General features: G+C 39.1%; 4 protein-coding genes across 11 annotated transcripts; 3 read left to right on the forward strand and 1 right to left on the reverse strand.

The window, feature by feature from the left end:
• Positions 1 to 11,263: 11,263 nt before the first annotated feature.
• LOC129767723 (chromatin assembly factor 1 subunit B) lies at positions 11,264 to 13,950 on the forward strand. The gene is made up of 4 exons (XM_055768880.1): positions 11,264 to 11,540; positions 11,598 to 11,790; positions 11,849 to 12,359; positions 12,418 to 13,950. The coding sequence occupies exons 1-4, from the start codon at positions 11,406 to 11,408 to the stop codon at positions 13,898 to 13,900; spliced, it is 2,322 nt and encodes a 773-aa protein (XP_055624855.1). The 5' UTR covers positions 11,264 to 11,405; the 3' UTR covers positions 13,901 to 13,950.
• A 17,324-nt stretch (positions 13,951 to 31,274) lies between these two features.
• Positions 31,275 to 98,648, forward strand: LOC129765334 (neurexin-4). Of its 5 annotated transcripts, none has more exons than XM_055765510.1 (11): positions 31,275 to 31,640; positions 55,731 to 55,850; positions 71,853 to 72,049; positions 81,980 to 82,121; positions 82,185 to 82,555; positions 82,620 to 83,137; positions 89,370 to 89,405; positions 89,590 to 91,139; positions 91,205 to 91,729; positions 91,789 to 91,923; positions 97,657 to 98,648. In XM_055765510.1, the coding sequence occupies exons 1-11, from the start codon at positions 31,574 to 31,576 to the stop codon at positions 97,845 to 97,847; spliced, it is 3,852 nt and encodes a 1,283-aa protein (XP_055621485.1). In that variant the 5' UTR covers positions 31,275 to 31,573; the 3' UTR covers positions 97,848 to 98,648. The 5 variants fall into 5 exon arrangements, with proteins under 5 accessions (XP_055621485.1, XP_055621486.1, XP_055621487.1 ...); XM_055765511.1 differs by lacking the exon at positions 71,853 to 72,049 and adding an exon at positions 72,634 to 72,830; XM_055765512.1 differs by lacking the exon at positions 89,370 to 89,405.
• Positions 55,727 to 63,476, forward strand: LOC129765335 (L-aminoadipate-semialdehyde dehydrogenase-phosphopantetheinyl transferase). Its single transcript, XM_055765516.1, has 2 exons — positions 55,727 to 55,850; positions 62,391 to 63,476. The coding sequence occupies exon 2, from the start codon at positions 62,571 to 62,573 to the stop codon at positions 63,453 to 63,455; it is 885 nt and encodes a 294-aa protein (XP_055621491.1). The 5' UTR covers positions 55,727 to 55,850; positions 62,391 to 62,570; the 3' UTR covers positions 63,456 to 63,476.
• Positions 98,649 to 106,752: 8,104 nt separating the features above from the next.
• Positions 106,753 to 138,577, reverse strand: LOC129769961 (uncharacterized). Of its 4 annotated transcripts, none has more exons than XM_055772505.1 (6): positions 138,483 to 138,577; positions 137,618 to 138,134; positions 108,588 to 108,776; positions 108,242 to 108,516; positions 108,007 to 108,177; positions 106,753 to 107,948 (listed from the first exon to the last, which is right to left on the reverse strand). In XM_055772505.1, the coding sequence occupies exons 3-6, from the start codon at positions 108,751 to 108,753 to the stop codon at positions 107,760 to 107,762; spliced, it is 801 nt and encodes a 266-aa protein (XP_055628480.1). In that variant the 5' UTR covers positions 108,754 to 108,776; positions 137,618 to 138,134; positions 138,483 to 138,577; the 3' UTR covers positions 106,753 to 107,759. The 4 variants fall into 4 exon arrangements, with proteins under 4 accessions (XP_055628480.1, XP_055628477.1, XP_055628478.1 ...); XM_055772502.1 differs by having other exon boundaries at positions 138,337 to 138,568; XM_055772503.1 differs by having other exon boundaries at positions 138,300 to 138,568.
• Positions 138,578 to 144,179: the final 5,602 nt, after the last annotated feature.

Below are 144,179 nucleotides of genomic sequence, written 5' to 3' on the forward strand. Positions count from 1 at the left end.
AACTGGTAGAATGGTTATTTCAAAATTTTTGTGGCGTTATAAAATAATATCCGCAGTTATAAACAAGGGACTTGAATTAAACCACAGCGTAGTGCTACGTCAACAAAATGCGATCGTGTCTTGAACACAACCTCCTATAATTTTTTTTATATTTTTTCTTGAAACGTTATATTTTCTTGATATGTGATGTAAAAAATCTTCAGCTTTCAAGAAAAAATATAAAAAAATATAGCGCCCTTTGTCCTGAGGCCATGAAAACTATAAAAAACAAACACAATCAATAATGAAAAAATCAAGACCTAAAATTTTTGCAAGCATTATATTCTCCCAAGAAAGACTAACTAATTAGCTTTAATTTGATATGTCGACCATCTAAATCGGTTCAGTAGTTCACAAGTTCGGGTCTAATATTTTGCGAAAAGGAACAAAACTACCACTTTTCAAGAAAATCTGAGAACCACTATATCGGTTTGGCACGGAATGGATATTTGTGATGGTGGCCATTTTGGATTTGCATTCCTCATGTATAATTGTGTTCTAATGGTCAAGCCCTTTCATTTGATATCCATATTGATGAGAGTTTCAAAAAAAAATCTGTACATTTGCCAACACTGGATGGTTCGACGGTACAAAGAACATCGGGCCCTATTATAGAAATCGAGGCGATAAGAATTTTGCTCGTTAGCTCTATTTTACTATTATAGAAATCGAGCAATTCGATAGCACCGAGCGAGTGATAGCTATCGATGCAAGTGTCAGAAATTTTCGAGTTGTTTGGTTCGCTTTTTGCATATCTTCAGAAAATTATTTTGTTTTGGTTTGCATCCCTTTGGGAAACATTTCAAAAACACTTAAATATATGCAATTTTCAACACGTTTCGTTTGTTTTGATCAGTATTTGTTTTACGGTGCTGCCAGAATAGTCTATACAAGGTAAGTGTTCAATCCATCATTATTTATATTAATCATGTTGTAAATTACAATGCAGAATTTACTTCCAGCGCATATTTCAGTGGCTGAAAATGAGTGGACAGACAAATCACCACCAGTACGACTCGTTGAACCAATGAAAGCGAATGTAAACATTGCTCGAGTTTTTTTTGGAGGCAGTTCAAATAGAATCCCTGTTAAGGAAAAGTGGGAGTAATTCAGTGAGGAGATTGATGCACTGAGACCATCAATGTGTCTTGGTTCAGAATGGCAGAAAGTAAGTATTTCTTCTACGATACTTATAACTTCATAAGTAAATTTTATCATATTCTTTTAATTACTATCAACCGTATTTCCTACCTAAAAATTGCTTATTCCTGCTAGCGTACATTAGTACGTGTTACTTTTCTCAGTAATTTTCTTTTTTGTTGCTATACATCATCCAAACTTTCTATACCATATGCTAAAGCTGAAATGTCTTGCAAAACAATAATGTTTTTTTTAAATTACAGATTTGGATTGACATGAGGTGAAAAGTAAATAAACACTAGCACACAACAAGCGAGAATTGAGGGCCAAAGGTGGTGGCCCAATACAATAAAGCTATTGACGCCGCTACAACAAGAAATCGAAGCTAAAAGAGAATTACATAAAAAAAATGTTTTCTTTAAAAAGTGGAATTTATGTGTGACTACTTACGGAATTCCATAGATTGCAGTTGTGAAAATAAATGAAAAGATTCATTTTCTAATAATTATATTTTGAGGGAATTGAGGGAATATCAGTTTTCTCCAAAACATAAACATATTAACACTTTTGGAAATACATTTTCATAGCAGATGCCTCAAAAAAAGATTTGGCATCCTTTCTATAGTGCTTCGTGAAACATTTCAAGCTTGTTTCAAAATATTTCACCACAACCGCTGACATTCGAGCTTGCTAACGAATCGAGCAGTTTTCCTCGATTTCTATAATTCCAGATTTTACTCGGTGTGATAGTGATAGTGATTGTATCGAATCCTCGATTCGATTTCTATAATAGGGCCCATCAAATTCAATTTCATGGTAGAATCTCCATTCGCGTTGACGACATTGATCTTCGTATGTTCGATTTGTGAAGCGAGAATGATAATAGATAATAAAATTATGGAAATATCAGGAAATTTGCATAAAAACAGCTGATGAAGGTTCAGTACGATGTGTTTTCAACAAATAAAATAACATGAATAGCCTCCCTAAATGGTTATCGCCCAATTGTTCTAGTTGCCTGTGGTGTAGCTGCACCAAGTTAATCGAGCACGTTTTTTAGAGTTCCTACTATTGTTTATGAGCAGCTGATTAGGGCATTCACCCTCTCATGATGTGCATTTTGAGGGTGATTTTGGGGATGGGTCATAAACAAGATTGCATATGGAAAATCGTGAAACCACAGCTGCTGCGGCAACCACAAGCCTGCCCAAATTTGGGACCCTTGGAGAGTACATACGACCCATTTCAGAATACGTTCGCAAACCTTTTCCGTAATTTGCAGAGCACAATTTTTCATCTTAGGCGCATATGGTTCTACAACGGTTCCCACAACGACGGCAATGTAAATTTGCAATGGTAAATGAACATGAAAAATTTACTCGACAAAAAACTTGGCCGTCATCAAAAGTATTACAAAAACTTTTGTGCAGTTACTGTGTGTGATTTATTCCACACGCTCTGTTGCCACATATTTTTTCAACAGTCTCAGGAACACGGATAGATAAAAGTGTACAATTTTATGAACCAATAATTATAACATTTCGTAACAAGCTTTGGGAACTACTTATTTATATGTAATATGTGTTTACTTCCTGTAATTGAAATCTTGAAATTTGCAAAAAATCACTCTAGAGTGTTTTTTATTTCACCATTGCAGTAATTATCTTTTCGATTAAAATTACATCATACTTTTCCTTCAAACACTATCTCATTGCTCCTTCGCAGGTCCTTGTTCAGCAACACGACATTCTTCGAGAACGTACTCCTGGGGCAGGGCAGCTTCTCGAGCGTATTTCGCATTAATGCACGGCTATTAATACGCAGATCCTGGGCGAAGAATGACCGAATCCGATATGCCAATAGCCGGGTGATTTCGTTCTGACAGAGCCGATGCTTCATCGTCCGGGAGGGGAACATCTTGATCACCGAGCACAGATCGGACAGATCGGGTTTGAGTTTCTCGAGCCGAGTCGCGGCCACCTTATCGTCGATCGTGTTCCGGGTCAGGTCGAACTATATGGAATACTAAATGAGAATACTAGATGAGAGAACTATTTTGGTGTGTTCAAATTAACAAAAACTCACAACACTGAAACACTGCATGACGACCTCGTGCGCCTGTGATCATTGCATCGCTTTGAGCAGAAACTTTCATCACTGAACTTGTTCCACTGCAGCTAAATAAAGGGCCCTATTATAGAAATCGAATCGAGGATTCGATACAATCACTATCACTATCACATCGAGTAAAATCTGGAATTATAGAAATCGAGGAAAACTGCCCGATTCGTTAGCAAGCTCGAATGTCAGCGGTTGTGATGAAATATTTTGAAACAAGCTTGAAATGTTTCACGAAGCACTATAGAAAGGATGCCGAATCTTTTTTTGAGGCATCTGCTATGAAAATGTATTTCCAAAAGTTTTATTATAGTTATGTTTTGGAGAAAACTGATATTCCCTCTACGAATGAAGCTTAATAGGCGTAATGCATGCATGGATGTGTAATAAAAACGATATCATGGAACAATTTGCTTTACAAAAAATATAATTATTAGAAAATGAATCTTTTCATTTATTTTCACAACTGCAATCTATGGAATTCCGTAAGGAGTCACACATAAATTCCACTTTTTTAAGGAAAACATTTTTTTTTATGTAATTCTCTTTTAACGTCGATTTCTTGTTGTAGCTGTGTCAATAGCTTTATTGTTTGGGCCACCACCTTTGGCCCTGAATTCTCGCTTGTTGTGTGCTAGTGTTTTCTTTACCTTTCACCTTAAGTCAATCCAAATCTGTAATTTAAAAAAAAATCACTATTGTTTTGCAAGACATTTCAGCTTTAGCATATGGTATAGAAAGTTTGGTATAGTATAGCAATAAAAATGAAAATTGCTGACAAAAGTAACACGTACTAACATACGCTAGCAGGAATAAGACATTTTTAGGTAGGAAATTCGGTTGATAGTAATTCAAACAATATGATAAAATTTACTTATGAAGTTATATGTATCATAGAAGAAACACTTACTTTCTGGCATTCTGAACCAAGACGCATTGATGGTCTCAGCGCATTAAGCTCCTCACTGAATTCCTCCCAGGTTTCCTTAACCGGGATTCTATTTGAACTGCCTCCACAAATACCTCGAGCAATGTTTACATTCGCTTTCATTGGTTCAACGAGTCGTTCAAACAGATGGTGATTTGTCTGTCCACTCGTTCTCAGCCACTGAAATATGCACTGGAAGTAAGTTCTGCATTGTAAATTATAACATGATTAATATGAATAATGTTGGATTGAACACTTACCTTGAATAGACTATTCTGGCAGCACCGTAAAACAAATACTGATCAAAACAAACGAACGTGTGTTGAAAATTGAATATATTCAAGCGTTTCTGAAATGTTTCCTGAAGGAAAATATCAGGGACGCAAACCAAAACAAAATAATTCTCTGAAGATATGCAACAAGTGAACCAAACAACTCGAAAAGTTCTGACACTTGCATCGATAGCTACCCAGCAAACATTAAATCGTATAACTTTGCACAAGATAAGTCACATATAATTTCGTATCAAATCACAATCGCATAAAATATCAATCAAAATATCGATCATATATATCTAAAATCGCATAAAATGCAAAAACACGATTTTCCATGTCATCGATGGATTGAGTGGTAACGTTGTCGTATCAAATCGCATATCAGTCCAAAAAGCATCGCATATCGTTATATACGGCTTTATATGCGTACAAAATGTGGCATATACGTATATCGCCTCCACTTTTGTGTGTATATGCTAGTTATCTGCATCATATATCATACAAATGTGTCTTGGTTGTATGTATATCGCCTCCAATTATAGCTATTCATACGACTTAATGTTTGCTGGGTATCACTCGCTCGGTGCTATCGAATTGCTCGATTTCTATAATAGTAAAATAGGTCTAACGAGCAAAATTCTTATCGCCTCGATTTCTATAATAGGGCCCAAAGAAACGAAATAAAAATTTCAGTGTCCATATCACTTGCAAATTTTGATTGATTTCAAAATCAATAAACAAACGTCAAACGGCACACACATACTAATATATGGGGCGAAAAATTGTCTGAATTGTACTAATACTAACAGACATGAAAAACAACTGCCAATTCGCGTGGAGCTTCGTGCTCCGCTTTTAGGAAATGATAGTGGTAATTGATTTTCGAGCGCAGTTAACACATATTTAAAAATAAAAATTATGAATGAAAATTAACATTTTCTTATAAAATATGTTCTCAATGCAATAGAGTTACACGTTCTTTTGCAAGTGAGAAAAAACCCCTTGAACAAGAATTGTGTTTGATAATGATTTTATGTGAGGGGCTTAGAATGAAAGGGGTGTAAGTGATTTGATCGATTTCTCTACATCGACTTTCTCTTTTGGTCATAACCAGGGCGCCTAGAAGTATATCCTAAGGTGGACCAACTTGCTAAAACCACTCTTCAGCCATCTTGGAAGTCTACTGTGTTTTGTTAGTAAACAAAACACAATACGCTAGTGCCGAAGCTCGCTCGTGATCAGTCTGTCTCTTTCACGCTACAGGCAAATAATTTCCCTTCTGCTTTCTTCCGTACTGTTTTCATATACCGCTCCCCTAACCAACTTAGTGACGAAACGGCCTCACCTTAGGATATACTTCTATGCGCCTTGGTCATAACTTAGCTGCAAACAAGGCGCCTAGAAGTATATCCTACGGTGGGCCAACTTGCTAAAACCACTCTTCAGCCATATTGGAAGTCTACTGTGTTTTGTTTGTAAACAAAACACAATACGCTAGTGCCGAAGCTCGCTCGTGATCAGTCTGTCTCTTTCGCGCTACAAGCAAATAATTCCCCTTCTGCTTTCTTCTGTACTGTTTTCATATACCGCTCCCCTAACCAATTTAGTGACGAAACGGCCTCATCTAGTACCATAGACCCGTCTTGGCTGCAAATACATTCCCAGCTGTATTTGACAATACGGAAGATAGGTCAGAACCTCATCTATTGGCGATCTAACGCAAAAATTACAGACAGGCGGCGCTGCGGTGAAAGTGATGCAGGTTTACGTTTTGTAGTGTCAAACTGGTAGTAAATTTGTGAATGTAAGTAGTTCTTTCCATAAATTACAAAGTTTGAATCATTGAAAGTTAGCGTGGTTATGATTAGATTGTAAGAAATTTTATTCTGAACATTTTTATATATAACATATTACTGTTTTTTCCCTTTCAATTGTGTAAAAGATGTCAGTGTTAAGAATGACTGATCCAATGAAGCAAGTTCGGAAGCATATTCGAGAGAAAGCTACAAAATGCATAGTTCCTGCATGCAAAAACTACACTGGAATGTCCGAAAATAAGATTCTTCCGTGTTCCACCCACTAATTGTACGGTGTATCATAAATGGACCCGTTTTGTACACCTATCGGGAAATCGAACAGAAAGGATTTGCAGCGATCATTTCTGCGATGCGGATTTTATTAAATGTAAGTAATTGATTCGATTTGGATTAAAACATGCACCGCAAGAAATTTGTATTCAACAGATACCCGACTGAAACTGAAGAATCATGTAGTTCCTTCTGTGAAGCTTACGTCTTGTAATCACGAAGTGAAACTTGGGAGAGTATGTTGTGTAGCCGGTTGTTATACTAAAAGACGAAGGTGTTTGGAAACATTTCCAGTTGATAAGGTATTGTTAAAACGTTGGAACGCGCACTTGGGATAAAAGTCTCTTCAAGTATGGTGGGCTGGATGATTTGCCACCATCACTTTATGAAAACAAACTCGAATTGGAACGTTTTTGCAGTTGAGTTATTAACTGAAGAAAAAGTTGATGAAGAGAAATCGATCAAGTCACTTACACCCCTTGCATTCTAAGCCCCTCATATTACAATGATGAGTTTTAGTGACAATATCAAGAAAATTATACAAAAATGGTTAAGTAAGAATCAGTATTACGAGTTTTAAGTGATCAAATAACATAAAGTAAAAATTTTCATTAGAAATTTCAACAATTTAACTGTCTTAAGGTCTGATATTTTTATAGAGATTGATTTACTTTCCCAAACCGGTGTGTGTACCAGACATCGACACAATACTACTGTCATCGCGTATAATGCTTGTCCGGTCACCGGACATTGCAGTCGCAGTGGACGGCTGCATCACGGCGCCGTGAAGAGGTTGGTATGAAGTAAAAATTTTTATTCAAACTTTTATATTTTTACACTACACTTGGCCCTTCTGATCTGATAAAGAAAACCTCCCAAGCACTAATATCGCCACCAGACGTCGACAATGCACATTTGTCATTGCAAATATAAACAAATCAGACTATATAACGCACACCAACAAACTGCCGCATTCGTAACCTGAAAACGTTTTTTTTATTACAGAGTCAGTTTGGCACTAACTCAGTTTTAAAAACGAATTAGCTATAAATATGGCATGCTGTTGACGTTCAAGTATACTGACTAACTAGCGGTCAATTACTGCTCAACGTATAAATCAGCCTTAGGCCACGGTGATACTGCCTGCAACTTCTTACGGAAATAAGGCTGCACGAAATGCATACAATCGTGAGAAGTAAACAACTACATAGAATTGTATTGGTATGGTTACATTGCTTCTCACTTGCTTCGTTCGCATTCGCCAGCACGGCTTACAGAGACAAGGCTAGTTCTTTAGCGAGTAAACATTTTTTTTTGATGACGTCATCCGAGTCGTCAGTGTAAACAGTCGCCAGTTGTATTTTGTTTTCCGACTTAAGCGTAAATGTTCCTGAAATGAAAAATCGAAAATGGTTCAATGCGCTGTGAGCGGGTAAATTATGAAAATGACATTATCGGGCCAAAAAAGAGATTCTTTCGCTTTCCGAAAAACCGAGAATTATGTTCTTTGTGGATAAATGTTTTATCAAATTATTCATGGTGTTAAATATAATCAACTATATTATCAACGCACAAACTTACAAAGCACAAAAAATTAAAAATAAGAACACATTGTTTACTTCAACGACTCAGATGACGTCACTAAAAAATGACTGATCCGGAGTAGCTAGCCTTGTCTTTGTAAGCCGTGTTCGCCAGCATCTGTCGAACAAAATTGTTTGTTTCTCTTTGTCAGTTATCGCACAATCAAGTTTTCGTGCGTACTCCGATCCAGTGTCATCACGGCCTTAAGTAGAGATTCATATATCAGAAACGTCCGTAAACCTAGTGTTAAAAAAACGCCGTTAGCGCAGAGAACTGAACCGAGCCACAAAGAAACAGGGGTATGACTAAAACGTCAAATCCCTCATATTGCCAGTGTACCCAATATTGCTGCGGTTCACTGACATTTTGGTTCTACCAATTACTGTTGTTTACAACTCGGTCCGGTTATATAGTCGAATAGTGGCTAACTTTAAACTCCATGTTAAATGTGAACACCTCCATGTGAAACCGAAATATGAAAATCGCTCATGCAGTTAGAAATAAAGCAGCGCATTTTTCTTTATTTTTACTATCTCCGTGATTTCAACGATTTCAATCCTCGCAAATGATAAGTTTGTTAAACAAATGACGCCATATTGATTTTGATTTTGGGTAGCCTATATTCAATTGATGTCTAACCCCTGCAAAGAGAAGAGATACCATATCTCTGCATTCTGCAACTGAAACTATAGATCTGCCGAGATGAAGAATAGAAGATGGGAAGATTCACGGGTTTTGGTTGCGTCGAACTTTGATTGTGTTAGTAGCCAGGATAATAGGAAGTTCACATACCAGGCATACCAGTCAGTTACTCAAATTGTACAAAATTTAATGTGTCAACGAATAATGTTGAAAGAGAATATACAGAAGCTAATTACTGATTTCCAAATCATATTTTTCGCATTATGAAAAAAAGACAGAACATATCACGAACTAAAATGTTTGATTTTTTCTTTGATTTCAGAAATAGTATTCTAATGTTTACTATGTTTGGATTCTAGAGCAACTTCATGGAAGTTTGACTTTTATCAGCAATTGTAATTACTTTTTTCACAATTAACGTGCTGAGAAATTCAGTCGTCTAAAACTAAGAAGCAAGCGGAAAACTTTTCGTCTCAATCTAAGTCATACGGAGTCAATTAAATTTATTTTTCAAGTTCATTTTACATGAAAAAAACTTGCAACCTTTTTTCCCATGCACTGTCAAATGTTTATCCGTCAAAGGAACAAAAGATTGTGTGACTCTGACTTTGTTCGTTTACGTTTTTGGTCGACGTAACGAGAAGTAAAATTGAATTGAAATTAAGTTTAGAACACTTCAAAAATACTGACATTTAAGTTTCTGTTAAAATGTCGGGCCCTAATGATTTTGAACGCTAGCGTTGATTTAGGAAAAAAACTAGTTCGTTCATTTCATTTGCTTATTTTTACTTTTAATAACAACACTTTTCCTATGTAGTGGACTATTATACGAAAAGTAACATACAAAAACAAAATCTGTTAAGTCACAGATTTCAAAAAATCTTCCCACCTCTCATTTTCTTTCTCGTAGATCTGCAACAGAATAAAGTTTGCGACAAAAATTAAATATCAGCAAGACTGTCAAAATCAGGGGTTAGACATCAATTGAATATAGGCTACCCAAAATCAAAATAAATATGGCGTCATTTGTTTACCAACATATCATTTACGATTATTGAAATCGAAAAATGCGCTGCTTTATTCTAACTGCATGAGCGATTTTTATATTTCGGTTTCACATGGAGGTGTTCACATTTAACATGGAGTTTAAAGTTAGCCACTAGTCGACTATATAATCGGACCGAGTTGTAAACAACAGTAATTGGTAGAACCAAAATGTCAGTGAACCGCAGCAATATTGGGTACACTGGCAATATGAGTGATTTGACGTTTTAGTCGTACCCCTGGTTAACATAAGAGCCCCCGCATACTACAGACTTTCTGTCAACCAACAGTTTGGTCGGGTCGGCCTTCTGGTGCAAAAACCGACCCAACTGAATCGGCGTAATGTGCGCATATGCATACCTCTCCGTACTGATTAAGAAGCCGACCAAACTATCGGCCCACAAATCAGTCTGCAGTCTGCAGGGGCTGTAAATATCGGCTTGAATACGATCGGCTTCCGAAACAAGGGTGAACAAATACTTTTTGAAGAAGAATAACATTTCTTTGGTAACCGAGTCAAGAAAACATTTGTTTCTTTGAGCAAAAAAAACATTTACATGGGGAAAAAGTTGCAAGACTTTTTTTTCACGTGAAATCTCGCGTAACTTTTGAAAAGGTCCAATGTAACATTTTCGTCAACTCGAGAAAAACGAAGTTGAAGACCCAAACATTATTCCGCGAATTGTCTTAAAAGCTTTCGATCTTTATCGCTACTTTCACCACTAGCAGTCAAGAATAACTCTTAAAAACCAATCGTAACTGTTGTTCCGTGATTTGAGATTAAAGTTGAAGACTAGGATCGAAAAATGTTACATTGGACGTTTTGACTACCCGCATTTGCACATTGGACATATTACGTTGCACGATAAGAATTTGAAACTAACTACTAAACAACAATCCAAATAACAGCATTTCATTCTAAAGGCAGATTATTATTGTTATCACTCGTTGAATTGCACTGAAATCGGTAACAACACCTGTAAGAAACAAAAACTCGAAACGACCGAAGTACGACTTCGTATTGTTTTGACTGCTTTGTTACTTCGGACGTTTCGGGCGTCGGAGGAAGGAAGCGTCCGAAGTAACAACCGGGCGCTTAAAATCCGAATCTGTACATTGGATATTTTTTGTATCGGCGATAAAATGGTGAAGAAGATAGATACGTGAACGATTGTTTTTGTAATACATTCAATGATTGAAAACTAATAGCGTGCATTCATTAACTCGATTTGTTTACATTTGTTACATAGGACCTTTTCAAAAGTTACGCGAGAAATGCACTTGAAAAATTAATTTGATTGGCTTAACATGACCTAGATTTTCAACAGTTTCCATACTTCGTTTCGATGCAATGAAATTAGTGACGACACCATTTCGCTCACTGCGTACCACCTTGATTCGTATATCCATTGGTTGCAGTGTATATTTTATTCAAACTTCAAAATTACGCGCCTAAAATAATCATTACGCGCGTGAACATTATCTTGCGACATTCGGGCAAAATAATTTACACAATTAAACTGCATCGATATCCGTAGCGAGTGAAACATGAAATGCCAAATTCCGGAGATTTCCTGGCACAATCGTGATCCGGTGCTCAGTGTCGACATACAGCTGAAACAATCCACCGAGAAGGGTGACTTCTATCGGTTAGCTTCTGGCGGAACTGATTCCCATGTTTTGGTAAGTTCTTCAATGAATAATGAGTCTGGGAAAACATACCGTTTTTTTGTGTTTTAGATTTGGCACATCAGCCAAAAGGCCGAATGTGGTACGATCTCACTAGAGTTGGCAGCCGATCTAACCCGACATCAGCGAGCAGTAAATGCGGTGCGTTGGTCTCCGAGCGGAGAATTGCTTGCTTCTGGTGACGATGAAAGTATAATCTTTCTTTGGAAACAAAGTCGCGAAGGCGACTTGTTGGTATTAGATGGTGAGGATTGGGCACAGTTCACAAAAAGAATTTTTGTATACTGTTGTTTCTTTTTTAGAAACATCTGACAAAGACATCGAGACGTGGATAATTTGGAAAATTCTCCGCGGACATATGGAGGATGTTTACGATTTGAGTTGGTCGCCGAATTCGATGTACCTCATCAGTGGGTCGGTCGATAATACCGCAATCGTTTGGGATGTTAACAAGGGGAAATCGCAGCACATTATGTCCGATCACAAAGGGTTCGTCCAAGGAGTGGCGTGGGATCCCAAAAACCAATTTCTTGCTACACTTAGTTCTGATCGGTATTTTCGAGTGTTTGATCTGCAGTCAAAGAAGGTTCTAACGAGAAACAACAAATGCGTTTTGTCGGTTCCGAAAGAGTCGCTTTTGCACGGAAAAACAGTTCGCTTGTTTCACGATGATACGCTGCAGACATTCTTCCGGAGGTTAAGCTTCAGTCCCGATGGTAACCTGATCGTCACTCCCTCTGGTGTAGCGGAGGTTGAAGGTATCTCGAAGCCTCTCCACACAACATATATCTACACGAGAAATTCTTTGAAACAGTAAGTTTGTTAAATTTATCTGCTTACGTTATTCTTACGGACATTAGTATCTTTTTAGACCAGCAATCACACTACCTTCACCCGATCAGTACACAGTGGCCGTTCGTTTCTGCCCGCTGTATTTCAAGCTGAGGACTCATCCGGCGGACAAACCGCCTGTTATTCCGCTTCCATATCGAATGATTTTTGCAGTTGCAACAAAAAGTTCCGTTTATTTGTACGATACTCAGCAAAGGAGCCCCTTTGGTTTGATTTCAAACATACACTACACAAGGCTAACGGATATTTCGTGGTCCGGTGATGGGAAAATTTTGATTGTGTCCTCTACCGACGGATTTTGTTCGCTGATTTCGTTTACCGAAGGTGAGCTGGGCGAGATTGTTGAAATCGAAGAAAACGGTGCGGTTGTGGAAGGAAAAACTCCAACCAAAAAAACTGCTGCAAATCGGAAGACCAAGAAAGGGAAAGATGACCAGAGTGAGAAGGAAGTGCAAAAGGAGAAGGATGCAAATGTGACGCAGGTTGAAGAAAACAGTGGGGTTGTGGAGGAAAGAACTCCAACCAAAACAATTCAAAATTCTGTGAACCAGAATGAGAAGGAAGAAAAGCGGGACGAACGTAAGGCTGTATCTACTGAATCGACCAGAAAAACGTCGAAAGTTGAGGCTCAACCGATTGCTATTCGTAGAAAACCGAAGGAAGGAGAGGTAAAATCATCGGGACAAGTAGAGGTGAAGGCCAACCCGATTGAAATTAGACGTAAACCAAGGGAGCAAGAGGAACCGCCACAACCAATCGCAATCAAACGGAAGCCGCAGGGAGACAAGCCAACAGCTGAACCAACGAAAGAGGAGGAATCACGCAAGAGACCACGCTCCAACAGCACAGAGAAGGATGATCTCTCCGGACATGCAAACCCGGTTACAGTTCGTCGTGTTACCCTGGAAACCGGTGATCCGAAGACTGGAATCATCGTGAAAGAGATTCCACCCGCCGCCACAACAGTGTCCGAGAAGATTGTGCAACCGGCGAAAGAAATCATCATCGAAACACAGAAAATCATTAGTAGCGATGAGAAGTTCGAGAGTCCTTGCAAGGCTAGTCGTCCTGCAACGCCCATTGCGATCCGTCGTCATCCGAGGACGCCCGAGCCTGTCGCAGGTTCTAATGCTCCCGATAAGGAAAGCACCGCCGCAACACCGAAGAACGGCAAATCTGCGACGCCAATCGCGACTAAAAGACAGCCTCGTTGTTTGGAGTCTAATCCTGGCCCGTCGAGGGTTTCTGACGGAGAGGATGCCGTCGATACTTGGCCAATTGATGAGCCCAAACCGACGTCAAAGATCGTTATGAACAGCTCGCCGGGCGAGTGTGATCAGACGGAGGATATAAAGCTGGTCATATCAGATGATGAAGATGATCTACCAGCTCCTAAAGAAGACGATTCCGGCGATCAAAGGGTTGCCACGACTCCTAAGACTCCACGGCGAGTTGAGTTTCGTACTTTGTCAACGCCGAAATCGAAGAAGAAGCTTCTTTGAGTGGATTAGTGATTATTATTATGTGTAAGTGGTTGTTATGCTGTAAGATATCGTACATTTGGTCTTATAAAAAATCGTATTATTTTTTTTGTTTATCCGAAAGCAGAGTCTGAATAATTTTGGAGTAATTGATGCCAGTGCTTGTTCATTCTGAGGAAATTACGTATTTCAGACGTTAATTTTTATCGATTGCGCATTGGATGAAATAATTTCGTAGCCCTACGTCATACATTCATACATTTTAGCTTTCAGTTGTATGTCCATTCTTTGTAAGTATTTCTTGGCAGTTTTTGATCAACATAACATTTTTCCCAAGTTCACGATAAGATTGTCGATCGACCGTCCGTTTCGGTTCTCAATTTCGATCGAATTTTGATTTCTCACGACGTGCAACTTAATGTTAGCTTTTTGTTACTTTGCTACTGTGTCTATTGTGCGCGCTCCTTGGCTTGAGCTTGGGTAGACTGTACACTACGTAGTCGTCTCGGTGATTGACTTGAACCAGGGAAATTACACAAAGAACACACTGAATTACGCATGAGAGTAGCGAACCATTCTCATTGTTTCGGTGATTCGAGCTTTAAAAGTCAACAACGACGTCACCAGGGGAAGGGGAGGAATGTTAGTATGATATTCGCGACCATATGAGTCGCATCTATAGCGTGCTTCCCTTGCGGTTATAATGGAAGGGATAGTTTTTAGTGGGGAAAGGTAAAAATCAGAATTCACTGAGCTGAGTGATGTGATTATGTAAACGCGACCTATCGAACGCTCGACGAAACGAAATTCCGAAAATTTTATATTTCACAACACGCGGCCGAATTTAGTAATCAGAAAAGGGACATCGGTAGAATAAATTGCACATGCTATCTCAATACATATAAAAATGTTCTGTTCGTTTGTGTACGCGTCAAAAACTAAAAAAGTACGGAACCAATTGAACTTAAAAAGTTGGACACAGTATACAATCCACTTCAAGGAGTGTTGTTACGGCATAAAAAATTGAAAAATCGGAAGAAAAATGATATTTTATATGGCCATAGTGAACTTCTGGAATTAAGCGTCTAATGAAAATCGACCATTCCGTATTAAATATGAGTTCAATGTGATGAAAACATCTTTTTTTCGAAATGTTTGACAATATCGTGAATTGGAATTGTAATTCGGAATGATTTAGAGTTTCTCGAATTTCTCATCTATCTGATATAATCTCTCTCTCTCTCTCTCTCTCTCTCTCTCTCTCTCTCTCTCTCTCTCTCTCTCTATAAAAATTAAATTTTAAAAAACACATCACCGAAACGGTAAGCAAAGTCAAGCAGAAAACAAATATCTTAAAAATGATATGTAAAAAAACAGGAGAGGCTCACCCAAAAACTGCACTACAGGTAGAAAAAGCTTTAGTTAGATCGACAATAGACTTTCTATATATATATATATATATATATATATATATATATATATATATATATATATATATATATATATATATATATATATATATATATATATATATATATATATATATATATATATATATATATATATATATATATATATATATATATGTTCTGTTCGTTTGTGTGCGCGTCAAAAACTAAAAAAGTACGGAACCAGTTGAGCTCATACTATGATACAATATACAAAACTACCAAACACATCTAGGATTGTTGTTACAACATAAAAAATTTAAAAATTCTACTTAACCATGCAACAACAATGTGCCACAGCGAAGCGTGAACTCCCCCAAAACCACTCGGTCCAGCGATATATTCCGTTATTCAATGTGCGTTATATCGGGTTATATGGCGACGACGGACGGATTGATCTTTGGGAAACATATGAAGGTAACCGCAATAACTCTTTTATATATATTTTTTGAGATAACACCAGATCTCGACGTTTTATGCATTTTTAAGACATTTGGCATTGAAAACAAAATTTCGATTTTTCAAATTTCCTTTTTTTTATCCTTGAAAATCATCCAAAGACAAAAGGATAAAAAAATCAAAACTTAGAGCCATCCAAAAATGACTTTGTTAAAATTCATAACATGTGAACTATTGAACCAAAGGGGTTAGGAGTTAGGGGTTACGAAAATGTCCTCGCTTGTCCACGGTGAGGAGGGGAGGGGATACAGATTACATCCAAGTGGACACTAATAAATACTTTGAAAAAATACATATCTGTATTCAACAATACATGAAAAATATTCTACATTACCAGTAAATTTATCCGTATTAATGAATAAAAAGCTGTCTGATTGTACTAGGCCGTGGGAATTCTATATTTCTTCATATCGTTGAAATTCTTTGTTTTGATTTGTATTCTGAGAGTATCGTACATGAGCTGAAGGCGATCGATTTATTTTCATTGATTTTGAAGAATCATGCATTATCATTATCGATCAGAAGCTTTTTAAATTAAACGGTTTCATTGTGATTAAACATAATAATGTACTAAAAGCTACAAAATAGTTAGACAAGTAGCAGTTAGCAGTTATCACACCTCTTCTTCATTAGGCTAGGTCAGGGTTTCTCAAAGGGGTCGATTTTGGTTTCCCAGGGGTCGACAGAAACGAAAATTAATTTTGGGGGTCGACGGGGTCTGAATACCGACCCCTATAAAATAACACAAGTTCTTATTTGAAATATTTAAGATGCTCCATAAGTTGTGCTACGTGAACCACCCTGTATTTCTAGCAAAAAAAAATCAATATAAAAAAACTAACGGAAAAATGGAAAGAATTTTGAATTTATTGTTTTGTGATTTGCTTAAGTCGTATCAATACAACAAAATAAATCATAAAAAAAGTTTTCTCATAATAAATTGTATGACGTTTATACATGGTTTTGTTGAATGGTTTTATTGTGTTGTTGGTTTTTCTCAATTTTTTCCGTCAATTTCATCCTTGACGCTTCTTGAGCCGATACATAGTTTTTTGTTTTCAAAATGGTGTTCATCATTGTGGAAGCCAACCAATTTCAGAACTTTGTTTTGTTGCCATTGTAAAGCGAGAATATTCACTCAACACACGCTGATGAATATGGAATTAGCAAAAAGAGTCCCAAAAACCTTAGCAGGAATGGAGAAGTGAGGTGACATTTTATATGGATCCACATTTTTATAAATCAAGGTACATATCGGGGGTCTCCGTAGCCACATTGGTTGCGCGTTCGCTTATAGCGAATTCGTTTTTGTTCAGTTTCAACCTCAGTGCCGCACTAACTGCTGTCAAAACGTTTTTTTATTCAGTCAGTTTCGCACTCAGTGTCGCACTGGTTCGCCCCGAAAGCTGTTAGTTTCGCACTGAGATGTTTCACGGGTTGGCACTCGGGTTCACCAATACAACTATACCGAACTGTCAAGTTCCGAGTATATTTTGGAAAATCTAAAAATAAAAACTATGAAGATGAAAAACCTGCTGCTTTTGCTTTTGTATTATTGGAATCGTAATCCAATTCGGATTCTGATTTTGAAAGTATATTCGAGCAGACGGCATTAAGCTACGTGTGCTTTCATTGGGAGGCGAAAATAATTATGGATATTCAGGTGGAATAAACCTGCTTTCAAAATCAAAATTATGAATGAAAATTTACTTTAACGTATCGAATATTTATTTCATGTGATGAAATAAGAGGTTTTTTTCGATATCACAGAAACATATTGAACAAAAACTGTGGCTAATGATGATTTTATATTATAATAGTAATTATTTGTGGAAAAACCAGGAAATGCATCGACAAATGGTTAAGTAAGTGTCAGAACTACATGTTTTAAGTAATAAAACAATATGAAGTGAAAACATTTATTCAAACTTTTATATTTTTACACTGCACTTGGCCCTGCTGATCTGATAGAGAATAATTTACCTCCCAAGCATTAATATCGCCATTAGACGTCGACACTGTACATTTATCGTCGCGAATATAAACAAATCAGACTATATAACGCACACCAACAAAACACCGCATTCGTGAAACTGAAAACGTTTTTTTATTACAGAGTCAGTTTGGCACTGACTCAGTTTTAAAAACGAATTCGCTATTAGTAAGCGATCGATCGTGAGTTCAAAACTCAGGGCCCTCATTGATCTTTGTGTTGTTACAGAATAACTACATCGACGCAACAATCATCAGCGATGGAGAGATCGATCCACGGTCGAAATAGGGTCGATTAATCCATACAACTGCTCTGCTCTGCAAGTCCCATCGGGCTGCTATTCTATAAATAACTCAACAATGATCGATCAACTGTCTCCACTGTCCGGTCTAAAGGTAGGTTTAGAGTTCCCGTGAACGTGAACGCGGACAAACTCTTTTTTGTTAGTAATTGTTCAGTCTATACATAAAACGCGAGGAAAACATCTTGAAACGAGAGGAAGAAACATTTTCTAGTTGAAAAACATGTTTAAACACAATTCATATTGATAAAAATGAGATAATTCAATATTTCACAACAATTCTGGATTTCCACCGTGGAATCGAGATGTTGGTGAACTCACCATAGTTCACCGACTTCGGTGAACGTGAACGTGAAAACAGTGGTGAATACAGACGTCAAAATATTTCCACGTTCATGTTCACGTTCGAATGTCCCAAGGCATTCTGAAAATCATTTCACCGTGAACTGTAAAAGGATATGTTTAGCAATTCTCAACTTTTCAATGAAAATTTTGATATGGATGCAATTTCAATCAATCGGATCTCTGCGCGGGTTGAAAAACTTCGTTGGTTTGGGTTGATTCGTGAACAACTGTATATTTTATCCGAATAATTTTATTGAAGATCGATGTTTATTTACTTCACGTTCACTGTCGAACTTTTTATATGAACGTGAACGTGAACGAAATCATTTTATTCACCACGATTTTTTGAGCTGTTTGTTCGCAATGTAATTCACCGTGAAATGACCGTCCTATTCCACCACCTGTTCAAGTTCACGTTCACGGGAACTCTAAACCGGCCTTAACTGGATAATGGAAGAACAGAAGGACGCCTAAATCTCTTACGCCTTACGCCCTACTCTTACGCCTAAATGGCTACTGTGTAAATGTGTACCATATGCAATGGTATAGAAGGGAATACTCTAACGCCGAAAAAAAAGGCAACTGTGTATTGTGCTAATTATAGATATGATAAACATGTGACATGTACACGATTAAAATTTGGCTCTGTTACAGCTAAAATGCTAATGAGCCTAAAATAAACAAAAGGGATAAAAAAAAATAAAAAAAAGGTGCATATCTTCATGACTCAACGATAAAGAAACAAAGTTTATTAGTAAGAAGGTAGACAGAGAAAATGAACTGCAATTATTGTACCATTTAAATTTGAATTTGAAAAAATATCTTTAAACTCTGTATCTTTGCATAAAATCTGTAATTCTGTATATACAGATTCGGTATCCGAAATTTGGCGAAACATCTTTAAAATACAGAATATTCTGTATATGTGGCAACCCTGAGAATGACTGATACCTTAGTTGAAAATATTATTGCTGTACATTTTCAAAACTCAACAAGACAATGAGTGTGCACAAGACGAAAATTTAAAAAAATACAAAAAGTATAAGATGAAAAATTCGGCAAGTTAAAAAACCTAAACAGGTTCGTGCAAGATAATGTGTTATCTACATGTTTAACATTTCTCTGTATTTTAAACATATACGCGATTTAACACAAGGAAGTCATCAACAAATTCATGTCCAAACATGCTCCTGATATTTCACTGTATAACAAGCTTGCCCTTAGGATGCAAGTTCATCTGCGTTCTGAAATACGTTGGAGCTTGAATGATAATGTACTCAACTTCCAATTTATTTCAAGACATTACAAGGTATTTACATAGCTAAATAAAGTGGACTAGAATAAAGTGAATTTACAAAATGCTTGATCACCTATATGCATGGCGTAAAAATTTTTTTTTTTAAATTATTTCAGGAAACTTGAGATGTTTCATGAAGAGGGAAACAAATTATTCAATTTATTATAGACCAACAGATTTTCTCTCCAGCTGAAAGAGTCTACATTACCCAGCAATGAAGCTCTGTTGTTAGGGTATGTTCGATATATTAAAGATGAAAATATGGGCCAAGCAATGATTTTTACTACATATATGAAGGTTGATACCCGAGGAGAATCGATCGGTTTTTTTTTACCGAAAAAGCTATTCCATGGAAGAACATTGAGATTGATGGTGCATCAATGGTTGGTCGTCATCGTGGTTTTGCAAGCTCACTCAAAGTTACAACTGCGTAAGGTACTGGTCATTCACTGCGTGATTCACAGACAGCATTTAGTAGCAAAAAATCTGAGCCTTAGATCGCATCAGTCTTTACTATATGTTATGAGTGCTATCAAAAATCTTCGAAGCAGTTCTTTGAACACTCGATTATTTGCTCAACTGTGTGAGAAAAACGACGAAATCTTTACTCGGTTACTTCTACCGTTGAAGTTCGTTAACCATCAAGAGTCTCTTGCATAGCAAGATTTTCAGCTTTTATGAATTAGTGTTGCAGCTGCAGGGATACGATTTCAACTTGATTGAACAATACAAATAATATCGACCCTTCTGACAAAAATTTTAAAACTAAAATTAAGCAGAAGAGAATATTCACAGTCTCCGCATTTGTCAAAATTATCACAAAAGCTTCAAGACCATGTTATATTATCATAAGTCACTCACTAGGATTTCACTAAAATGTTTTTAGATCTCAAAATTTTCAAATTCCTCAATGGATAATGAATCAGTACTATATCACATCCATGGAATGAGCCAAGATGATAATACAAGAGAAAAGCTGATTATCATCAGCACAGATGAGGTAGGAGTACAACCAAGGTTGTCATATGTTCCAGTTATAACGAAACATTGGCAGTTGTAGATAGATTGGTTTGCGATTTGTGTTTATAGTTTGTGAGTAGTTTGTATTCATAATTATTTATTACACTTGATATTTACTAAGTTTTATCTGTATTTATTTTGTTGAATATAATCAGAGTTTTTTTTCTGAATTGTAGTGACTTTCAACACTTTTATCTGGTTTATCTGGTTATCACATCACTTCCATTTTTTGGAAGAATGTCGGGAGTGTCAATTGAACTCGTGACCATTTGCGTGAGAGGTGCGGATGTTACCACTACACCAAAGTTTATTCATCAAACCAACTGCAATGTTTTCAAATTAATAATTATTCAGTAAGAAAAAAAACTGAAGATAGGATTTTCAAAGAAATTTGGCTATGGGGGTCTAAGGTATGACTTAATTCTGGAAAAGGGGTCTCTTGCCCAAAACAGTGTGAGAACCCATGGTCTAGGGCATTGATACGACTAAAATAAAATAAGTAAAAAAAAACTTTTTAAGTTAAACGGTTTCGGTGATTAACCATAATAATGTACTAAAAGCTAGAAAATAATTAGACAAATCAAGCTCAGAAAAATATAGCGCCCTCTAGTCCAAAGCCATGAAAACAATAAAAAAACGACTACAATCAACAATTGCTAAAATGAAATCGATTTTTTGCGAGTATCTGAATCGGTTCAGTGTTTCAAGAGTTATGAATTTTTGACGAATTTTTGATGTTATCACTCTCCTGTCTGTGGTTGCATCCATCGGTCTCGTCTTCTATTGTGACCATGACGTCGCGTTTCGTCGAAAATGTGTTTTTTTATCAGCTGCTGCTCAGACACGATTAACCTTGCTTACGTAAATACTTTTTTTTTTTTTCCAAAATATATATTTTTATCAAGGCTCATATGGCGTTAGCCTCACGGGGCCGGGAGTTCAATACTTTGACAATTTTTCTTATTATCTATGTTAGTAATATGTAACCGATTACTCGCGGTTGGCTCGAGGTTAGTATTACAAGTGTTTTCGTAATTCGGATGTTGCTGTCTCCAATGCTCTGTACGTGTGCCTGACACGGGATACTTCCTATTGGGATGCAGCTGACCCTCAATCAGCAACGCCCCCCTAGTCTGTACCTCATATCTAGCGTGGTGCGTCTTTCTCGACTCGAGGAATCCAGGATAGAATGGTCACTAACCGGCGCAATCATCAGTTCATGTAGAGTTGTCATGAGCGGTACAACCTTTGGCTCTTGTTGAATCATCAGTGGACTGCACAACCTTTGGCCCGTGTATCTGTAAAGAGTGTATGTATGTATTGCCGCGACTAAGTAAAAGTTTATCGATCGGATAGGAGGGATATAAAACGGGGACACAACGAAGGAAACATCATTAAACGTTGACATCGGCGTTTCTGAGGAACAGGTATAGATGAAGCAGAAGATCAGGATCACGGCTACCTAAGATATCCCGGACGGGGATCTCCGATTGTCTGCCTTGTGCTCTCAGTGCTCTAGAAAGCTGAGAGCGAGCAGTATGGAACCGGATACACGACCAGACAACATGCTCGATGTCGTGGTAGCCATCGCCACAATCACAAAGATTGTTTGCTGCGAGCCCAATGCGATAGAGATGCGCGTTTAGGTTGTAGTGATTGGACATAAGCCGAGATATCACGCGAATGAAATCACGACCTACATTCAATCCCTTGAACCATGCACTCGTCGAGACCTTAGAGATAATCGTGTGTAACCAACGACCGAACTCATCTCCACTCCACATGCGCTGCCAACTTACGAGCGTGTACTGACGAGGAATGTGGAAAAATTCATTATAAGCAATTTGCCTTTCAAAAAGTGTGCCTTCTAAAGCGCCCACCTTAGCTAGCGAGTCCGCTTTCTCATTCCCCGGAATCGAACAATGAGAGGGAACCCATGCTAAGGTAATCTTGAATAATTTTTCGACCAAAACACTCAATAGTTGTCTTATTCTAGTTAGGAAATAAGATGAGCGTTTATCAACCTTCATTGAGCGGATTGCCTCTATTGAGCTGAGACTGTCTGAAAAAATAAAATAGTGGTCGATGGGCAATGTTTCAATGATCCCTAATGCGTAATATATCGCACCCAGTTCAGCGACATACACGGAACAAGGATCTTTGAGTTTGAAAGAGGCACTGGAATTTTCATTGAAGATGCCGAAGCCAGTGGACCCGTTTATGTATGAACCGTCAGTAAAGAACATTTTATCAGATCTAACTTTCCCATATTCTGCCGAAAATATCGGCGGAATATAATCGGAGCGTAGATGATCTGGGATTCCATGGATTTTTTGTCGCATGGACAGATCAAAAATGACAGAGGAATTGCAAAAGTATGGGAAGCAAACTTGGTTGGAGATGCCTGGTGAAGGGTGCACGTCGTGGGTAAGGTACTCATGGTATATAGACATAAAACTTGACTGAGGAATCAGTTGGAGTAGATTTTCGAAGTTATCAATCATCAATGGATTCATGATCTTGCAACGGATGAGAAATCTGTAGGATAATTCTGTGAACCGAAGAGTAAGCGGGGGTACTCCTGCCAAAACTTCGAGACTCATCGTATGTGTCGAATGCAAACACCCCATGGCTATACGCAGGCAACGATATTGTATTCTCTCCAGCTTGAGAATATGAATCCTGGCAGCTGATCGGAAGCAAAAACTGCCATATTCTAACACTGATAATATCGTTGTTTTGTACAGCTGAATGAGGTCTCCTGGATGGGCACCCCACCATGTTCCGGTTATTGTTTGGAGAAAATTGATTCTTTGCTGGCATTTCTGTTTCAAATACGCAATGTGTATTCCCCAGGTACATTTAGAGTCAAAATATACTCCAAGGTATTTGAAAAACATCGAGTGCTTGATCGTTTTGCCGGATAGGTGAAGCTGGAATTGGGCGGGTTCGTGCTTCCTAGAAAAAACGACCATTTCAGTTTTCTCCGTAGAGAATTCGATACCCAACTTGAGGGCCCACGTGAACAGATTGCTCAGGGTATCTTGCAACGACTTTTGCAGAACGACGGGATTAGTACCCGTGATGAAATAACTCCATCGTCTGCAAGTTGTCTCAGCGTGCAGTCTCTAGTTAGACAATCATCTATATCATTGACGTAAAAACTGTACAAGAGGGGGCTTAGGCAGGAGCCTTGTGGTAGGCCCATAAAACTGTATCGAGAAGATTTCAAGCTGCCATGATTGAAAAACATGTGCTTTTCTGACAGTAAATTATTCAGAATTGGTGGAAGTCCACGATTATGAAGTTTCTCTGAGAGAATTTCCATGGAAACTGAATCAAATGCCCCTTTGATATCGAGGAAAACGGAAGCCATTTGTTCTTTGCGAGCAAATGCGATTTGGATTTCAAAAGATAGCAGCGCCAGACAATCGTTCGTCCCTTTACCTCGGCGGAAGCCAAACTGCGTATTTGACAGCAAATTGTTCGCTTCAACCCACTTGTCCAAACGAAGTAGAATCATTTTCTCTAACAATTTACGAATACAGGATAACATTGCAATCGGCCTATACGAGTTGTGATCGCAAGCCGGCTTGTTGGGTTTTCGTATGGCTATCACTCTCACTTGCCTCCAGTCATGTGGGACAATATTCAGCTCCAGAAACTTGTTGAACATGTTCAGCAAACGCTGTTTCGCCAAGTCGGGAAGATTCTTCAACAAGTTGAATTTAATCTTGTCCGACCCAGGAGCTGAATTGTTACATGAGAGAAGGGCAATTGAGAATTCCACCATCGAAAAATTCTCATAATCGCTTTGAAGTGGAATGTCGCGTACGACGCTTTGTGCAGGAACGGAATCGGGACAAACCTTTCTTGCAAATTTGAAAATCCAACGGTCAGAGTATTCCTCACTTTCATTTGTATGGTTCCAGCCACGCATTCTCCTAGCCGTATTCCAAAGAGTGCTCATAGCGGTCTCCCTTGACAAACCATTGACGAACTTTCGCCAATATCCACGCTTTTTTGCTTTAATCAGACCTTTTAGTTTGGCTTCTAGAGCTTGGTACTTTCGAAACCATTCCACTAGTCCAGTTTTCCGGAATTTTTTGAAAGCGGATGATTTTTCAAGGTAGACCTTTGAACACTCCTTGTCCCACCAAAGTGATGGAGGACGACGTCGGAAAGTGGTAGCAGGAACACGTTTCTTTTGAGCTTGAAGTGCGCTTTCGTAAATCAAACTCGATATAAAGTTATACTCTTCGAGTGGAGGAAGTTCATGCATTGAAACAAGTGCTTCAGATATTATTTCTGCAAATTTTCTACAGTCAATATTTTTCGTGAGGTCATACGCAATATCGACTGACTCACGAGAACCTGATTCATTGGCGATCGATAAAATTATTGGCAGGTGATCACTACCGTGGGGATCTTGGATTACCTTCCACGTTCAATCCAGGGATAACGAAGAAGAGCAAAGTGATATGTCTAGCATACTTGCCCGTGCAGGGGGGTTGGCTATTCTAGTTGCTTCCCCAGTATTCAAAACTGTCAATTTGAAGTTGTCGCACAGATCATAAATCAAAGTGGCACGGTTGTCATCGTAGAGTGAACCCCATGCTGTTCCATGGGAGTTGAGGTCACCTAAGATTAGCCGCGGCTCCGGCAGTGCCTCGATGATATCAAAAAACTGATGGCGGCCAACCATAGTTCTTGGAGGAATATATATCGAGGCAATGCAGAGTTCTTTGCCATTGATTTGTGTCTGGCAAGCGACAACTTCAATGCCTGTCATCGATGGGAGAGTGACTCTATAGAAGGAGTGACATTTTTTGATCCCCAATAGTACGCCACCAAACGAGTCATTTCGATCGAGGCGAATAATGTTGAAATCGTGGAAATTCAGTTCGTCGGCTGAAGAAAGCCATGTTTCACAGAGGGAAAATACATCACAGTTAGAACTATGAATTAAAAATTTAAATTGATCTAGTTTAGGTATGATGCTTCTGCAATTCCACTGTATTACAGTGGTCAAATCCTTGACCTCTTGCACTGAATCAGGCATCGAGGGAAATGAACGCTGCTAAAAAACCACATTTTTCTTTCAAAAATGTTCTCACAATCGGGAGCAAACATAATACTATGCTTTTAAGAGGGTCATTTATATTTAAAGCATTTAAAATATTGTCCACCAGGTCAGAAAGCGCAAGCAAGCCAGATTGTGGCTGTTGCCTCGACCGCGAAAAAGGAACAGACTTGTTGGGCTCTGCTCCGGGAAGTGCTGAGGACCCCTGGTGCGTAGAAGAACCGCTTAAACCAGGAGGTACTTGCTTCGGTCTATTCTCAGCACGTTCGATACGAGGTTTCATTCCAATTTGGGAAGTTTCGGTCTTCTTTGTGGGGAGTGATGGAAAAGAAGTAATTTTTCTTTTCCTAATGGCACCCTGCGATGTACCGGAACTTCCTGCATTGGGAGCGTCAGCAACAGGCTCGTCGTTCTGCAGAATGGAGTAGGGATTGTCCTGAGTCGTTGAAGCGGAACTCTTAAGCATTTCTGCATAAGTCCGCTTGGAACGTTCCTTTAAGGAACGCTTGAGTTTTTCCCTTCGTTGTATGTACACCGGGCATTGAGAAAGATCATGTGGAGCCTCGTTGCAATGAAGACACTTGCGCTCTTTTGCGCAAGAAGTCCCATCATGACTCTCTCCACAATCTGCGCAACGTTGTTTATTGCAACAATAGGCGGCCGTGTGACCGAGTTGCATGCATTTGTTGCATTTCATTACGCGGGGTACAAACAACCGAACAGGTAAACGAAGTGCACCTATTGCAACGTAGTTTGGAAGAGCGGAACCCTCAAATGTCACACGAAAAGAGTTTGTCCGATTGAGAACTCGTTTGTCATTTTTAAGTGACACAGACTTCAGTCGATCGCATTCAAGAATCTTCACACTTTTAAGTGAGGAGTTCTTGAAGCGACCGACACCATCGAGTATCTCTTTTCGAGTCAAACCCTTTTCGTTTATTACACCGTCTATTTCAACGTTGCAACAGGGTACGTATACGCGATACTCAATCGCAAAGAGATCACAGCGCGTTATTGCATTCGCTTGGGTCCTGCAAGAGACGACAACTCGTAATTTGTCTGGCCCCATCCGAGTAATTTCAGTAACTTTGGAAAATTTCTGCGTTAGTTCTTTTGAGATGCGAATGACATTAAGAGGTTTTGATTTTCGTCTAAAGTATACAATGAATGGACCTTTGAATCCCTCCGGGTATTCCTTTAGACGAAAATCATGTTTTTCATCAATTTCCTCATCTTCAGAACTTTCTACTTCATACACAGAATTTTCCTCCTCAACGTCTGCTTCATCCTCCTGCTCTTCAGGAGGTGGGTCAGCATCAGAAACATTCAATGACGTGGAGGGAGGATCCTCCCCGCCCTCAGCCATAATAATAAATTAGTCACCTGTTCGATGTGAACAGTATAGAATAATAATAAAAAAATAGAAAAAAAAATAAATGAGTAAATAAATTATATTTGTATTCAAGGTATATATAAATTATATTTATTTCAATTTTTTATTGTATAAATTCAAAAATGAAAAAAAGTTTCAACAAAAGTTCAACGGTAATGTAAGAAAATTGTACACCCCTAATGCCAACGCTTGCCGATTTGGTAAATACAATGTTGGACAATGGTGTAAATCGTACACAGGAGGTTGAAGGAATGATAAATGGAACAATAGAAAAATAAACTTCTACTTGCCGCTGCTGTGTAGCGTGTGATGAATGTGTGTTGATCTGAACTGGATCCTCAGCGTCTCGATCGTGCACCACTTTTTATTGAGCTCGCTTCACTGTTTAATATATATCAGGTTTCCCATAGAGCTTAGGATTGGCTAACTCGTGTTCAACTGCTGTTGACACGAAACCCTCCTCCACTTCAGTCATCCAAGATCTCATTCGAATATTTGCTACTACCACCAAGATCTGTGCTAGTGGCGGCTCCATGTCGGCTTACGCCAGGCACTTCAACGCACACCACCAGACCCTCCTGCTCACTGGTGTCTCAAAGTATAAGGCGAGCAACGAGTGCGCGCGATATACCACTTGTACACCAGCGGTAATGTATAGGCAAACGACTTAAGCGCCATCCATTTTAAGGGCTAATTGCTTCGGCAGGTGAGTTGTTACACACTCCTTAGCGGATGACAACTTCCATGTCCACCGTCCTGCTGTCTGTAGCAATCAACACCTTTCATGGTATCTATGATGCGTCGTTTATTTAGGCGCCGTAACATCACGTTTGGTTCATCCCACAGCACCAGTTCTGCTTACCAAAACTTGGCCCACTAGGCACACAGATATCTTTCACGCCGACCAACTGGCGAGCGCCGCGAGGCGCACCAGCCCGGCGATGTGCGTAAGGCAATAACATCATGCAAGAATGCTATCGTACGTACCCATTTATAGTTTGAGAATAGGTTAAGATCATTTCTCAAACTATAAATGGGTACGTACGATAGCATTCTTGCATACTTATCTGAAGTTATATAAATAAATACGTAAATACTTATCTGAAGTTATAAATTCAGTCCGGCTACGGCAAAGAAATTACAGGGAAACTTCGATATAACGTACATTTCATTTTCAAAATTGTGCGTTGTATCGAATTGGACTTTATATCGAAGCATAATAAAGTACTCACAAACGTAGTCTATAATACATTATTGTGTTGCTGTTTTAGTAAAGTTAATGAATAACTTCAATCAGAAGACGAAGCCAGCCTTTCTCATGATGTTTCCCTTCGTACTGTTGATTAAAGCTTGATTCATTTAGAATCGGGAATCACAAAACCAGCTGTATTTCGGAATTGATTGAAGTCACAAAACTTGTTTTAGCATCACAATATGGATAATTCATTGTTCTAACAGAAAAAAAGTATTGAAAAAAAATTTTCCTTCACACTTTGGAAATGTGTACGTTATATCGAGGTAAAATGTACGTTATATCGAGTGACGTTATACCGAGGGTACGTTATAAAGAGGGTACGTTATATCGAAGTTTACCTGTATAACGTACATTTTACTTCGATATAACGTACACATTTTCAAAGTCCAAAGAAATTTTTTGAATACTGTTTTTCTGAAAGAGCAATAAATTATCTGTATTTTGATACTAAAGCTTGATTTGTACCTTTGACCAATCCCGAAGTACAACTTTTTTGTGATTCCGGATTCTAAATGAATCAAATTTAAAACAACAGTACAAAGGGAAACATCATGAGAAAGGTTGGCTGCGTCTTCTAGTTGAATTTATTCATTAACCTTACTTAAACAGTAACACAATAAAGTAATATAAACTACATTTCTGAGTTCTTTACATTGCTTCGATATAACGTACAGTTCGATACAACGTACAGTTTTGAAAATAAAATGTACGTTAGGGGCTGTCCACATACCACGTGGACAGAAAAAGCACGGTTTTAGATACCCCCCTCCCCCTCCGTGGACAAGCGTGGACATTCCTGATACCCCTCCCCCTCTTGTCCACATGGACATCCCTCTATTTTTTAGAGAGACTAATTGAATTTTCTATTTTTTATTCCATATTTTTATTGGTAAAAATGTTAGCTATTACTATTAAATGGTTTGTTGTCATTTTTCTATTGTTTGCCGAGCGCGGGAAGCTCTTTAGGTTTTTGCCGCTGAAGTCCATATTAAAATATTACTCATGGATAATCTAATCTAGTATATTTTTATTAAAAACCGGCGCACGTTTGCTGAGCTTTTTGAGTTTTCAAACTTATAGATGTATTCAAACAGATTCATCATACCTATCAAGATTAGTTTATTGATGTAGAATATTTTCTCTTCTAAGCATAATTTACACTACAAAAAACTTGGTTGGGTAACGCAAGGCGGCTACAATGAACCTGGAGATCCATTCAATCAAATGTTTTTGGTCAAATAATATGTGACCTATCCATTGCAGCGTTTTATGAACCATTATTCACCAGGTGCTAATGAACGGTGGTTTTAGATATCTGTAATGAATCTGTATTGCTGAATCGAAACCCGCATATACAAAAATAAAGTCGTGTATTGAATACATTCGACAAAAAAAAAATTATAGGTACAGAGTTTAAAGTCGAAATTTTTGGAATAACGTGAAAAATCAACGCATGAATATAGGATATACATAATTTGAAACTTGAATTTTCAACACAAACGCGTGAAAACTGAAGTTAATAATCGTTTATTTCCAGGGTACGCATAGCATTTTGTACTTCTGGCTCAATTTGCGATGGAGTACTTCTATAATTTACTCAAAACTTTCTTTGATTGGCTAAAAAGAATGATTAAAAGTATCATTGTATCCACAGGGGTTTTGAGGATATACTAAGCTCAAAATATTGTGCTAACATTGGAATACTTGCAATATTTGCAAAACTACAGACGACTTTCTAAAACACTGTAGCAAAACTGTTTTCGTTCGTTTTTTTTACTGAATCATCGAAATTACTTTGCACACAATTTATTTAAATTTTCCAAACTGCAGCGCGTTCATTATTTATTGAATTATTAATCATCGAAGATGATGGAGCACTTTTTCATTCAAACTAAAAGAAATTTGTATTGAAAGGTTCTACAGGCAAGTTCTTGGAATCCAATGAAAACAGGTTGATAAGGTAAATTGGATTTTCTGTTGACTTATTTAGCTAAAAGTCCCGAAAAACCTTGAAATAACAGAAAGAGGATGGGTTTTCATTTGTCCCTATATTTTTATTCACTACATTCACATACACCAAGATAACAATGTGTCCGTAATATATTCCAAAACTTGAAGCTTTGAAATGTTGAAGTTGAAGATTTGGAATGATGTATGGTGGTTTTCCACGAAGTTACAGCATTTCAAAATCACTTAAAATTATCAACTTAACACTCTGTTCCTCTAATTTCTTTGTCGAGTATCTCGAGTTCTCTTCTAACAATGGAAATAAATCGATCGCTCTCAGTTCATATGACTGACTTTCAGAACACACATTTCAGGGAAGAAATTTCGCCATATGAAAAATACGAATGTTTGATGCACTCAAGCAGCTCAACCCTTTTTTAAAAAAACACAGAATGCAGAGTGGGCGGAAAGTTCAATAATTCTTGAAAATACAGCTTGAAAATTTATCGTGTCCACGTGGATATTATCTAAACCCCCTCCTCCCCCACCGTGGACATTTTCGCGACCCCTACCCCCCCTAAAGTTGTCCACGTGGTATGTGGACAGCCCCTTATATCAAAGTTACCCCGTAATATCTTTGCGGTCGTCAAACAATTAACCGAGTAATTACCGGACATCACTACATGTCTGCTCAATGAGTAGTGGTTACAGTTAACGTAATCCACATTTTCTCCCAGAAATTAGCGTTTTCTCATTCCTCCCATTCTCTCACTACACATCTTTCATTCATCACTCATTCATTTATTCGATTGAAACATTGAGAGTCTCGCTTTGCTCTTCGGGGTTCAGTTTGAGTTCGGATGTTGTGACGGGTGGAAGTGTGAATTCGTAGTGCTCTTTTACGTTCGGTTAACCGTTTCGGCTCTAGACACATTCCATACTCCAAAAACGAGCGTGTGTATGAGTAGGCGACTGTGAATCTGTGAATCGTACAGCCGTGGTGTACGTGTGGCCCGTTCAGTTGTGTTCCGATCAGCGCCCCAAGTGCTTGTGCAGTGCTTTTATTTTTACGTCCAAAAATTGAATCCAGTTCGAAATCGGCCAATACTTTACGACCTCAATGTGTGCCATCTAGACGACTGAGTGATCCAGAATGCACTTAGCGATAGGATTTGTGTTACTACTTTGCCTCGGCAGCGGGACGCGACCAGTGAAAGCAGGTTAGAATTTGTCACCAACTCTCAGAGGGGAATTTACTGGCGCTGGGGCCAAGCCCTATTATTGTTTATCTGTGGTAGTGCGACCGGTGGCGTTTCCACACTTCTACGCAACCTGCTGCGGACGGATTTGACGGTTCGCTTGTAGATCACACGCAAAGTGGTCGCAATGTTTGTAAATAATAAGCGCTGATAAGAGTCTTCCGGTCAAGTGTCTGCAAAATGCTATCAACGAGAGTCGCGTGATAGGAACGTGCCGAAAAACAATGGATGGACAGACCGTTATCATCACGAGATGGAATGAATTTGCTATATTGTGGAACAGTTTGTCCACACCTTTTTCGATTCATCGGTATTAGTAGCTACGCACGGTGTGAGAAAAAATTGCTCACAGCAAGTGTTCGTAAACAATTCACAACTACTGATCGATGATAATTACGTTGAGAAAAAGGACTTTTTCCAAAATAAACTTACGACAGTGCAAATTACAGGGATGATGTGAGGAAGAAAATATTTTTTTTTTCAATTGTAGAAGTCTACCGATCGTAGCTAACCAACCAGAGTACAAATGAAGTAAAGAGGAATGCAAGAAAAATTTAAACTCCCAAACGTTGCCTGAGTCAACCTGTCGTCAGTTTGAATGACGTCTAGCGTGAGACGTGCCACTCCTTGACTGCAACGAAAACAACACGCAATAGGAACCTATGTAACGACTTTAAAATTGACCGTCTTGGCGACATTTAATTATGTTGTCGGGAATACACGTGGCCATGATGGTGAGATGGGGGAAATTTTTGCCGGTCTGGTCGGCATTGGCAGTGGCGCTGATGGATGATGAGCAGAAGACCATTGCGCACTAGCATTCGATCTCCTGACGTAAATGGGGCCAAGGATGCTGGATGCCGGTTTTCGTGTGTGTTTGTTCGTCTCCTAGTGTGTACAATGTGATGATTTTCCGGATCGAAAAATCGATCAATGTTGGCAGATTGACATTCTGACGCAATGCTGAGAGGAAGCGTTAGAATTATATACACATTGGGTGACTCATGTAAGCACGAGACAGACAATGTTTTCTGACACTCGGGGAGTTGTGCGAGTGGTGTTTTATTAGCTTACAGATTATCCACGGGCAAAGTCGTTTTACGAGAAAATGTATTTCGTATTGGCAGAACCACTCGTGGTGTATTACCGTAGAATTTGCTATGAATCATTGCGTAGATAAAATAACATCGTTTTAGAGAACTTAAGAACTAATTATCTGGTAGTTGTCAGAAAAAATACAGATACAAAAGTCAGTCTGATACTCAACTTATATTAATATTAACTATCGAATTCGGTTCCTCGAAACTAATGTAACTGACACTTACTAATGTCAAATGAAGAATTCATCTGTTCATAAACATATAATGTTTAATTACAATTGTTGTGATATTTTTAATGATCAATTCAGCGGTGCTAGAAAAACAAATTGAGATAGTTATCATTCCAAACTTCAGGAGATTCAGGAGAAAATTTTGATATCAGTGGAAAATATTTCTTCCACTGAACTGAACTTGTTCCACTGAATAGTTTTATCAGAATTTGAAACTAATATTAGATCTACCTTTGAAAAAAAAAATCGAGTGGTTGTATTCGAGACACGACCGCTTAGGACGTAGGACTACGCGATTATTTTTTTGAAATTTGTTGGTTTATCATTTCGGATATTATTTGCGAATACGTCGATATTTCAGAAATAACTCTTTAGTAAAAAGTACCGGGGACCCTGAAAAGGTTTAATGGCTTGCGTGGTTATGTAGAATCATTTCGAGAAGCAACGAATCTTTCTTGTCTTTGCGAGAACAATACATTAATTGGTCATATGTCGCAATTTGTTTCTTTATATCAACGCACGCATTGCACTGAGTATTTAACGAGAGTCATCTCCGTGCATCGCCAAGCATAAAACCAGCTAACAGATGCACACAGTTGTAGCGATAAAAATGAAACATCGCGAGAATGACCGTTTATGAAAAATCGTTTCTCGACTCTCGTTCAAAACCGTCAACAAAGCTAGGAGCTTGTGCCATCAGAACAGAGCCGATGCGCACGAGAGCAAATACGTATGGCAACTGAAAGTATCAAAGGTGGGCTATTCACATGTATAGTGAATGAACAAGTTCTAAGTTTCGCGCAACGAAAACAAGCCAAACACTGGTTAGAAGCGACCTATAATCATTTGCACTCTTATTTTGCCTGCTTCGCCACGGTTCGGATGGTTGTGTTAACTGCAATGAATGATGAACTTCATGTGAAATATTCGCTAGCGTTCACAGCTCGAAGGGAAACATAAAACACAAAACGAGCAGAATAAGCGACCTTTTTTATTTTTTCGGGCACAGAAAGATTCTGAGAATTTTCCTCAGAGAAGATGTAATACTTATACGCAAGCGATAGCTTACTTACTATGCAAGGGTAGAGTTTACTTCGCAAATATTCTCTTTTCGGTATCCATCTTCATTGTTTCTATTCTAGCGGCTGCCCGTTATTAACAGCTCTGTTCGGAAGAGCACACAAATGGCCAGAACAAATGTATGGGGAAATGGGAATGCTTCCAATTTTCATCAATTTAAACCATATACAGAATATGGGATTGTAAGGTATAGCATATCAAACAAATCTTAGAAAATTTCCGATTGGAAATTGCAAACCGTTTATATCCGTGCTCGCAGCAAAAATAGTTTTTAACGTTAACTCTATTTCATAAAAACGTGACCTGTTCTCTGATTTGGCACCCTTAATGTAAGACGCAGTCCTACGTCAAAACTGTCCACTGAAGCGGAAAACTTCAAGTAAGGATGCATCGTGGTGGAACAAAAATAAAAGAAAAGCTTAGAAGTGCGGGTTATATTTATTCCCAAGGTTAGTAAACGTGATAGAACGATTCCCAAACGTATAGACCAACATCTGTCATCTTTTTTTTTATAAATTCGTTTATTTTTACAGGTTCAGTTACATAAGTTTAAAGGAGCCGAAATCTTAACTAAATATATAAACTATATATTTTTATATATTTCTCTATAAACAAATTTCCTTAATTCTATTGTTAATAAGGTAGAAAATCGATTACTCGCGGTCGACACGAGTTTAGAAGGGTGACATATTTTTATCAGGGAAAGGATGGTATATAAGGAGATTGCAACAAAGTCGTTGATCAAACTCATTTCTTAAACCTATCTTATATCTATTATGTATTTACATTTCAATTTATTCTATTGTCTGTAAGAAGAAAACCGATTGCTCGCGAAGGAAAAAAAAGAGGGGATAAAGATAAGGAAAATAACACACGAAGATCGATAGCTTTGAGGAAACACATATTTGGGACATTGTAATTGAGTGAAGCCACCGGCTCAATTCATCTTCATTCCATTTGCGTTGCCAGTTAGCGACGGTATTTTTACAGACTAAAGAATAAAATTCATTGAAGGCGATTTGACGCTGATAATTTTTTTTTTATCTGTATTATAGTGACTTTCAACTCATTTGGCTGGTTCGTCACTTTTACTTCCATTTTTGGAAGAATGTCGGGAGTGAGAATTGAACTCGTGACCTTTAGCGTGAGAGTAAAACGCTGATAAATGTCGCCTTCAATCGCCCCACCTTTGCTAATGAGTCCGCCTTGTCATTACCCGGAATTGAGCAATGTGAAGGGACCCAGACAAAGGTGATGACATAACAGCGTCTGGTTAAAGCACTCAAAATTTCTCGTATTCTCTCAAGGAAGTACGGCGAGTGCTTTTCCGGCCTCACTGAACGGATAGCTTCGACAGAGCTAAGACTATCCGTTACAATGTAATAGTGTTCAACGGGTCGTGAGGCGACGCTGTCCAGCGCCCAGTATATCGCTGCCAATTCAGCAATATATACTGAGCAAGGATACTGAAGACTGTGTGAGGTGCTAAAAATACGTTGAACACTCCAAATCCTGTGGACTCATTCACAGAGAACCCATCAGTAAAGTACATATTATCACAATTGATACCCCCACACTTTGCGTCGAAGATCGTTGGAACGATCCTCAATCGAAGATAATCTGATATTCCATGGATATTCTGCTTTATGGACTGATCAAAATGCACAGATGAATTGATGTAGTCAGGAAAACAAACACGGCTGGGAGTATACGAAGAAGGAGCAACCTGCATGGAGATGAATTCATAACATGAGCTCATGAATCCAGAATGAAAATTTAGCTCGATCAGCTGCTCAAAATTTCCGATCACCATTGGGTTCATAACCTTACACCGGATGAGGAACCGAAGAGATAATAATTTGAAGCGTTCTTTTAGTGGGAGTACGCCTGCCAAAACCTCGAGACTCGTGGTATGCGTTGTGGGCATACATCCCAAAATCTGTCATCTTGAAAATGATGATATCATCATTGTGTGCTGGATCAAGTACACGGAAGCGATGGGTTACGGTTGTCCGTTGGATGACAACAAAATGAAAACTAGTTGGTCATAGCTGATGATGTTCGTGGAACAGTGACCTTGAAGCCCTCGCAGACTGCAGACTTTTTTATCGTCCAATAGTTTGATCAGCTTCTTGATTAGTACGAAGGGGAGAGACTCTTGGTGTATGAGCGCAACAAAGCCCTAGATACCCTTTTATACCTTCTACCTTCTACCTTTGCACCAATATGTGCAATTTGAAGCGACCAAAGATGCTCTAAGGCAGAAACATTTTCTAGAAGGAGATCTCTCGGGGCATTTACAAATTCTGAAAGATTCTCAACTGAACACTGTAGTAAGCATGAGATTGGGTGGAAACAAAGACTAACTTCAGTGTTTCCTTCAAAGTGAAATGGGAAGAAGGTGGTTCTGGAACACGTCCAGGATCACTTGTTTTTGATATCAATGGGTCTAACATTGGTAAATCTACAGGATCTAGGATTACTGGACCAGGAATCGACATGTCAATTCCAATGGGACAGTGACCTACAGTTTTTCAAGCGGAAATATATGTTGTTCTAACATGTACCTATATTTGTTTGGCTAGAAGATACAGGTATGCCCTGCACACTGCAGACTTTTTTTCAGCCGATAGTTTGGTCGGATTGGTTTGTTAGTGCTCACATTAGCCATCTGTCGGTCGAATATTCTCGAAAGACTGTATTTAATTTGTGTTTGACAACGGAGAAGAGAACGGCGAAGGAAAATCAAAAAGAGATTCAGAGAACATTGGGTGCATCCCACTCTCAGTGATTCGCACGGCGCGTATGTCGGATGCCAAAATTGAGAGCGAATTGAATTGGCCGACAAACAATCGTCGTGTGTGCGTAGGTCGATGCTACCCAGTACTGATTAAACGGACGGCCGATAGCTGGCGGACAGAATAGTTTCAATGCGATCGGGAAGCCTATCAAACTTTTTTATCGGCCCAAACTGAATCGGTGCCTGGTCACTGGGTGTAGATGGTAATGGAAAAGGCGATCTCTTAGCAAGATTTGGATCTTCAACTAAATTTGTCGGACCTGAGCCATTTTGTGGATTATCTACATGAAATCAGAGCTCAAAACTTGGGAAATATCGATGATTGGAGCAAAGTAGAGGGCTCTATCAACACCAAAACAATCCAAATTATTCCTTACACCTTGTAACAGAATAACATGCAACCTATTCTGCCTGAATAAGGCAAATTTGAGCATGTTGATCGGTTTATTTACCGGACACTGTTCGAAAATTGGTAAACTGATAGATGATAATTATCTTTTCTGTAATTCCGAAGCTGAACCTTTCGGAACACTTATAGCAAATTCGTTTTTGTTCAGTTTCAACCCCAGTGCCACACTAACTGCTGTCAAAACGTTCAAAATTGAAGACTATGAAAATGGAAAACCTGCTGCTTTTGTATTATTGGAATCGTAATCCAATTCGGATTCTGATTTTGAAGAATATATTTGCGTAGACGGCATTAAGCTTCGTGTGCTTTCATTGGGAGGCGAAAATAAGGATGGATATTCAGATGGAATAAACATGCTTTCAAAATCAAAATTATGAATGAAAATTTACTTAAACGTATCGAATATTTATTTTATGTGATGAAATAAGAGGTTTTTTATCGATATCGCAGAAACATATTGAACGAAAACTGTCTAATGATGATTTTATATAATAATAGTAATTATTTGTGGAACAAACAGGAAATGCATCGACAAATGGTTAGGTGAGTGTCAGGACTACATGTGTTAGGTAGTCAAACAATATGAAGTAAAAATTTTCATTCAAACTTTTATATTTTTACACTGCACTTGGCCCTTCTGATCTGATAGAGAATAGTTTATAAACAAATCAGACTATATAACGCACACCAACAAACCACCGCATTCGTGAAACTGAAAACGTTTTTTTATTACAGAGTCAGTTTGGCACTAACTCGGTTTTCAAAACGAATTCGCTATTACTGTGTCAATGTAGTGTTAAATTCAGCAAAGACTGCGGATTCTTGGAAAGGGCATTCTCATGCCAAACGAGATTTGGTATGCTGAACCAAAAAAGTTGATGGGTCTGGGCCTAGAGGCACGGACGGTATGTAGACATAGGACTGTGATTGTGTGTAGTAATTGCATTTGAATTGAGTTTCTTCATTGATCAAAGTCTGTATTTTCTTTCTTTTTTGATACATCAAATGGATGCCCTTGTATCCTTTACGGGTTAGATGAGATTACGTGGTAGAATCCGGAACCACATTCTGTTCAAAAATACTATTAAAGCCATCATTATTCTTTTCTTCTGTTTATTCAAGCAAGAAGTCAAGGAGCCATCATTTATCATTTTTGAACACAAGTCTGAATAGTTAAGATCTACATAAACATAAACCTAAGTCAAATAAATCTTTGATTTCATTGGGTGCTAAGTGCTGCTTATGTATAGGAAAGGTAAAGGAGAATGGGCATCCATATACATATATGGGGAACATAATATTAAGATCACGACTACTCGAGCTATTATAATCTGATATGCGTGTGTATACCTTTTCGAACTTCTAAATCAGCAGCCAGTTAAATTCATTAATTGCATTTTTTACATAACTAAACAACATGCTCGATATTATGACATCCCGGACTACAATTCCATGAATTGTTAGTAGCAAAACCTACACGATGAGGACGTGAATTGATTAAACTTTGGGAATAATAGAGTAAAACCATCTTCCAAGATCTTCCCTCCATTGATTCTGCCAACTTATAAATGCCTGTTTGTCCGAAAAATGGAGAACAACGCCGAATTGTAGGCAAAACGTGAGCTCGTTGCGTCGGGGAGGAAAACGAGTGGTTGGTGCAATCGAAAAAACATACCCATTTTAATCGTCGAATTTTTTAATCCGACGTGGACAGGTCCAAAAATCGCAAAGTCATTGAAATTGACTAAACCGACCGTGTGCAGCGTTCTCAAACATTTATTTGAGCGGCCACCACCGTTCGGCAGAATCACAGCAGGCGTCGTAGTGGAACTAAGATTCGGAAGCTGTATATAAAGGTGTTTGGGATGTTTAGGACAAACCCACAACCACCACCATCACATAGATTCATCTGCGAGAAGGATTTCGATCTTTTTGACTCAGTAAGCAAAGTCCTTTCTAGGGTGTATTCTTAAATGCCTAAAAGTCAGAAACGTAGACATTTTTTTAATTTTTATTCAAAATCTTAGACTAGAATACTGCCTTAAGGGGGTAGTGCACTAATTTACGTCTAATTTACTGCAGTTTTTGTCCCAGGTTTGTCCAATGTTCCGTTCCAAAGTTGCAAGCCAATAAGGTGACCTGAACCATTGCGTAAAGAGCGCAGATCCAAAATTTAAAACGCATTTTTCTCAAAACTAAGTTTTGCAAACTGGTGGGAGTTCTACCTCCGGAACGGTCCATCCGATATTGATGAAATAGTTTTTCTCAGATTCTCCATTAAATTTCCTGTATTTTTCGTACGTAGAATTTTTTCAATATTTTGAAAAATAAAATTATGGTGATTTTTTTTGTCTACATTTTTGACATATTTTTTACAAACATTTTTTTACAAAAAATGTCGCTCTTTCGTCAAACATCAATATTTTGAAAAAATCCTACGTACGTTGACAGGAAATGTATTTAAGATTATGTAAAAAAATCATTGGTTGAAATTGGTCCACTAGAAAAACTTGTCAGAATAACTCCTACCAGTTTACTGTACGGGTTTAACAAACCCGTGTTGGTTTGTTATTGTTGAGTTTTTCGGGGCTAAAAAATAAATAACTAAATGCGACTTATATTCATCGTAAAATCGATCCATTTTACTCTCATGTAGTGATAAGAAAAAAAATTCAAATGGTCACATTTCTACTTCATGTTTATAATACAAACAAAAAATCTCCAATTAAAACGTTGCAAAAATGTACAGTTCAAGTTTTTCTTAAAACGAAAATTGAAATCAGAAATGTTAATAGATAACAAAAATCAATCCCCTAGTATTTGGTAATGCCCCATTTTGGCGTCCAGCACATCCTGCGAGCACCGAGGCGAGATTTCTGGTCACTGTAGACGGAAGTGCCTCCCAGATCTCTGTAATCGTCGTTTTGAGTTCCGCTTCGTTCCCTGGATTTTGATGGATGGATGGTTCTTGATTTCCCACCATATATACTCAATAGTGTTCAAGTTCGGTGATTTCGTAGGTGTTTTGAGTTGATTTGGACATAATAGAGCAGGCATTCCAGCACCACGACGTCAGTTTGCTTCGGGTCATTATTCTGTTGAAAGTAGTAATCTCGAGGGGGACCGAATTTCTGAACAGGAGACTACAGGTTATGTTTCAGGAAGATCAATTAAGCCATCTTGTCCATCGCCGAATCTATAAACACCATGGTTTCAGTTCCAGAAGCCACCATTTTACCATGCATTATCTGACTACCGTTTTGGAATTCCTAGAACCACCAACAAATCGAAGGCAATAATCCAGTTTTTACCACTACTCAGGAACAAGAACTGGTGTATATTTGCTGCAGCTGGAGAATCGATTCTACGCCATCACAATGCGAGATGTCAAGGAACTGGCATTCGAGCTGGTTGAACAAAACAACATATCGAATCGGAACTAGAAATGCCTACTTCGGGGTCATTCAGACTTCACGTGAACAGATTTTGAGAGATTTTAGACCCACGTAGATAATTGTCCTTCTTCTTGAATGGCGTTAACGTTCCCTGTGGAACTTTTGCCGTCTCAACGTATTCATTAACTAGAGTCATTTATTAATACTTAGTTGAGATTTCTTAAGCCAAATTACACGCACGAACGTATTTCGAGGGGCAAGCTCTAGAATACGCGTGACCACAGTGCAAGTCGAAGGAAATTTCTCTGACGAAAAATTCCCCGGCCAGAACGGGAATCGAACCCGAACACCCGGTATGATAATGTGAGACGCTAAGCACTTGGTCACGGATGCGAATATTTTCAAAACCCTGCACGTAGAAAATGGATGGCCTTTCCAGAAGTTTGTGTGTAGTTTTTGAAGAACCCTAAACATTTAGTACTTTAGACTAGGATGTGGCGATCTTTATTAAAAGATCGATCTTATCAAATCGATTTTCAAAACGGCGTAGGGATCGATCCACTGATTAAATCGGTACCAAAGAATCGATCTTTGCCGAATCGGTTTTTGAAAAATTAAAAGCAAATTTCATATTTCTATTCAAACAACAAGAGCACTTTGTTTTGTTTTTCAGTATGTGGCCCATGTCATCTTGTGCCGTCAGATAGTTGTTTAAGTTGATAAATTAATTGAAAAATAAACTTAAAAAATGGGTGGGTTATATCTATAATATAACCGCAAGGTTGACGTGGGACTACCTAAGCGCAGCAATCATTTCAGTGAGCAGAAGATATAAAGGCATATTCTTCAGTGCATCTTGAATAACCGAGCCAAAGCGTTATGTTCGTACCCGTTGTTGTAATCCGTGTTAGGAAAGCACTTTTCGGAGTGCGAACAAAACATGCGGGTGCAGAGGTACGCCCGGCTTGCATGAATCAACAAATTCAACTTCTACTTTTTATACTATAGAGGATTTAAACCTGAAAGTTCATTCGCCTCTAGTGTCTGTAGGATTTCCCAGGTTCCAAATTTTAGGAGACCGTGTTAAGGAAGCATATTCTATTTTGCACAAAGGCAAGCGAGTACAAAAGTACTCGCAGTTTGCATTTATTTGCAAAACCGATTTCCCCAGACATCTTGGTTTTGAAGTCTGTGTTAGGCAAACACATTTCAGTCGGAACAAAAATGCCCCCGACCTGTATGAATTTGCAATGCCAATTTTCTCAGACACCTTGGTTCTGATGTCTATGTTGGGGAAACACATATCAGTCGGAACAAAAATACCCCCGAGCTGCATGTATTTGCAATGCCAATTTCCCTACGCTCCATGGATTTGAAGTCTGTGTTAGGGAAACACATTTCAGTCGGAACAAAAATACCCCCGACTTTCATGTATTTGCAATGCCGATTTCTCCAAGGCTGCTTTGTTTTGATGGCTGTGTTAGGGAAACCGTAAATCGGGTCAATCAAAACGAGGCAGTTAAGGCGTTTAAATAACGCTTAACATTTTACAGTATTTCAATTGTTTATATAATGAAAAATAACATTTTATTAATTGCGATAGAAGCGTAGAAAGATACCCTATCAATTGATGCAAACATCTTTCCGATCCAGTAAGAAATGTTCGAGTTATAAGCACTCGGAATCTTTAATTTTTTCCTGCATGTTCTGTGTTTAGGTTTTCATTTTACCCCCATATACTCCAGTTAGACGTAGTTCCACGTCAAAAACAACCGCCCAGAACTCAGTTGACAATGATCCCATAAAGGCCAATTGTGCCATTTTATTTATTTATAATGATACTACATCCCATTGAGAGATTAGATCTTCTTCACAATTTTTCGCCAATAGTCCCGATCCATGGCTGCAGTTCTCCAACTCCCGGCTGCACCGATTCTTGCCAAGTCCTGCTCCACCTGGTCCAACCACCTCGCTCGCTGGGCTCCTCTCCTTCTTGTTCCTACCGGATTCGATGCGAACACCATCTTTGCAGGGCTGCTGTCCGGCAATCTTGCAACATGCCCTGTCCATCGCACTCGTCCAGCCTTGGCGACTTTCTGAATGCTGGGTTCGCCGTAGAGTTGCGCCAGTTCGTGGTTCATTCTCCTTCTCCATACTCCGCTTTCCTGTACACCACCGTATATTGTTCTGAGCACTCGGCGTTCGAAAACTCCAAGCGCTTGTGAGTCCTCTTCAAGCATCGTCCATGCTTCGTGCCCATAGAGAACAACCGGTCGAATTAGGGATTTGTACATGGTACACTTCGTACGGGATCGGAGTTTGTTGGACCTCAAGGATTTGCGGAGCCCATAGTAGGCACGACTTCCATTGACAATGCGTCTTCACGGCTGTTGTTGTTGTCAGTTGTTATCAACGAGCCAAGGTAGACAAATTCCTCTACCACCTCGAGCTCGTCGCCGTCGATCACAACACTACTACCAAGAAGAACTCTGTTGCGATCAGTCCCTCCAGCTAGCATGTATTTAGACTTAGACGCATTGATCCCAAGCCCAATCAGCCCTGCTTCGTGTTTCAGTCGGGTATACAAGTCGGCTACCGTCGCATGTGTTCTTCCGATTATGTCCACGTCGTCGGCGAAGCAGATAAACTGACAAGACTTGTTGAAAATCGTGCCCCGCATGTTGAAGCCCGCTCTCCGCATAACACCTTCCAGCGCCACGTTGAAGAGCAGACAGGAGATTCCATCGCCTTGTCGAAGTCCCCTGTGAGTCTCAAATGATTCCGACAGCTCACCTGAGATCCGCACACTGCACCGCACACCGTTCATCGTTGCCTGAATCAGTCTTGTCAGCTTTCGGGGAAAGCCGTGTTCGTCCATGATCCTCCATAGCTGTCGTCGGTCGATTGTATCATATGCGGCCTTGAAGTCGACGAAGATGTGTCTAGTCCGATTGTCCTGTCTCGAATTTCTTTGTGAATTTTCCTGTGCGTTTTATTTTTACGGATGGCTTGCAGGGCCTGCACCAACCCCCTGTCTCGCCGGAGGACCGTCGTGCACAGCTCTTTTTAGAGTCCCCGCTGGCACGAAGACAGTGATCAGCCGCCCCTAACATGGGGATCAGACGCTGTTTTGAGCCGCACCTCCATGGTGAACAGACGCTCGGATAGGCCCCCTTCCCTGTCAGCATACGACCAAGATCCCACCGGGGTTGGTTACCGATCTTCACTATGGTTACTCGTACCCCAGCCGGTACCACGGGGAGGTAGGGATAGGAGTTACTGGACAGGAAGCTAAGGACCACGAATGGGGTCTATTTTATGCCTGCAGGTACGCGAAGTACCGATGGTACGCTTAGTCCAGTCATTTACCAACCAATTGTGCCATACATCTGTCATTCAGTCGAAGCTGATTTTTGATTTTGGCGCCAGATCTAGAAAACAACCTTTTGTCTGTAATTAATGTCAACATCAGGTTCAGTGATTCTATGCGCAACCGGCAATGTTGATCCAAATGTTGACATTATTTAAAAAAAATGAATTTTAGTATTCAGTAATTTGTAATTACAGTAATTTGCAAAAAGATCGAAAAGATCGAAAGCAAAAAAATCGATTTTCTCAAGTACAAAAGATCGATCCAAAAAATCGGAAGTCGGAATGGAAAAGATCGATCTTCTAAGAATCGATCCGAGATCGCCCAATCCTACTTTAGACAACACTGTTCCTGCTATTTTTACTAGACTAAACTGTTTGAAAATAACATCGCTCCGTCTTATCTCGTAATGGTCCGTTTTACCCCGCGGGAGGTCCTTCTTACCCCGCCAGCAAAATAAAATGTATTTTTTATCATTTCAAAAATTAATAAAAAAAACCCTAAAAAAGTTATATAATCAACAGTTTCACATTTTTTGGTAGTATATTATTATATACTCAAAGATATGCAGCACAACAAATATCTCCCCTCCCCTGAAGAACATTTAACTAAAAATTGGTTTTCCTTGGGGGCGGTCTTACCCCGTCTTCCCCTACACACAATTTTGCGATGCCTTGAATAAAGATTGTTTTGAATTTTTAGGAATAAACAACTAGCAGAAAACTTTTCTCGGAATTTCATTGCACCTACAGCTAGTTAAATGTGTGAGTAATAAATATGCATCAAAAGAATCAATGTATTCAAAATATTTATACCAAATAAATGGAAAGTATCGTCAAGTAGCATTTGTGCACTCAGTTTTGCGATAGACTGTACCTAATAAAACTGTGATAACAGATTAATTGTAGTAATTTATTTTCTCGTTGAAAAAATCGCGAAAATCGCATACTTTTTATGATGTTCATAGTGTACTACCCTTCTTAATACAACACAACATATTTATTAGAAATATTACGATAAAAGTTATAATATCAATCCATATTAGTCAGTTAGCGGATCCGTAATTCAACTTCGTCAATTTGTAAATGCACAACACACGAGGAAGTAATCCCTCATAGAATATCATACCATCTATGATACAAAATTTATTCACTCTTCACAGAAGCTTTTCAGCACAAACACGATCAGTGTAAGCGGGGTTCGGTATTACGCGCCTTTTTTTATTTTTTCTGCTTTCCTCTCTCTTCCCATCTTCACGAAAGCCATAGAAAGTCCTGTTGTGATTTCCAACGCAAATCAAATCAACCCTCCAAAGTTTGCTCTTACAGCCGGAGCATTGCAATGGTCGTCTTTTGCACACATTTATTCGCCCTTGGCACGTTCGATGGCCATTCGATATAGTTCGTAAGCGTGTAAGGGTTTCAATTCCGATTGTGCGGACTTTCAATGGCTTTTCCCCCTCTCTCGAGGTTTGCCATTCTCCGACCTCATAAACAAAAATCGATAAAAACATGTGAGGAAACCGAGATGGATGTCACCGGGCCTATGTGGCGCCAGACTCTGCAGCAGCATGCTCGGAATCGCTCCCATGCGATTTTTAATTACTTCCTGAGATTGGTCCGAATTGTTACACTTTCAGCAGTACAGTCGATGGCAATAAAATGATACGTTTATTGACATGAAGCTTCTGAATCCGGACTGTCAAAAGTGCATTTGTTCTTCCCAACTATATCCCCTCTCTGCAATCCAATGCCCTTTCAACAGGGTAATTTTCTGCGCATTTCACATTCGCTCACAATCGCATTAAGTGACGTTAATTAGGACCGACGGCAGCACCCGCAGATCTGGCTTGAATCGAATGAAATCAATCGTTTCAAAAATCTGTTCGAAGCAAGCAGGAGATGAGCAGAACAACCCGTCTGTCGTCATCGGATCCGACCAGGATATGTTTGTGGAATTTGTGCGCAAATAAACTGTTGGGAATGCTATTTGTGGTTTTAAGGAGACTAGCCGATAACGTGCCAACACAGTTCAGTACCACCGCACCGATGCCTGCATTTAATCCTGCTTCCTGTTTCGTGTTGTATTTTACGAGGGTGGTGGTAGGATATTTAATTTCGAAATGTAACGCTTTCGGCAGCATTTCACGGAATTGTTTGTTTTGCGCCTGTCGAAGAAAGAAATGAAGGAAGAATGAAAATTCAATTTAACTACCGATGGGGAATTCTGGTGGATGGCAAATGAGATGGTAACAACTTGTTTGTAATTGTGGAAGTTTATTGCTGTATTTTGAATCTGTGTCCATCGTAGAATGAAACTGATCAGATTTTTTTCATTGCAATTTCAGAAAAAAATACCAAAACAATTAACTCAAAAATATTGGAGAGTTAATTTTGATGTTTTAGATGTTGATAGCAGATTTCTGTTCCTCGATTTGATATATTCAGAAAGTTTCCTTCCGAATAAAGATCATTTACGGCATTCGATATTTCTGTTTTTTTTTTATTTTGAACAATAGGAAGGGGTATGATAACTGCTAACTCCTAGCGTTTAGTACATTATCTGTATTATTATTATGTTTAATCACAAAGAAATCGTTTAATTTGAAAGTTTTTTTTTATTTATTTTATTTTCTAGTTTTTAGTGTATATTTGTATCATTAGCATATTTCCCTATAATAAAACCATTCAATTATTTTTTTGATTTTTTATTTCCTACCCAATGTTTCCCGGAATATTTTTATGATGTACTGTATTCTATTAGTCAAATCATTTTATATAATACCGACATTGAGCGGATTGCAAAAAAAATAGAAGGGTCTGAAACTAGGGGCACGGACGGAAGTTTGACGTAGGACTGTGATTGTTCAGAACAATTGTTTTTTTAAATGTAATTCTTTTCATTGTTCAACAATCTGTTAGTTTAACACTTTTGAAACTTCAAGTAGTAGCCCTGAAAAGGGCCGTTTGTTATATGTACAAATTATAGTCAAACGGTTTGTAACGAACAAAAAAACAAAATTAACTTCTGACAGGAAGTTCAACTGTCTAACTGAAAATTATTAATGAGTGTCACATAATAGGGTGAAATAGTAGATGAAGTATATGTGGATTGGTAAACAAAAAAAAATCGTCATTGATTACATTAAATATGATGTTTATGGGGAAGAAACAAAAAAACAAGTTGAAAATACTTACGATTTCATGATATTTTGAGGCATGGCTATAGCTATGGCTATGGTATTGTGATTTCTTTCCACACATTTCCATTTCCATCTTATTATTAGACTTATTCTAAGGCATCGGGATTTTTTAGTGAAATAATGTTCGTTTGAAGACTATCACCCTTATTTTTGTTTTCGTTCTAATCAAATCCATCCATTCGAACTTTAGAAAATTAAACAATTCAAACGAAACGCCTATTCTAGTTTTCGTAGAAATGAGTTTTTCATCTACCTACCAAACGTCACTTTTTCAATGCGAATCCCGTTCGTTTGTTAAGTCAGTATTCACGTTTTTCGGATGATTCGAGCTCAAGTCGTATTTGTTCTACTGCTCAATCTATTGTAGAATGGATTGAGTCATTGTTTCATTTTGTAATCTCGGTCTCATTAAGTCCTCGCATGATAATCGCAATTGTCCGTGTTGTCGCAGCTCAGATGACACGCGCTTAAGATGTTCGTCAAACACAGAAGTCATTCGCTGACTGGACATATCTATAACAGAGCGTACGTTAACTGGGCTGCAAAGCAGTTCTGTATCAATAATAGATGTCATCTTCAATTTGAAGTATTGCTTTTGCTATTTTGCAGTTCAGTTAGCGAGTAAAATTCGATAGTTGTATTGATTTTCCGGCCCAATTAACACTTTGACGGCCATGAGTGCCGTACTGCATTCAAAAATTATTCTGCTGAGGCCATGAGTGCAGCACTGCACACGCGAAATCTTCCAAAGTTTCAAACGTGTGCGCTACAGCATGAAATTTGAGTGATGCATGAAATCTCGCATCTGTCTACTTCAACATGTTTGAAAAAACGATTGCAACGATTGTGTGCAATAGAATTTTGTGTTGCATACAACATTCATGGTTGAAAGAAAGCATACATAATACATGATCTACCTTTGCATTCGCTCGCAAAACATACCTGATTTATTTGTTTTTATTTGCTAAATTGCTCACTTATTTTATTATTTCCACTGTTGATGTCTCAAGTGAAAAAAATTCTGGATAAATTTGCCGTCTAATGGTATATATTATAGCATATATCGTACGAACGATTCTGTGTAATATATATTTGAAAACTCTTAATAAACGTTACATTTTTCGTAGAGTGACCCCCCTATATAGAATTCAATACATGGTACCTATCCCGCAGACATTCAAATATACATACAAACACTACTACGTTCTAATAGCACTTTCATTTGATACTCATATTGATGAGATATTGAAAAAAAAGTTCACCGTCTTGTAGTGGTGGTCATTTTGGATTTGAATTTTTTATAAATCACTATGTTTTACTAGTTAAGCCCTTCCATTTGATACTCACATTGATGAGGTTTTTAAAAAAATCTATATATTGTGTCATTTTGGATTTACATTTTTTATAAATAAATGTTATCTACTAATCAAGCCCTTTTATTTGATACCCATATTGATGTGGTTCTGAGAAAAAAAAATGTAATCCGTTAATTGTAATCGTGTTAATTTTTCACAAATACTAGTCAAGCTCTTTCATTTGATAGTTTTTGAAAAAAAATATGTATTGCGCCATTTTGTGGTGACAGCCATTTTGGATTTGCATTTTTCATAAATAACTGTGTTCTACTAATCAAGCCCTTTCATTTGATACCCATATTGATAGAATTTTGAAAAAAATATCTATGGCGCCATTTTGTAGTGACGGCCATCTTGGATTTGCATTTTTCATTAATAAATGTGTTCTACTAATCAAGCCATTTCATTTGATACCTATACTGATGGAGTTCTGAGAAATTATGTGATTCACCATTTTGTAGTGGCTGCCATCTTGAATTTACATTTTTCATAAATAATTGTATTCTACTAGTCAAGCCCTTTCATTTGATACCCATATTGATGGGGTTTTTAAAAAAAACTATACGACGCCATTCTGTGTATCGGCCATTTTGCATTTTTCATAAACAACTGTATTCTACTAGTCAAGCCCTTTTCATTTGATACCCATATTGATGGGGCTTTGGAAAAACCCATATTGATGAGGTTTCGGGAAAATATGTAATCCGTTATTTTGTAGCGGCCGCCATCTTGGATTTTCAAGATCATTAAATACGCAGTTTTATAGTAACTGTAGAGATAAAGGTGTGTTCCAAATTTCAGATCAATCGATCAAGCGCTTTCCCATATTAATAAAAATTTGACCCCCTTCCTGTTGACATACAAATATACAAATAGGGCAAGCTAAATAAAACCGTTTAACAACGAAAATTGGTAGATACACTGAATGTATCCCGAACAGCAATTGGCCATTATTTGAGAGCCACGTGGATGAGCGAAAGGCGAATGGAGCATAGCAAAACTGTTTGCTTTTTCAAAATGTTTCTTGAACGGCACCGAACGAAGTTGGATTTGTATCGCATTGTCAATGGCCACGAAAAATGAATTCAATTCGAGAACCCCAATCGCTAAAAATATGGCTTTTTCCTGGGCAAGCGGGCCCATCCATTACAAAGCCAAATTGTTTCGGTCGAAAGACGATGCTCTGTGTGTGATGGGACCAGGAGGGAATGGTGTACCGGGTGGAGTTTTGAATACAGATCGCTACGGACAACTTAAAATTTTCATTGATGGAAAAAAGAATCGTACTGGTTCTGGTGGAGAAATCATTGTCGTGCCTGAACCTCAACATTATCGAAGTTGTTATATGAGCGGAAATCAGAAAATCGATTGAGCCTATTATTGTGATCGCGGTCCGATTGAGCCTATTATTGTGAACAGACATCCGCTATATATGAATCGGCGTTGTTCCTTAAAAACGATATCATCAAACTGACACGGAGGCAGTCGAAATACGTCACAGGCGCGAACATTAATGATCTACATCAATCCTGGGACAACCAAAGGAGGAATCAGAAGATTCTAAATGATGATCTGCAGTAGGGTCACTACATGATTCTTAGTCCAGCTACCTACACTCGCAATTCTCGTTCTAGAGTATATTCCATCTTTGATTTCCTCATTACCAATCTAATAGCTAAAAACGTTTGATAACATCTGACGAAAAGGTTAATGTAATTGGCAACCATTCCTCTAGTTCACACAATCTTGGTTTCAAAAATTACAAGTACTTTTGGCGCAACGATGACTGATGCTGTACCGACTGTTGACAATATTCATTCCACTCCACAAGAGAATGAAATCATCTCGGTTGAAGAGGTTATCTCGATTATATCCTTGTTGAAGAATATGAAGGCTTCCGGGTTGGATTGTACATTCAACATTGAGTTGAAATATCTAAGCATCAACTTAACGGGTGTTAAATAAAAAATGAGAATTTTTCAATCACATATAAAAAAAAATTTTTTTTTTCATCGATTTCAGTATTTTTTATTAATAACATAATGTATTTTCTTCAAAAAAATGTCAGTGAATGTTTGAGTAAGGGCCGTGGTCTGCTGTTCGACGCAACTTTGTCGCGATGCTCTCACAAGAACGTTGTACGGCACTTACGTCCATTTTCCGGATACTATTCCGGATTCTTGTAGTAAGTTGCTTCGTGTCTTTGGCCTTCCAATTGTTTTTCTACATTAGGGCACTGAGTGAGCCAAAGAAATCCTCTATTGGGCGGCACTGGGGCAAGTTTGTTTCGGCACGAACGGCATCTTTTTCTCCTCAAGATACGCCAGCGTTTTCTTGGCGTAATGGAAAGACACCTTGTCCGGCCAGAAGACGTACTTCCCATCCGCGTGATGCTCGTTCAGGAACGGCAGCAGGATTTTATCGAGGCACTCTACTCGATAGATTTGTTGGTTGATTGCCAGACCGCTCGGCTTAAACCAAGGCTTTGAAATGCCCCGGTCGGAAATGGCGATGTACAACATAACCTTTTTTTCAAACTTGTGCTTGAACTTGTATTTCACTTCAGGCGGTGTGGATGACTTGTCGCTGGAGTAGTAATTATCATTTCCTGGAATATGCATTTTGGACAGCGGAAAATAGCTTTCGTCGTCCAGAACGAAAGACGTCCCGCGGTATTTTTTGGTCATCCACCGTCACTGTGATTTAACCGTCTCAATCTGCTCCTCCGTGTACTCCGGCGACCTCGTCTTCTTCCTGCAGACGATTCCTTCCATCTTGAGGGTCCGATGGATCAATACGTGGGAGCAGCCATATTTCCGATCGACGTCACGCAGGCTGGTGGCGTCCTTGTTGTCAAACAGCTTCTTTAACGATGTCTTCCTCTGCTTCGTCATTATCGTCACCGGACGACCACTTCCGAACCCAGGATACAATATACCGTACTGACAGGTACATTTTCTTCCTTAAAATGTGCCACCGTGAACTTTTTTCCTTGCTGGAAATGCGTTCCGTAGAACCGTACAATGCGTTCGCGGAGCACGTACTGTTTCGACACCATCTTTGCTTTGACTAAATTCAAACTAGCAAAACCAAACACGCCTACTGTTTCTAGGGAGCCCAAAGAAAAATTTTCTATGAGAAAGAAAATTTTACGCTCTTTATTTGAGTTACTGAAAGGTATTGAAAAAATTCTCATTTTTTATTTAACACCCGTTATATGAAAGTATGACTTCTGTCTTCAACGATGACAGATGAGCGCTATAACTTCAGCTGAACGCTGGGTGGAATAACGTTTATAGAAACCCCAGGACACCCTATGCTACTACTGTGGGACACAATTCAGTTTTTCTACGGGTGGCGATGAATGTAACCAATGCTATCGATGCACATATATTCTCTGTTCCTGATTTGAGTAACGTAAAATTGCAGTCCAATCACTTCGATCAAATATTTATTTTTTGTCCAATGAAATATACATGATAATGCCAAAATAGAATAAACTTTCGTTTTATATACTTGTTTCATAAGGTTTTAACATGTCCCCTAATTTATAAATGTTGCTACATGATTTAGGACGTTTCGTTCTTAGGGGGATCAAATCGTCCCTATCTACCCGATGGAAACAAATATTTTTTCCAGTTATTGCACATGCGATACCTGTTTGGGAGTGCTGTGCTCCGAAATTTTAATTTCAACGCATACAAAACAAAATCCTTCGTGATATCTTAAACTCTCTTCCAGGAACACGAAATACGGAGATATATCAGCTGGCCGGGATTAAAACCTTGGATGAAATTATCAATAATAATTGATGAAAATTGAACAGACTTGCGCTCTCTCAATACACACCCTAATACAAATTTTTGTGTGTTGTGTGTTTATTATCTAATTGTTACCTGTTTAGGTAGCGGCTGTTGATTTGGGTAGATTTTCAGTCATCTATAAAGGATAATTAGGATTAGGTATGACAAGGTGCAACAAAAACAGAAAAGTTCAAGCAGAATTTTACAATAGGAACATGAAACTAATGAATAATGTGTAATCAGGGGTTTTCCAACTTTAAATTCCAAAAGTAAATTGAAATAAAACACACTTAGAATTCGAATTTCGATGAAACTTTTATTTCAAATTAAAGTTTGGTTTATGCCATTATGTGTGAAATACAACCTCATTCAAATGTCCACCTAGGGCTTCCTCGTACACCTTGATCCGGAACAGGTAATTTTCGATGACTTTTCGGCACATATGGGGCGGTATCTCGGTCATAACTTCACGAATGTTGTCTTTCAAATGTTCAAGAGTTTGCGGAGAGTTGGCATAGACACGGTCTTTCGCATAACCCCACAAAAAAAAAAGTCTAGCGGGTTCAAATCGCATGATCTGGACGGCCAATTGGCATCACCAAAACGCGAAATTATGCGTCCCTCAAATTTCGTTCGCAATATGGCCATGTTCGGTCGTGTTGTGTGGCACGTCGCGCCGTCCTGCTGAAACCACATGTCATCCGTATCCATATCTTCAATTTGTGGCAAAAAAAATCGGTTAACTTGCGGCCATAGCGCTCACCATTCACAATTACCGTCTCGCCGTCCTCATTTTCAAAGAAATACGGCCCGATGACTCCACCAGACCATAATGCGCACCAAACAGTAACTTTTGGCGGATGCAATGGCCTCTCAACAATCACGTGTGGATTTTGTGAGCCCCATATACGGAAATTTTGGGTGTTCACATAGCCACCGAGCTCGAAATGTGCCTCATCGCTGAAGAAAATTTGATGCGAAAATTCAGCATTTTGCTGCTGTTGCTCGTTCACCCAATCGACGTATGCCCGACGCATTCCATGGTTGCCCCGCTCTAATTTTTGTACCAGCTGGACTTTATATGGATGTAGGTGCAAGTCCAAATGCAAAATTCGCCATGATGATATGTTTGACAAGCCCAATTGCTGAGCACGCCGTGGAATCGAAACATTCGGGTCATCCTCCACACTGGCAGCAACAGCAGCAATATTTTCGGCCGAACGCACATTACGATGATGCACAGGTCAGTTTGTTCGAATTTACGCACTACATTAGCGATTGTGTGCTCTGTAGGCCGTCCATGACGACCAAAATCCGTCCGTAATGCTCGAAAAACATTTGCCGGTTTTTCATCATTTTTATAGTATAATTTAACAAAATTAACACGTTGTGCGATGCTAAAACGATCCATATTGTACGGTTGTCTGCGCAGGGCTGTATACTTTCGGAAGCCCGAATTGGAAAACCCTGTATAATAAAATATTACACGGAGCCTGACATAGCAACTTAAAGATGTTAAACCCTAGGTTGATTATTCGAAATGTATTATCTTTATCTATCTATCTATCTATATATATATATATATATATATATATATATATATATATATATATATATATATATATATATATATATATATATATATATATATATATATATATATATATATATATATATATATATATATATATATATATATATATATATATATATATATATATATATATATATAAAAATGGATATCTGTCTATCTGTCTGACTGATTCTTATGGACTCGGAAACTACTGAAAATTGAAAATTGGTATGTAGGGGTTTTTGGGGCCGGGGATGGTTTTCATGATAGTTTGAGCAAAAATTAATCAAGCAAATGCAACCAAATAAGGCATCTGAAGGTTTTAGGGTGCAATAAATGATTCTATGGTGGTTAGACACTCCTCCCCGCTCTTTTAGGGGGGCTGCCATACAAATGAAACACAAGTTTCTCCATTACTCGAGAATTAATTAAGTAAATGAAACAAAATTTGGCATGTTAAGGTTTTGGGGTGCAATAAATGTTCTACGGTGGTTGGATACTCCTCTCACCTCTATAAGGTGGGAGGGAGGATGTCTGCCATACAAATGAAGCACAAATTTCTGCATTACTCGAGAATTAATCAAGCAAATGAAACCAAATTAGGCATATGGAGGTTTTAGGATGCAATAAATGTTTCTATGGTGGTTAGACACTTCACCCCCCTCTCTAAGGGGGGGCTGCCATACAAATGAAACACAAATTTCTGCATAACTCGAGAACTAATCAAGCAAATTGGGCCATATATGGCATGTGAAGGTTTTAGGGGGCACAAAACGTTTCTATGGTGGTTCGACACATCTACACCCAAATGGAGCCGAATTTGGGATGTGAGGGTTTTTGGGTACGAGAAATGTTTCTATGATGGTATGACGCCCCTTCCTCCTCTGGAAAGGAGAGGGGGTCTCATAAAAATAATGCTCATATTTCAACCAAACACATTCCAACCAAACATGACAATTGAAAATTTTCGGAAAACTCTGAAGGAAATTAAGAAAATTCGAAAAATTTAATTCGCATGTGTTCTACAATTACATATTGACAAGCGTTGTTAGTCCATTGGCTGTTTGCGGTATCGAAATTGATCTTCGTTCGAAAGTGGAAATGGATTTTAATGTGATAAAACGCACTCCTATATCGTCTTCTATCTAAATATATAAAAATGGATCGCTGAAAACGTGGATGTGATAACGAAAAATAAATTTTAGGCGGGACAAAGTTTGCCGGGTCAGCTAGTTTATAATGTATACGAAATTCAGAAAAAAATGAGTAAAAGTAAACTGGACCACAGTCTTATCTGTTTTTTTTTTCAGAAAACCCGCAAGTATTCGGTGAAATAAGGAAAACAATCGAACGCAGTTGCTCTCTATCGAGACAATGCAAGTTGCTACTAATATACATCGAACTAATATAACAAAATCATGAATCAGCACTAGATAGTTTTGCTTTGTCGCCGAATGCTAAAAAAAATACGATTTCCATCAGTAGAAATGATGCGTTCGACAATTTTCGAAAATCACTAAAGCGAAATGGAAAAAAATGTTTTCAAATGTGGTAGAGCGCATGCAAAAATGTGTAGATCATAAAGAACAATATCTTCAAAACCAACATAGCCATTTTCAATGACAAATGACTCTTATTAGGTTCAAAAAATAAATAGCAACTCTATACAATATGATCCCTTGCATCAAGGAAATATTCCCCAGGAGTACAATTCTCATTTTTTTCCTTCCACAGAATACTACCAAAAGGACTCGTACTCCGAGTACAACTGCAACGAGCCACTGTTGGAGCATGCCAAGCTGACTGCCACCTCGCAGCTTCGGGAACGTGGGCCGGAAAATGCCCGCCTCAACGGTAAGTTTCACGGGAACGAACAAAACAATCTCTTTGAACTTTTCCGTTTTAGCCGTTATTTGTTTTCGTTTTCACCACCCTTCGTTTCGTTCACCATTTCCTCCACCCTCTCAAGTCGTTTGTTTCGTTTTCCTCCTCCCACACACAACTCATTCAGATCACTATGTGAATTCTGTCCGGTATCTGTTCTCGGCCGATGTTGTGTTTTTTTTCTTATCTCCTCTTGATTGTTTATCTAGTTTGGCGCGCTATTCTCCCCGCCCCCTCAATTGGGAATGTAAATTACCACCTTTCACACTTCGCGAAAATATTTTCGCTCTTTTCCGCTGAGATTTACGTTTTGTAAGTGTTTCTTTTCCTCGGTGTTGTTTGTTTCGTTTCAATTGTACATTATGGTGGTGTCCGATGGAAGGTCGTTGCATCGCATCAGGTTTAGAGTAGTTGCTTTGTATATATGTTACTCGCCGTCATTTTCTGAGCGATGAAAGGGTTTGCTGGCCGTTATTCTGTGTTGACACGTACCATCATACCTAGGGTGTTGTTCGACCATATGGTTATTGAGTTTGACACAAAAAAAACACATGATTCAATTGAAATTGTCCATCCCAGATGGTGGGGTGAGGTGTACCTAGGTGTAATTGAAGTTCGTCATTGTTCGCGTTAGCGTTTTTCAATCGTAGAAATATGGTTATGGGAGCATTTCCGCGAGGGGTTTCGCAAACAGTGCTGATGCTGTCGTGTCTGTTAGCGTCCTTTGTGATGAATTATGTAAGCCACACGGTTGATGCGTCATTGGCGCGGTGCTGACACAGAGTTGTAAACCTTTGATCCCTTCGATGGATGTTGGTGGGTACTGTTCGCAGTGTTTAGCGAACTACGAACACAGCAGCTGTTATAAAATGAAACTTTGATGAATATGTTATTAGTATTGTATACGTTATGTATTTGTTATGTTCTCCATATGATGCCGGTTTCCCCATGGAATCGATAGTGTTAATTATTACCAATCTCATTACATAATTCCTGGGATCTGCTGAAGAATATTCCTATGAGCCTTATTCATCGCAAACCTAATGATCCGTTCAATATTATGCGTGTTATTTTGCCATCATGAGGGTGTTGCCTTCATTTTAGTTATTCTTCGTTCTTTATTTCAATGGATTGGATACACCCTATCCCACAACGCTATCAACGCTTAGCATGGAAAATCCTACTGATAAATACATGCTTTGCTTTTGCACCTTCCTCGGTGTTGTTTCTGAATCCACACACACCCCATCTATTCGCTAGCTGCTACTTAAGATGATGATTCATACCACCATGAGGAGGTGTATTCTCTCCTTCCTACGGGGCAGACAACCCAGACCACAACATCTGTTTTCAAGTGAACGCTTTTCAGCATCGGCTGCGCCAGCGCTCGCAGAAGATACAATAATTGGATTATGCGACCCGACCAAATTGACCTTTTTACGGCGTTTCTTAGACACACTTTCTATCATAAAGAAAGTGTTTTACCGAAAGTGGTTACGAGTTACGACTGTCAAAGTTAGGGTAGAAATACCAGTTTTGGTCATCTCCATTACACTCTAAGTTTTCGTAACACTATACGAAAATCACATTGTTTTGACGTAGAACTACGACTTTCATTAAGGGTGCCAACTCAGAAAACAGGTCACGTTTTTATGGAATAAAGTTAACGTTAATAACTATTTTTGGCGTGAACTGATTCTGGCGATTTAAATACCAAACGAATCGGGAAATCCCTAAGATTTGTTTGATATGCTATACATTACAATCTCATAGTCTGTATATGGTTTAAATTGATGAAAATTGGTAGCATTCCCATTCCCTCACACATTTATTTTGTCCATTTGTGTGCTTTCCCGAACAGAGCTGTCAATAACGAGCAACTTATCGACGAGCAACGAAGGGGGAAATCGTAGGATGTGAAGTGTCCGTGAACAAAGAAAAAGATGAAGAACGAAGGGGAATGTTTGCCTGGAGTATAAACAGTGGATCTTGCTGAGGCTAACCTCATATTTATTTAACATTGAATTGAAACATCTTAGTAACAACTCATACGAAATCATGACTTCTGTCTTCAACAGATGTCTATCACTTGGTAACTTCCCCTCGAGTTGGAAGTTGGCAAAAGTGATCCCGATACTAAAACCCGGAAACCCAATTACCCTCCTTCCAGCATTTTCGAAAGTATTCGAAAAAATTATATTAACGCGCATTATTGCTTTTGCAAATGAGCACAATATATTTTTGGATGAGCAGTTTGGATTCCGAAAAGGCCACTCTACCATTCACCAGCTTCGTAGAGTATACAACATAATCGGACGAAACAAGTCAGTTTCAAAATCATCTGCCATGGCACTTCTTGATGTTGTAAAAGCATTTGATAATGTTTGGCATAATGGTCTCATTTACAAGCTTCAGAGCTTTGGTTTCCCTACATACTTGATAAAAATTATCAAAAACTATGTTTCTGATAGAGCGTTCAATGTTTCTACAAACTGTATTTCATCAGAGAAATTCATCGTGAATGCAGGTGTTCCTCAAGGATCCATCTTGGGACGAATTCTTTTCAATATATACATTTCAGATATTCCCGCTCTCCCATCTGATGGGAAGCTGTCATTATTTGCAGATAACACTGCCATCATTCCCCGGCCATCATGCACTGTGATCACGCGTATTCTAGAACTTGCCACTCAGAATGCATTCAAGGCGTGTTATTTGGCATAGAAATCTCAACTAAGTACTAATAAAAATGACGCAAGTAATACTACGTTGAGACGGCGAAGTACCTCTAGGAACGTTAGTGCCATTGAAGAAGAAGACTGCCATCATTTACAAGAGCAGAAGTATCACAGGACTAAGATCTAAACTTCAAAGAGGATTAGACGCTTTGTATGGATATTTCAATAATTGGAAAATAGGCATATGCGGCAAAGACACAAGTCATATTGTTTCCCCACAAGAACACTCCAAAGCTTGTTCCTCCTCAAAATATGACATTCAGTCTCAATGGCAATAGTATTGAATGGAGGCGATCAGGCGTAGTGGTAACATCCATACCTCTCACGCAAAGATCACGAGTTCAATTCTCACTCCCGACATTCTTCCAAAAATGGAAGTAAAAGTGACGAACCAGCCGAAATGTGTTGAAAGTCACTATAATAGAGAAATAAAATAAAATAATAATAGTATTGAATGGTCTTCGGAAGTAGTGTATCTGGGTCTAACTTTCGATCGAAAGCTTACCTTCAGAGCACACATTGACAAAACAAACACAAGATGCAACATTTTAATCAGGTCATTGTATCCCCTGACCAATAGATACTCTCGATTATCTCTAACGAATAAGCTTGCAGTATACAAACAAATAATATTTCCAGTTATCGCATATGCGATGCCCGTTTGGGAGTGGTGTGTTGAAGTTAAAACTTCAACGCATACAAAACAAAAATCTTCGTATGATTCTAAACTCTCCTCTCAGAACGCGAAATTCGGAGATACATCAGCTGGCTGGGATTGAAACCTTGTATGAAATCATCAATAATAATTGTATGAAATTTGAACAGAGTTGCGCTGTACGAATACACGAAATAACACAAAACCTGTATGATTATATTACCTGACTGTCTAGGTAACGGCTCTGGATTAGGGTAGATATATTTATTTCCAGTTAGATAAGTAGTTTAAGTTGGGGCAATGTAAATAATTTGGGGAGAGTATGGTATAAGTTAGATTTAGGTATAAGAAAAGGTAACAAAAAACTAGAAGATTTTAGGCATGATTTAACAATAGTAATTTGGAACAATCGGATAAAGTGTATGATAAAAATCATTACAGAATTTTACATTGCCACTTAAAGATGTAGAACCCTAGGTTGATCACTTGAAATGTCGTATTATATTATAATGTAAACCAAATTAAGAAACAAAAAGAATTTAGGTGAAAAAAGGCAAACTTTATCCTCGTGAGGACACCGACTGGACAACACCGTTGCTAGGCGAACTGGACGTCGAGGAGGCAATGGTGGTGGAGGAGTAATATGAGGAAAGATTAGAGTTTTCCAAGGGCCTTTTTGAAGGCTAGAGACGAATGAACTGAACAAGTCTCTTTAATTCAACAAGGAAAGGAAGGAAAGGCAAATTTTCAGTATCGTTCTAGATACGAAACAATGAACATCGCTTGTTCTTCATTGTTTTGCGCCATCACATGTATCCGTTTCAGACTGAGCTGTGGACGCGATCAAATTACTCACTCGCTGATGTCTCTGGCATTGCAATCATTGCATCAAACTTACGCCATTGCATTAATGTTTTGAGCTACACAATTGTGGGGGGAATCATCAAGCTATCGTCAGCTCACCAAGAAAATAAATGCTCTGGAATTTTGTCAGTGATTTGGTTTCACATGACGGTAGGAAAACTCTTTCCACAAAGGATGAAGCTAATCTAGACTGGCAATATTAACAGAAAGGGCTTCTGTTGAGAAGTGCGTAAAACAGAGATAAGTGTGTGTATATTTAGTTGCTACAAGCCATCGATATATGGACATTTACGTGCGTACGTGTGTGCTTCATAACCCGTACGTAAAAATAGCGCATCTTCGCTACGCTGAATTTCCATTTGTTATTTACGCCACGTCGGAAAGTGCTCCGGCTGCACCCTACGCCAATCTACACTATCGACCGCTGAACGTACCACACCTATTCACACGCGAGGGATCTCACGCGGCTATTGTGCAATGAAGCCCGATTTATAAACACATATAAGAACACAAAGAAAGTCAAAAGTAAACATCAGGAAACAATCGAAATAGCTAACTCCTTAAAACTACATTGAAACTACTTCTATCTTATCTTCTATCTTCTATCTATCTTATTTGCTATACTAAGACTAGAAAGGTGAGAAATACGTGAAATAGTAAATAAGTTTGATTATTAACCTATGAATGAACTTAAACTTCAAAATAGCAATCTAAAATCTATAAACTCTAGTGTTGATACTAGCATACCGCCATATTTTCTGCATTTCGGAAAAATAGGTGAGAAAATAACTTAAAACTAAAGCATAATCCTAAACGTAATTTATGATATATTCCTACAACTAAACAGATATATATATATATAGACAAACAAGTTCTTATGTACCGAAACCGCTCACAAAATCACAAAACGCACATTTATATACAAGGTTAATCCAGCGAAAAACACTAAAAGTAAATTTGAAATTATAATTAATTAGCCTAGCTTAACTATCTTAATTTTATAACTTCTGTTCATTGAAATAAACCACCTAGAGATAGAAGTTCATCGAATTTTGTTTCATTGTCGCTGTGATCAACACCCATTTATAACGATAAATATAAACAAGGAGGGGATATATCGGGAGGGAATCATTTACGCTAAGGTATTAGTAATGAATCTCTGCTGAGGTAAATATTCAGCCTTTTTACAAGCAGTTATCATTGTTTGTTTTCCGTCATCATAAAGGCTTCGTGGGTGCATTTGACATTGCATCAATGTATTGATCTAACGCTATGGTGAAGCAGGTGTTAAGGTTGTGAACCAAAAAAAATATTTGGGGAACACCAAGTTATTCAATAAGTTATAATAAGTCATTGATTTTTTTGGGTTCGCGTGCAGATAGAGTTCATTTCGCTTATTTAGTCACCAAGAGAGTAAATGTCGTTCTGGAATTATGTATGTGATTTGGTTTCGCTTGTCAGTAGCAAAACTTTCTCTACTAAGGATAACAGTTGCGCTTATCTCGAGCATGTATTATTCTGCGAGCACAAGAATGAATCATCAAACAATTATCGTCAAATGATTCCACAATAAAAAGAAACATTTCAGGGCGACCAAACTGGTAGAATGGTTATTTCAAAATTTTCGTAGCATTATAAAATGAGGGGCTTAGAATGAAAGGGGTGTAAGTGATTTGATCGATTTCTCTTTTGGTCATAACCTAGCTGCAAATACATTCCCAGCTGTATTTGACAATGGGGAAGATAGGTAAGAACCTCATCTGTCGGATTCTATAGCAAACTTAAATTGAAACGTTTTTGCAATCGAGTAATTAACTAAAAAAAGTTGATGAAGAGAAATCGATCAAGTCACCAACATCCCTTGCATTCTAAGATCCTCAAAAAATATCCGCAGTTATAAACAAACAACTTGAATTAAACTACAGCGTAGTTCTATGTCAGCAATGCGGTCTTTTCTTGAAATCAACCTCCTATATTTTTTTCCTTCAGAGAGCGTTGCGTACCTAATGCGCCACGCTGTAGAAGGGTGACTAATAAGTGGAACATACCCAATATTGCTGTTTCTACCCTACCGATAAATCACAGAGTAGATTCTCATTGCGATCCACACTCTCTCCATCAGCTCTCACACTTTGTTGTGTTCATTTGCTCACCACATCGACTCACCGACTTTAAGTGTCTCTATATGTGTGCGTGTGTTTTTTCCATCCCATTCAATGAATCGCTCATTCGTATGATTCATTCTTCTTCCAGTTGGCAGCTCTGGTTGTCAAATTATCACCTCTGCTTGCTGTACGATGTAAACACATCTCATTCATTGCGTTGTACATTTGTTTGCCAATTTCGTCCGTGTACAACGATATCCCCGGAAGTGGCGCTCATCGACGAACGACAGCGCAGCCCAAAGGACATCAGTATTCCACCACAGTGTAAATGCGTTCAAACGGAGCGATGCACATCCGCAGCAATGGACACGCCCGCTGGGCATTTGACCTTTCCAGTTGGCAACCGAGTTGGACAGAACTGCTGCTGGCAACATCGTGCGTTCAGCCCGATGAGAAGCGGCGGTTGGCGAAGTTTGTGTTCCGGGATGATGTGCATGCGTCACTGATTGGCCGGCTAATGATGCGACGGTTTGTGCATCTGGCGACGGGACTGGAGTATGACCGGATTGAATTTGATCGAGATGGAAAGGGGAAGCCGTTTCTCAAAAACCCGGGATTCGCAGTGAATTTTAACGTTTCCCATCAGGGGCGATACTGCGTGTTGGCCGGACTGGCAGGCGCGTCGGACAGACAGTTGCCGAGGATAGGCGTGGATGTGATGAAAATCGAATACGCTGGCGGAAGGCCGCTCTGGGATTTCTTTCGATTGATGGATCGGAACTTCTCCGAAGAAGAATGGATGTATATACGGAGCCACCAAAGCGAAAGTGAACAGCTGGAGGCTTTCATCCGGAACTGGTGTTTGAAGGAGAGCTACGTGAAGAATGTTGGCGTTGGAATAGCCGTGGATTTGCGAAAGATTAGTTTTAAGATTGGAACGAAAGTTTTGGACACTGAGAAAGTGATTTATGATAGCACATTAAGACTGAACGATGAACTTTTAAAGGATTGGCGTTTCGAAGAATCTCTTATCGATAAGGATCACTGTGTAGCGGTTGCTTTCGAGCATATGCATGACGGAGTCGACTTGTCTGAGAACTGTTTTGAAACAGTTGGGTTTGAAGCATTGGTGGAAGCTCATAAGCCTCTGCTGGCAATTGATGAGAACTATTGTGAGGACATTATTAGTAAGGAATACAAAACTAAGAAATAAAGTTATGTTATTGATTTTTTATGTCTCTTCTAAAGCTTATTCTCAAAGGATGAGAAGTATTGACAAAACATGAAAGCCGGTGTCTTTTGTCGAGTGGAATGAACACGCTTGGTCCCCATAAAACTCAGCAAGGATTTATTACTGTATGTCACGAAAGGTTTGCACAAGTCGCCATTATTTGGGGCATGGACAGACAACCCCAAACATGAATATATATAGGCATTATGGTTTTGTTTGATCCATACTTAATTTACCGTTAATCGTTTGCGATCCACAAAATTTCTGCAATCCAAAGAAGTGGGTGGGTGCTTTGCAAAGGTGTAAAGCTATTTTCCCAACCACAGGCGATGCAATGTTGGGTTTCAGCAGTTTCCTTTGGCCGCATATACTCCTAGCCGGAATACAACGCAATCAAATTACGCTAAAAGCTTGGCCACTGTGCGCACCCTTATTTAATTTCCTGTTGTCACGCAAAAACGGTTGTTTTCTACAGAAAAAAAGAGCCTCCGGTTCGGTTTGCATATTTCGCACAGGTATTTAGGCGGTCTGGTGGGATTTGTTCATCGTATGATTTGGTGATGTTTCCCACTGATAGAAATAATGCGTCTTTTTGCCGTTCGACCGTACAAATTGCGGGCTATCTGTTGGGAATATCGGTTGCGGTTGTATGCATTTAACTCCCGCACCAGTTCGATATTGTTCGCTGGACGGGGCGCGTGTTGAGAATTATGAGCTGTTTACTCACATGCTGGCATTCATTCTGGTTCAATGAGGGGGTGTGACTTTGGGTAGAATTTCATTTGTGTACGCTAGTAGGGGAAAATATTGCAAAACTTCAGACAGTGAGGTAAGGTGCTGGCTTGAAGGGTTGGGATGCATGTTCATGAAAGATCTTTTTATTCCAACTTTTTTTTATGTCCCCAAAGGCTGGTCTCGTCATCTGGTCATTGGTTGGACTTATTCGGCATTGTACACTGTGAACTATTGATACCAGCACGCTACCGAACACAAATCATGCGTTTGAGTCGATCATTGAATTACAAACGACCACAATATTGTGGATCTCTTCGAAGGACACGCAGTTTTTCAGACAAGGAATATCTATGAAGAATTCTTCTGTGACGGGCCTTACTTTGCAGAATGACGATAGGACCATTTTTGACAAATGAAAACTAAAATTTTGCCAAATAACGGTGGGTTTCCATTTTACACACTTAATATATTTTGTATGTAAAAATATGAAAACCTTGTGTACATTCATTATTACATTGTTCGGAGGGAAAAAACAAAAAAAGAGTTCTAGAGCAGGGTTTCTCAAAATGGTCGATATCGTCCCCCTGGGGTCGATTCTGGTCTCCCAGGGGTCGACATGAACGAAAAATGATTTTATTGAGTAAGTTTGGAAAACTAGTTTGTGCTAGAAACAGTTATTCAAAATGGCATCACTAATTTCACCGAAGGGATTGGGAACCCAGAGAACTGATAAGCATGCTGATTTCTGCAAAATATGTAGTAAAGACATAAATTGTCTTGGAGGATTGACGGATTTCTTAAAGCATGCTGCGACTGAGAAGTACAAAATCGACTGCTGTGATCACGAGTATTCTCGGAGATGGTCAACACGAGGAGCCCATTAGTCATTTGCGAAGCAATCCGTTCAGTTTAATTGCCGATGAATCGACGAATCTGTAGAAGAAATAGTCACTAGCCTTGGGGTAGCAGTGCACTGTTTGTCCGGAGGTCAAATAATTGGCACTTTTTGACAGATAAAATTTGATTTGAAATTTATACAAACACTATTTGGTTTGCCACTCTTCAATTATCAACAGTGGCAGATAATGTCAAACATCGAACATGGAAAAAATCGACTGAAATATTTAAGGTAACCTCCTAACCATGTACCGACAGGTTCGGAGAACAGACCAAACAAATATTTTAGGTATCCAATATTTTTAGGCAACTAAATATGCCTGTGCTTGTCGTGTTTTGTGTCGAATATATTGATCGAATTTCATCTGTTAAAATGAGTCAAATGTTTGGCTTTGGTCAGTGTATGAGCACCCTTAGTACCCAAAACTAGATATTGGAAGGATGGTATGCAGTTCGTGAATGATTGTTTTTATGACCTTATACAAGTTGCCGAAACGGATTCTAGAACGTTGTATAACGGAATGGTTTCGTTGTTCAAAAGGAACAAGGCAATGACTATGACTTCACCAGGCAACTCACTTGGCGCTTTGCTTTAAAGAGATTGTCCATCGCTTTTCATTATGAAGAGTATTTGCTATAGTTCTGCCTTATGCTCTTCGTATGCGTGTAAGTATATTCCAGATGAAATTGAGCAAACCAGTAGCTGTCTTAGAAGCAGTCCCTTGCGGACTACTGAGTGTGATGAGATTCAGGAAATTCTTGAATTAAAACCCTTGAAATTGCTATATCCATACGTGACTAGAAGGGTCTCACTGGAAGCAGTGATGTAAAAAGTGCTTGTCAGATATGATCCACTCCTAATCTACTTTGGGTTTGTGAAACATATTTATCATTTTGAGAGCGCCAAATTGGTAGACTAATGTTTGTTTGACATTTTTGTCATATATACTCAGAGTGATTAACAATATGAACAAGCTAATTCAAAGTGAGAGTCCTACCGATTCTTCATTCGAGACTTTTCCGCATGGTATTGGATCTTTTTGACAACTGAGATCATGCAAGTGCTAAAAGATCTGAATAAAGTTGCGCTAGATCAACAAAATTATGAGAGTTTGGAAAATGTGTAGGTTTTCATTATACATTAGGGAGTACGTAAACGATGGAAAAATATCTGTTGATCGATGTAATGCATCAACTTCGACTTCAACGACTCGGTTATGATAAATCTGACCATGTTGGACCCGTCCAATGTCATCAGGAGAAAACATAAAACCATTCTATCGCTTACTTTTCCTAATCTTGGTTCCCAGATAAATGATTCAGCCAATTGATGAGGAACTTAGAGAGCTGCGCAATGCTAATTTTTCAGACCATTCTCCGAATGAACGAACCAATGTAGTAATGTTTTGGTGTAAAGTTCTAGCCACAACTACCCGTAGTGGTGAAATTATCGTAGTGGTGGCAATTATCTCAAAAATTTACTCAACACCGAAGAAAGTTGTTTGGTGCACATGTCTGCAACCATCAAGTTTAAATATAATGCGTTGATATATGATAAGAAGAAACAACTGTTAAACTTTGTTTTACATATCAGACTAAAAATATTCAATAAAATTCCCAATTAAATATGAAAAATGTCGACAAAAATCCAGACGAATTCAGACTTTTGATTTTCCAACATCCAGATTTCTGTTCAGTACACCTGGCAACCCTGGCAACCCTGGCTTAACCCTTTATAAGGCCGTGAAAACCAGGCAAGAAATCGACTCAAACTTCAGAGAACATAATCCTTACAAGAGGTAGAACACATAATATATAGTTGCATATAGTTGCCGCATATAGTTTTGGTTGGTAAATGACTGGACTAAGCGTACCATCGGTACTTCGCGTACCTGCAGGCATAAAATAGACCCCATTCGTGGTCCTTAGCTTCCTGTCCAGTAACTCCTATCCCTACCTCCCCGTGGTACCGGCTGGGGTACGAGTAACCATAGTGAAGATCGGTAACCAACCCCGGTGGGATCTTGGTCGTATGCTGACAGGGAAGGGGGCCTATCCGAGCGTCTGTTCACCATGGAGGTGCGGCTCAAAACAGCGTCTGATCCCCATGTTAGGGGCGGCTGATCACTGTCTTCGTGCCAGCGGGGACTCTAAAAAGAGCTGTGCACGACGGTCCTCCGGCGAGACAGGGGGTTGGTGCAGGCCCTGCAAGCCATCCGTAAAAATAAAACGCACAGGAAAATTCACAAAGAAATTCGAGACAGGACAATCGGACTAGACCTACGCAAAGAACACGGACTAGAGATTGGAAACTCGGAACATGGAACTGCAAGCCTCTCAATTTTCTTGCGAGTACCCGAATTCTTTCGGAAATATTAAGAGCCCGCAATTTCAACATCGTAGCGCTGCAGGAGGTGTGCTGGAAAGGTTCGATGGTGCGATCGTTCCATGGTGGATATACCATCTATCAGAGCTGCGGCAACACACACGAGCTGGGTACAGCTTTCATCGTGATGGGGGAGATGCAAAAACGGGTGATTGGTTGGTGGCCGATCAATGAAAGAATGTGCAGATTGAGGATGAGAGGCCACTTCTTCAATATCAGCATTATCAACGTCCACAGCCCCCATCTAGCTAGCACCGATGACGATAAAGAAGAATTCTACGCGCAGCTAGAGCGTGAATACGATCGCTGCCCAAAACACGACATCAAAATCGTCATCGGTGATTTGAACGCTCAGGTTGGCCAGGAGGAGGAATTCAGACCGGTAATTGGTAGGTTCAGCGCCCATCAGCGAACCAACGAAAACTGCCTAAGACTTATCGACTTCGCTGCCTCCAAGAACATGGCCATACGTAGCACCTTCTTCCAGCATAGCCTCCAATACCGTTACACCTGGAGATCACCACAGCAAACAGAAACACAAATTGACCACGTTTTGATTGACAGTCGGCACTTCTCGGATATCATCGACGTCAGAACCTATCGTGGCGCTAACATCGATTCAGACCACTACCTGGTGATGGTCAAACTGCGTTCTAAACTGTCAGTCGTCAATAACATAAGACACCAGCGCTCACCACGGTACCACCTACGACGACTACAGGAGCCGAACGTTGCTGCAACATATTCGCAGCGTCTTGAAGCTGCGTTACCGGGGGTAGACGAACTGGATGCTGTTCCCCTCGATGAATGCTGAAACTCCTTAAAATCAGCAATTAGCAGCACAGCAGAGACCGTCATCGGGTATGAACAACGAGGACAACGGAACGAATGGTTTGACGACGAGTGCCGAGCGCTCCTGAACGAGAAGGATGCAGCACGCGCAGCCATGCTGCAACGAGCGACTCGACAAAACGTGGAACGATACAGACTGAAACGAAGGCAGCAAACACATCTCTTTCGGGAAAAAAAGCGCCGCCTGGAAGAGAAAGAGTGTGAGGAGATGGAGCTGCTTTATCGTTCTCGAGAATCGCGGAAGTTCTTCAAGAAACTAAACGCCTCGCGCAAAGGCTTTGTGCCGCGGGCCGAAATGTGCAGAAACAAGGAAGGAGGCATCTTGACGAACGAACGCGAGGTGATCGAAAGGTGGAGGCAGCACTACGATGAACACCTGAACAGCGCGCAGACAGGAGACCTAGACGGCGTTGAGGAGGACTACACCGGTGCAATGAACAACGACGACGTACCACCCCCGACGATGGGTGAAGTTAAGGAGGACATTAATCAGCTCAAGAACCACAAAGCAGCTGGTAAGGATGGCCTCGTAGCGGAGCTCTTCAAGGGAGGTCCGAGAAAACTTGTAGAGTGTATGCACCGGTTGATAGTCAGGATCTGGGACACAGAACAGCTACCGGAGGAGTGGAAGGACGGGGTAATCTGCCCCATCTATAAAAAAGGCGACAAGTTGGATTGTGGGAACTATCGTGCCATCACAATCCTGAATGGTGCCTACAATATTTTGTCTCAGATCCTCTTCCGCCGCCTATCGCCAATAGTAAGTAGATTTGTGGGAAGTTATCAGGCCGGATTCATGCCCGGTTGCTCGACGACGGACCAGATTTTTACACTGCGGCAGATCCTCCAAAAGTGCCGCGAGTATCAGGTCCCTACACACCACATCTTCGTCGACTTCAAGGCCGCATATGATACAATCGACCGACGACAGCTATGGAGGATCATGGACGAACACGGCTTTCCCCGAAAGCTGACAAGACTGATTCAGGCAACGATGAACGGTGTGCGGTGCAGTGTGCGGATCTCAGGTGAGCTGTCGGAATCATTTGAGACTCACAGGGGACTTCGACAAGGCGATGGAATCTCCTGTCTGCTCTTCAACGTGGCGCTGGAAGGTGTTATGCGGAGAGCGGGCTTCAACATGCGGGGCACGATTTTCAACAAGTCTAGTCAGTTTATCTGCTTCGCCGACGACGTGGACATAATCGGAAGAACACATGCGACGGTAGCCGACTTGTATACCCGACTGAAACACGAAGCAGGGCTGATTGGGCTTGGGATCAATGCGTCTAAGTCTAAATACATGCTAGCTGGAGGGACTGATCGCAACAGAGTTCTTCTTGGTAGTAGTGTTGTGATCGACGGCGACGAGCTCGAGGTGGTAGAGGAATTTGTCTACCTTGGCTCGTTGATAACAACTGACAACAACAATAGCCGTGAAATTCGAAGACGCATTGTCAATGGAAGTCGTGCCTACTATGGGCTCCGCAAATCCTTGAGGTCCAACAAACTCCGACCCCGTACGAAGTGTACCATGTACAAATCCCTAATTCGACCGGTTGTTCTCTATGGGCACGAAGCATGGACGATGCTTGAAGAGGACTCACAAGCGCTTGGAGTTTTCGAACGCCGAGTGCTCAGAACAATATACGGTGGTGTACAGGAAAGCGGAGTATGGAGAAGGAGAATGAACCATGAACTGGCGCAACTCTACGGCGAACCCAGCATTCAGAAAGTCACCAAGGCTGGACGAGTGCGATGGGCAGGGCATGTTGCAAGATTGCCGGACAGCAGCCCTGCAAAGATGGTGTTCGCATCGAATCCGGTAGGAACAAGAAGGAGAGGAGCCCAGCGAGCGAGGTGGTTGGACCAGGTGGAGCAGGACTTGGCAAGAATCGGTGCAGCCGGGAGTTGGAGAACTGCAGCCATGGATCGGGACTATTGGCGAAAAATTGTGAAGAAGATCTAATCTCTCAATGGGATGTAGTATCATTATAAATAAATAAATAATATAGTTGCCGCTGCCCATTAACCCCAAAAACACTGCTTGCTACCTTGTAAGCTCATTTTATTGTGACTTTGGTTATACAAAAATTCAAACAATATGTCTGTGTAGCAAAAAAAAACTCTTAATATAGATTTACAAAGAAAAAATATAAAATTTGAATTTTTCATTAAATACACCATTTCTTCATTGAAGAAATCGCATGAACTCACACAGTAGATCCTAAATAGAACGCTTACAGTGAAAAACTTATCAACTTGTTGCATGTTCAACGAATTTAAACAGAATTTTTTGCCGGTGCTCTGAAATCGCGGTTTTTGATATAAAAATGACTCCCAAATTAATATCCTACATTTTCAGCAGCCCTAAAAAAAATGGAGTACTGCCAGATTGTTTTAGAAGTCTTTGGTTAAGCAAAATATTGAAATAATATTACAAGTGCAAAACAAAAATTCTGTAGGTGGGAATATAGTTGTTACGGCCTTAACCAACTGCAAAGTTTTTAAATTAGTAAGAATTTTGTATGAATAAGACAAAAAATAGAAATAGATTTTTGTTTTAAAAAATTGCCTGTAGGGGTCTGAGGTATCACTTAATTCTGGAAAAGAGGTCTATTGCCCAAAATAGTTTGACAACCCCTGTTCTAGAGTGTATCCGTTGAAAAGATTCGCTTGATTAACTTTTGGAAAATTTATAAATGTAGTCACTCACTCCATCTGGTTGCCGAAAATAATGATTATCTAAACCAAGCGCTGTTTAATTCCGTGAACTGATGATGCGTGACACCGTTTGTATGAAAACTCACAGAAATTTGTATAGTCGATATAAATTGCTTTCGCATTTAAGGATAATTTTAGAAGTCTCCCTAGGCAAATTAATCGTTTGCATTTGAACGATTCGTGTGCTGCAGTTTTCTGGGGCAACATTCGCGTGATCACATCATTTAGTGCGTTTTTGACTGTTTGTTACGGACAGGGGGAGGGACGATTTCATTCCGACCTTTTATTGCTTCTACCTAGAGCCGCCTCTTGCCAACAAGGATGCTTGAGATCGATACGTTCGTTTTGGAGTGTGTGATTTGTTGTTATCCTGCTGATGTTCACGGTGAGTGGAATAACGTGTGAATGTTCCCACCTTGTTTCTACGCTTTTTCAATTGACGCGACTGTATGCTGCCAGTTGTGTTTACATTTCTGGAGGATGGTACTTTTGAATGAGAGCACAAAATTAATGTTGATGGGCATAACATAAATGTTTTCAAGGGGTGCTGTTTTCAGACGGGGACTTTGTTTCTGGGCAGGTGATATCTATTCCCCCTCATCCGACGGTTTGTTTTTGCTTGTTAAACCGCAATGTTTTTTTTTTGCTACGGTTGTTCAACTTCTTCCATTCGCTGGAGTAGTCAGAGTCGAGGGGTTCTAGGTTGTTTTTTTTCTTCGCATTCGCAAATATCAATTACTAACTAACCGTGTCACGGCACCTTTTTTCTTGTTTTGTAACAAAAGCGGGCAGCGCCTGGACCGCACAGCAGTCTGACTTCGAGCAGCAGCTCATTATCGATCTGGGCATAGTACGAAACGTGACTCGAATCGCAATCCAGGGACGTCCTCACAGTAACGAGTACGTCACCGAGTTCAGTATCAGCTACGGCTTCAACGGGTTGGACTATATCGACTACAAAGAGCCCGGGGGCAACACTAAGGTAAAGACCACGTGCTTCCGGCTTAGCCGCTAAACAATCTTCGGGGGGGGGGGAGGTGCTCTGTGCGGGGACATCACGTGAATGAACCATCCGGGAGAACCATCGTGTAAATAGCGCACAACAAACTCACACACTGTCTCTTTTTCTGTCTGGCTTGAAACTCTTCTCTTATTCTGCCAATTCGGCTTTCCTCTTATCCCGCGCAGATTTGCATAACAAGAAATCTAATCCGTCTTTTTTGGTATTCAATGGTGAAGGCTTCCGTATAACTATGGTGACAGCTTCCTTGTTTCTTAGTTTATAGATTACGTTGTTATATTTTTTACGTTGAAGGCTGAACACAGTGAATACAATTGAATACAATATGGCAACATATACTAACCTACATATTACATTTCTCTCCACTTATGCTGCTCATCTTACAAAACGGATGAAACACAAAAAAATGGTGATTCGGATCAATCATGGCGAATGTGTAACGCTCGCTACCCCATCACTAATCCACGAAATCGCTAATAAATCAAACTGAATTCACTAACCATAATACAAAAACAAAACATTGCATTTGATGAATTGGGCTGCAGCACGATCGGCCTGGACACCGGTCGAGAATACCTACTTCCACTTTCTCACCATCGATTTGGGTGGGCGGAAGATGGTACGCAAGATTGCGACCGCCGGTAGGGCTACGACCGGCGAGTGCGTCACCGAGTATATCGTTCAGTTTTCGGACGATGGTGAGATCTGGAAGTCGTTCACCGACAGCAGCGGCGAGGAGCAGGTAAATTATTGAACACTGGGAAATTCATAGAATGTTGGCCGAGAGAGTTGGCCTTTCGGCAGTATAGATTCACGTGTTGCGTAGATTTGCTGGTTATTTTGTGACTAATTGTGGCCGCTGATGGCTGTCGTGGGATGTTTGTCATAGCGTTGATTTGATGGAACAAGAATACAGTGACCGGCATCAAAAAGATCTCACGCCTTCAAATATAAGTTGAACATCAAAAAACTTGCTCCAATACTTTAATAATTTTTTATAATGTTAAATTTATCGAAAATACATTAGTTCTAAGAAACGCGTTAAAAAAGTTAAGGGAAAGCTTTGATTTTAATTTGGAGTTTACTAACCGCAGGAAGATTCCGTTTGATTCAAGCGATTACTGGTAGACTCAAAGAAAAAAAAAATAGAAGTCCTACGTTGTAATAGGTAAATATGACCAAACTTTATTAAAGTGCTCGGGGTACGTTTGATGACAGCTAGGAAGCCAGTAATCGAAGACGACATTGTAGACCAAGTCCAAGAGTCATACATCAGGGCGGATTTTTCCCGTTTTTAGTCCCTTTTTTATTTTTTTTTATTAAGGTGCCCATTTACTTTTAGGGTGGACCGAAAAATCTATTTTTTTGCCTTTTTTTTTTTTCAAAAATTCATATCTTTTGAACTACTAAGCAAGGTTGTCATAATAAAATCTGTGTTTTTTATTTAAAAAAAACTTTTTATCTTTGTTTTTTTTTCCAGAAAGTCTGTATTGAAAGTCCAATTTTCAGCCATAATTTTAGCTTTATTATTATTGTTGTTGCTTTATTATAATGATCTATTGAGGTGTAATGTAAGTTCAACCCTTTGCGGTCGGAATTAATTTCCCTTAAAAGAGATGCTATTAACTTTCCACGCTAATAATACTTTGTTTATACCGAGTACCAGTAGCGTAGTGTGCGGGCGGCAAACCCGGCATTTCCCGGGGCTGATCCTTTGGGGCGCCAAAATCTAAGAATTTTCAATTGTAATTTTTTCACTGTATTATATTTCATCTTTTAATTGAGTAAAAAAAAATCTAAACATCCAGAAAACATTTAATTTTTCGCTACGCATGCCTGAGTGCCCCTTCCATGCTATGCGTTGTTTTACAGTTATTGTTAAGCGCGCCTCTGTCTGGAAGGTCGAAAATAAATGAATTTTCGTGATATTTTTTCGGATGTTAAGAATTAATTGAAGTATTCGGGTATTTTGGTTATTGTTTAATGTATATTTAAAGAAGTATTTTCTATTTTTTAAATGTACGAATAATGATTATTAAGCTGTTGACAGTAGGATGCGTAGATGCTGTCTGAAAATCGATACCTTGCTGGTGGTATCGATTCTACAACAAAGGTGTGTCGCAGAACGAATTCCAAAAAAAAAATTTGAAACTTTAGGACAATCCTCGGTCCGCCCCCTCTGCACCCCCCCAGTCGACGCCACTGCCTAAAGCGACATATAGGGGTTTTGAAAATCGGAAAAAATGCCAATTTTTGTTAAAAATGAGTTATTTTTCATGAAAAAATTGAGATGCAGGTTTTTAAAAAAAAGAATTAATGGAAACAGTCAAGAAATCATATCCTAAATAAATGATTATAAGTGGGTGTGGATGATCTCGTTTTTCATTGTGTCATCCAAGCGAAGCAAAAGGAATTAAATTTGAAACATCAAGGAAGAACAATGAAAACACTCCTAAAAGCACAATTTAGGAGACGAAATTTAAAACAATTCGAAAATATTGCGACTAAATCAGCAGATTAAAACACATGAATTGGATACGATCGTTGTGCAGATTAAATTTCTTCGTTACGAAATGAGTTCGACAGAAGACTTGAAGATATTTCAAAAATAGGCGACATAACATTATTCATGTCATTTCTACTCAATGATGGAATCAACATAGAAGAAATATCAATTAAACCAAAAAGCATTAATTAAAATGAAATCTTCAATTTTAATGGCGATATATTTTTAAAATCAAGAGAGATGAAGCTCTTGTTTTTAAATGCATTTTGATTTCAAAAATTTATTTACTGTTATACTTGTTGTTGTTGTTACTGTTGTACTTGTCGGAATTTACTTTGCCAGGAAATGTGTTGCATTTTTGAAAAAAAAATTCGGATATACTTATACCCGAAAACAATATTTTCTACTATGAATACAATCGAAACAGGCACCCTGTTTGCAAATAAATTTGAGTACATTCGAACAAAAATATGAAAAACATGACGAATATATGCAACCTAATATTTCCAGTGTTTTATCAGATACTAAACAAACATTCAGGATAATAATATACTTAAAATAAAATCGTTCGCAGTAAGAAATAAAAGAACCTATTGTTATTATAAATAATTAGTTTTCGAGAAGAAATCATTATTCTCGCTACCTAAAACAAAATTTAAAATTTTACAATCAAACTACTACTCAATAACTGTCACTTAAAAACATATTGTATTGGTAGTCCGCCGTCTGCTTTTGAGAAGAAGGCGTACGTGGTGGCGAAAAGTTTGGCCAACCCTGTTAAAGCGGGTACAGCATCAGATTTTTCATTTATAATGAGAGACTGACTAACATCTATGAGCATGGTTCAATTGAAGCAGATTGCGTCAAATTTCGGGCGGAAATATTCTTCAGATGTTGAAACAGAGAAACTTGTATCAGAGGTGGAAATGTTCAATACGCAGAAGAAGGACCTATTCCCTGACCTGAACTCTTGGACGCCTTGAACATTATTCTCAGGTATTCTCTCCTAATCCTAAACATTGAGACGGCACTACGAATTTTACTGACATCGCGCGAACGCAGTTTCAGCATGTTTAAATGGATTATAAATTATCTGCGTTCTAAAATAACCAAAGGCCGACTCAATGGCTTGGTAATTCATTGGAAAAAAATGCTGAAGAATCACTAAGGCCTTGATTTAAATGCAATTGTGGATAATTTTGCTTCAGCTAAAGCACGCAAGGCAAGTATTTGACTAGAGAGTAAGGAAAGCTGGTAATGAAAAGAAATACGAATAAACTGCTCAAAGTGAACACTGGTATATGTGAGTAGTTTTCACAAAATATCATAATCTCAAAACTAGTGAAAAAAATTGTACTTTTTGGGGCGCCATTTTCATAGTTTGTCGGGGGCGCTGTCTACCCTCACTACGCTGCTGCCGAGTACCATTACCTATTGTTCATAGAAACTCCGTATGCGCTCATGAACAAGCTCACTCGAGTTTAAAATTCGTTCAAGAAAACTTGTAAACTATCTTCTTCTTCTTCAATGGCACTAACGTTCCTAGAGGAACTTCGCCGTCTCAACGTAGTATTACTTGCGTCATTTTTATTAGTACTTAGTTGAGATTTCTATGCCAAGTAACACGCCTTGAATGCATTCTGAGTGGCAAGCTCTAGAATACGCGTGATCACAGTGCAAGTCGGAGGAAATTTCTTTGACGAAAAATTCCCCCGACCAGAACGGGAATCGAACCCGAACACCCGGCATGTTAGTTGTGACGCTAACCACTCGGCCAAGGGAGCACAACTTGTAAACTATGACATCGTTGAATAAAGTATGTAGTATGATTTCTAGACGTGATGGCTGAGAGCAGACATACGACCGCAAAGGGTTAGACCGCTACCGTAGTATTAGGCTACGTAAATTCTCTCGTTATAACAAATTCAATATATAATAACTATAATATAATAATATAATAACTCGCTATAACAATTTCGCCGCACAAACACGAATGTTATAGTGGTGAAGAATTAAAAGGCAACATAATAAGGTAACAATTAAAAATCTGGATAGCTGTCAACGAATATGTCAAAATTTATGTTTTTATTTTAACGTTAGTTGTTCAACCGTTTGGCGATTCATTGCGGCAGATGGTTCTTAAAGTTATTCTCACCCAGTTCAGTAGCGGTTTCTTATCATTACATATATCATGTGGTTTCTTCAGATGCTGTTCAAAATCTTCAATGTCCAATCCTGCGACTTTAGATTTGATGTATTGTTTTGGGCGTATGTTACTCAAAACAGTAAGACAACAGATTTGGTTTCAAAATGTTCTGAGTTAATTTGGGTGTTTCGGTTTGAAATGTTTTATTCAATTTATTAATCAATGGCAAAACTTAGTTTAAAAAATATGATTGATCAAATAGGAGCCATCTTGTTGCGGCCGAATTGTCAATGGTTTAAGCTATGATATTTCCTGAAATAAGTTAAATTTTTTTTTCGCTTTGGGTTATGTGAAAGATAACTATTGATCAAACATATTTTTAAATATTTTTCAATAAATGGTGGGACGAATTTTAGCATAAGCTAATTCGGTGCACAGAGTGCAAAGATTTCGCCACAAGTAAACTTGGAAAGCTTTTTGGAACAGGCGACCCACGGAAATTTATTCACTCATAATGATATTCACTAATGCAGATTTTTGCATCTTTACATTTTATATTGAACACCAGAAAGCAGGGCATCACGCTACACTACAAAAGATTCACATCATAAAATAGGTTAGGTGGGGAAAATTTATTGAAATCAAGTCATTAATGATATAAGAACCTAATTTTTAAAAATCTGTACGTTCTGTATGAAATCCAAAAAATCTTTGGACTAGATGGTGCGATATTTTTTTATATTTTTTCTTAAAAGCTGAGGTTTTTTTACCAAAAAACAGAGAGGTGTTTTTTTTTCGTTTTCGAGTTATGATTTTTCAATGGTCCGAGAAATCATTATTTAACCATTTTTTCCTGACTTTCGGAAAAAATTATAACTTTTCAACTACTCGACCGATTTTGATGATCGGTATATCAAATTAGGGTGTCTCCGTAGCCACATTGGTTGCGCGTTCGCTTAGTAAGCGATCGATCGTGAGTTCAAAACTTAGGGCCCTCATTGACCATCTTCGTGTTATTACAGAATAACTACATCCACGCAACAATCATCAGCGATGGAGATCGATCCACGGTCGAAATAAGATCGATTCATCCATACAACTGCTCTGCTCTGCAAGACACATCGGGCTGCTATTCTATAAATAACTCAACAATGAGTTATTAATCAAATAAAAAGTTGACGAAGAGAAATCGATCAAGTCACTTACACCCCTTGCATTCTAAGCCCCTCAAATATAATCATTAAACATGAAAACATAATTTGCATTTTCTGGCAAGAGTAAAGAAGACTTGCCAGAAATTGGCTTCAATTTGATATTTAATTTTTTTATCCCTTTTGTTTATTTTAGACTCATTAGCATTTAGCTGTAACAAAGCCGAATTTTACTCGTGTACATGTCACATGTTTATGATATCTATAATTAGCACATTACACAGTTGCCATTTTTCGGCGTTAGAGTTTTCTATCTGTTCTTCCATTATCCAGTTAGACCGGACAGCGGAGACAGTTGTTGATCATTGTTGAGTTATTTATAGAACAGCAGCCCGATGTTTCTTGCAGAGCAGAGCCGTTGTATGGACGAATCGGTTTTTATTCGACCGTGGATCGATCTTTAATTTCTAGTTGAAGCAATAACAACTGGCGTGGTGAATGCAGACAAATCTACCTCTCCATTCAACCTGAATTCACTAGACCATTACCACTCCACCACGACATGTACCTCGTTGTCCGCGTACACAATCTTATTTTAACGTCCATATAAAGTGAAAAGAATTTGTGATGCAAAAATAGTTACACCATAAACACGTTGAGCTCTGAATTGTTCTTGCTACGTTTACCGTTCAGCATGCATCAAGAACGCTTGCACGATATCAGTGTCGGCCCAGCTCCCAAAAATGTTTGTTGTATAAAAAATAGTCAGAAAATCGACTAGTAAGTAGTCATTAATCGTAAACCATCCGAAAACAAGCATTTTTAAAATATTTCCTTATTTTGCAATTGTCAGCCCCAGTGATCTGAGTTTTTCTAACGAAAAGCTCAACTTCAGGCCCAATGGATGGCTCCATTGTGTACCCACCAGTGCTTGGAAATATCTGTATAACATCAATCTTTTCCGCTGAATTTCCGATCACATTCGATCATTATACCATTGCATTCGGGATACCCGTAAATGAACCAACGCCGAACCTCACAATCACAGCAAGCCCCTCACAGTTGATTCATCCAGTTTTGTTCATTCTCTTTTTCGTTCTGTGAGCAGAAGAAAATATCCCTAGTTTTGTCATTCATTGATATTAATATACCAGTTCATTCACTATCAGCATCGTTCTCGGACACTGACAAAACGGAGAAATTCGTTGAGGAAGATAACGAAGTACAGAATGTTCATAATAGTAACAAGAAATTAAATTGTTCAAGCATACAAGGTTTCCATCTCAGTTAAAATGCTTTCATTTTACATAGTGAATTTGCAATTCCAATTTCACTTATCAGAAATGCTTTAAAAGTCTTCAATTCCGATGTAAAAAAATAACGTCTTGACTCAAATTTCAAACATTTGATTTTTGACTCAAATTCCGAATACACGAACATAAAATGGTGGTGTCCAAGACACGACCGCAATGGAAATATTTCGAGCTTCCTTTTGCAAACGTATTAAACTGTGTTATAGGATTAGCCCAATGTCCTGGAAAAAAGGTAATGAAGATGGTCGAGTTTCGAGCGACATAGCATGCGCTGCCATAACTATTTCGCAAATAGTGACGTCAGTCGTTGTGTTTATCTTTGATTGCCCACCGCATCCATGTAAAAATATTTTCAGGAAGTAATTTATCAATTAAAAACGTACATTTTTGTAGAGCTCCCGCTGAATATGAGGCTAATGTGATTATGTGGAGTGAATATTTGTGAAATCACGTCGAAAAAGACGGATAAAAGTGATATTTCCATGTGCCATTTTCACTCCCCCACGTTCATAGAAACAAACGAAGTTTCATTATTTTACCGTTATGAAGTTGATGTTTCGAAGACTCTCAGTGTTGGTGTGTATGTTGTGAGGCGATTACGCCAATTAACCAAAATTTCACCGAAAACGTTACTGCTTTAAAGAACTAAGCATACCACTGCTCTCAGGACCTTTTTACCACATGAATAATCGAAATAAGCCACGATATAATTGTCATCTGTTAAAAAACAACCAGTTGAATGATTCCATGAGAATTTTGGCTCAAATTATCATGCAACCGTGAGTGTTTTCAACATAGTTTTGTTTCTTCCATATACATTCCATATTGAATGCAAATAATTACGGCACGATATTTTGCTTGCACATACAGATACACTTCGTCTATTGCTCCACCTCTATATGTACCTCATTGGGATTAGCGGATGAAATTGCCAACATCCAGCTTTGGCTGACAAAGTTTGCATTCGCTACTCGGATCGATTGTGCAGAATGCCTCCTCGCCGTCCAAGCCTATGCAATCCTTAGCTGTGAGTGTGCTTGCTCTTTCATTGGCATTTCCACTTGCGCCACCGATTTGCGTTGCCCTTTCGGAGTAACTTAAAAAATAACTGAATAAGCAAGGCACTGACTCAATGAGAAAATCACACATATATCGTGATATTGAATATGAACAGTCACAACATTCCTGAAAATTCAATGGCAATGAAGAAATGTGAATGAATTCTCATGACTCGAGCTTTAAGAAAAGCTCAGATAACACAGAATGAATATGAATGAACACAGTTGTAAATTTGTTTGCCGTCAAATAAATGACAGCAGCATCGACAAGCAAAATAAACGCGTTACACTGATAAACATATATTTTCAATATTACTTAACAAGCTCAATATTTCCAAGCTCTGGTACCCACCGTGAACTCAACCACAATTTGCAAATGAGAGAGAGAAACGAATTCAGTGTAAGAGAGGGTTCATTTCAATATGCCGTGAAGTTCATTTGACGTTGGAAAATGAAATGAACACGGACCATCCTAGAGCAGATAGCAACGGAAATGCCCGAATGATTTTTTCGTGGGAAGTTATAAGGCCGGCTCCATCGATGGTTGGTCCACTACTGATCAACAATTTATTCATAGATTTTAAACCCGCATATGATCCAAAAACGCGAAAATGACTATGAAGAATCATGAACGAAAACGGTCAGTCGATTCTACAGCTTTGCTGATGACGTGGACATTGTCGGTAGAATATTTGAGACGGTAGCTAAACATTACACTAGTCTGAGGCACGAAGCAGAGAGGATCGGACTGAGATTGAATGTGTCTAAAACCAAATGCTGGCTTCGACGGTCATGAGTTAGAGGTAGTGAACCAATTTGTGTACCAGGACCTAATGATCCGGAGGTCCGGATCAGCCAATTGGAGTCGTGCATACTATGGTCTTCATAAACACTTGAGGTCAAGCAGATTTAGCAATAGTGCGAAATTTTCCTTGTAATAACGTTCATAAGACCGATTGTCCTGTACAAGACGTGAAAAATGCTCGTTGGGGAACTGCGCAACAACAATCATTAATGATGGAGATCGAATCACTGTCGGAGTCCTGGCCTCTATCCATGCATACAAGCTCTGCTGCTGCAACAAGAAAACATCGGGCTGTTGTGTTATTTATAACACACAATGATCATATCAACAGAAGGGATACTTTTACGCCTAAATGGTTACTGTATAATTTACCATATGTATAGATATGGTAACATTTAGAATGTACACGATTAAATCCGGCTCAGTCACAGCTAAAATGCTAATGAGCCCAAATAAATAAACAAATGGGATATAAAAAAGTTATATCATATATTGAGAGTAGATCTTTTTCGTGTCGACCACTGTAGTTCTCGGTTGGATTCCAACAATTCTAGGAAACATAAACTTCTATTTCTATTCAGTTCAATGACAACCATGCTGGCAGTTGATGCTGTAATTTGCTGAAGGTTGTATTCCGATTGAGTAGAACCACCAACAACATTCTTATTAGAGAAGAGTGTGGCGCATAAATAACATTAACATTCAAAATCATGTAACCGTAAAATACTTAGAATAATTAACATGCATGTCGTAATTAAGGATAAAAGTCAAAGTAAATAACCTGTTGTCAAGTCGCAAGCTAACACATTAAAATCACGATTGTATCCGTCAACTAGGTTCATTTCGTTGTGCTGTCCCGTGTCTCGTGACTAAAAACCCCAAAACTAACCACTCTCCTTATTCCTTTCAAAGCTTTTCAAGGGCAACAAAGACGGCGACTCGGTGCGCCACAACTCGTTCGAAGTGCCAATCATTGCGCAGTGGATTCGGATAAATCCAACCCGCTGGCAGAACCGCATCTCACTGCGTGTCGAACTGTACGGATGTCACTATGGTAAGTTCTTTGGTTCGTTTTCGCTCCACAATTCAATAAAGCATTTCAATTCCTCACCGTCAGAATCTGAAAATGTTTACCTCAACGGGACGAGCCTCCTGCGGTTCGACCTGCTGCGGGAACCGATAGCGGCGACGCGAGAAACCATCCGATTCCGTTTCAAGACAGCCCTGCCGAACGGGGTGCTGCTGTACTCGAGGGGAACACAGGGCGACTATTTCGCACTGCAGATCAAGAGCAACCGGATGGTGCTCAATTTGGATCTGGGATCGCGCATTATGACTTCCCTCTCGGTGGGAAGCTTGCTGGACGACAACGTTTGGCATGATGTGGTCATTTCGAGAAATCGGCGAGATATTATGTTCAGTGTGGATCGGGTGATTGTCGAGAAAAAGATCAAGGGAGAGTTCGATAAGCTGAATCTCAACCGGGCGGTGAGTGTTTCACTGATGGTCATTTGTTTAATTGATAGTTACTCGAAACATTGTCTGTTTTTAGTTCTACATCGGTGGCGTTCCCAATATGCAGGATGGTTTGATTGTGCAGCAAAATTTCACCGGCTGCATCGAAAACCTTTACTTCAACGCTTCGAATTTCATCCGGAATATGAAGGAGGCGTTCTACGAGGGAGAACACATGCGCTACAGCAAAGTGAACATCAACTACAACTGCCCCGAGCCTCCGATTAGCCCGGTAACGTTTCTGACCCGTGGCTCCCATGCCAAACTGAAGGGCTACTACAGTGTGAAACAGATGAACGTGAGTTTCGCGTTCCGAACGTACGAGGAGAAAGGTCTGATGTTGCATCACGATTTTCTGCAAGGATCCGTCAAGGTGTATCTGGAGGACGGTAAGGTGAAGGTGGAGCTGAAGACCGATAACCTGCCGAAGCCGGGAACGATTTTGGATAATTACGATCAACAATTCAACGATGGCAACTGGCATACGCTGTCGCTGGCGGTCAGGAAAAATAGTTTGGTGCTCAGTATTGACGAACGACCTATGGAGACAGTGAAGTAAGTTTTATTTTTTCCTCATATTGTTGCTAGCAAATTTATATCAAATCGCAAATATTATCGGTGATTATTAAGCTTTGTAGGTATTCTCACTTTTTGGCTGCTGAACAATACCACAATTTTTCTACTCACTTTGGTGATGTTTACCTCCTTTGGATTTTTTTCTTTGTGCGGGATATATCGTTCCACTATAAATGTAAATGGTTGTTGTAAATGTAAATGTAGTAGATTCTTAATTATTACATAAGTTGTAGCTGAGCCTGTAGAAACAAACGAATTTGGATAAAGATTGGAGGGTTATGATTGAACTAACCTATTGTGTGTATAGTGTAATGCAATGAACAAGTTATTATTCTTTCAATGAGAATAATTTTTATAGAGCAGCTCATCGTTTTATCGGTGACCAAGTGACCGTACGCCAGCTTGGTTTACTCATAATTTTTTTCATATTATTGCTGTCTATTTCAAGCAGAGACGCTTTCAATGAAGCATGTTAATCGAAGGTGTTGGTAGCTGCTTGAGCGGTCTCTTTGAATCCAAATAGTTGAGAAGGAATAATGCAGTAAAGGACAGTGTCAACAAAGTGGGATTGAATCGAGGATTCGAGTTTTACCAAAACATACCCAAAGCTCACTAAAGTTCGTCCATGGTTACATTATGGGTCCTATTCCAGAAGACAAGCACTCGTCTCGTTTGTTTTCGTATTCCTGAAGTCGAGCTCGACTTAAAACAGACGAGTAGCTCGTCTGATCCGACCGTTCAGCCGTGCTCGCTGATGAATCAGTCGAGTCGTCGTCTTGTTTGTTTTAATGTATTTGTTCACCTTGCTGGTTTGAAGCATCGGTATACCATTTGGTCCATTTTCATCTTCAGAAATTGTTTTACGGCAATTCACGATCATATATAAAATAATAATTCATAACTGAATTTATGAGCAAGTGTTTTATAAAACAATGTTTCTCTACGGATTTATATTGCCATATAATGCGTTTCAATCATCGTACCTAGATGTTACGAAGTTTGTTGCTTTGTATGTAAAGAAAAACTATATTACTTTATTGTATAACTATCAAGGAAAATACATGCATATAGATTTGAAGCTTTTGTGCTCCCGTGGCGGAGTGGTTAGCGTCACACCTATCATACCTCTCACGCAGAGATCACGAGTTCAATTCTCACTCCCGAAATTCTTCAAAAATGGAAGCAAAAGCTCAGTAAAAAAGAAGTAAAAAATGGAAGTAAACTAGGTTCTCAAATGGGGATCAAAACTAGGGTAGGAGCCAGTCCGTTGGTCTCAAATGTTCCTATCTCACGCCTCCATGAAGATCATATGACGACATTTTTAGATCGGGCGTGAACTGGAAACACACACCTGGTCTTGGCTCCGAGAACGGGTGTCGAAAGTGGCTAAGTGAGGGGGTGCGAGCGAGTCAGAGCGCTATATCTCTCCCGGGGAAAGCCTCCGGGTCATTGGAGGCTTAGGGGTGCGTCTGATCTCCATGTTAGGGGTGGCGCACCGAAAAGGTTCCCCTGGCAAGGTGGGACTCTAATACCAACCCGCTGTCTCCCGGGCAAAGACACACCCATATCATGAAGCTATGTTCGAGAAGAAATATCAGAATGCGATCGCCGGAGGAGGGTCCCCGAACTGGAGCTGGTCCTGGAACGGGCGTAAGAGCAAGCGGCAAGTGGCTGGAGGGGGATAGCTGAGTGCTCCAACAAGGTGCTACGTGACCCACACAACCTTCCTGACTTCGCCACCCGTGGCGTCACCTTCCTCCCCCCGAAAGACAGCAACACATTGAGCCCATCAAAGTACAGACCGATAACGTGCCTATCGAGTCTGTACAAAATACTGAGCAGCATCATCACCGCCAAAGTTTCTGCCCACTGCGAACAACACCATATCATCGCAGAAGAGCAGAAGAGCGGAAAGGATGCAGAAAAAATACACATGGCTGCAAAGACCAGGCCATCATCGAGGCAGCCATAGTCGGCAAGGCGGTATATAACCAGCGGAACCTAAGCATGGCCTATATCGATTACAGGAAGGCTTATGACTCCAAACCTCACTCGATTCTCGTCCGGGTATTGGAGCTCTACAAAATTGATCCCGTCGTCGTTCGATTCCTGCAGCATGCGATGAGGCAGTGGAGTACGTCTCTGCACCTCAATGATGGGGAAAATGTGTTGCAGTCTAGACGCTGCAGATAAAGAGGGGGATATTCCAAGGCGACTCTTTCAGCCCGCTTTGGTTTTGTCTGTCACTGAATCCCCTCAGTAGGACGCTCAATAGAAACGGTCATGGCTATAAAATAAGGTATGGTGACGGCGCCCACGAAGAAGTGACCCATACCTTTTACATGGACGATCTCAAGGTCTACGCTGATTCACGTCAGCGTCTAGGTGTAGCTATCCGGGTTGTCGAAGAAATAAGCAGGGACATCTGTATGGAGTTCGGCCTCGACAAGTGTCGCTGTGTCCACCTGCTGAAAGGACAACTTACCGAATCTGGAGGCTACGAGGTCTATGACGGCGAGTTTATAAGAGACATGGTTCGTGGCGAATCCAAAGCATTCAAAGAGGCCAGAATGCACCATCCTCAATCGGCACTGGAGAGATTGTCAAAACCACGCACTATGTGTTGCCCAGGTACGACAACTGCGCGAGTACTTCGCAGAACGCGCCAACCAAAACGCGCTATACCGGGTTGCCTGCGCCGCTGATACAGCGCTCTGCACTTGGTGCAAGCGGAGTACCAACTCAACTCCAATCTGCAGATAGTGGAGCAGAATTTTGCAGCTTGGAAGCAGAAGACAGTGCATGGTGCCCACCCCCATCAACTGGATCGGCCACACGTCGATAAGGCCGCATGTTATCTGTGGCTAACTCGTGGTGAACTCTCTTCAGTAGTAGAAGCCCACATGATAGCCATCCAGGACAGGATAATGCCGACGAGAAACTGCAGGCGGTACGTCTGGTATCAAGATGTTGATGAAATTTGCCGGATGTGCCATCAACCAGGTTAATACATAGAGCACATTATGGGAGGCTGTCCCGTTTTGGTCAACGTAGCCTACACCGAGCGCTACAACAACGTGGCCCGTATTCTTCATCGACAACTGGCGCTGCAATGTGCTCTACTGGAAGACAACGTACCAAACTACAGGTACCTGCCTGCACCTGTCCTGGAAAATGACCGTTTCAAGCTGTACTGGGATCGCACTGTTCTGACCGACCTCTCGATCCACCAGAACCGTCCAGATATTATGGTGTATGACAAGAGCGACCGACACGTAACCATCATCGATGTCGCTATTCCACTGGACCAGAATCTGGAGGAGACCCACGGTCGCAAAATTTGCAAGTACCGACCATTGGTCGTGGAGCTCAAGGAACTTTGGGTGCTAAGGGAGGTCCCAAGAATTGTTCCAGTCGTTCTCTCTGGAACTGGAATTATCCCGAAGACACTTCAGGAAGCGCTGAAGGTCTTTAATATCGAGAAGGCATTGGTTGGCATCCAAAAGTCGGTCATCCTTAGCAGGTGCCCGATTGTCCGACAATTTCTCGGTCAGGACTAAAAAGCACGAGCATGCAGATACGTGCATTCCGCATAGCCTACTCCCCCTTTGGCATTCAGAAACCCGGGGCAGTTGAATATTCTGGCTAGGTTCGCCTTGTTAAGAAGTGAGGTAAGTCTGCAAGAAAAATTGACATTGACCCCAATAATTCCATAATGATGAAACGTCTGGGTGAAGAAATCGTATACTGGAAGAAAAAAATCAAGAAGTGAGATAAGTCTGCCACAAAAAAAATTGACAAGGTGAATAAACATTGACCCCAATAATTCCATAATAATGAAACGTCTAGGTGAAGAAACCGTATACTGGAAGGAAAAACTATAAAACAAAAAGATTTATGAAACATATTTCTCTCTCTTATGATTTTAGGATTTTGGTAGTGAGAAAAGCGTTTTAATTGATCAATTTTAGATATATGTGTTCTCGTTTCTCTCAAAATAAAAGTCATGCCCGTCTCGTCATACAAATAAAATTGTGTCGATAATATTGATAATAAATTAAAATCATTTGAACACCACCCGACAGAGAAGCTCAAAGTCAAAGAAGGAATAATTTTCGTAATTACAAACGTAAAAACAGTACCAGAGCGTTGATTTTTGACAATTTTTTTTTCGAGATGACACTAGATCTCGACGTTTCATGCAATTTTAACACATACATATGGACTCCAAAAAAACATCGGAAACCCCGACCTCCTTTACTCCCCCCTTGGATGATTTTTCGATTTTCAAAAAAATGGGTGGGTTATATCTTTGATTTAACCGCAAAGTTGACGTGGGACTAGCTTAGCTTAGCAATCATTTGTTTGTATTGATTCAATTTTTGATTGAATGAAACAATTTCCGAATTCAATCGAATTCAATATATTTGCTTTTGGAGTAAAGAGATTGAATAAATGCCATGTGAGGTCGATTCATGCATTGTGATTATGGTCTTCGTTACAAGTAAATTAAATGACAGTCCTTCTACGTTTGGCATGATACCTAGGACAAAATATGTGAATGGAAGAATTATCAAACGGTTATTTTATTTTACATTTCCCTCTGAAGATCTCTCAAGTGTACGTACTTCTCGACCGCGAATTTGCTTGATTTGATGAACTTCAGGTACTCAGTGCCAGAAATTCAGTGAGCAGAAGATATGAAGGCATATCCTTCAATGCAATCTTGAATAACCGACCCAAAGCGTTGTGTTTGTACCCGTTTTGGTAATCCGTGTTAGGAGAACACTTTTCGGAGTGCAAAAAAAAAAACATGCGGGTGCAGAAGTACCCCCGGCTTGCATGAATCAACAACTTCAACTTAAACCATGTTCAGGAAACATATTCTAGCCTGCACAAAGCCAACCGAGTACAAAAGTACTCGCAGTTTGCATTTATTTTTGCAAAACCGATTTCCCCAGACACCTTGGTTCTGAAGTCTGTGTTAGACAAACACATTTCAGTCGGAACAAAAATATCCCCGGCTTGCATGAATTTGTAATGTCGATTTCCCCACGCTCCATGGATTTGAAGTCTGTGTTAGGGAAACACATTTCAGTCGGAACAAAAGTGCCCACGACCTGCATGAATTTGCAATGCCAATTTCCCCATGCTCCATGGATTAGCTGGAACAAAAATACCCCCGACTTACATGTATTTGCAATGCCGATTTCCCCACGCTACTTGGATTTAAAGTCTGTGTTAGGGAAACACATTTCAGTCGGAACAAAAGTACCTCCGACTTGCGTCAATTTGCAATTTCAATTTCCCCAAGGCTGCTTGGTTATGATGGCTGTGTTGGGGAAACCGTAAATCGGGCCAATCAAAACGAGGTAGTTAGGGCGTCATCAATCAATCCTATCAATTGATGGAAACATCTTTCCGATACAGTAAGAAATGTTCGAGTTATAAACATTCGGAATCTTTCATTTTTTCCTGCATGTTCAGCGTTTAGGTTTTCATTTTACCCCCCATATACTCCGGTTAGACGTAGTCCCACGTCAAAACTCAAACTTTGACCGCTTTGCGCCACTCTCCCGTAAGTCCGATTGAGCAAATATTTGGCATAAGGTGTTTTTTCGAGGTGGTGAACATTTTTTATGAGGTAAATTTTTGAAATTAGAGATGACCATTTTCATTGGCACTCTAGTGTACATTCTTATCTCACGATAATTTGTTTTATATTACACAGTAGTCATTTAGGCATAAGAATATTTCTATCTTATCGATACACATGTCGTCTTTTTCGGCGTAAGAATATTCCTGTTGTTCGAATGTTCACAGTTGGTCCACACACAGCGGAACTGTTGATATGAGACTTCCATTGTTGTGTTATTAAGAGTACCAATTACCGATGCAGCATACTGTAATGTGAGTGGTAAGGGACTGGGATTACCGTCACATGATGCTTGTTGCGTGGAAGTACTAGCTAGAATAACACACAAAGATGGTCAATTGATGGACCCTGGGTTATGAGCTCATCCTCGTTCGATTAGTAGCGGACAGGCAACCAATAGGCTACGAAGAGCCCCTTCAATAATTTGTTGTTTTTGTTGACGGCTTAATGTTATGCTTCTAAACTCTGTTATCGGAATCGTTTTTAACGACAACTTTTGCTTCTCAATTACTATCATAAGATGAAGTCATTCAAACCGGAATTTTATAACCGCAGGAACAATTCTAATGGGAAACTCGTTATCAACAGCAGGTAACCGTCCTCGGGAAAACAAATAGTTTTATTGTGTGCGTGTTTAAGAAACCTTCACAGGATTAGAATGTGGCTGCTAAATCTGCTTTAACCTAATGAAATTTGTGTGTCCACTAACCATTTTCATTGCATTGATTCTTGTTCTGGAAACTCGATTCTAATTACTATCACTTGATTTTTCCAGGCAGCTGGATATCCGAACCGGTGAACTGTACTACATCGGCGGGGGCAAAACGAAGGATGGATTCGTTGGTTGCATGCGAACGATTATCATCGACGGAAATATCCGTCCGCCAGCCGATTGGAAGGAGGAGGAATACTGTTGCAAGGGCGAGATGCTGTTCGACGCGTGCCACATGATCGACCGGTGCAATCCGAATCCGTGTAAGCATAATGGAAACTGCAAGCAAAATTCGATGGAGTTTAGTTGCGATTGCACTGGGACGGGTTACGCGGGAGCCGTTTGTCACACCTCGCTAAATCCACTGTCGTGCCAGGCGTACAAGAATGTTAATACAGTGCAGTCGAGGACCACGATCAATATCGACGTGGATGGGAGCGGTCCACTGGCACCGTTTCCGGTGACGTGTGAATTTTATACCGACGGTCGGGTGATCACAGTGCTGAGCCACAGTTCGGAGCATACGACCCGGGTGGATGGGTTCTCGGAGCCGGGATCGTTCGAGCAGAATATTATCTACGAAGCGGAGTTGCCACAGATTGAAGCGCTGTTGAATCGATCACAGGCTTGCTGGCAGCGGCTCAATTATGCTTGTCGATCATCAAGATTGTTCAATTCACCTTCGGAAGCGGAAAATTTCCGACCCTATTCGTGGTGGGTTTCGCGCCATAACCAGCCCATGGATTATTGGGCGGGAGCTTTGCCTGGTTCCAGAAAGTGCGAGTGCGGGATTCTGGGCAATTGCGTTGATCCAACGAAGTGGTGTAATTGTGACGCTAATAATGTGGAATGGCAGGAGGATGGAGGTGAGATCCGAGAGAAGGAATATCTTCCGGTGAAGGCCTTGAGGTTTGGTGACACGGGTACTCCACTGGATGAGAAATTGGGACGATACACGCTGGGTCCGTTGAAGTGCGAAGGCGATCATCTGTTCAATAATGTGGTTACGTTCCGCATCAAGGATGCTACCATTAATTTGCCCCCCTTTGATATGGGCCACTCGGGTGATATCTATTTCGAATTTAGAACTACCATTGAGGATGCCGTGATTCTGCACGCTAGAGGACCAACTGATTTCATTCGGTTGAATATCGTTGGAGGAACGAAACTACTTTTCGAGTACCAGGCCGGTACGGGAACACAGAAAGTGTATGTGGAGACAAGCTATCGATTGAGTGACAACCGTTGGCATTCGGTTAGTGTGGAGCGTAATCGTAAAGAGGCCCGTCTGGTGGTTGATGGGTCGATCCGGGCGGAGGTTAGAGAACCCCCGGGTCCAGTCCGCGCGTTGTACCTCACCTCGGAGCTTGTGGTGGGAGCTACTCTCGATTATCGCGATGGATTCGTAGGATGCATCCGGGCTTTCCTGTTGAATGGGAACCATGTTGATCTGAGATCTTATGCGGATCGTAAGATGTATGGAATTTCACCAGGTTGTGTTGGCCGTTGCGAGTCCAGTCCTTGTCTGAATAATGGAACGTGTACAGAGAGGTATGACAACTTCGTTTGTGATTGTCGTTGGAGTGCGTTTAAGGGTCCTATATGTGCTGATGGTATGATGTTTCGAACGATTCTTCAGGGTTGAAAAATTCTAATGATTCTTTTGATTTTCTCGCAGAAATCGGCGTCACGATGAAGGCCGGCTCGATGATCAAGTACGACTTCCAGGGAGCGTTCCGTTCAACGTTGCACGAGCGTATCCGGGTCGGATTCACAACTACCAACCCGAAGGGTTTCTTGCTGGGTTTCTATTCGAGTCAATCAAAGGAATATCTGACGATTATGGTTTCGAATTCGGGTCACTTGCGAGTGGTGTTTGATTTTGGTTTCGAACGACAGGAGCTGATCTATCCAACGAAACATTTCGGCCTTGGTCAGTACCACGATGTAAGATTCTCGAGAAAGAACGGCGGAAGTACTGCCGTGCTGCATATCGACAATTACGAACCGAAAGAGTATCACTTTGACATAAAGGATTCCGCTGATGCACAGTTTAACAATATCGAGTATATGTATATCGGAAGGAATGAATCGATGAAGGATGGCTTCATTGGGTGTATATCGAGGGTAGAGTTCGATGACATCTACCCGCTGAAATTCATGTTCCAAGAGAACCCTCCACCAAATGTGAAATCACTTGGAAGTAAGTATTCAATGCATTTTGAATAAGGAATGAACAAAAAAATACGTGTTTGATTTCAGCCCCGCTGACAGAAGATTTTTGTGGTGTTGAACCAGTGACGCATCCACCCGTTGAAATCGAAACTCGTCCTCCTCCGCTCGTGGATGAAGACAAGCTGCGAGATGCCTACGGACCGGACACCGCCATTCTTGCAAGTGAGTATTAAACGCAAGAAGCGAATTAGTTCGGATAAATGAAGGATTTATATATGCACCTTATACGACTATTGCGATACGAATATACGATTTACTTCAGACATAAACAAAACGAATGGCGAAAAATATTTACCTCGATAAAATAATATTTACGTGAGATAACAGTCAATCTCGACGTTTCCAGCAATTTAAAGTCATTCGGCAACAATTTTTTTAATCCCGATTTCATGTACTCCTCCCTTGGGTTATTTTTTGGTTTTCAAAAAAAAAAAAACTCAAATTTTGACGTCTGCTACACTTGAAAACGAAGTCCGATTGAGCTAATGTTTTGCAGAGTGTATTTGATCGTGCAGATGAACATTTCTCAGGAAGTCCTGTTTAAAGAATCGAGATGGCTATTTTCATTTGCACCCTAAACCATATCTATTACTTTGTGTTCCGAAAAGTTCCAGAGAGTCGATTTTTGACAAAAAAAAAAAATCTGGACGACAATAGTTCTTGACGTTTCATGCAATTTGGAGACATTTGGCATAAAAAAAAATTTTTTTTTGAGATCCGCGATTTCATGTTTTCATTCGCCTTGGGAGATTTTTGAGAGTCGAAAAATTCAAACTTTGATCGCTTTGAGGCACCTAAATCATGTCCGATTGAGCAGAAATTTTGCACAGGTAATTTTCTTGGGTTAACAAAATGTACATGGTAGGTTTTTGAAATTTATTATGACCATTTTCGCGGCCACGCTAACGCATATGTGAGAATGTTTATGTTTGTAAAAATGGAATTTATTCAATTGACTTTTTGTGGGAAAGGAATATACACTGAAGTCGCTTTTCACGTGGTTTTAGTAATTTACGCGTTTTTTTCACGCGGATTTCGGAATTTACGCGGTTTTGTTCTCCGCGGATTTCGGTTATACGCGGTTTTTTTTTCACGCGGCTTTCGATTACACGGTTGATACGTGCCGCGTGAAAAGTGACGCCAGTGTAAACAGATTTAATGTGCTAATAGATGTGACTTGTCACGAAATAAGTTTGTATTGTATCACTGATTAAAAGCTTAGAAATTGAAGGAGAAACAGATATCATGATTGTAGCATGCAAAATAATTCAGTTATTCAATTGTTAGAATATGGGTTGCATTTTAAACTATCTGCGTTGACGGCATTGAGCTTCGTATTACGAAATGGGGGAGTAGGCATGACAATATGGGTTTGCAGAAGAAATGAACGTACTTTTAAAATAAAAATTATGAATGAAAATTATTTTTACTGAACCAAATTAGTACTCTATGTAAATGAAAATCACTTTTGCTTGCAAGTAGTGAAAAAATATCATACAAAAATTTTGTCTACAGATAATTTTATAGTATAATGGTAAGTTTTAGTGAGAATATCTGTAAATTCATAGAAAATAGTTTAAATTAGGGTCAGAACAACGTACTTTTGGCAGCTAAATAACACCAAGAAAAAAATTTCATACAAATTTTAGCAATTTAAAACTGCTTTAGGGTCGACTTATCTGATAGAGAATAGTTGGCCTCATACAAACTAATATCGTATCTAGATGTCGACACCATTCTGCCGTCAACGCGAATTAATTCACTGTTTGTTAGATTTTTACACGGATTTGGAAATTACGCGAGTTTTTTACGCGGATTTTGGAATTTACGCGGTTTTTGTTCACGCGGCACGTATTCCCTGCTTAAAAATAGACTCCAGTAAATGTTTAACCCTCCTATACTCGCGCACTGCTCTCAGACCGAGAAAACAATAATTCTTTCATTTCTCAGAAAACACTACGACTTTGCGATTCTTTCTAGCTTCGTTATTCGTCGTTCGTCATCGTTTAGCGTATCGCATGTGTTGTAACGAAGGGGACGTGTGTCACTTTTTTACCATTTTTCGGTCTCTTACACCGACGCGAGTGTAGGAGTAACATTTTTGGACAAGTGACGGATAGTGGTTTGGCCGGATACCGGATATCCGGCCAGCTTCGAGGCCGGATATTCGGCTCTTTATTAGCGACCACAAAATTGAAAGGAACGGCATGCGTACATGAAGAATATACAGCTTCAAATTTTAGAAAGAGAATGATCGTTTTTGATTCCGAACGAATTGATTGCGAACAAACTCCTTGATAACGATATTATTATCCACAAAAAAAAAAAATGCATGTAGCGCGTGGCTGATATTATTAAAGTATGCCTCATTTCAAGTTTAAAATTAGGATTGGTGTCATCATTGTAATTAACCTTTAATTAACGAGCGCATTTTTCTAGAACGATGACCAGTTGGTGGACGGATTTTTAATAAATTAAGTGCTTTATTTCCAGAACGAGAAAAGGTGCTCGGAAAGGAATGCTCCAGATTACGTTACATGCATAAGAAAGGCATAACCTTACAGAATTCCTGAAATATAACGGAATGCCGCATGTATGGCGGCATTCGATTTTTTTTAGAATATTTGCAATGTTGCGAGTATGGCGGCATTCGTTCGCTAAGGGTTAAGTTAGATTTTCGGCAAACCTGTAAATTTTCGATATAATACTCATGTGTAATATTTATATACTTTCTGTTTATCAGAAAAAATCAGAGGAAGCTAAGACAATTAATTAATTGAGTGAACAAGAAAAACATCTAGTGGGGAAGCAAATTGAAAAAATGTTTTTTCGTTGTTTTAGTTTGCCTTTGTTTAGCCTATTGCGTGTATGTCTTGATAAATCTTAATCTTGATCAATATAACCGGATTGTCGAAAAATATCGTAACGAATGAATTATGAATTATTGAACATGATTTTTGAGGTTGATTCCTAACAGAAAATATTGAAAATTGCACGAATCAATTTATTACATACAGCCATTGTCGAGTGAGAAACATATTTTTACATACAATTTACGACTTTTAGTGTGGAGTACATTTTCTTTCCACACCAACTTCTTAAGAGAGCACTCACGGTCATTAGATATCACCTGGCGATATAATTCCTACAACCCATCACAGACACGGATAATATCGTCGCGGCAAACTAGCTATTCAAACTCAAGTTTAAGAATGCGCTATAGGCTGGTGGCTTCTTATCGTGTTCAATTTTTTTCAAAGACCTACGTCAAGTTCCCGTCTGTCTTTCCAATCAAGCAAATACAATACTTATTTTCATTTATTTGAAATAGCAGGAAATTCATAGAAACGATCTCAATTCTAAACAATTTTTTGTTCAATTGTCTGAGAACAATTTGTTCTTTCAAGTTATTTTGAACGTGGTTTAACATAATTTGATACTATTTGTATGCCAACTTGGCAGCCCTGTAAAGCCAAACAAACATCAACAATTATGGCATCAATGTGTGTGCTCCTGCGGCCGAGTAATTAGCATAACACACATCATGCCAGAGGTTCAGATTCCTTTTCCATTCTGGTCGGACGGATCGTCAGTCAAAGAAGATTCTACCGACTTGCATTGTAACTTGGCGTATTCTAGAGAAGAAGCCATCAAAGAAGAAGAAGAATAATCTTGATGTGTCAAATTCATAATATGATGTGATATGTCGATTTCGATCCAATATTATTTACTGTTACATGATTTTCCACAGTACTAAATTGGTTTAAATTATGCGTTAATGCGACCCACGAACCGCATCTGCATGATATACATATAAGATGTCGATTAGACTGATTTTACGATGTTGTGTGTCAGAAAACCGATGCTTACTATACCGAATTACGACTTAATCTGTCGTGTAAAATAAAATCGTGTTTTTCGTATTTTATGCGTTTGTAGATTTACTAGTTGTATACTTTGATCGACATTATATATGATTTTGATTCTATCCCACTTTATATATGGCTTAGAATATTATACGATTTAATGTTTGCTGGGCTAACCTGGAAAAACAAAAAATATTTATTTTGTCAACAAAAGTAAAGTATTAACATTCTTTAAGGTGAAGATGGAAGCAAGCCTTTATAGTAGTATAGGTAAAACCACGTGTAAAAATGGGGTAATAGTGTTTGTGAGAGAAGAGCAATTTGTTTCGTTTGTTTTGATTTTTGTACGTAAATACATCAATTCACTTATCAGACAGTGTGGCGCTTCACTGACACGCGTCTTAGAATAGATTATAAAAAAAATAACAATTCAATACTGCAACATGAGCTAATTTATAACACAAGCGAATTGGGGCTCTTTTGTTATCAACAAGTTCTTCCGCACAGTAACTCGATATTGACAATTCCTCAATATTTTCCTTCGTTGATCGTATTGTTTTCACATACTCACGTTGGAGGGCCTTAACCCTTCTCTTCGTTGGCCGAGGCATTTTGATTGAATGTAATACTTTTCCGTTTACTATTTTTGAAAGCATAGGCAGCCGTGGCAGTGTTCCGAGCTCTGCAATACAATTTTCTTAACCAAGCAATTTGAACAGCTAAAACTTACATTATAGACCCATTAAACGTAAAAATAATAATTGTATTGATACCAACACAATTTTATTTTATTGATTTTCATGACATGAAACGCTATGACTCAGGAATAACATTTTATTGAGTGGTTTTTATATCAGTTTCAATGATGTTGTCTGGCATCAGTGTCGAAAAAATAAAGATGTTTTTACCAATACAAACAAAACCATTGCGGAAAATTGAAAAATGAAAAGTTAACTTTCAGAGTACTAGCTCGAGTTTTACGACGTTTTCCACTATACATTGCGACGGCAGATGAAAATTTAATATTTGGTGAGTAATCGATTAGATTTTGGTTAATATTACTTGGTGGGAAATGTGTGCAAACGATCATTTTCTTCACACTGTTCGGCAAAATAATTGATTTTCTGGCAAGGGGTAAGGGAGGGAGATAAAAGAAATGAGCGCCATTGTGGCAGCCATTTGTGGCTAGCTTCCACTTTCACCTCAAATCGCACAAAAAAATTCACACAAAAAAAACTGCTCAAAAACCGGTTTTACTGTATTCTTAATTCGCACTTTCATATCATCCTCAGTAGCGATTGATAAACTTTAATCGTTCATGTAACTTTATGCTAATTAATTTTCAGAAGAAACATCTATTTGTTCGGCATTTTTGATGGCAAAATTTACGTGCTTTCTGAATTGAAATAGTAACGCATATTATTACATTTATTAGCTCCTATTTCGTGAAGTTCGTTGAGCGACTTCCCCACTAGATTTGGATGAAAAAAATGCAGAAAAGTATCCCAACATTTTCGGATCAAAATGAAAGTCATGAAATATGAAATCGGTGTTTGAAAAAAAATTGATGCCATGCCAATTGATCATCTTGAAAACATAGTTTTAGTAAAAAATCGGCTATTTTAGAAACGAATTTGAGGCTAAAAAATGAAGATGCTGGCGGACGCCCAAAGAGATGCAGTGTTGAAAGTTGAACTGAATTTGCAATAACGCTTAATAAACCTAATACGATTAATTCACATTTTTTTCTTTTATGGTTTTGTTATGGAATCCAATTGAACATTCGTATCTTTGAAAGTTGAAATGTAAATCTAGCATACGGGTAGAAACAAGGTTTCCGGTTTCAATAATCAGTTTTTAACTACCGACACAAAATTATAAAATTTTTATTTTTGAGAGTCGGGAATTTCGGGCAAAATGCGAAAATACAACAATTGAAATCGAGTGACCACCTCGCAATTATATAATTCGTCTTGCTCAATCCTTTCATCATTTATAAAAAATAAAATGTAACATCCTCCCGTTTCAGGTGTCCTTGCGGTACTCCTCGTTCTGCTGATCATTATGGCCATCCTGATTGGTCGCTACATGAACCGCCACAAGGGCGAGTATCTGACCCAGGAAGATAAGGGTGCAGATGCGGCCCTCGATCCGGATGATGCCGTGATGCAATCGACAACCGGTCATCAAGTGACAAAACGGAAAGAGTGGTTTATTTAATAGAAGCCAATGCCGCGCTTTTCGCACAGGAATTAATTCAATTCCGGTCGGTGAGAAAAAAGAGGAAAGGTTTAACTACGGAAGCTAGAGGGCGAATTTTGCAGGAGCAGCTGTAAATAAAGTGTTCAACACGCGTATAGATTTTGTTGTTGTTTTGTTTCCAGCTCATCGATTTCTCGTTTCTTAGTTTTGTGCGTGCGATCCTTGTACAGTGATCTTACCGACGTAAACCTTTTACATCGATTGTATGCTCTTTTCCGTTTCGGCCAATGTATCGTACAAATCGTTTACATCGTTTAGTGGAATTCGAAACAAAACTTAACTTAGACCATCTACAATATGGGCTAAAAACGCGCGAAAAAAAGCAGCTAATCTGACAAACTTTAGTTTTATTGTTTTTTTTCTTCTAGAAGATAAATGTTTTTTTATATATTAATTTTACCCGTCCATCGTACTTTTAGTTACTTTTATCATAAATACGATTATCTGAGTTAGCTCGTAAGGTTCACATTAGTTCAAAATAACAGTTTTTGCAGCGAAGGATGTAGTAGATCTTGGGCCTGACGCAACGCAGGAAGAATGCAGTAGTAGCTTTAGTGCTCGGTTAGGTGTTCAGACTCTTTTTCCATTTATTTATTTAGTGAACGTTGAGTTCACTCGTTTTAAAATCAACGTACGTCAGGTACATTATGTCCCCCAATACAGACCATAGGAAGATGTGAATGCATAACAATTAAGTTTACATTTGGAGATGAGGCAGAAATGTAAATATTTTTTGAAATACACGAACGCAGCGGTGAAGTAGGTCTAGTTTATGAGAAAGAAACGCCTTACTGGGTGGGACGAATCGTTAAAACTGACAGAACATCAAACGTTAAACAAATAAGAACAGTGTATTAATAACACTGGTTATGACTAATGTGTTCCGGATCACCGAGGGAAATCCGAGGGAAACTACTAATGATACTGAATCAAATTCTTCGGAGTACAATACAAAAGCGTGTGACTTGCTTGGGAGTCGAAGTCGGAAATAAAGTTTATTTCAACCAACTACTCTGACAGCAGTATGTCTATCCCGCTGAATGCTAAATGCAAATGAAATTATTTAAAGTGTCTATTGGCGATCTAACGTACAAATCTACACCTAGGCGGCGCTGCGGTGAAAGTGATGATGGTTTTTAATTTTGCCATGTGAGTTTATGGAAGGTTTGTAGTTCTTTCCATAAATTACAATGTTATAATCATAAAAGAATATTTGATTGCGATGAGTTTGTAAGAAAATTCTGCGCAATTTTATATATAACATGTTATTTATTTACCTCTTTCAGTAGTGAAAACTATAAAAATGTTGACAATGGTTGAATTAAAGAAGGAAATTCGAGAGCACAATCAAACACAAGTAGAAAAATGCACGATTCCTGCATGTGAGAATTACCTTGGAAAGCCCGGAAGTAAAATATACGTGATTTGTTTTTTGAGTTTTAGGTTACATTAGCATCATTTTCTTAGTTCAAAAACAAAATCCAGATGTCTCACCGATCGTTTACGTTTTGCGTTAGATCGCCAATACAGTATACTCATACATGATAGGTGTTCGAATACACTCTAAAATTCAACTAATCTAAATTGTAATTCAATATACAATAATGACGATAAATCTGAGTAACTAGAGGCGGAGATTTCAATTGTTACGGCGAATATTTCAAAGTGTAAGTCTATTAACGAAGCGTTATATACATCAACAAAATAAAGGATCAAAAAGGTGCGTAAAATGATGTTAAACGGTATGATTTCGATATAACTTGACGGTCTATTAAAGCTACCAATGAAGGACGGCAACTCAAGGCAAACTTTCAAGATTTTCGAGATGGCAATGGTGTTGACTACCTCAGTGAACCTGCTTACGTAAGTAATTCACAATTATATTTGTTTGTAAAATGTACCCCTTCGATTTCCTATTTTAACCCTTTGCGGTTGTATGTCTATTCTCAGCCACCACAGCAAGGAAGGATACTAATCTTGTACTTTATGCAACATATATCAGTTCACACTTTTTTTAAAAGAATTTTAATGTCTAGTGAATTTGTTCACGAATCCAAACAGTGCTCTTATGAATAATACATAACGGTACTCAGTATGAGCAAATGTTGTCACCCATGAAACTCCATATAATGCGGCATCGCTGTTCTGTAGGTTCAAACAGAAAGATAAATGGCAGAAGACGGCAAACTTATTATTTTTATGATGCATGCGAACCAGTGTTTGCCAAATGATCCATTCACTGAAAAAAACGCTTTCGTTCGTTCAAATATGATCATACACAAATCATTTCTCCCAGTGGCATCCTTTTGTTGTTACGGGCTGCAAATCACGACACAAAAGAGAACGAGACAACTCTGCATCGGTTCGCACTTCATGATACACCAGCACGCAAGCAAAACCATCATATACGCTTTCGGTGCAGAAAGTTTATTTTCTTCTTTGCCTCTAATATATGCATATCGACCTCTCCATGCATCATGAAACAGCAGGATCGTACGGACTACGCAAAGCGAATGATTCATATTCAGATAATATAGCATATCCTGATTTTCAAGTCTCAGAGAGTGCAAACTACATGCTTATTTAGCTTGATAGAGGCCAAGGGAAGGGTAGACAGATCAGATTAACGCCTCTATCCCTTCAAATATGTATATTCATATAGAGCGCATAGTTTTACTAGCAACACCGCTCTCTTTTCCCATTCGTTGCTCTCCGCAAATGGTGACCAAATGATGACGTAATTTTTCTTGTACCATTTATTGCTTTGCACTTGTCTGTGCAGTGAGTTTCGCTATAGTAGAGCGGGACGATATATGCGGTTCAAACTTGTATGCAGGCTTCGAAAATGGTTTGCGATGTTTGATACAACTCGAATATGCAAACAACAGTTGTCGTTCCTCTATTGGTTTAATCATGTAATGTTACACAAGTGATTACTGTCATTCATACAAGTATCTGAATGATCCTCTCATATTTGGTTATATGTTCGTGAGACGTTACTTGCATGACACATTGTGTATCATTCGATTTTGATCGAAATCCAAACACTGATGCGAACACATGAAATGGACATAGGAGACTGTTTTGAAAGATATCCTACGAATTATAGTATATATTTTTGGGTTCCTGGAATAAATCGCTGCAAAAAACAACTGCAACAGAAATAACCACTCAGAAAAAGTGTAGCAGGCTAGAAATATTGTGGTGCGGTATTCCAAAACAAAAATTAACCGGGTAAACGTATGCCGTCCGACGGTCGCTAAAGCTCGGTCGGACTTTGCTAAAGGATCATATCCTATGTTACAAACTAACCGGGCAATCAGTGGAACCCAGAATTGCATGTGAGACACCGCCGCTTCCGACGCTTCCTAATCCTCGTTAAATGAGGAATTAGATTAACCTAAAGTATAAATTTCGAAAAACGAAAACGAGAGAATAAATTCATAATAGAAATGTGAGGCATTTATACATATGATGTTTTTCCCGCGCCACAATATTTCTAGTCTACCTACTACACATTTTCTAAACGGTTGTTTCTGTTGAACTGCCGTTCTACGCATAGTTGTCCCATGTTCCAAAATCAGCAACTGAGAAAAACGCATTCAAAGTTTTCTAGCATATTCCTCTACCAGAAGCTTTAAGCATTTCGGTTTACCAATACACTGAATTTTTTATAAGTAGAGAATTATTGTTTAATGAAATGTGAAGAGATCCCCTCATTTGAATCAATCAATCTTGGTTACAGGCTTAAAAATTCATGGTGGGACAGATATGCCTAGAATATGAACATGGGACAATTGGACTTGATGTTGTTTTTGAAATGATGGGAACAAACAATAAGATTTTTTGTGTTTTTCCGAAGGATAATGCATAAAAACATCGTTTCATGAAGAAGGGAGTGATCTGCTATACTTTGCAGAATATAAATCTCGTTTTTATTAGGCATTCGCTAACAAGGTATACACGTTTTCTTTTAAACTTTTGTTTTATTTATTTGAGAACTAGTTCGATCTTCCAAACCAGAAATGAGTACATTAGCCCTGCTGAAAGCGTGACGTAAAATTCTTATACTTGAACCGATTTATTTGATATGGATCTTCAAAAAATATATGGTTGGACAGTTATGAATAGAATATCAACATGGGACCATTGAGCTTGATTTTGTTTTTTAAAAGCTGGGAACAAACTGTGACTTTTTTTGTGTTTTTTTTCGGAAGATTAGGTATAAAAACGTCGTTTTATGAAGAAAAGTTAAAATTGTCAAAAAGTAACATGGGACATCTATGCGTAGAACGGCAGTGAAGTTGTTTACTGTGGCGAATTATTCTGGTCACGGTATTTTTCATATGCAAACAACACATTAAAACACATTGTTCAGTAAATGTGATAGGAGTACCGGTAAGTTTCTTCATTTTGACATAGGATTATGTCTTTGATTTCTATAGAGGGGGTCACTCTACGAAAAATGTAACGATTCATTAAGAGTTTTGAAACGCATATTACTCAAAATATTGTTATTGCGACATATGTTGTGTTATATACCATTAGGCAGGAAATTTATCCAGCATTTTTTTTGCTTAAAACATGAACAGTGAATATAGTAAAAAAAGTTAACAATTTGACGATAAAAATGGGTATGTTTTTTTTCGATTATTGCACTAATCACTCGCTTTCCTCCCCAATCTGTCTAAATACGGGGGTTAGCTCACAATGTGAGTTGATGCGTATAATGAATTATTCTCCATTTACCGATGATAGGCATTTATCAGTTATTGTATTGCATATTATATAAAATGCGATTAATCAAATTAACTGGCTGCTGATTTAGAAGATCGAAAGGGTATACTCACGCATATCAGATTATGATAGCTTAAGTAGTCGCGATCCTAATATTATGCTCCCATATATGTCTTAATAAGTAATCCGCTTGACTTCCTCGATTGCACATGCCCATTCTGCTTTCCCTTTCCCATACATAAGCAGAACTTAGCACCCAATGAGATCAGTTCACTACAGCAGCTACACTAAATTCCCAAGAGAGTTCTCATGACCATAGAATACTCAATATACATCGCCCGGATATAAAGTTATCAAAACAATGTTCCGGACAACGTGGCGACGAAGGAGAAATTCTATTTTTATCTATAATATATTCTGTAGTCATAGATTTACTTGACTTAGGCTTATATTTATGTAGATCTAAATTATTTAGACTTTTGTTTTAAAAATGATACTTGGTGACTCTTTGTCTTCTTCTGCATAATTGAATAAACAGTAATGGCTTTAATGGTTATTGTGCACATTTTTGAACAGAATGTGGTTCCGGATTCTACCACGTTATCTCATCTAACCCGTTAAAGGATACAAGATCACACAAGAAACGGTTTTTAAGGGCTTCCATTTGATGTATCAAAAGAGAAAACATTACAGATTTTGACCAATGAAAAAACTCAATTCTAATGCAATTACTAGACACAATCACAGTCCTATGTCAAGATTCCGTCCGTGTCCCTAGGCCCAACCATATCAACTTTTTTTTAAATTAATGCTTCATTCTGCAAAAATGGTTACAAATTTATGATTCAAAGTATTGCCCATCGCTAGTCACAACTTTTTTCCATCTTTCTGGCAATTCAAGGATCCCTTTGCGCAAATAATAGGCCGATTTGTAGGCTAACCACAAATCGATCCAATTTTTGACTTCATCAAAATTGAAGAAGTGCTGGTCAACCAGGCCATGTTGCATCGATCGAAAAAGGTAGTAATCGGACGGAGCAATGTCTGGAGAATACGGCGGGTGGGATAGGATCTCCCATTTCAGCGTTTTCAAGTATTTTTTGACCGGTTTCGTGACATGCAGCGGAGCATTGTCGTGCTGCAAAATAACTTTATCGTATCTTTGCTCGTATTGTGGCCGTTTTTCCTTCAGTGCACGACTCAAACGCATCAATTATCATCGGTAGAGGTCCCCCGTAATGGTTTCAATTGGTTTTAGCACCTAATAGTACACCACACCCAGCTGGTCCCACCAACTAGACAGCATAATCTTCTGGCCGTGAATATTCCGCGCGGCCGTCGATGTTGATGCATAGCCGGGGTATCCATACGTTGGCCGACGTTTAGGATTGTCGTAATGGACCCACTTTTCATCGCCAGTAGCGATTCGATGCAAAAAAACCTTTCGTTTATGCCGTTGGAGCAGTTGTTCGCACGTGAAAAACGGCGATCGACGTCTTGTGAGTTCAATTCATACGGCACCCAATATCCTATCTTTCGGATTATTCTCATTGCTTTTAAACGATCGGATATGGTTTGCTGAGCTACTCCAAGTGTATCTGCAAGTTCCTGTTGACGAATTTCATGCCAACTCGACTGGCCATTGGCAGCACCATCTCAGATAGCAGTGAAACGTTGTGGGTGTAAAGACATGGGTCATTTAAGCAACTTTGCATAATTGAAATATTCGAAAAAGAATTAGACTACTTTTTGGAGAAAGAATTTTTTTTTTCTTATTTTTTTACAAAAAATTATAATTTAAAAACTATGATACCTACAAATTTATTGTCAAACAATGAAATGTAGAAAATTGTTTAAATTTTCACAAAAAAATACCAAAAATTTTTTGGAAAAAGCATTTCGCTGACAAAAAAGTTATTTTAAAAATTAAAATTAATTTTTTCTCAGAAACGTATTTTTTTAAAATTCCTAAAAATATATATTACGCTGTCAAAAAAGTCCTGCGGTATTTCCGCGAGGTGTCGTTGTAAGCGCGTAGTTCTAGTTGTATTCATTGTATCGAGTCATACTATAGCTTTCTGGAAAGGTATTTTCGCGCTATAATATAGTCCTTGACAGTGTTTTGTTTGGTTAAGTCGTTCGTGAGTTATAGTGTCGCAAATATGGAGCAAAATAAAGAGAAAATCCGACATATTTTACAGTACTACTATGACAAAGGCAAAAATGCATCTCAAGCTGCCAATAAAATTTGTGCAGTTTATGGACCCGATACAGTTTCCATTTCCACCGCACAACGATGGTTTCAACGTTTTCGTTCTGGTGTAGAGGTCGTCGAAGATGCGCCACGCTCCGGAAGGCCTGTCGTCGAAAATTGCGACAAAATCGCTGAATTATCCGAGACCGGCATAGTAGCAGCCGTAGCATCGGCCAAGAGCTGGGGATAAGTCATCAAACCGTTATTAACCATTTGAAGAAGCTTGGATTCACAAAGAAGCTCGATGTATGGGTGCCACACACGTTGACGCAAAAAAACATCTTTGACCGTATCGACGCATGTGAATCGCTGGTGAATCGCAACAAAATCGACCCGTTTCTGAAGCGGATGGTGACTGGCGAGGAAAAGTGGGTCACTTACGACAACGTGAAGCGCAAACGGTCGTGGTCGAAGCCCGCTGAAGCGGCTCAGACGGTGACCAAGCCCTCATTAACGGCCAGGTTCTGCTGTGTGTTTGGTGGGATTGTCAAGGAATAATCTATTATGAGCTGCTTCCCTATGACCAAACGCTCAATTCGGACCTGTACTGCCAACAACTGGACCGCTTGAAGGTAGCCCTCATGAAGAAGAGGCCATCTTTGATAAACAGAGGCCGCATTGTCTTCCATCAGGACAACGCCAGGCCACACACTTCTTTGGTGACGCGCCAGAAGCTCCGGGAGCTCGGTTGGGAGGTTCTTTTGCATCCGCCGTATAGTCCGGACCTTGCACCAAGTGACTACCACCTGTTTTTGTCCATGGCGAACGAGCTAGGTAGTAAGATGTTAGCCACAAAAGAGGCCTGTGAAAATTGGCTATCCGAGTTTTTTGCCAATAAGGAAGCGAGCTTCTATAACAGGGGTATTATGAAGTTGGCATCTCGTTGGGAACAAGTCATCGAACAAAACGGCGCATATTTGACTTAAAACAGATGATTGAAACTAATTTTATGAACAAATGAAAATTCAAAAAAAATACCGCAGGACTTTTTTGGCAGCCTAATATATGAATAGCCCTTACAATTTCCAACAAGTCGTCCATACATCGGAAGATGGGCACTTTTACAGGGAAAAAGTTTTTCGAACAACAACTGTCTCATGTTTTCTTTGAAAAAAAAAGCAACTTATCCTAATTTTGGTTGAAGTCAAGATAGCGATATACTGTATTAGGCAAACTTTAAGATCTTGTTAAAATATAAACTTTTGTCCAAGACATCAACTTTCTATCTTTTATAGTTTTTGGAATATAAGTCATTTTTGTATGAAGACTTCTGAAAAAAATAATGTTTTTATGGGACCCCTTCTCCATTCCAGAGGAAGGAGGGTTGTCATACCATCATATAAACATTTCTCATACCCAAAAACCCTCGCATCCCAGATTATGCTTGATTAGTTCTCGAGTTATGCAGAAGTTTGTGTTTGTGTGCCCCCTACGTCAGCTATGATAGGCATCATTCGAACACATAGAAAGAGATATGCAATAGCAGGGCCCGGTTTCAAATGCAACTATTGCTAACCGTCGTGTCCAGTTAGGCGCGTAATATACTTTTGAAGTTATGTTGTTGACCTCCTGAAGTGACACAGCACAAACAGTGTATGTGAAATCTGCATTTAGAAAGACTGTTGACTACTCGCTCAATTAAGTGTTCTGGCATTGAACCCACGATCGCTTGTTTAGTAAGTGGACGCACAACCATTTGACTACGCAGACCTGTTTGTGTCTAACATAACACTCAGAGCTAGATACAATCATTTACATTCTGATTCGAACAATGTGTCAGGCGGGGTGCACAAATTCTAACGCTGAATATTGATATCCAGGAAACTTTGTAGACAAGGCTTGAGTGTATTACAAAAATAAATACTGTAGATATCTCGTAGGTTTTTTTTCCTTGGGTATGTAAGTTAAGTCTTTTATTTATTCACTGCTTATTGTTCAACAAAAAAACTTAGAATCAAACAATGGTGGGCACGGTTGAAGTGACTAGTTGTTTGGCAAAAGTCACACATTTTGTCGTTATTCGGGGCTCTGTATGGGTTCTGCATAAAACAGCTGACGACGTTGCTCTAATCTCTAATCTATCTCTAATGTTAGCATCACTTTACTCACCACTCGCGGTCACTAGCTGCTTTCAACAACAATCTCTAAAACCTAACAACATACATTATAATAAGTAGACTTGATCCCCGGAACTTTCCGGGTCTATCCGAAGTTAAACCCTTACTGGTTTTTTTTCTTGTCTTATTAAACGTTTCATCTACATTTTTCCTTCATGGCAATTATTTGTCCTACTTCTGTTAAAACCACTATTCGTTAGCATTTGGTTACCTTCTGTTTATTTATGGTTTTGTTTATGTTTGTTTGAACTTTATTGTCTACTACTGCTCTACACGATGAAAAGTGATCGATGCTTCCTACCGTGGGGCGCGGGATACCGGCGGATGTTTACACTATTTTTTAAAAATATCGCTCTCGCTCAAAAAAGAAAAACAACGTTCGCAAATATCCTATCGATGACAATGGATGATTCAATGTGCATCACAACACACATTTTTTTGGTTTGGTAGCACAAATTGGCTGGTGAGATCTGAACTTTGATTGGTTTGGATACTTTGATTGAATTCAATTTTTCGAGAAAAGAAACTCAGATAAATTAATTATAATACTTGCCAGTCTTGTATTATGACTCAAACTAGCTCACCATTTTGTTTTGAGCAGGAAGGACTTATTTGATGTCTTTAAAAAATGCTAACAAATACCTGATATCAAGTATACACATTCACTCTCTCACTCGCTTCAATTCGGTTTGTGGAAGCATTCGGTTTTAATTTGGTTGGAAAAAATCGAAATCTGCTGCTTCCGATTACGTCCGGGGAGTTTTAGAGAAACGAACAGATTGTGAATAATACTGCTATCATAAAGAACATAAGGATGACATCCCGTCGGAGGTTCCGATCCCGATAGAAGGGTCTAGTGCTGAAGCTTTCCCTGCGGGTCTGTCTCAGTAGCCACAGCGGAAGGAGAAGATGCATCACGTCCGGGATCATGAAGCCTAGATCTCGAACCACCTGCCAAATGATTTTTATTGCTTAAAATGCATTTAGTTTTCTAATTAGAACAAGTTACCTGATGAGGGTATCCCTCTCCGCGGAACACGTTTGATATGAACTGATCCACTCCACTGGCCAGAATGTGTAGCATCGCAATACCAACAATAGTCAGTGTTTTGCGGGAAGTGACCACGTTGTCCACGTTGGCTAGATGTAGCACAAAGCTAGTCGATATGAGTTCGGTGATCTGCAAAAAGAAAGATTGCATTGAATTAGAAAAAAACATCCGAACGAATGATACTCCAATTTACCGTGAAGAACAGCTGGTGATTCCACTGATTGTAATACTCGTCGTTGTAGTAATTGAGATAAGCCCACCAGGCGTAGTAATGCGAGAAGATGGACAGGAGGAAGAGTACGATCATCGTGTAACGGACTCGACTCTGCAGCAGCAGCTGTGTCAAATATTTGGTACATTCGTACAGTCCAATTATTCCGAGCACTATCAACAGCCACATCTTCATCGTGTTTTGCGTAGCGTTGAAGTACATGTGTTTGTAGGAGGCAATCCCCGATTCGTACGTTCCTGGTATTGGAAATTTGTATTGAAAAAAAAAATTCTCATTCAGACTAGAAGACTATGGGATAGTGACCTACCCTTGAAAACAGTATCCCAGCAGGAGCAGGAACAAAAGCGTTTGTCTACATAGCGGGAATAGTTCTGCCAGAAGTACCACAGCACGGCGATGTGAGCTGGAGGGATGAGCGCCGGACCAAGGCTTCCACACGCGCCCGGCAGCCATCGTAGGAATTCGATCATCATTTTGTACGAAGCAATTAGGTGTTCTGTAACAAAGGGATGGAAAAAAATGATTAACACAAGACATATGAATGCAAGTCAACTATGTTGAAATGTGTTAATTGTTTGAAAATTAATAACGAACGGAAATTGAATTTGGACGTCAATCACGCCGCATTTAGCTCTGAATGTTTAGTATATCAGAGACTTTTTGATTTGAAAAAAAAAGCAGCTTGCATTTCAATAAATAGCAATCAGGTTCCAAAAGAATTGTGAACCTATATTATATTTTGTATTTGAATATTGCGGGACTGTCAACAAACTACGTAGCATTACGTCAGATTGTTGAGGAAAAGCGTCCATTTCTAGTCCTCTTGTCTGAAACACACATTGTTGAAATAGAATCATTTGATCAGTATAGTATTTCGGGATATAATGTTGCTGCGTGTTCATCACATTCTAGGTACACTGGCGGTGTTGCTATTTATGTCAGAGAATCAGTTCAATTCAATCTTCGCCTCAACGAAGTTATTGATGGTAACTGGTTCTTGCGCATTACATTTGAACATGGCATGAAGATGGGTAATTTTGGTGTTTAGTATCATAGTCCAAGCTCAAGCGACTTGCGTTTTGTTGAAATTTTAGAAAACTGGCTTGAAATGTTCCTTGACTCTAGCAAATTGAATATATTAGCTGGTGATTTTATTAATTGGCGTGATGACTACAATTCGAACCATTTGAAGCGTGTATCCAATTTCTTCAATTTGAAACAAACAGTACATGAATTTACGCGCATTTCCAAGCAAAGTAAAACTTTAATTGATCATGTTTATTCCAATTTTGATACTATTTACACAGTCACGGATACCGATTCGAAAATAACCGATCATGAGACTTTAATTATCAATATTGTAGATAATCTCGTGGTAAAGGAAGATGTTGTGAAATTAAAGTGCTGGAGGAAATATTTGAAGTATGCTGTTTCGAATCTCGTAGTGAGAAGCCTGGATTTTCCATTCGAGGTCGGAAATTTAGATGAATCAGCAGCTGTTTTTGCGGCTTGTTACGCAAAAATTTGTTCCTATGAAAAACTCGAACAGCTGGTACAATTTGGATCTTTTACGCCTTAAACGTGAGAGAGACAGATGGTACATGTAATTTTGTAGAACAAATGATGGAAATCATTGGAATATCTACACAAATGCGCGCAATAAATATTCACAATCGATTAAGAAAACTCTTTTTGAATATATTCAGAGGAAGATTGATCTACACCAAAACAAGCAAGGAGTTATGGAAAATTTTGAAATCTTTATAAAAACCTAGTAATAGCAAACCGTGGCCCATAACTTTTAATGGCACACTTGAACAGTCAATAGTGTTTCAATGATCAATCAGTCCATTGAATTGGTCGATGAACCTGATGAAATAAAACAGCCGGTTAATAGTAGTTGTAGATTTGAAAGTTTTCACCCAATTACATTAAACGAACTTAGAACTATTTGCTTTTCTTTAGGACAAACGGCTGGAGTGGATAATGTCAATGCTAGAGTTATTCAAGATTGCTTTCATGTCATCGATCACATCTTGCTGGACCTTATTAATAAATCTTTGCTAACTGGGCATGTGCCTAAGGTGTGGAAGGAATCTTTAATAGTTCCAATTCAAAAAGTTGCTGGAACGATTAAAGCCGAAGAGTTTCATCCCATCAATATGTTGCACACGTTAGAGAACAGTGACAGTTGACAGTGTTTCGTTTGGTTAAGTCGTTCGTGAGTTATAGTGTCGCAAATATGGAGCAAAATAAATAGATTTCATGTAATGGGAATACTTCCAGTGTGCTTATTCGTCAGATTGAGGGATGACAGATTCACTACCACTTTTACGAGAAATTCAAACTACTTGCAATTCGTCACTTGCACTGTGAAAATTGAAGATAAATTGAATTTATTGATACATACAATACCACTACTACCGATTCTATACGACCTAAAGATGGGCGAGCGCTCACGAGCCGCTCATTTGAGCCGGTACGTCAGAAAGAGCGTACGATCCACGGTTCTTTAAAAATGAGCCGCGGCTCTTTAATGAACCACGGTTCAAAAAAGACCCACGGTTCTTTTATGAGCCGTGGCTCTTTTTGAACCGCGGTTCATTTAAGAGCCGTTCATTTGAGAACCACGGTTCGAAATCGAAAACTGCTATATTCTCTCGACTGATAATTCGACATGATCAACATTATATGGATCAAGTGAAATCAGTTCTAGTGATTATAAAAAAGCTCTGTATAAATTGATTTCGGAGCTGGTAAAGCGATCTACAAATCTTGATTCAGACGATTTAGTAGCCTAACTAATACCGTTAGATCCTCGCTTCAAGCAGCAAGGTTTTGGGGATAACAGAAAGTACAACTATGCACACCAGTCGTTGATAAGGATGCTAAAAATGACATCCATAGAACACACACCTACGAAACTACCACAAATCGTTGGTGATTAAGCGCTGTCATCTGTATGGGAGGAGTTTAATGCATTGGTTGGGAATCTTCGATCCTCACATGATCCAAAAGCTGTTGCAACATCTATTGTAGATAAACATTTAGTGGAACCACATTTGCTGAGAATAAGCGATCCTTCGTTTTGGTGGAATGAAAGGAATTTTTTTCTTTCCGCGGCTGTATCTTTTTTTTGAAAATATTATGTATCCCGGCGACTTCAGTACCATATGAGCGAGTTTTTCCGAAAGCAAGACAAGTTTGCAGTGAAAGATGTAGTAGACTTCCATCATATAACATTGGAAAGATAATGTTTATAAATAAAAAAAAAATAAAGAATATCATTGTGATGGAAATATTTCAGAGAAAACCTTTAGTAAAGTAATATTTTTACTTTTCTCTGCCCTGATTATTGTTTTAAACCTTATTTTTTACGTCTTCCATTCTTTACATATCCAAATGAACCAGTTCTTGAAAAGATCCGTCGAGCCACTCAAATGAGCCGGCTCTTTTCATTGAGCGCACGGCTCTGAGCCGCTCACTGAAATGAACCGTTTTGCCCATCTCTAATACGACCCAAAACGACACTTATTATTTCTTTTCCATTTTTCATTTGTTTTTATACGTTGTTGACACCTCAAGACATATCGACGATTGTCACCTAAAAATCTCAGTGCATGTGACAATCGTCACGTATATTTGAGATCGGGAATACGGTGAGAGTTCATTCAAGTGAGATTTCTCACGGCATACGCCTGGTGGAATCGCGTGACGTACGTGATAATAATCATCTCACCCCATACGCCACGCATGAATACTGCTCAAAAGTGGAATAGAGAAACAAAAACGATATTAGGTATGTACGGAAAAGTAAAACCATTCGTAAGTGGTAAATTTAAATTATTGAAATAATTGCATCCAGAGAGAGAGTGAAATTATTCCTCTCGCGAGCGATAAACTTCTACGCTTCGTATATTATGAACCTGTCCATATCCCCCCACTACATGTCCATTATACCCGCACCGATAAAAATGTTCTATTTTTCGGCTTGTTTTAATTTCAGTAAAAAACATGGAAAAACACATTTTTATTAAACATTTGGCCAATTTTTTCGAAAACCAGTATAATGAACTGTAGGAAACTGCTTTTTAATTTTTGAAAACATGAGTTTCCAAAGATACAATTGAAGTTTTCCTTAACATGTTCGTCTTACCCCCATCTCCCCTATATCCTTTTCGGTCGGGGCCGTTTATGTGGAAAAGTATGATCTTCTAATCAGTCTTTTTCAAAATTAGTAAAGTTTTTATAATACAAAGTAGAAGGATGAAAAGAAGGTATAATTTTCGCCAGTTGTTACTGGCGAAAATAATATATGCGGATTATTCGCACTCAAATCGTGCGCATCGGAATGCAATGTATGTTCAGACAGGTTGTAATTAAAGTTTCAAGAGAGCAATGCGATATGTGGATATGTGGTGTATTACACCCGTACCTCGCTTAACGGCCTAGATACGTTCCACGAAATTTGGCCGCAAAGCGAAAAGCCGTATAAGGAATCAATTATTCTAATACAAATTCATGCAAATTCAATCAGATTAGTTAAAAAAATTTTAAATTTGTTAAACATGGTTTATCATTCAAAATGCATTTTATCTTTTTAGTTTTATTTAATTTGAACTGAAAATTAAATTCATTTAAATTTATTTCATTCAAATCAAAAATCCATACGTAACATAAAATACAACATACATACATAAAAACCAACAATAATCTATAAACAAAAGTGAAACAACTTCATGTTACATAGAATATTTGTATGTATACATACCCAATGTTTTTGTTGCTTAAGTGATTGTCTCGTGAATATATTTTCACTTCTGTGCAAAAGGAATTTGTGAACCATTCCTCAAAAGTTTTTTTTTGCCGTTATAACGAGACATTGTAGACCGTAAATCGAAAACGTGTCATAATTGAAGAGGGCCGTTATAGCGAAATGCCGTATAAAGAGCGGCCGTATAGCGAGGTATGGGTGTATTCTGAAGTGAGCATGAGGTTTCATTAATCATGCTTCTACAAAACCCCTCAACCCCATGTCCATTCTAATCGGAAGAGTAAACAATTTATAGAGCCTTAATTTACACTCTAATCGAAGGAAAAAATGGTTGAACACATGAGAACATTAGACAGAATTAAAAGATATTAATCGAATAAAACATAACAAATTGAAGACTATCCAATCGCTGCACGGATTGTTACAAGCAAAGATGCCAACCTTCCTGATTTTTCAGGATTTCCCAGACTTTTTTAAACGTTCCCTGATATCCTGACAAACACTCAATGTTCCTTGATTTTTATAAAATGATCCTGATTTTTGCACTTTTTTTTATCCGAAAAAAATATCCATGATAAACGCACTAAAATCTCTACTATTTAAAATCTTTATGGTACAAATCTGTGTCTAACTTTTTTTGATTTCAAAGTCAATATAATAAGATTTATGTAATCGTACCAAATAACATCAAAATTTGAAAACAATATTCAATTCTTCCTCTGCTAAAATGCTTTCCTCAATTGGTGAGTAAATATTTAGTCCAAAACATGGACCATGAATACAGATAAATCCTGAATATAGATTTTCCTGTAACTGACTGTAGTGCTGCAGGCTTTTGAGAAAAGTATAAACGATCAAAAGATCCGGCGACACACTGGTTTTTCCATTTCTAGGAGAGCTTATATCATGCTGGTCAATTCTTCCACATTCCCCTACAACGGTTGAATGACTTTTCACTCAATTTTGAAGATTAAAAGAATACACAAGGAATGGGAAAAATGAAAGGAATGTTAGCCACTAAAATTATGTAGAGCTAAGTAAAAAAGATGAAGGTTCCGTTATGTTTCGCAGCAAACAACATCTTCAAAAGATTGCATCTCGGTCTGTGACTCGCTTCGAAAACGCAACGAAAATGCGAAAGTAAATCATTACAGGTGATGAAAATGGATCATTTACAACAGTGTTGAGCGGCTGAAAACTTGGGGTAAGCGAAATAATTAGCTAACCCCATAACCGATCTTCACCCGAAGAAAGCCATACCCTTTGACTGGTGCACCCAAAGTTAATTTTTAGCACATGTTATGGCATCCCGATATATTACATTAAAGAGCTGAAAAATAACAGAAAATGTTCTACTCCCCAATACATGTATATAATTTGTATAATATATATGCTAGAGCCAATATGAGCGAGCGAAAAAGGAGACACATTTAAATGAAAGCATATGAAAGATTTTCGTATAGTTAGCCAAATACACGGCCCAGACAGAGAAAGATATATTCTCGTTCATGTTCTTCTTTATCCTCTTAGAAAACACTTCCCAACTTCATGTTATGATGAGGTGTAATATTATCACGCTTCTTTATAACTGCACTGGCAGCTATATGGATAGCGTGGTCTTGTGAAATAGCTTTGCATTCCAGCCGGCCTTGGTTCGATCCCCATTGACGTAATATGGACTTTTTTTTGACACAATCCCAAAAAATAAATGAAAAAAAACAGAAGGAGATGTCTGCTTGCATACATACAAACTATACAAACCATACAAACAGCTCATTATTTGCGCCTTTGGCCCTCCAGCACACGAAATGGCATCATTTCTGCCAAAGATGAAATGTTCTCAGCCAACGCTAGTTTGGGTATGGGATTGGTACTGCTCGCAACAGGACAACTTAAAGGTAGCAATCCAGAACCAAAGTCCATAATTAGTCAATGTGATTGGCGTCGTGTTCTATCAGGGTAAAGGTAAACTTCATGTTTTTTTGAACACACTACAAATTATTTTGGAGTCTGGCTAGGAAGTGCTATCTCACTAGCTGAACTAACCGACTATTGCGCCTTCAAATTATTCTAGGATCAGGTTCAGGTTCTTGCAAAATTCTCTCAAATCAAAAACATCGACTCTATGGACATCATTTTCCGGACAACCCAATATGAGCTATCCTGATTTCTTCCTGATTTTTATTTTCATTCTTCCTGATTTTTTCAAATTATAGTTGGCAGCCCTGGTTACAAGTGCAAGTTCGAGACAGGTGTATTGTAACCAATATGAAACTCTAGAGAATAATATTTAATTTTGTCTGAAAATAAATATCCATCAGGAAACTCGGTTTCTGTTCTACATTACATTCCGTTGAATGGCAGCTGTTACAAGCTCGAGCAACGAACTCAGGCCAAAGCACAAAACTAGTCCAAAACATGACAAAGCACCTCACCGAGCTGCATATCTGAGAGTTCATTAAATTTACAGATGAGCGTGACAACTGTGGTTATTCAACAGGATTGTTTTTCGCGATGCTCAGTTAATAAGTGGTGGCAACTTTTGCAGCTATGCCAAAAAACGATCAGATAAAGTGAGTGAAACGTATTCGAAACCCGTAATGATTTACTTCAAGAGGATCGTGTTTGTTTTAGTCATTTTGGTAGTGCATCTTGTTCACTGCCTCCCAACATTCGTAATAATATCATCACCAAAAATGCATATTATAATTAGCTAATCAAATATTATATAATCCCCCTGTTGCTGGTCAGCCTGTTGCATTATTTTACAACTCATCTCTCGGGACGAACCAGATGACGATGATTTTAGAATTTGGCTACCAATGTCCCGCGCAGCATTACGCGCGGAGATGTCGAGACAAACAACAAGACAGACACGTAATCAAAAGAGGCCTCACTGTCTGTTGCGAATCGACTGATGTTTATTTTTAGTTGGATTATTTTATTCAAGAACCAACCGCAAGAAGTTTATCGTGTGGAACAGTGAGCAGTTTTTTTTTCTTCGGTTTGTTTTCATTATAAGTTTTGATGTTCGCGTCATGAATGGGGCAGGTCATGGATGGATAGATGACGGACAAATAGTGAGTGAGTAGTGGCGGTTGATCTCGATATCCGTAGATTGGGTTTGTTTTCTTCCACTATAACAGAGATTTATTACTCTGGTTCGTAGTCCGTGGTGGAAGAATTATTGATTAAACAAATTCATCTTGGAGGGTTGATGGTTAGGAAGAATTTGTTATTCAGCATGCTTGAGCATCTAAGACAAAATTTAGGTTTGGGTTGATTGTCTCTTCAGAGCAACTTTAGTTTATGCTTCGGATCATTATCTTGAATGGAATGAAAATTGAACCCGTATTCCAATTTTTTAGCATCTTCCTTCATATAATATTCTAAAATTGAGGGTTACGAGAACCGATCCATGGTGAATTATAGACAAACTCAACTTTATACTATCTGCACTGAAAGTGCGAAAACTTTAACATTATCCCCACCATTCCTTACTGTCTACTGCAGAATCAGTGTTTCATTTGCTCTACACTTTAGGTCTTCAGATACAAAAACATTATAAAAAATATATCTCCCTTAATATATCCCCAAGAGGCGAATGAACTGAAAAGTTTAAAGCCAATACAACTCAACACATCATTATCATCGTGAATATGACATCCAACAAGAACTGCTTCGGTTCAGTTATGAACGACTTCTTTCGCGCATTGCTACCTCGGAATCGTTTATCATGGATGTCATTTAAGGATTTGTTGTGATGTTCACATACCGCAAAACCTGCATTGAACTTCATTTACTATGGTAATGTTTGACACGATGGTAACGGTTGACAAAAAAGTAGAAACATTCGGTGCTCCATATACCCTGTTTTCATACACCATACGCCTCCATGTCGAAACTCTGTAGCGAAACTTATGTTTCTTAGGATGGGTTTAGACTAGTGATATATTCATGTGAAGAAATATGATGAGATTTATAGAAATCGCATTATTAGTTTACACTAGCGTGAACTTCTATAATGAATATATTCATATTTTCGGTGAATTTATTCACCTGAAGTAGAACTGCATCCAACTTTAGTGATTTCTCACCAGTGAGAAATTCACAAGCGTTTACATATGCTGAATTTATTCAAGTTATATATAACTCGAATGAGTGTATCATATATATTCTCACCCGTTTATACCTATTTTCACGTGAATAAATCCATCTATAGCTATAGATCTCCCTAATGTAAACCCGCCATTAGATATCTTTGCAGTTACTTAACCAAACTTGAACGTCTATATATCCTTGAATGGATAATTAAATACTTGTTTGAAGAGACATGGGCAGATCTAGGTTTTATTTTGTAGTTTATGAGGAACAAACATTCGAAAATTTTTGAAGTATTTTGAAGCATTGTCACGTCACAAAATAAAGCATTTTTTAAGTTTATCTGGCGATTATGTTATTAATAGAACAACAGCCCGACGTTTCTTGCAGTGCAGAGCAGTTCTATGGATGAATTGATCATATTTCGACCGTGGATCCATCTCCATTGCGAATGATTGTTGCGTGGACGTAGTTATTCTTTAACAACACAAAGATGGTCAATTGAGGGCCTAGATTTTTGAACTCACGATCGATCCCTTACTGAGCGAACGCGCACCCAAGATAGCTACGAAAACCCCCAGATTGGTTTGTTGACACTCAAATACTTTTGTGACGTAACATCACCTATCTTTTTGCTGTTTTGAGCTGTTGAATATTAATGATTAATTCAATTAATTAAAGTCGTGTTTCAAAACATACGAATGAACTTTGTTCTATGGTTTGTCATCAATAGATGAACGTAGGTTTCAGAATATAATAAACAGGCAAACATTTTTTGTGCGGGGGATAGGGACCGCACAAAAAAATCATGCAAAACTTCACCAGTAGCTTTAAAAAACGTGTTCGGTACACAATTTGAAAAAAACATTTTTTTTATTTGCGGTCCCTATCTACCGCACAAAAAAAAGAGTAAATAACCCAAATCCACGCCGTTCATTGTTCGATTTCCTTTTGTTTCCCTGCTTTGCGATGGGACAGTTTGCCTTTTCGTTTGCGCTTGGCTGTGTTGTGTTTTCAGTTGCATGTCGAAACTTGTTTCTAACAGCATCAAGTTACTTGATGGAAGGATGGGAATGATTTGACAAGTGAATAATCTAGACGCAAATATGCTTTTTCGCACTGAAATGCATATAAACCATCGAGAAAACTGAATGGACGAGAATTTCGTCAAATATGTTTCGTTTCGTATACCGCACAAGAACAGAAAACCACACAAAAAAAAAATCGCACAAAAAACAGGTTTTCCTGTAATATAATATAATATAATATAATCTTGTGAGACGGACCAATCCAGGAGGCTGAAAGTCTCAAGAATAAGAATGAAAAAAATATAATCTTGTTTCGACTTCTGGTTTGCTGATTGACAAAATTTGTAAAAAAAATATGAAAAACCCATATTCTGCCGTTTCATGCCAAACCGATATGGTGGATCTCAGATTTTCGTGAAAAATGGTAATTTTGTTCTTTATCACAAAACATTAGACCCGTTTTTTGACGTAGAACTACGTCTTTCATTAAGGGTGCCAAATCAGAAAACAGGTCACGTTTTTATGAAATAAAGTTAACGTTAATAACTATTTTCCGTGAACGGATTCTGGCGATTTACATACCAAACGAATCGGAAATTCCCTAAGATTTGTTTGATATGTTATACATTACAATCCCATAGTCTTTATATGGTTGAAATTGATGAAAATTGGAAGCATTTCCATTTACTCATACATTTGTTCTGTCTTTTTGTGTGCTTTCCCGAACAGAGCTGTCAATAACGAGCAACGAGCAACGAAGGGGAAATCGTAAGATGTAAAGTCTCCGTGAACAAAGGAAAAGAAGAAGAACGAAAGGGTAATATTTGCCTAGGGTATAAACAGTGGATCTTGCTGAGGCAAACTTCATTCTCCGTGAGGAGAGCGACTGGACAACACCGTTGCTGGGTGAGCTGGACGGCGAGGGATCGAATGGTTTTATCAAGGCAATGGGGGTGGAGGAGTAATATGAGGAAAAAGTAGAGTTTTCCAAGAGCCTTTTTGAAGGCTGATTCCTCTGGCATTGCAATCATTGCATCTAACTGACGCCATTGCATTAATGTTTTGAGCTACACAATTGCGCCGGGAATCATCAAGCTAGGCTATCGTTAGCTCACAAAAAATATAAATGTTCTGGAATTTTGTCAGTGATTTGGTTTCGCATGACGGTAGGAAAACTCTCTTCACAAAGGATGACAGCTAAGCTAATCTAGACTGGTAATATTAACAGAAAGGACTTCTGTTGAGAAGAGCGCAAAACAGATAAGTGTGTGTATATTTAGTTGCTTCAAGCCATCGATATATGGATATTTGTGTGCGTGCGTACCTGTACGTAAAAATAGTGCATCTTCGCTACGCTGAAACCCCATTTGTAATGATAGATATAAACAAGGAGGGGAGATAGCGGGAGGGAATTATTTACACTAGGGTATTAATAATGAATCTCTGCTGAGGCTTTTTGTTTGTTTTCTGTCATCATAAAGGCTTCGTTGGTGCCTTTGACATTGCATCAATGCATTGAACTGACGCTATGGTGAAGCAGGTGTTAAGATTGTACACCAAAAAATTATTTGGGGAATACCAAGTTATTCAATAAATTATAATAAGTCATTAATTTATTTGGGTTTGCGTGCAGATAGAGTTTATTTCGCTTATTAGGTCACCAAGAAAGTAAATGTTGTTCTGGAATTTTGTATGTGATTTGGTTTCGCTTGCCAGGAGCAAAACTTTCTCCACTAAGGATGACAGCTGCGCTTATCTCGAGCATATATTGTTCTGCGAGCAAAAGAATGAATCATCAAACAATTATCGTCAAATGATTCTACAAATAAAAAAAAACATTTCAGGGTGACCTGGTAGAATGGTTATTTCTAAATTTTCGTAACATTATAAAATAATATCCGCAGTTATAAACAAGCGACTTGAATCAAACTACAGCGTAGTTTTACGTCAACAATGCGGTCGTGTCTTGAACACAACCTCCTTTATTTTTTTTTTAATTTTTTCGTTAGGGTGACCATTTACATTTTAGGATGGTTCGAAAAATCAATTATTTCCACCTTCTCCAAAAATTCCTTTTTTTTAAATTCATAACCTTTGAGCCACTGAACCGTTTTAGATGATCGACATTTTTGAAAAAAGTTATTTTTGGGGAAAAGTTGAAAAAAAACATATTTTTCGGACCACCCTTAAATGGAAATGGTCACCCTAACGAAAAAATAAAAAAAATGATGGAAATCTGAGAACCACCATATCGGTTTGGCATGGAATGGCTGTATTATATGGATATTGGGTATTGGGTGCAAGGGCCTTACTAGCGAAAATCGAATATCCGATGCCATTTTGGTATCGATGATGGTGACTTCCGATCCGTTGAAAACGACTCTAAAAGACCGGAAATGGTATGAAATCCCACAATTCTATCGGGAACGATAGTGTTAGCATATATCCATGGGTACTCGAAGATTAGTTTTGTAGACTTTTCGAAACTAGGAATTTGTAGATACAGATTATAGATTTTTTGAGTTTGATACAGAATTTACAGGTTTTTGAGAATAACGTTCCGATAATAGTATGGCTTGATGTTAATAATATTTTTCCCATCTCACCTATTTTATTCATATAGCTTTTGAATCTGTTTCAGTGAGAATTATCTTTTTTCGACATTCATATGTAGCGTGATGTCCTACATTCTGACGCAAACTTCTGCGTTATCGGTTAGCGTTCCAATAAATAAATAATGCTGTTTATCCTTTTCTTACTAAAGCACAAAGAATGTAAATTTCAAAAGTCATACACCCAAACTGGCGTTGGCAGAAAAAAAATCATCTTTGACAGAAAAAAATGCTTTTTCGTGTGCTGAAGGGTAAAATGAACAAATAAAAGCATTTTTTTTATGAGTTTCAAAATGTTTGCATGTCTTCTCACATAGAAGACCTATCTTTCTCTCAGACCGAACGTCAGCTTGGAATTGTACAAAAAAAAATCCAAACGATGCAAAACAGGATACATAAAAATATCGAAAATTAAGATATCGGTTGTGTCACAAAAATTGTCTAATTTTGAAAGCTTTGTGCTCAATAACTTCATGAAGTTTTGGCACCAGTCGATTTGGACACTCCCTAACAATCTATTGTAATTCAATTACAAAAATTCCTATAGTTAATGGTATGAAATACCACAATTAGTAATGTGTTCCCATGGCCGAGTGGTTAGCGTCACACATTATCATGCCGGGAGTTCGGGTTCGATTCCCGTTCTGGCCGGGAGATTTTTCGTCCAAGAAATTTCTTCCGACTTGCACTGTGGTCACGCATATTGTAGAGCTTGCCACTCCAGAATACATTCAAGGCGCGTTTTTCGGCATAGACATCTGAACTGAGTACTACTAATAAAAATGACGCTTGTGATATCTCATTGAGAAGGCAAAAGTTCCACTGGGAACGTTAGTCCCATTCAAGAAGAAAAGTAGAAGTTGCATCGATCGAAAAAGGTAGTAATCGGACGGAGCAATGTCTGAAGAATACGGCGGGTGGGATAGGACCTTCCATTTCAGCGTGTCCAAGCATGTTTTGACCGGTTTCGCGACATGCGGTCGTACATTGTCGTGCTGCAAAATAACTTTATAGTGTGTAGCGAGTTCCCCTTCACGCAGAGGCGATTTTACTCACGCGTGAGGCTTCGCTTCTTGACATTTGCTCGTCTCAATTGGCTAGCTCACGAGCCGCCATCATGGAAATGATACATACATGTATACTTGAAAAGATCGTTGCAACTGTCACACGCACACACAGGCACTCACTCACGCTCGCACTCACCTTGTTCAGCTGTTGAAAACGTCGCCCGACGCGGTCTTGGCTCTCCAGCCCAGTGCTGCCTGGCCAGAGGCACCGCTGGCCTTCTCCTTCTCCTTCCTGTAGGCACGCTCCTCTGGCACGTTGCTTCCCACCGATTCTCTCTCCTTCTCGATCTTCCGTTCCCCGGCCGGTTGCCAGCACTCCACTTCCGCTACCTTCTCTCACTATTTCTTTTTATATTCACCTCTTTAATTCTCCCTCTTCACCGGAAACTGTCCGGTCCCTCACTTTTATTTCTCACTCCGCGAGTGTCTGCTCTTCGGAGGTTCGTTCACCTCACACCACGTCTTCAACCCATACAATAATTATCTTCTTTCTTTCTCACACTATTTTCTTTATCATTCCCCTCTCTCTCATTTTTCACCGGAAATTGCCGGTCTTCTTCTTATTTCTTCACTGGAACTTTGCTGGCATGGCAAGCACCCGCCATTGCAACTCACTCGGTGCGCACCGCGTGTGCGATCAATTTTCCGGCAAGTCGCGTCACCGGCGACACCCACAACTTGTGCCGCTGAACAGCCACACCAAGCCACCACAACTCGCTTTCAGCCACTTATCGCAAAATGATTTCCTTTTACACTGCGACTTCCTGCACGTGATCCACACCTCTGCACACTCAAAATTACTTTTTGCGCGCTTAATTCCACTATATGGCTGCCTAATCCACCCGCAATTAAGGCCAGGCTGCAGCACCACACCAGAAAACCACAAACTGCACCAAAACGCTACGTTCTCCCGTCCCGGAGAAAAGGCAAGCCAAAAGTAACTGATCGTGATTAAAACGTGTCCGTTCGCGCCGGTGGTAACAGGACCAGTCCCCCGCTTTTCCGTTTGAGTACAGCTTCGTGCCGCTGCTACTTTTGCTGGGTCATTGTGTTTGTGAGCGAATGCTTTCGTTTTCGCTGTGTTGCCTGCATCGGTGTTGGCAGTTTGCCTTTCTGCTTCGCTCTCTCGCAAGCGTGGTGCGGTTTGTTGCATGGGAGAGCATATGTACTTTTGCGTGTGACATTTGTATCGCATCATATTTGGCTAATGATGCTACAAGTGTCTTTGCTTGTATAGCGGCCGTTTTTTCTTCAGTGCACGGCTCAAACGCATCAATTGTCGTCAGTAGAGGTCCCCCGTAATGGTTTCATTCGGTTTTAGCAGCTCATAGTACACCACATCCAGCTGGTCCCATCAAATAGACAGCATAACCTTATGGCCGTGAATATTCCGCGCGGCCGTTGAAGTTGATGCATGGCCTGGATACCCCCGGATACGTTTTCCGACGTTTAGGATTGTCGTAATGGACCCACTTTTCATCGCCAGTAGCGATTCGATGCAAAAAACCCTTTCTTTTATGCCGTTGCAGCAGTTGTTCGCACGTGAAAAAACGGCGTTCGACGTCTCGTGGCTTCAATTCATACGGCACCTGATATCCTATCTTTCGGACAATTCCCATTGCTTTAAAAAAGATCGGATATGGTTAGCTGAGCTACTCCTAGTGTATCTGCAAGTTCTTGTTGCGTTTGTGACGGATCTTGATCGAGGAAAGCCTCCAATTCTTCATCTTCAAACTTTTTTGGCGGTCCGGAACGTTCTTCGTCTTCCAAGTCAAAATTACCACTTTTAAACCAATGCAAACCACATGTGACACGTTCGCTCATGCCATCCATCAACTTCCACCAAAATCCGATGACTTTCCGCAGCTTGTTTCTTCATATTGAAGTAATGAAGTAACACTCCCCGCAAAAACACTCTCGCTGGTACGATATTCGAAGTGGCAAAAAATATGTTGTTTACGCTTCAACTGAGAAAGACGCCGAATGACAGTAGCTTTCCAACGAATGTCTGGAAATTTGATTCACAGGAATAATAATCGAGTTTACCGTCTGTTGTAAAACCGAAGAAACTTACCGATACACCTAATAGCTTTTAGGGACATCTGATGAATCATCAAATTGTGGAACGACGAAAAGTCGTAAAATTGGAATTTAAATAAAAAAAGTTTCGATTAATTTATTTCGAATGAAAAATTCCGGTCCTATCCGTATCCCATGCATTAGCTTCATAGTAACTGTATATTTCCTTTTCAATCGTTGGCAGTTCTTCAGTTTTTGAATTATTGCCTTATTATATTACCTAAAAGCATCAACGTTACGCAATGTAAACAAGCATGCCCTGGTAACTGAATAAACTTCCATAACTCCTCAATGACGCATTGTTTGCTCATGTATACAGTGTATATGCCTACCGGTTAGAGTGACAAATAAAATGGGCATCTCGAAATTTTAAAGAGAACTTGATTAAAAATGTTGATTCCCACGAAAAACTACCCTATGCAAAATATCAGCCCAATCGGACTTCATTTACTAGTGTCGCATAGCCTTCAAAGTTTAAGTTTTTTGAAAACCGAAAAATCACCCAGGGGGGAGTAAAGGAAATCGGGGTTTTCGAAAAAAAATTGTTGATGGCAAATGTTTTCAAATTACATCAAACGTCGAGATCTAGACCAGACGAACTTCGTCCCGCCAAAAATAGATTTTTTGATTTGAATACTTTCAAACATCCACGTTTTCTTACTAAGTGAACGTTAGTGAGTCCAATCACTGAACTCTTCATGTGATTGATTACCCTTTACAATTTCCTTTTATTATAAATTGCCTGGTACTTCTACAAAAATTCGTCCTTATAATAGAAAATTATTTTCAGACACAATTCTTGTTCAAGATTCTTCAAGCATTTGGAAATAACATGTTCCTCCGTTGCATGGAATACATGTTTGATACAGAGAGTATTACAAAATGAAGACAGCTCAAATCGGACCATTCCTTTCTCGGGTTTAGGGCACACCAACACATTTGACCTTTCATTTTTGTTTATGTAGATAAAGGGTATAGGAATGCGTTATTCCGTCTGAAAATCCTTTTCCACTTTCGAACAAAAATCAATTTCGTTAGCGCCAACATCAAATTGTTAGTCCATTAATTAGCTTAGCTAATTGTAGAACATATGGGAAAATCGCTGCAAATACAATAAAAATGCGAAAATGTTTAGACTTTGATAATGGGTGAATTTGTGTAACTACCGACTTATTTCTGTTGACAGTGTATTTGTTTGCGTTCACAAGCAAGCAAACCTGTGTTCCACCGATTGCCCGGATTGTTTGAAACATAGGAGACGATCCTTTAGACAGGTCCGTCGGACGGCATACATTTACCTTGTGCATTACGTTTGCCCGGTTAATTATGCATATCATGCATTTTGATTGTCTGGTTGCGTCGACTGTTTCATATATATTCCATTCTTATCCTCGTTAGATGGGGAATTTGCCGATCTCAGCATAAATTTTATTGCGAAAAAAAATCATGATCAAAATTGCACTTCAGTGCCATAATACGTTTGTGCCAAAATCCTCAGCTTTCTTTTATGTAAACGGACTGCGCCATCTATATGAATGAACAAAACTTCATAATACGTTATAAAACTGCATTCTTTCACTTTTCATTATTTTGAAAAGGATTTTATTCAACGCCGCTATTTCTCAAATTGCACTACCCACCAAAAATAATTTTTGAATGGAAATGAACGTCTCCTACGTATTCTCCATTTACCGATAATAGGCATTAATTTTATATTATATTGTATGTTGTCCAATCAATTTGTGCTCAATTCATGTTTTTATCGTGTAGGTCTCACTACTAATAATTTGTGTAATTGTGGTCCAGGATGTCATAATATCGAGTATGTTGTTTGGTTGTGTAAAAATGCAATAAATGAATTTAAATGGATGCTGATTCAGAAGATCGAAAGGGTATACCCACGTAAATCAGATTATGATAGCTTGAGTAGTCGCGATCTTACAGGGCTATAAAGGTATTACAAACAATGTTCCTGACAACGTGGTAACGAAGGAGATGATGCTATTTTTATCTATAATATATTTTTGTAGTCATAGATTGATTTGACTCAAGCTTATATTTATGTAGGTTTTAAATATTTAGATTTGTGTTTAAAAATGATACATGATGACTCTTTGTTTTGTTTCTGCATGATTGAATAAACTGAAGATAAGGGTAGTAATGGCTTTAATGATATTATTGTGTACATTTTTGAACAGAATGCGGTACCGAATTTACCACGTTATGTCATCTAACCCGTTTAAAGGATACAAGTACATACAGGAAACGGTTTTTCCAGGGCATCCATTTGATGTATCAAAAGAGAAAAAAATACAAATTTTCAACAATGAAAAACTCAGTTTAAATGCAATTACTACACACAATCACAGTCCTATGTCAAGATCCCGTCCGTGCCCCTAGGCTCAGACGCATCAACTTTTATATATGTGTGAGTATTTTTCGTGTACGATACAAACAAATCAATTGTCAATGTTTTCTTCAGGTCAAGAGGTGGATGGTCGTCCTTGACTTGACAAATCGTTCATCCCTTCTCGATCGTCTTTGAATGCCTTATAGCATTCATACAATCGTGTTTTCGACATAGTTGAGTCACCTAATGTATTCTACAGCATTTTCAACATTTCGGCACAAGAAATTTCGTTTGCAACAGAAAATTTCATCAATCTTTGACCAATAGAATTATCCATCCCAAAGATCAACGAGCAAAAAAAAGTTAACTTGCTCTTAACCCATTAACGACCAAGCTGTCAACATTATTTTTTTAACGAACTCCATTGGTGTAATTTTGAATTTTAATTTTCCGTTTTGCGAAATGACAAAAAACCGATAAATCGTCAAACAAAAACATTGGCTAAAACCTACATTCAGGATCCTGTAGGAGGTTCAATCCAATGGTTTTTTTTCTACATCACAATTTGTGTTCTTTTATCATTACTGTAAGAAAGTTTACATATTTTTGCATTTTAGAAGGTTTTGTTTTTTATTAGGTTATGTACTTTTCGCACATAGTTGCTTTAATCCGAATTAATTTTTTATTTTTTATCCCATTTATTTATTTTAGGCTCATTAGCATTTTAGCTGTAATAGAGCCGGATTTTAATCGTGTACATGTCATATGGTTATCATATCTATAATTAGCACATTACACAGTTGTCATTTGCCAGTATTCCACTTCTATACCAACATATGGTACATTTACACAGTAGCCATTTAGGCGTAAGAGTATTCTTTCTGTTCTTCCATTATCCAGTTAAAGCACAAAAATGATCTTTATATAACACTAAAAAAAATACTTCATAATAATAAACTTTTTATATAAATATAAATATACAAATACTTCCTAATAATAAAATTTGCGTATCATTCGAATATATCTTTATTTCATGTAAGTGTTACATTCGGGTATATGTTACATTCAGGTAATTGTTACATTCGGATAACTGTAGCATTCGGGAAATTGTTACACTCGGGTAACTGTTCCATTCGGGTAATTGTTCCATCCGGATAAATGTCGCATTGGGGTAAGTGTCAGTTCGGGTAGATTTTACATTCGGGTAGCTGTCGCATTCGGGTATTTGTTACATTCGGGTGAGTGGAATTCGGGTGAGGTCTTTCGGGTAACTGTCTTTCGGATGTGTGGCTTTCGGGTAAATGTGACCCAATCGTTGTATCTTCCGGCGTCGTCTTGAGGATGTCATTGATAAGAATAGGATTTAAAAGAAATACCATAAATTTTCGCATTTTTTTGTCGCACCCTGTACATTGAAAATTTAATGGAACCAGGATGGAAAACATTGAAAAAAGAATCAATTTTTAGCAATCGAATCGGTAACACACATTGACGATGAAATGTGAACACGAACGATTCGATGAAACGTGAGCTTTCGTGTTTTCGACACGCGACGGAAGTTTCACGCAAATGTGTTGAGTCAATACGACATTCTACCTGTACGGTAGAATGTCGTAAACGATTCCACAAACCTTTCATCCGTTCGCTAATCGCTCCGAAGATGAAGGGCACATAAATCTTGCATGCGTGTATGCTAATCAACTGGGGGAAAACCCCGGTGGAAACGGTACGAGGAGGTCCGTTTCGCGTATCTGCTTATTTTGTGTGGCGGAGTTTCTGTTCCAACGCATCGAGCAGCAGGTGGTTTATTTGTGGAGCGGGCAATAATCGTAATGAATGAATTATATCATGACTTGCGTACCTCATTAGCGAACAGGTAGACGGACTAAGGGAGGAACATAGATAAGAATCTCAACACAATAATCAATTGAAATGGATCCTCTGAATCCACTGAATACGAACACTATTGCCGCATTAACTCCATGACCGACAGAAGACTAGAGAGTCGTGACAAAGGAGCGGAAAAATAATCACTCAATGAAGCCTTCAATCTTTTCGAAACATCGCATGCAAATGAGATTTCCACTTCGAGAAATTTGAACAGGAAAAACCGCACGCTTCCATAGTCACGTACGGAAACGGTCGGTTGGCTTCTTCGAGTGCTAAACGGATCACGTCCCCATAGTTTTAAACTGGCTTTCGAGTGGATCAATGGTTTCTCAATAATTCATGAGACCGACGGTCCGTTTGAATGCGAGAGCCGCCTTGGCGCGAGGCGAATGATCCTTAAATTCAATCATATCTGGCTTTCCACGATGCTAAAGCAGCTTCATCTTTTGACGTAAGTTGCGGAAAATGTTAGTGTCGAAGATACTAACCGCCATGACATGACACATTTCTGCCAGCGCCTATGAAAAAGTAATAAAACTGAATGAACTCGGAATGACTGAATCCTCGGAAGGCAAATTTACTGTCACCGGTTCTGCCACTGCTAACTAATTGATGTGGGAGGAGTTTGGATGACAGGAAAAACTTTTGTGTGTCCCAAAGAATGGGCGCGGGGGTGTGGGTTTGTTTTATGTTGTTGCATGATACACATATACACACTGCGTATGCCGCGGAACGGCGGAAGAAGAAGGATTGGATTGGTTTTATTGTCCCGTTTGTGTTTTCATTTCAATTTTCCATATGAGAGCATGAAGCCCATCAGCGTGTTGGAGCGATACCTCGGAGACACGAAGAACACACAGAGTGCTGTTGACACGGATGGAAGATCCCAATCCCAAAATTAAACATGGAAATGTAATAACATTAACGTCAGTTAACCCGTCTGATTGTCTGTCTGCCGTTTGGGATGAATATTGCGCGCGCGGTCAGCAATAAATAAAACAGGCATTCGACGTGAAAATTTTTAATGCGAGTGTGTAGATTTATTTATATGCCATTTTTGGTTAGTCATCGGGGGAATGTCGGTAGCACCCCGGCAGTCGATTCTTTTCCATCGATATTTTTTTTGCTGTGCAAAGGCATAATTTTATCTCTAATTTTGCTTCGTTCAGCAAAATGTCAAAAGCACTTCCGCTTTCCCATCAAGACAGAATGTTGTGCATGTCAAAGTAGTGTAGGCTTGTTAAGGTATTCCAATTTGTCTACTCGGCAAATGTGTGAGTTTTTTTCCCCGCCACTATATTGTATTTTCAATTTATGGCATTCGCAGGCTAGAGCATTAGTCCTTGGAAGATAAATCTGCTATCGGGAAATACGTAGAAGGGTATATCAAACTAGAACTACATTCGAAAAAGTTTTTCGAGGGAAGAATTTCGTTCATGCTGTTTTCTTATTATATAGCTAGCTGAATAGCGATGTGTATGGATGGTTTTGGGAAAGCGAAGTGTATTTCATTTTGTGGCCGTCCAGTCTACCGAGATTAATTGTATAGAAATTCTATACGAGAGTGTCTTGCTCTGTTTTAAGATATGCGATCTTCTGTTACTATCCTAACATAGTTTCCGCCCGTGAGATCCCTCGAACTGTGTCTCAGGGTTGGCTAACTATTGAAAAAAGTTTAGCCATCAAAATCAAAATGATACTCTCCTTTTCTTGAATGGCGCGAGCGTTCCCAGTGGAATTTATTAATTTTTATTTTTTATTTTCATTAATACTTAGTTGAGAATATGCCACCTCACACGCCTTGAATGTATTCTTAGTGGCAAGCCGTTAAAAACGCGTGTACCAGTGCACAATGGTCCAGGAGATGCATTTACGTGGAAATTACCATTTTGAGCTTGACGGTTATTCTCTAGACAAAAACTGTCTTCGATAAAGTTGTTACATATGATAGTTATCAAAAATAGGGTGACCAATAGGGGTTTTTAACTAAATTGCATTACGGGCAACCATGAACAAAACGGTTTTTTTAATCTAGCTTTTATATATGATTTGGGTTTTCACCCAAAAACTCATGATTTCAATTTTAATCTACTTAAACACAAAAAAGTCACAGGAGGGTTGTGTCCGAGACACGACCGCATAGTTGACGTAGGATTCCGTTAGGCTATCTGTTGATTTTAGATATGTTTGAAGAATTATATCGTTAAACTCGTTACATCGTTAAATGATGATTTGGTGACCATGAGAAGGGCAATTTTGTTTGGTAGTTGGTAGTTGGGTAAAGAAAACGCAATTGAAATGGCGAGCAAATCAAATACATTGGCTAATCGGGAGGAAGTCGAAATTAAAACTAGAGTTCAAACTACTTCTATACAAATCCATGCTGAAGCCTTTTTGGCATTATGGCTGCCAACTTTGGTAAACAGCTTCAGCAAGTAATATAGAAATCATCGAAAGAGTACAAAACGAGCTGCTAAGACAAATTACTCGCGCCCCTTGGTACATCCGCAATAGTGTCATACATCGTAACTTAGGGATGGCGACGGTTAAAGAAGAACTTCATAGAACGAGGAGGAAATATGCGGAAAAGGTGAAGAATCATCCAAATCCAATAGCAAGGCGACTCGGCCAACCTATGGTAACCCGTCTGAAGAAAAAAACCTTATTTATTTGAACGTGGTCAAACGTTAGTGTTGTGCTCCAGCACACATGTGAAATTTTAACTGTAAGAATTGATAACAAACGTAATACTTTATTAAACTAAATGCCTTACCAAATATTGTTATTTCCACATCATGGAAGACTCAATGAATGTATGTATGAAAAAAAAAAGTTGGGTATTGTTTGTTCACTCCACCAGTGTTTACCGAGTGATGATGACAGAAGTATGGTAAACAGTCGTTGGGTGGTGTGTATCGGATAGAAGATATCGAAGTGGAATGAGATATGATGATAACCGCCCTCTGTGACCCTAGACGAAATGCCTCCTGTGTTATGTATGGATGAAATAAAGAAAATTACTTACCAATGTTATATGGTCGGTGTTAAGTCAAAGGGGACCAAGTCGCAAAATTGAAAATTTCGAATTATTGAATATATTTGGTTATGCATTATGTAAGCTACATACCATATTTATCAGATTTGGAAAATCTCACATACAGCAGGAATAACGGATCGAAATTGTTATGATTGATCAACGAAAATCACGCATAGTATGCAGTCAGAGCGGACCATGTACCATTTACCATGGCGAAATGGCTCTATATCATGTGCGGACAGAGTGGACCATGTGACAACAATTTAACAATTTCCAAGCGCCGAATTCAAACCAAAAAAACTTTTTATTGAAGCTTCTAGGTACCTTGTCGAAATGAGCTTGAACCCGTTAGTGTAAGATGTGCACATTCTAAGTATATTAGAAAATAAACTTGTTCTACTCCGACTGAACGGATCAGGGAAAAATGCTGCTCTTCAGTGTGAATGATCGAAAAATGTACTATTTCAGAATGTGATTTAGGCTGTAGCGATGACAATGAATTTAAATTTGACGATTCTATTGACGAATACTGTCTAAGATGATTGAAAATGGGAAGTTTATGCTTAACATGTTTGCCATGCAATTAGATTCATGCCAGCAGTAGATGGCAGAGAATATTATGCCGAACGCAGACAAATGATTATCCAGTTCCAAACTCACAATCCTTCTCGCTCTAATTTTCATGATGTTTTCTACAACTATCGTGCGTCAAATGATTGCCAGAGAGTAAATAACATTTCTAAGAACAATATTGAACAAAAAAATTAAATGCTTTGAAAATTGCAGAGCATTAAACTCATCATAAAAATGTTACATGGTCCGGTCTGACTTAACACCGACCATATGAGATCATTCTGAATACCGAACACAATTATCAATTTTTCTCATCAGTAAAAACATGTTACTTTAATATAGAGAAAACATATTTGAAATGGAACATGTAATTTTGTTTTATAGTTTTACTTTCTGAGCGTTTATTCAACCCAATGCGAATTTTTAGTGTACAACACCTAATACTATATGTCGAGCATATAAGGAATCACTTTCTCGAATATTTCTTCACTTTTCTAATTTTTTCTCGCCGCATGAACTTTCCTTGAGTGAAAATGAAACAGACAGCTTAACCCGAACGACACGTTCTCGAACGGGAACACACTTTGGTTTTTATTTATGAAAATTGAAATAAATCTTTTCCTATATCAAGTCATTTTTAACACAACTGCTACCATATACAATTTTACAATTACACTTGTGCTAAATTTTTCACAATACATGATCGGTCATTGATATGAAATTTCACGAACATTGAAGTTCCAAATTCAAATTTTATTTGCTAGAATTAATCGAACCACTCACCCTACTTGCAATATAAAAATGTCCCTGACTTGCATATATTTGCAATGCCGATTTCCCTCGGGCATCTTGGTTTTGATGTTTCTGTTAGAGAACACATTTCGGTAGGAACAAAAGCTCCCCCTACTTTCATGTATTTGCAATGTCGATTTCCCTTCGGGCATCGTGGTTTTGATGTCTCTGTGTCGCATGTGTCGTCAATTCCGACCAATTAGAAGTGTATATTTCCGTTAGATTAGGAGCTGAGATTTTTCAATTGTTCGATAGTTAGTTTCATGACATATATTTTTTTATTCAATATAAAAAAATGTAAGGGGTTGTATCTAGGACACGACCGCATTTTCGACGTAGAACTTCGCAATTATATTATGCAATCGACTTGTTTACCACTTCGAATATTATTTTAATTTTAATTCATCGATTTTTTTTGTAATAGATTATGTTCTTCGTTACAAGTAAATTTGATGAACGTCCTTTTACGTTTGATATGATGGCTGGGACTAAAAAAATATGTGAACGGAAGAATTGTCAACCGATCATTGTATTCTACATATTCCTCTGAAATTATTGCACATCTCATGTTTACGTAGTTCTCGAACCCCGAAAGTTCATTCACCTCTTGTATCTGAAATGACGATTTTCCAGGCTTCTCAGTTTAAAAGTACTTTTAAGGGAAACATATTCCGGTCTGCACAATGACAAGCGAGTACAAAAGTACTCAACACCAAAAAATACCCCCCGAATTGCATGAATCTGCACATTAATTTTTAAGTAGGGAAACACAGCTCGGTGGGAATAAAAATACCCCCAACTTTCATGTTTTGACAAAGCGGATTATGCAAATTATTGCAAAGCGGATTTCCACAAGAACATCGATTTTGAAGTCTGGGTTTGGGAAACCGTAAATCGGGCCAATCAGAACTTGGCAGTGAGGGCGTTCAGATAACGCTTGACGTCTTACAGTTATTCAATTGTTCATCTTGTTCATCCAGTTTTCATGAATTTAAACCGTTTAGAGATAAGCGAAATGTAATGTATAGGATATTAAACAAATCTTAGAGAATTTCCGATTCGATTTCCGACTTTATTTCATAAAAACAGGAAGTGGGTTATATCTATGGTATAACCGCAAGGGTGACGTAGGACTATCGTTGATTTAGAGATCATTTGTTTGAAGTTGAATTGAAGTTGAATCTGAATTCATTCCCGAATGAATGAATATTTGGAGAACTTCGAAAACGCGAGCGTTACGTTGGAGGCACAAGGTTTTATGCATCCAATATTGGATACGGGAATATCCTACTGATGGGGAAGAATAATCTTCAGAAGTTATCCTGTTAATTGCGATTGATTGAAAAAGCACAAAACCAAATGTATTTGGTCACAGTGTTACATGGATAGAAAACATTAAAATAAACTCTTTCACATGAATGTAATTTTTAAATTCCCAGAGGAACTGGCAGATTATTTTCCGGATCTTTCTCGATGCTGAATGGCATCCAAACGGAAAGAATTCCGCGCGTGTATGTGTGTGTGTAGCGGCTGCTTCGAGATCTTCCCGGGGAACCGTTTGTGGCATCACTCTCCTCCTGATGGATTTCCTTCTGGTCTAAGGTGCACAAACAGGCTCTTGGTGACACCATTCATCCGCGCTTTCATGATAAATGAAGAGCTTCACCACAACAGCGACAACATGCCCCAATCGCTGTTCAATTAGAACTGAGTGGATTTCCGAGCGGCGCTCGCTTATATACCGATTGGTGATTTCAATAGCCTGTTTTGAAAGCAAATTTAAGACTATTGAAACAAGTTTTTGGATCAGAAAGTAACAAGTATAGCACGCGTAGACATTTTATCTTTCGAATGAAGTGTTTATCATACCATTTCGTTCAGTTGTTTAGGAGCTATTAACACTCAAAATCTCGGTCTCCGGCGTAACGCTTTCGTTTTCGAAACTTTGATTTTACACCCCAGTACAGAAATGAAAGACGTAATCCTACGTCAAAACGTGACCTGTTTTCTGATAAAAACAAACAGGAGTATTACAGGAGGACATTCTATTATGCAAATTAAGATGAACAAAGATGTAAAGCGTTAGCTGGCCAATTAAAATGTATAGAACTTTGTATTAATCAAAAACGTATAAGAAATAAAAATGAATTCATGCAAAAAAAAAATATGCCAAAACGGGCGCTGGATGTTCTTCGGCGACTGATTTAGCCAAGACACCCTCATACCAATACACCTGAAAGACTCATGTTTTCCTTTTTTACGCTATTTTCGTTTTGGATATTTCCGCCAAATAGCAGAGTCTTTCGGCGAGGTTTTCTTATTCTTAAAATTGCGAAACCCGGCGAGCGCCTCGATTTGCCGTACATTCAATACATAGAAAGAAGAGACAATCCCAGATCCACACAGGAGCGATTGTGTGGGATCTGAAATTCTAAATAACGAAACGAGGGGCTTCCAAATGTCGAAATCAGTACCGTGCTACAACACATTTAGTTAGGAACAAAATCTCCCCTTACCTTCATGTATTTGTAATGCCGATTTCCCCCAGGCAGCTCGGTTTTGATGTCTCTGTTAGGGAACACATTTCGATAGGAACGAAAGTCCCCCCTACTTTCATATATTTGCAATGTCGATTTCCCTCAGGCAGCTTGGTTTTGATGTATCTGTTAGAGAACACATTTCGGTGGTCACAGAAGCTCCCCCTACTTTCATGTATTTGCAATGCCGATTTCCCCCAGGCAGCTTGGTTTTGATGTCTCTGTTAGGGAATACATCTCGGTAGGAACAAAAGCTCCGTCTACTTTCATTTAAATTTCTGTAGTAACAAAAGTTCCCCCTACTTTCATGCAGCGTTGCCAATGTTCCAGTTTAAACTGGATTCTTCCAGTTTTTCTCTCGATCCAGTCATCCAATTGAACCCCTTAAATCTTCCAGTTTTTTGGAATATCGTCCAGTTTTATCCAGTTTTTTCTTTTCTGTGCCCTAGTTTTATCCATTTTATGTAAAATAAATTTACAATGATAAATATTATCTGTCCCTCCCTCTTCCTATCCCTTATTTTCTTACATTTATCATTCAACCTTGGGTCGATCTCTCTTTTCTACGACAGGCGAGGTTGTAATTCGGTTTTTCCCATTTTGTTCAATCGCTCGGTGTTTTATCGAAAATTCCAAAACGAAGAGCTTTCCCGAATGATATAACTTATCAAACTACTTTAAAAACAGGGTATCACTCAATTGTTAATTTTATTTAACAGCCTACCCAAGAATCAATGTGCTACACTGTGTTTCAATTTATATAAATATCGGATGTTCCAAACCATTCTGGAGTTCAGACCAATTGATCTACCATTCCACTCGCGACTGGTACAATGTCCATAGAAAGAAAACTTACCCAAAAAAGTTCATAGAGTCCGCGAGCTATGCAGGCTCTGAGTTTATATAAACATCAGATTATCGAACTATACGCTACACTCTTCTATCAGCGATTTTATGGATTTTATGAAGCGATAAATACGAAACTCTTCATGTTTTGCCCAAATAAAATCATACATCAAATATTGTTTCACAGTAATTACAGTTACAGTTTTATGAACTACATATAAACACTATACTGCCGTTCTACGCATAGTTGTCCCATGTTACTTTTTGACGATTTTCACTTTTCTTCATAAAACGTTGTTGTTATGCATAATCTTATGGAAAAACACAAAAAAAAACCCAGCTTTCAAAAAACAACATCAAGCTCAATTGTCCCATGTTGATATTCTATTCATAACTGTCCCACCATGTCTTTTTTGTAAATCCATATCGAATAAATCGGTTCAAGTACAAGAATTTCATGTCATACTTTCAGCAGGGCTAATGCACTCATTTCTGATTTGGAAGAACGAACTAATTTTGAAATTAATAGGAAAAGATTACCGGAACACGTATACACCTTGCTAGCGAATGTCTAATAACAATGAGATTTATATTCTGCGAAGGTGTTGCAGATCATTCATTTGTTCATAGAACTATGTTTCTATGCATTATCTTTCGGAAAAACACAACAAAATATTGTTGTTCCCAGTATATCAAAAAACAACATCAAGTTCAATCGTCCCATGTTGATATTCTAGGCATGACAGTCCCACCATGAATTTTCAAACCAGTTATCAAGCTTGATTGATTCAGTGAGGGGATCTCATTATATTTCATTAAACAATAGTATAGTGCTTCTTAAAAACCCGGTGTATTTCTTAATTGAAATGCTTAAAGCTTTTGGTAGACAAATATGCGAGAAAACTTTGATTGCGTTTTTTCTCAGTTGCTGATTTTGAAACATGGGACAACTATGCGTAGAACGGCAGTATATGAAGCATAAAAAAATCTACTTCTCAGGCATTGAAATGAGTAAAAAAAAATCAATTTAGATAAATCATAGCCGGTCTTCTTGGTTTTGATGTAATTTCCGTTACGATAGGGATTGAGATTTTTCAATGGTTCGATAGTTAGTTTCATGACATATATTATTTCCTTCAATATAGAAAATTGTTATGGAGTGCCAAAATCGATTGACGCAAAAATTTCATCAATCCATCATGAAATGACTGAGCAATAAGCGTTTGAAATTGGACAATTTTCACGATGTGCTCTATTTTCGATTTTCTATTTGTATCCCAATATGTTCCCGAAAGACGTAATCCTTCGTCAAAAGCATCTGGTTCGGACGATACTAATGAAAGGTTACTATTCGAAATAAAATTTGATCGGAATGGAATATATTCGACAAACGACATCGGAACTGCGATGAGCTTTATACAATTGAACCTAAGTCATACCTAACAATCAAAAATCAACTATGTATGTAAACGTATATTGATGTAGTATAATTCAGTGGAATCGATTTTCAATTCCATCGCCTAATACACAGAGGAAAAAGAAAGCGGTTTAATTATTGATACATTCACTGGAGAATTCAGACTACATATCTCAATTATTCGCAAACGATTTTCAAATCCAGGCGAGCAGTTTACACCCATTTGTTTATTACCTTTTTTCCACCCTCTGGCCGTCCTTGTGTCGGCAAGGCGCTACACGAGTGCACACAATTATTCCAACCAAAATTGCTCTAGACTCGGTTTCTCTCGCAAACACACCTCTCGAGCATAGAAAATTTGCTGCTCCGTGGGTGGTGTGTACTTTGCCGCTACTGCTGTCGGTGAGATGGGTAAATTTTCCATTCCATATGTTGCGCTCGTTCTTGTGACCGATTTTCCGCTGCTGTTGCTGCTGATCGCCAAATCCCAGCTTCGAACTTCCCCAGACGAAATATCCCACTGTGATTCCGCCGTCGTTTTATCTTCACTGCACTTCACCACCAGCGTCAAAGTGGCAATATTCACACACCTTTTTCACAGAGCTCACCGTCTTTTTTTGGACGGCGAACATTCGGTGGAAAAAAAATGCTGCCTCACTTCGGATTGGATGTTTTTTCCTGTTATTTCCACTTATGCTTTGTCACTCCAGCTCGTGCAATCTCGAGAACCTTGTTGAGCCATTCGGTTCACCTGCCAAGGGAAATACAGAATATTACACAATTACTCCCCACTTTCATAACCACTGCTGGTGCTTAATCTCAATTTAACAACCAAAAACAAAAGAAGGGAACCATTTCGAAACTATACCATTGGCACGAAACTGTGCCAATTCGACACCACTGTTGAGCGCCTCACCATTCCGACAATTTGCAATATTAACAAATTATCTTACGTTCTTAAACTTTTCTTTTTTGGCTTCAACGAGAATTGCATGGAAGACGAACCGCCGAACCGCGCCGTGTCCGAATGCCCTGAATCTGTGTCCTCCGCCCGTCACACCACCAACTGATTCATTCACTCACTCACTCACTCACTCACTTAAAGGTATTCTGCCGACAGACGGAATCCGACCGGGTGGATGCTTTCGTAAGCGTTGTTACAACTCATCTGTTTTCGCGTTTGGAAAAGCGACACGAAAAACCTGAAACGCATTTCCCAAAAATCTCCCGCTGTGGCCTCGCTCGGTGTAGGTGGGCTTGGGAGCGAGAGAGATAGAGAGAGAGAGAGAGAGAGAGAGAGAGCGAGCGCATAGAAAAGTGAAGAGAACGAGGAATGTGTTCTGAGGCGCGTGTTTGACACCCACACAAACTTGCGCGTGTACATCATCGCAGCTGAAGGAAAGGAAAATCTGTTTTTGGATAGAGGCATACGTTTGTTTTGTTTATATCGGGTTCCAAGTGGTGGTGGCGGCGATGCCGTTCGATAATATCAACCGGAGAAGGACGCCGTTCACATGACGACCTCAGTGTGGGTGTGTTTGGTTGAGGTGTCAAATCCAGTGCAACGTGCTTGTCTGTGGATTGTAATGGTGCCGTTGGTGGAATGAAGAAATTCAAACACTATATAACATAAAACAAAATAGACCCCACGGCTGAAATAAACTTTAAAATAACTTATCAAGACTTATATCCAGTAATGGTAAACAAAAAAAAAAGACAGGTGGGTAATGTCGGGGACATAACCGGAGTGACGTAGGACTATACAGAGGGGACAGCTTTTGTTAAATATATATTTTAAATATATTGTTTTATTTTCTTCTCCTACGTGAATACCTACCTATCTACCTGAAAAATGGATTAGTTTACTGGTTACTCTTTATGAATATGTTGATGGTTCTGAAAAGAACCTTTGGTGTTGTGTTTTTGTTATCACTAGATATTCCCATCTTGTTCGGGTCAACCTTCCTGTTTAGCTATTGCGTTTGCCACTCGCCACAGCTTTCACAGTTGGAAAATTTCTTCCCATCCAGCTTGTGACATGTTGTTCAGTAAATTACATATATGCGACGTGCCGGAGAAACACTTTGCCACTCACTGAAACTAATTGTTGCCTTGATGAGCGCCGAACCGAAGCTGCTCTGTTCTTGATGCGGGTTTTCTGATTGTCGTGAGATGCTTTGCAAGCCAACTCGAGCACTCCGACGACCGAAACTCTATAATCGCTGTTAGGTATACTGGTGCTCCAGCACCAATCCGTTCGGCCTAGTTACCCTTGCGGAGCAATCAGTGAATGCGACCAACAGGGAACTGGAGACCTGCACGGTTCGAGTGAGACTTTGCCTTTCCCTTAACTTGTCCTCCTTTATTACGTCCACGATGCCGATGCCGTACAACCACACGGGTTTACGGTTTGAAAGAAAATAAGATATTTTTTTGGGGTCCGGGTGTTTTATACTCTAGCGGTACACACTCACAGGATAGAGACAAATCGGCAGACTCAGCCAGAGGGGCGAGTCCAACGAGACGAACGAATGAGCGTTAAAAGGGAGCGATGGCAAAAAAATACATTCATTACGATTTGTTCGCTCGTTGGATTCACATGCAGGCTGAAAAGGGTCCTTTTCAGGATCACAAAATTATCTTCAATCTAAAGAGTTTATTGTTTTGTTATCACTCGATATCCCCATCTTGTTCGGCTAAACCTTGCTGTTTAGCGATTGCATTTGCCACTCGCCACAGCTTTCACAGTTGGAAAATTTCTTCCCATCCAGCTTGTGACATATTTTACAGTAAATTACATTCAATGACACGTCGCATTACCACTACTCAGTGTCGGATTGGAGGTAATTTTAACCTGTAATTGAATATTTGCGATGACAGTGGTACAGTGTCGACCTTCAATGTGGGGTCATAATTTGGACCCCGAACTCTATGTTTACAAAAATGTCCAACTAAATGTCGAGATAAGTGTAAATTACTGTACATTCAATCTAGAATCATTTTACGAATTGGTGAAAATCAATAAGCTCAGAACAACTGCCAAATTCACATACTCATCATATCCTGGCAAACAAATTATGAAAAAATCAATTTGTGTTTTATTATTATTTTGGATATTGTTTTAGAAAGCATTGAACTGTATTTCCTAAACTATTTTTTGGAAGGTTTAATGGCCCTGAAAAGCGCCTTGTTTTATGGAATGGTTCCAATTTAGTAAACTTAGTACTCTTCTTCTTCTTCAATGGCACTAACGTTCCTAGAGGAACTTCGCCGTCTCAACGTAGTATTACTTGCGTCATTTTTATTAGTACTTAGTTGAGATTTCTATGCCAAATAACACGCCTTGAATGCATTCTGAGTGGCAAGCTCTAGAATACGCGTGATCACAGTGCAAGTCGGAGGAAATTTCTTTGACGAAAAATTCCCCCGACCAGAACGGGAATTGAACCCGAACCCCCGGCATGTTAGTTATGACGCTAACCACTCGGCCACGGGAAACTTAGTACTCGTGGTTTTGAAAAAAACCATTTCGAACGCCCTCGATGCCGCCTTGTTCTGGATTTGCCACCAAAGCAGTTTGTATAAAGAACAAACTTTTTTCTTCTGCTACCTGATGCCGTTTTGCGATTGCGTTTGCCACTCGCCACTCGCTGCAACTGCCTGTTGTCTTGATGTCCACCGAACCGAATGTGTTCTGTTCCGAATGCGGGTTTTCTTATCGTCGCGAGCAGCTTTGCCAGCTAACTCGATCACTTCGGCAGCCGAAGCTATATAACGCCGGCTAGGTGGACTGGTACACTGGTACTAACGCGCTCGGCCTAGCTACCCTTGCGGGGAACTCCAGATCAACACGGTTTGAGCGGGATTTTGCCTTTCCCTTCACTTTTCCTCCTTTACCATGTCCAGACATGGCTGCTTGGGTTGGTTTGTTGATGTGTTGTGATGCGAACCGATGTGGTGTACGGTTTGAATGAGAATGATCGTTACGGAAGGAAGGTCTTGTATTATAGAGACTTTAAACTTTTGCAGTTCATTCGTCTCTAGCCTTGAGAAAGGCCCTTTGAAAACTCTACTCTACTTTACTCCAGCGCTACCACCTCCGCTTTCTTGCCTTGAGGAAGGCACTCGATCCCTCGCCGTCCAGCCCGTCCAGCAACGATGTTGTCCAGTCGGTGTCCACACAAAGACTGATCGTTACGGCAGCGGAGCGGGGATTTTTAAGCTGACTGGCTGGCTCGAGAATTACGCATGTGTAAGACTGCGACCAATGTTTCGTTCATTTTTTTCTTTTTCCTTTCCAATCGTGCTTCATTCTATTTGGCTGCTGCTCTGGTTGCACGTTTTGGTCGGTACGATTTGAGGAGCACAAAATGGACCAATCAAAAATGGGCACATAGTGCATTTTGACAATGCTTGATATTTCACAATTATTCAATTATTTAAATCAAGAAAAATGAAATGTTATTCGTTATGATAGATGCGTCGATATATTTCCTATCAATTGATGCAAAAACCTTTGCGATCTATTGAGAAATGATCGAGTTATAAGCGTTCCAAATCTTGCATTTTTTCCTACTTGTTCAGTGCCTAGATTTCCATTTCACCCCCTATATCTTCCGGTTAGACGTAGTCCTACGTCAAAAGATTCTTCAGCGCCAGGTAATGACGGAATATCCTACTACTTTCTGAAAAATATAAATCGCGAACTAGTTGAAAAAAATGTGAAAATAATGAATTCAGTTCTCAATAACTTTGACATACCAGATAACTGGAAAATTATTAAAATTGCACCCATTCATAAAGCGGGAAAGAATGATATGGAAGCTATAAATTATAGACCTATCAGTTTGATCCCTGTCTTTCTCAAAACTACTAATATTTTTATTAAAAAAGAAATAGTAAAATTCACGGAAACAAATAACATAATTCCAAATAATTCATTTGAATTTAAAAAATTTACGTCATCAATAAATTGTATTAATACGCTCATGTCAAAAATAAGAGAGTCTAATAGAAACGGTTTCTGTGCGATAGTCACGTTCCTCGATTTAAAGGGTGTGTCACATCAAATTGCATCACGGAAAAAACGCTGTAGAAATTAAATTTTTAGGAATTATATCTTCAGCTTTCGCTTATAATCAGATAAGAGTGTATAGATCACGTTGGCAATGCTTCACTGTCAATTTTTCGTAAATTTGGAAAAATGTCGTCGAACGAAAAAGAGCGTCGTGAATTAATCCTGCGCACTCATTTCGAGAATCCGGAGTTGTCACATCGGGACATCGGTAAGATGCTGGGAATCGTCCAATCCACGGTCAGCAGAGTACTAAAACGATACTTCGAGAACCTAACCATCGACCGGAAGGTGAAGAACGGCAAAAATGGATGCTCCGTCAGTGAAAAAGATCACAAGCGCGTAGTTAAGCAGTTTAGACGTGATCCGAGAAGTTCGGTCCGGGATGTCGCCAATAAGCTGAATTTGTCAAGTTCATTCGTCCAGCGGACCAAGCAGCGGGAGGGCCTGCGTACATACAAGGTTCAGAAGGCTCCTAACCGCGACGAAAGGCAAAACATGGTGGGGAAGACGCGAGCCCGGAAGCTGTACACCGAAATGCTGACGAAGCCGCATTGCCTGGTAATGGACGACGAAACCTACGTCAAAGCGGACTTTCGTCAGCTGCCGGGCCTGTTGTTCTTCTCCGCAGAGGACAAATTCAGCGTTCCGGAGGAGATTCGCAAGCAGAAACTATCCAAGTTTGCCAAAAAGTACATGGTGTGGCAAGCGATCTGCTCTTGTGGAAAGCGGAGCGCCCCCTTCGTGATGACCGGCACGAGGGCCCGACCATCTTCTGGCCGGATCTCGCTTCGTGCCACTATTCAAAGGACGTGTTGGAGTGGTACGAAGCCAACGGGGTCACCTTCGTGCCAAAGGAAATGAACCCGCCCAACGCGCCGGAGCTTCGCCCAATAGAGAAATATTGGGCGATTATGAAGCAGGCCCTCCGGAAGAACCCAAAAGTTGTCAAATCGGAGGCGGAGGCGGACGGAGAAAATGGATTTCTGTTCAAAAAAAAACTACAACTTGACGTTGTATAGAACCTTATGGACGGGGCAAAGAGGAAGGTGCGAGCATACGGGCTTGGGCTCGAAGTATGAATAAAAAGAAAATGCCAAAAATTGTTTTTTTTTTATCCAAAATATATATTTTTATTAAGGCTCATATGGCGTCAGCCTAACGGGGCCGGGAGTTCAATATTTCGACAATGTTTGCTTACAACTATGTTAGTAATATGTAACCGATTACTCGCGGTTGGCTCGAGGTTAGTATTACAAGTGTTCTCATAATTGGTATGTTGCAGTCTTCGATGCTCTGTACGTGTGCCCGACACGGGATACTTCCTATTGGGATGCAGCTGACCATTAATCAGCAACGCCCCCCTAGTCTGTACCCCATATCTAGCGTGGTGCGTCTTTCTCGACTCGAGGAATCCAGGATAGAATGGTCACTAGCCGGCGCAATCATCAGCTCGTGTAGAGTTGTCATAAGCGGTACAACCTTTGGCTCTTGTTGAATGATCAGTGGACTGCACAACCTTTGGCCCGTGTATCTGTAAAGAGTGTGTGTATGTATTGCCGCGACAAAGTAAAAGTTTATCGTTTGGATAGGAGGGATATGAAACGGGGACAAAAGTTGTTTATTAGTTTTTATTTTACTGTCTAAAATTTTCAAAAGGATCGGTCTACTGGGCGAATTTCTACAGCGTTTTCTCCGTGATGCAATTTGATGTGACACACC

This window comes from Toxorhynchites rutilus, chromosome 2, assembly GCF_029784135.1.
Source record: "Toxorhynchites rutilus septentrionalis strain SRP chromosome 2, ASM2978413v1, whole genome shotgun sequence".
Taxonomy (NCBI): domain Eukaryota; kingdom Metazoa; phylum Arthropoda; class Insecta; order Diptera; family Culicidae; genus Toxorhynchites; species Toxorhynchites rutilus.

What these genes read in the sequence shown, in the direction of transcription:
- LOC129767723 (XM_055768880.1), top strand. Translation starts at nt 11,406, where the DNA reads ATGAAATGCCAAATTCCGGAGATTTCCTGGCACAATCGTGATCCGGTG. An exon ending in CGACTTGTTGGTATTAGATG is followed by an intron (nt 11,791 to 11,848) that starts GTGAGGATTGGG and finishes TTTCTTTTTTAG; the next exon opens with AAACATCTGACAAAGACATC. An exon ending in ACGAGAAATTCTTTGAAACA is followed by an intron (nt 12,360 to 12,417) that starts GTAAGTTTGTTA and finishes GTATCTTTTTAG; the next exon opens with ACCAGCAATCACACTACCTT.
- LOC129765334 (XM_055765510.1), top strand. Translation starts at nt 31,574, where the DNA reads ATGCACTTAGCGATAGGATTTGTGTTACTACTTTGCCTCGGCAGCGGG. An exon ending in GGAAAATGCCCGCCTCAACG is followed by an intron (nt 55,851 to 71,852) that starts GTAAGTTTCACG and finishes TTGTAACAAAAG; the next exon opens with CGGGCAGCGCCTGGACCGCA. An exon ending in AAACTCGTTATCAACAGCAG is followed by an intron (nt 89,406 to 89,589) that starts GTAACCGTCCTC and finishes TGATTTTTCCAG; the next exon opens with GCAGCTGGATATCCGAACCG.
- LOC129765335 (XM_055765516.1), top strand. Translation starts at nt 62,571, where the DNA reads ATGCGTTCAAACGGAGCGATGCACATCCGCAGCAATGGACACGCCCGC.
- LOC129769961 (XM_055772505.1), bottom strand. Translation starts at nt 108,753, where the DNA reads ATGATGATCGAATTCCTACGATGGCTGCCGGGCGCGTGTGGAAGCCTT. An exon ending in CTGGGATACTGTTTTCAAGG is followed by an intron (nt 108,517 to 108,587) that starts GTAGGTCACTAT and finishes TTCCAATACCAG; the next exon opens with GAACGTACGAATCGGGGATT. An exon ending in ATCACCAGCTGTTCTTCACG is followed by an intron (nt 108,178 to 108,241) that starts GTAAATTGGAGT and finishes TTCTTTTTGCAG; the next exon opens with ATCACCGAACTCATATCGAC.